A 115,000-nucleotide genomic window follows, 5' to 3' on the forward strand; every position below is an offset into this window, starting at 1 on the left:
GGCTGGGACAGGGGCTCCATGGAAGCAATGTCCTAGTGGCTTCATCGCCCAGTGACTTCCAGACCTAACCTTCACTCATGGACAGGGTTTGTAAACCCCAGAAGACACCCCAGGCACAGAACTCCAGGCAGAAGCAGGAAGGATGAGAACAAGAGGAGCCTGGAAGTCTGGCTGGGGTTAGAGATCTGGCAGATATCCACGCTCTGTGCTAACAGGGATGTCAGGGTCTTCCTTGAAAAGGAAGTGTGGGTATAAAAGTTCAAAAATTAAAGTCACATGTAAGTCCAGAAGCCGTCATGGACCAGGAGACAGTAGGCCAAGAGTTCCTCCCAGGCAGGAAGTCTTTCCTGCTCTGGTGTCCTTATGACTAAGCTCTGTGCTTGGCCAAGGGGAGACAGATAATCCTTGCTTTAGAATAAGTGAATGGCCTTGGGAATGCAGCTCAGGGGACAGAGTGCTGGCCTAACCTGTGTGGAGGCTGGGGTTTGATTACCAGCTTGGCATAAGCCAAGAACAACGGCACACACCTATAATCTCAGCCCTGGAGAAGTAGAGGCAGGAGGAGCAAAAGTTCAAGGTTATCCTCAGCTACATAATGAGTTTGAGGCCAGCCTAGATACATGAGATCTGGTTTGTGTGTTGTTTTTAAAAATAAAGAAAAATGAATATGGTTCCCCAAATATCAGGTTCAGTACCCTAAGGTCCCTGTAGTTGAGAGGAACCAACTGAGATGCCAGTGTCTGAGAAGACAGATGGCAAGAGACAGTAAAATGCAGCAGTTGGAGGTATATAAGTCAAGGATAACCCAGCTGAGATATGCGGTTGAGCCACAGGAAGCTGTCGCATTTTTTATAATTAGGCTCAATCCACAGACACCACAAATGTTTTTCATGATAAATTAACCAGTTTTCTGTCTGCAGAGACCCTTTGCCCAATCCCACACTTAGTAGCAGGAACAGAGTCAGAAGGCTGGCTTCTCCCTCTGCTGCCAACAAGGCGGGAAGAGAAGGGAAAGACGTGGACACACTCAGAGCCAGAGAGCAGCACACACGAATCATTCTTCAGCATCAGAAAAGCTGGGAAGAAGTCCGAGGCGGGAATCTTTCCAGACTGTGTGGAAAGGAAGCCAAGGCGCTCCTAATAAAAAAGGCTTAAACATAAAGGGTTGGCACATTCGTAAGACAAGGACAGTTGGGTTAGTGGTGGAGCTGTGCCCTGACTGCGTTCAACATCTGGAGCGTTGGAAGCTTCCAGCAAGATCTCCTGGACTGACAGAGTGGCCGTGGAAGACTCCTTGCTGGCTAGAAGTGCCGTGGCTGGGGGCGGGGTGGGGGTGAGGCAGGTGATTCAGAAGAGATGTATTTTTAAGTTGAGCAAAGTGCAGTGGTATTACCATCTCCGCATTTAGAGACGAATAAAAAAGGCACAAAGAAAGGAAGTGGGCTGTACTGGGCCTTGGGCTAACTACAGGCGGCTCTGCTTCCTTATATAGGTTTCAGGTCCTTAGGTTAGGCTTCTACAACCCATGCTTTTTTTAAATTTATTTATAGGTAAGTAAACCCCAATTTTTCTAAATTCTCCCTAAAGATGATGCTGGCCACACTATAATTTGTGTGATCACCAGGCCTGGTGCCTCTCCTTAGCCTTTTGACCTTCCCATCTGAGTCCCTGGGAGAAACTAGGTTACCTCTCCAGGCCAGTGACGTTCCCGTCCCCCTTCTCCTCCCTCCTTTCCTTCCCCCACCTCTCCCTTTCTCCTTCACTCCCTCTTTCTCTCTCCCCCAGGCTCTCTCCTCCTGGTCCTCTTCTCCCTCTGGGTCCCGCCCTCCCATCTTCAAGCCCTCCCAATCCCTGCTGGCTGCACAGGCTGGCCTCCAGTCTGTTCCTAGCCTGGCTGGATGACAGTGGGGAAGCATTCCACCGCTGCTAATGAATTGGCAGAGAGAACAAAACACCACAGCTCTCCTGGACGGATTTTGTCATCTACAGCTGAGTGCATGAGGCATCACCCTTAAGAACAGGACGCATGTCACAGCTTTAGGGTGTCAGGACCCCCGTTTTGCCCTGCCATGGATGTTTGTCCCATTACAGAACTAGTGCAAATGACAAAAAGCTAACGGGAAACTCCACCCTTGGAGCATTTCCTCACTCATTTCCCCCTTGCTCCAGGGCTGCCTGGCAGGACCAAGAAGGGAAAACTCTGGTATTTAGAGCCGAGTAGATGGTGGACCAGGCTTGGCAGTTGTAAAGAGCTGAGTAAATCTTGAAACACTGGGCCTGAAAGAGCCCTCAAGGAGCACTAAGGCCAGCTTTCTCTTCTAATGGGAAACCAAAGTCAGCCAGGTTGGCTGGTGATTAGATTAAATTGTGTCTCCCAGTGTTTACATATTGAGGTCCTAAAAGTCCTCAGAATAGATGTAATTTAGTAATAGGGTCTTCACAGCAATTAAGTTAAAAATAAGGTCATCAGGGTGGATAGCTGGGGTCCTGATAGGAAGGGTGTAAACTCAAGACATGTGCACAGGGAGAAACTGTAAGAACAGGAAGTCCAGCCATGTACAACCCTCAGAAATACCCAAGCCTACCTCCCAACTTCTAGCCACCAGAATCAGGAAACAGCAGTTTCCACTGTGGAAGCCGTTCAGTCTGTGATCCACAGTAACCCTAGTGGACAGATATCCATGCCATCTCTCTAAAGTGACAGAGTGAGCTGGGTCCCTCACTCCCACACGTCGCTCCTTCCAGGTGCCCTGGCCCTAGTCCAGCCATAAGTTATATGACTGCAAAAAACAAAGGTGACTTCAAGAGGGACACTTCTCTAAGACGTTCGAGCTCAGCACCTTCATCTCCCAGGCTGGGACCTGCACATGTAAGCAGAGGCAACACGATGCCCCCACCCCGAAGGCTACTTATTTATTTTTGATTTTTGAGACATAGCCTTGGCTGTCCTAGAGTTTGCTGTGTAGACCAGACTGGCCTCGAACTCACAGAGATCCACCTGCCTCTGCCTCCCCAGTTCTAGGCGTCTTCTCAGCTATTTTTTAAAGTTGTTCCCAATGGACTTGCTTTTATAGAGCCCAGGGGAGAAAGAGGCATTCTCTTTTTCTGTGAGTAGCATTAAAGTTTTAGGACTTGCATTAAAAATTTAAGCAACCGAGGCCTTTCATTCTTGTTCCTCTAGTTAGTTTGAAACAGGATTCCTTGTCCCAGGATGGCCTAGAACTTGCTATGTAGCTTAGTTTTTTTCCGCCCTGAGTTCTCAATCCTTCCTTCTGCCGCCACCTAGGTGCGGGTGTTACAGTTACGTGCAGTTACCCCTGCTTAGTAGCTCCTTTGGTGAGAGCTTTCTCAGCCACTTACATCTTTTGCTGTGTTCACAGGTGTGGTCCTTTATCATTGCTAATGGTGTCTCTGATTTTTATCAAGTTAAAATTATAAAAGGGCTTGAATTTCAGTTGTGTGCAAACAAATGTTCAGGTTAGTTTTGATTATCAACCTGACCCTGTAGGATCACCTGGGAAGAGAGTCTTAATTAAGAATCATCCGGATCAGATTTGCCGGTAGGGTATTATCTTGATTGTTAGCTGATGCAGGAAGACTTAGCCCACTCTAAGCAGCACCAATCCCTAGGCTGGGCCCTGAACTGTCTGAGAGTGAGGAAAGGCAGCCAGAAAGCCAGCTGGCAGCATGGGTGCGTTTGCTTTCTCCATCTTGACTGTGGGTGTGATGTGGCCCACTGTTTCCTGCCTGTGTGACTTCCTTGCAAGGATGAACTGTCACCTAGAATTGCTCAGGAGAGTTTTCCCTCCTCTAAGTTGCTTTTTTCTCAGTGTGTGAGGTGGGGGGTTGGGAGGTAGGGGTTAGGGGGTTAGGGGGTAGGAGCGGGTATTTTATCACAGCAACAGAATGAGACTAGAACAGAAGGCATGGCATGCTTGTTAAATTAGAGGAACATTTGTTTTGTCTTGTTAGATCAGGCTGGTGTTGTATTGTCTCTGCCTTCTGAGTGCTGGAATTACAGGTGTGTGTTACCACACCCTGCTGGAGGAGCATTTACAAGGGATGGAGTGACATCGATACTTGGGGACAACTCTTCCGAACCGGGTGAGATTCTGACTAGACAGGAGTTAAAACATTGCCAACAATGTTTTAGTGCCATCACCACTAAAGTTGCTTCAGCTGCAATGTGGGGTCTTTCTGAGGATCCTAGGAAAACCGAGGCATCAGGTAACTTGAGTGGGTTTTATTGTCCTTCAGGCCTCTCAAGGATAGGCATACCAGATTCTAGGTCTGGCATGAGCCTGACAATTTTCCAGAGATATCCTGGTGGACAGGTGAAGATCTGGAGACAGGCACTGGGCACCAGGGGACAGGGATTAGCCAGCTGGCCCTAGAAGAACATGCCATAAGAATCTATGTTTCTGTCATCACCTCCCAAAGCTTGAAGAAGCTAGTCACACTGGTGTACAAATGGCAGATGATAAGAGTGCCTGGGTCACAGAAAGGAATGTCCATGTGGGCTTGGGAGTAGTTCCCAGAGCTTAGGGTTTCATGACCTCAGTCACAAAAGGGTGGCCCTGAAAAGTGGTTGGCATCTTTTAGTTTTGCTAAACAACATTTGATTGAAAACTGGGCATAGTAGTACATGCCTTTAATCCCAGCACTCAGGATCCAGAGGCAGATTGTTTCTGAGTTTGAGGCCAGCCTGGTATACAGAGCCAGTTCCAGGACAACTTGGGCTGCACAGAGAAATCCTGTCCCGAAACAAACAAGCAACAGAAAAATGTTATTAAAGTGGAGTTAGGGAGATCACTCAGTTAGCAAAATGTCTTCTTGTAAGCACAAGGACCTGCGTTTGATTCCAGGAACCCACACTAAGGTGGAAGGAAAGAACTAACTCTACAAAGTTGACTTTTGGCCTCTACATGTTGTGTACACTGAGGACATGGCCACCTCAAGGTATGGTTGGGGGGAAGGTTTTTATTGTAGATATGAAGAGGGAACAGCCAGAGGCATTTGGAAGAGTCCAGAGAGGGAAAGAAAACAGTGGATTAATCATGGCCAGTAGACTGAACTGGGCCATGAGAGGAGGGGGGGGGTGAGCAGTGCTGGTGAAAGAGGAGGACTAAGAGAGAGGGGGTCAAGAAAGAGCCAAGAGAGAGCACATGGGCCAAGCGGCAGGGTTATATAGGAATGAGAAGGTGGGAGAAAGGAAGCTTAGGGTAGGGTTGGGTGAGAAGAGCTGAGAGGAGTCAGGATGCCAGCATGGACTCAGTAACAGGTGTTTGTGATGCTGAGAGAGTCTGGAGGCCAGCATGTGCTTTGGTGTGCTAATAGACACTACAGTTAGTCATTTGTCCAGGTTTCTTTTGGACCTGACACTTGTCTCAGCCTCTACCTTTGTAGCTTCCTCATTTATGTAAAAATAGACCCTCTCCCTTGTTCCAAGAAGAGTCTTGTTTCTCTTCAGAAAGACTATGCTTGTTAGCTAGTGTCAGTTCTCAAAAGGGCAGGAGTAATGTCCCTCCTTGTGTTGGCCCAGGTCTTCCAGAAATAGAGTGTGAGTCAAGGCCTGGGGTTCTAGTTGGTTCCGTGGAAGAGCTCCCAGACTGAGAGTCAGATGTAAGACTGTGAAGGGAAAGTGGAACAGCCCTTAGTGAGGATGCAGTAATGAACAGGTTGTCCCTGGGGCTGCTGGGACGCGGGTCCTGCTGGGCACCCTTGGGGTTGACATGCTGGAGTGCTGCTCTATGATTCCTCCATTTTTCAGTCAGGTTCTGTTCCTGAAGGCATCCATCATGCAACATCCTTCACCCACCGTGTACAAGCAATTGCAGAAGACCTTAGATAACAGTGAGAGCCTGGCAGACCTGGGTGGGGTGACCAGACATCTTCTCGGCCTCCTTCTGTAGCTCCCAACCTTTGATATGAAATTACTGCCCTGAGCTGCTCCTGTAAATATCTCTCTACCCATGCTCATGTAAGTAAACCTAACTAAACTCATATGGACACACACGGACACACACACCCCACAAAACCTGAAAATAGAGGGGAGACTAGTCAGAAAGAGGAAGGGGAGTCAGCAGGAGTAGGAGGAGGAATAAAATAATATAATGGGGGAAATGACCAACATACATCAGATAGATGAGGAAAACCACAATGTTATAGATAATTAACATGTGCTTATAAAAGTAAAGCAGGGTGTCATGAAGCTGAACTACCTTCAAATTCACACCTTCTTGCTTCAGTCTCCTGAATGCTAGGGCTTGGGGTCTGACCCACCATGCCTTCTATTTCTCCTTGGGTGGCCAGACCACTGCTAACAATCTTTGCTTCAAAATACATAGGTGAGGTCACTGACAGACAAGGTGACAATACATGTGCCCACCACTGTAAAACATTTACTCAGTGTCCTAGTCCAGCGATGGCAGCCTGCCCCCATCAGTATGCCTACGGTGAGAGATGGGCTGTGGCTGCCAGAGCAGTGTGCTGAGAATTCAGAGCTTGGGGGAAAGTCATTGTTTCTAGGTTTCAATCTGAAATGTTTCCCAGGTTCCCAGGTTGGAAGCTGTTTGGTGAGGTTTCATATCCTCTGAAGCAGGAAGACGGTCATTCGGGGTTGTCTCTGTGGGACAGAGCTCACCCTTGCCCCTCTCTGTCTCTGTTTCTGTCTACTGCGATGCAAGCAGCCTCTGCCATGTGCTCCCAACTGCTGTGTTCTTCCTGGACTGAGACTTAAGAAAACATGAACTAAAATAAATGCACGTTCCCTCAGGTTGTCTGGGTGTTTGCCTACAGTGATGAAAAGCTTAATTAACACGGCTGGCTAGGTACCAGTCCATACCGGGTTATGTCTTAGTCTGTTTCTGATGCTGTAACAGTACCTGGGACTGGGTAGTTTTTAAAGAACAGAGGTTCTGGCAGCTGAAAGGTCCACGATCAGGCAGCTGTGACAGGTGGGAGCCACATGGCAGGAAAATCAGAAAGGGAAGTGGAAGGCAGGAAAGAGGTGACGTGAGCGCAGGTGGTGACGACCTATATCTAAGTGGCAGTGACATGAAAGCATCTTATGGGGAAACTACCAAGCATCAAACTGTAAGCCCGGAAGGTGAGAAATCTGTGTGTTCAGATTGCTTCCAGGAGCATGCTTCACGTGTGGGGTGGTTAGAAAAACAATTACAAACTAACATTTTTATCATGCACACACATGTGCGCAGTCATGAGTGTCCCTTGTGAGAGCTAGGTCTTGCATTAGTCACAGGGATCCAGCTTAGATCGGCAGGCTTGGCAGAAGGCATCTTTGCCCACTGGGCCATCTCCCTGGCCCTGTAAAGACAGCTTTTATGAGCTTTTTAGAGGTTGTGGGAAAGGAACACAACAAAAGACACATGCCCAGTGTGCTCTGGTCACGTGTCACAGGGGATATTTTCTAGGATCTGTTGTCAATAAATAAATAAGACATACACACACAGAAATACATACTCACATAGATACACACTCACATAACACACATACACTCAGACACACAGGGCTTGGCTCCTATTCTTTATAACATATACAAATAAGGTTCAGATAGATTGATATAAAAGGTCTCCACTGCCACCCCACCCCAGTGCTGGGAAAGAAAGCAGAGTCTGTGCACTTGAGGGACATAGTCTCCCTCTGACCTAAACTCCAATCCCTGGTTTTCAGTGCCTAAAAGACTCAAGAAAAAGACTGGTAATATCCAGTGTTGGCATGAACACGGACCACAGGCGTCACTCAGGAGGAAGGACGGTCTTTACTGAGATGCTGATGTCATGCCTGATATCCATTCTGTAAATATACTCAGATATCTAACTACATACAAGATCAAGGGGTTTGCCATTTACAATTTACAATCGTATAAAAAACCTGTTAATAACCAAAGTATTCCCCAAACAAAAACAGCTACATGAACTAGGACCTGTCCATACAAATTGTTGGGCAGCTTTTTAAAGGAACAGGGCAGATTTGTATTGCAGTGACATGGAATAGCTCTGAGACGTGCCACAACTTATTTGAATTTAGTTTCTTTATCTAGCTAAGATTTAAAAAATGTCTAAGATTTTAGAAAGCTCTACAGTGGTTGGGGTGCAGCTAAGGGGTAGAATGTTTGCCTGGTGTGCAGGGCTCTGGATCTGACTCCCATTACTGAAAAAAAAACCGTCAAGAATCCTTTTAAAATATGTATTTATTTAGTGCTGTGTGTATATGTGGAGGTCAGAGGAGAACTTGTGAATCCATTTTCTCCTTCCATCATGTGGACTCCAGTGGTTCAGTTGAGGCCACCAGCCTTGGTGGCAAGCATTCTGATTGGTGAGCCATCTTCCCGGCCCCTAAGATTCTTTCTAACCTCAATTTTAGGAGAAGTGATTTATGTCATGGAATTTGTTGAAGGTGGTGACACATGCCTGAAATCCCAGCACCTTGGAAGTGGGGGCAGGAAGATGAGTTCAAAATCATCTTGGGCTATAAAATGAGTTTGAAACCATCCTGGGCTATTTGATGATCCGGTCTCAAAACCAAGCATCAGACTTTCCCAATTCAGATGATCAAAGTATCTTGAGACTCAAAACCCTGAAGATAAATACATTTCAACAGTTTACAGAGGGAAGCAATATCCAAACCTGAAAGTTTTAAAGACAGTATTCTCCAGGTTAAGGAACAAAGTGTCCACTCCCTAAACTTTCTCCATATACCACATCATTGAAATCTACCAGCAAGCATTCCCACTGCTACACAGGCTGAGCTCAATGCAGGTGAGGGGGCCTTCGGGGCTCACCCTAACTCAGCCACTGGAGTGTCCTGCTCCAATTAGAGGGGCTTACAAGTTTACATGAGTCAAAAGATTAAACAAACTAACAGCCCAGTTAGTCTCCTGAGAGCAGATGAAATAGAAAGGACTTGGTTTTTAAATAGAAAAGATAAGCAAAGAAGAGGAAGTTTCATTTTGCTTTGACTAACGTTCCATAGCATAACCACTTGAGAGCTCACAGTTCCCTGTTGTGGGAGTAGGGAGCTGGCTTTGGCTTTCTGGGTCCCCAGCTTCCCCATGTGGGAAGCAGGTAGGAATGTTTGACTCAGCGTTCGGGGTCACTTTGAAGTCAGGTGACTATCGGAAGAAACTTCTGATCACAGAAGGGAGCATGGACACAACCCGTTGCCACACCAAGACCTGGAACTGGTCTGCACACTCATTTGTCTTAGTTTGGAGCCTGAGAGGCCTCTGACACTCATTAAAGTCTGGAATTACTTCATTCACTGGCCTGGAAATTTCAAAGGAAAATCTCAGGAAATTTCAAAGGAAACTTCCAAATCTGCTAGCTCTCCATCAGATGATCACTTGGCTCATTTTAACTTCTTAAGTCCAGGCTGAATGCATATTGACTGAGCCAAATCCTTCCTCTACCTTTGGGCAGTTCTTGCTGATGTCAATGTGTGCACAGAAGAAAACGGCCCATTATCCCACCAGATGCAAATTATGATCCCCATTCAACAAAAACCATCTGTCTTTCACTCCGAGCAAGTAAGCAGAGACATGAAGCCAGGCGAATGTTTTATGATGTGGCACTGTTTGCTGAAGTTCACATTGTGGTTTGTGATTAGTAAGAAAAAAAAGTCACAGAGACCAAACCAAAGTTGTTTTGAAAGACTGAAAAGATTTGGAAGGCAATTATCTGTGTCACGTGTCTATACACACATTCAAAGCCTACCAAGCAGTATCAATGATACAGATTTTAATAATACAAATCACTTCCTCATCTGTGGCCACTGGAAATTTTTATATCAAAAGCACGGGTGACTGAATCTTAATGGACTACATGTAGTTGAGTAACCTTAGCTAATAATTTTTTTTTGGTTTTTCGAGACAGGGTCTCTCTGTGACTTTGGAGGCTATCCTGGAACTCACTCTGTAGACCAGGCTGGCCTTGAACTCACAGAGATCCACCTGCCTCTGCCTCCTGAGTTCTGGGATTAAAGGCGTGCACCACCACTGCCCTGCCTGCTAATAATTTTCTTTTGAGAGAGTCTTACTATGTAGCCCAAGTGGACCTCAAACTCACCATGTAGCCCAGGCTGGGTCAAGCATTTTCTAGGCTTCAGCATTTCCAGTGCTGGGATTACTGTTGGGAGTCACCACACCTGTCGTAAATTAGGTTTGTACTTCTTGTGCAGAATAACACCTTTCCTACTGTTTCAGTGGGATTAAGGGCTTTTGTCATATACTGTTCTAAGGGAGAATCTGAAACAGTTAATATGCAGAGAAGGAAACTAAGTTATATGCCTTGCTTTGAGTTTTATAACCTTGGCTTTGAAGGAAGGTCTAGAGCCAAATAAGGATCATGTACTGGGCTCACAGTGCCCAAGTCAGCAATGAGCACTGTAATTGTATTCTTTCTTAATAACAGTTGTTAGAAAATGAATTTTCTTTGTTATTGTATAGCAGTTAGTCATTTGTACTTGCTCATTTGTGAGTTGTCTGTTTTATAATCTTTTCTTATTTATGTACTAGAAAATCTTAGATTACTCCCTTCTCTTGTAATTAATTCGCTTCTGATTATGTGTGTGTGTAGTGTGTGTGTGTGTTGTATGTGGTATGTGTGTGTGTGGTATGTATGTGTGTATGCTATATGTGTATGTGTGGTGTATATGTTATGTATGTGTGATGTATATGTATATGTGGTGTATGTGTGGTGTGTATGTGTGTGTGATGTGTATGTGATGTGTGTGTGTTTGTGTGTGTAGCGTGTGTGTGTGGTATGTGTGTATGGTATATGTGTATGTGGTGTGTGTGTATGTATGTGTGATATGTGTGTGGTGTAAGTGTGCGTGGTGTATGTGTGTGTGGTGTGTGTATATGTGTGTGGTGCATGTGTGTGTGGTATGTATGTGGTGTATGTGTGTGTGGTATTGTGTGGTGTGTATGTGTGGTGTATATGTGTGTGGTGTGTGTGTGGGGTGTGTGTGTGTGTGTGTGTGTGTGTATGTGTGTATGTGTGCCTGTGCTCCATCTCTAAGCTACACCCCCAACTCTAGTTTCTTTTTTTTTCTTTTTTCTTTTTGTGTGTGGCGTCTGCACCACGAACAAGTCTAAGGTATCAGGAAATGAAAGACAAGGCATCTGACTGTTTGTGCTAAGAGAATGTGTCTCTTGCCTTTATTGCCAGGAGAATGCATGTGTGTCTCTGTCTCTGCGTGCGTGCATGTATGTGTGTCTGCTGTAAGGAGTGAGTAGCTTTACATACAGATTTACAGCACAATGAAGAAACCCCAGGTGTAAGAGCTCATGTTTTCCTCATGATAGATATTGATGTCAGGTGGGCAAGGCCGGGGCTGTAAGCCAGGAATGGATGCACCTGTGGTTATCTGCTAACAAGCAATGCACAGAAATCTGTGGGGGCTGAAGGATCTAATATTTTTTATGTAACCAAAACAATAGGGTTCCCCCTCTGGATTTCCTCTATGACTTTAAAAGCTAAGGCAGGTTCTATTCAGAGACAGAGAAATGTCTGTTCATAATTTCTTCTATTTTGTTTGCAATTTGATTTTTACAGCCACCGTTTTTTTATGTGTGTGTGTGGTAAATGTGTATATGATCATTTGTGTATGAAGGTGTGGAGGCACATCAACAGCCAGTATTCTATCAGTTTAAGCATCATTTTTTATTATTGTCATCATCATCATCATTATTATTATTATATAAGTTGGCTTACTGACCCTGAACTCACAGTTGGGCAGTAAGCCCTTGGGACCTGCCTGTCGCCACCGCTCAGTGCTGGGATTAGAGTGCTTACCACCACGCCTGGCTCCTTATGTTGGTACTGGGGATCCAAACTCAGTTCTTCATGTGTACGCAGCAAGCTCATCACAGAGGGAAACATCTCCCTGGCCCTTTCAACAATTTTTAAAATTCTAATCAGAAGTTTCATTCATTTGATCAGTAAATATTTTGTATGGGCCTTTATGCTTGACAGAATACAGATGGTAGGGATAAAATAACAACCAAACATATTTAGAGCAGGAGAATGAGTGACTAACAGGCAATGCCCGTGCAGTTGGGGGCTGTGCTAAAGGTGACCTAACTGCTCTGGGGGCAATGCTGAGCCAAGTCGGTCAGGGTTGAGAACCGCTGAAACCTCTCCAAACTTTAGCCTTGCTCTCAGAGCATTCCCTTGAGCTAACTTGATAAAAACAGTTTCTGCTACAGGCAAAATCTGATTAGCCATGGAGCATTATTCATGCTCTACTAATAGGCAAAAAGTCACCAGAAACACAGGAAGCAAGAGAATTATGCTTAAAATACTTAGGACAGCAACATAATACAACTTTCAGCAACATTTGGAATCATGATTTAGAGGAACAAGGCCATCTGAGATAATTTGGATTTGGCTTTTGTACAACAATTAAAGGAAACCTTAAAGATTAGTAAATGTGAAAAAATAAAAATAATCTCACTTATAATCAGTGTATAAATGGAAACAGGAAGATTACATTTTATTCAGTTCAACAAATGTTTTAAAATATATGATTCAGACAATCTAGTCAGGTGCTTCTATACTAATGTTATGAGTATAAATTAATAAATCAGTATTATTTTTCTCCCCTTGTTCTTTCTTCCTGAGACGAGGTCTTGTGCATTAGGCTGACCTTGAGAATTTGCCATGTAGTCAAGGATGACTTTGAATTTGTGGTTTTCTGCCTTTACCCGAGTGCTGGCATTATAGGGGTGTGCCACCATGTCTAGTTCATGCTGCAGAAAAAAGCTAGGACTTCATGTATGCTAGACAAGCTTGCTACCAACTGAATCAGTATGACTGTCATGAAGACTATTTGTGGACACTTATCAAAAGCCGTAACAAATATGTACAGTCTTTGACTCATCGATTTTTTTCTAGAATTTATTTAAGTGGAGGTATACATGCGATGTTTTCTGATAACAAAAATCTCATCAAAACAGCAAAGCTGGGGAAATGTCCAACAACAGGGGACAGATTAAATTACAAAGTGGCACATAATCAACCACTTCAAGTACCAAATACATGGGAGATAATAATTTAAAATTACAAAATAGGGCAGGAGAGATGGATGGCTCAGCGGTTACGAGCATTAGCTACTCTTCAGAAGACCACGGTTCAACTCCAAGCATCCACATGGCAGCTCATAACTGTCTGTAACTCCAGTCCTGGGCCCTCTTCTGGCCTCCACAGGCACTAGACACACACATGTAGCAAAACACCCATACACATAAAATAATGGTATATAAAAATAACGAAATAATTGTTCCGTTATTAACATGTCACAGGGACTTGTGTTTGAATGCAGGATCTTACTCTGATAGTGGAACTGGGATTTTCTTTATTCTAACTTCTCTACTGAATTTTCTAGTTTTTCTTTCTTTTTTAATGACATCTGCCCAGCTTCTTTGGGGGAATCTCAAAACATGCTCCTGGAGGAGAAAGGAAGGAGGAGAGGCTCAGAGCATTCTAAGAGAAACCCATTGTCACCTAAACCTGACCTGATGCTACCCTCCTGGGATGACTCCAAGGCCTGGAAGGTGGTTGGCCCAGTTGACAAATGCTTTGCAAGGGCGTTGTTTCCTGATGTGTCTGAGCCATGGCTGATTATCCAAACAAGTATCCCATTCTGGCCCCAGTGCTGGCTTCAAATGTGCTGTCACTGGCTCTGCCGTCACAGGGTATGCTGTGCCCATCAGCATTGGGCTTGGATAACCACATGCCTTAGGGGATTCCTAGATAACTAACAAGTGAAAGATTGTGTCCTGCTGGTATGGTTTGTTAAGTTTCGGGTGAACTGATTAAAATTTTCATCTGGGGATGCTATCCAGATACTCAGTCAAACACATTGGATGTTTTTTGGAAGCTTCCACATTGCTTTGATGTATGATCAGCACTTAAGTCAGTGATCAGACCTGGAACCCTGTGCATAGTAGGCGACTGCGCTTACCCCCAGCTCTATTCAGTAGACTTTAAGTAAAGCAGACTACCTTCCATTATTGGGTGAACCTCAGCCAATCAGTTGAGGAAGACCTGGTGCCCCCACAGAAAACTGTGCAAGTCACTCAGTCAGGGAGGCACTGTCAGTTTTTCTCCCAGAGAAACCTACTCTACATGCTTTGGTCTTGCTTAAGAACCATAAGCCAGTTCTTAAAAATAACACCCCTCAGCCCTACATCTATTACATAGCTCCATTTCTCTAGTTCATACATTCTGGCTACTGTTGTGAATCAATGCCTTGGTTCTTCTTTGGATTCAGACGGAGGCAGTATGATATTCCTATACTTTTTTTTTTTAATAAGAGCAATGCTTTTTCCAACAGAGTTAGGACTTCATAGTCCTGTTTGTGTGATGTAGTTAGTTATATCCGTGCTTTGTGTTCTCCTGACTTCCAGACGTCATACTGCCTACTCACTTGGAAGCCTACTGAACTGATAGTACAATGGCGACAGGGTTTCTTTCAACTCATTGTCATGTCTCTGAGTTGTAAAGCCCCTCAGGAGGAGTGGCCCCGACATTCCTATGACGTATTTCCAAAGATGTAATGATAGAATCAGTACTGAAACAGTATTGGTGCAGTGCATTGGTTTAAGACCCTTGCACATACAGTGTATTCTAGAACCTTCTAAGCCCTGGGTGCTAAGAGATGCATTGTTACAACCTCTTCCAGTTTGCAAATGAAACAACAGAATCAAGAAATCACGTGTCATATATTCAGCTAGCCTCTGAGAAAGCCAGGACCAGACACCAAGGCTTGTCTGGTGCTTTTTTTGTCAGTACCCAAACATGGACATGGCCAAGTGAGCCCACTTTCCCAGGAGATAAGAGTGCCAATTCAGCATCCAAATGAGGATGTTTTGTTTTTTTGGTTGATAAAAGACAGTGACAATTTGGCCATGGTCATTCATACCTATAATCCCACTATTTGCAAGACTGAGGCAGACTGACAATGAAAGGAAAGGAAAATTTGGGCAGGAAGGATAACTGGTGAGTTGGAGGTTTGGGTACAGTGAGAAGTCATCCCCATTTTTCTATACAAAGAACTCAGAGATTTTTCTCTCTTTCTTTCTCAGTTTTCCCAAACTCTAATTCAAATGGACCTTACTCTGGGACGCAGCTCCCAAGCAACCAGTCCAAAGTCATCCCTGTGTCCGCTGCACTAACTCACATCTTCTTATGGGACGGGTAAGCCAGGAACATGTGTCAAAGGTTTAGTATACATTCAAGGTGGCATAGAATTTGACCGTCATTCTCAGGGTCTCTTTCGATGGCCCAGGTTATCCTCCAACTCATAGCAATTCTCCTGCCTCAGTCTTCCAAATTGTGGGATTATCTTTTATCAATCAATAAACAGCATTTCACAGGCAACCTGCATATATAGAGACCCTTCCACGCTTCAAAACCCAAATCAAATCAACCCCCACCCCAAACAAAAAACCATTAAAAACTAAAAGCACAATTATGGAATTCTAATTTTTAAAAAAAATTCAGTATTTGTATGTGTGTAGAGCACACAGGTGACACAGTGTGCCAGTGGAGCTCAGAGGACAACTTTCAAGAGTCAGTTCTTTGTTCCCACCATGTGGGTCCCAGGAATTGAACTTAGGCCATCAGGGTTAGCAGCAAGCGCCTTTATGCACTGAGCCATTTCACTGGCCCGGAATTTGTTTTGGGGACAAGGTCTCACTATGTAGCTTTGGCTAGCCTGAAATTTGATATGGAGACCAGGCTGGCCTCAAACTCAGAGGTCCTAGGACCAAATGCATGCATTACTATGCCTGGCAGAAATTTTGCCATTAATATGAAAAAAGTATCTATGGTTTTAAGTAAAAAACAAAACAAGTCCATTTTTTAAAAAGAAAAGGCATTTATTAATTTTACCTCATACAACATAATGCACTTCACCATTTTAGACAATATGGGTAAACAAAAGACAATAAACAGGTACACCCAGTGGTAACCAGAGTTCATATTTGTTAAGTATCAAGCTCTTTCCCCATGCATATGTCCAAACAAAGGTTTTTAACTTCACACATTTAGTTTTGACTTTACAGATATCTTTTCTGGCATTCGTTACACACCTGTGAAGTTATTTTAAATAGCTACACAGTATTCCTGTTGGAAATTTAGGGTTCATTTTCCCCATTATAGTGTAAAGAGATGGGCTTGTGTGTCCACATCCCAGATGGATCATCAGGCTTTGGTTAAAAATATAGTGTGTAAGCAACACCACAGCCCACGTTGACAACATTCTTGTGTCTCTAGGAAGTCTCCCATGACTATTTACGGGTAAACATTGCCCCATGCCTGCTTTACATCGCATGATTTTATGACTTTGAGTTTCTAGACAGGTCATAGGAAGAGAAGAACAGGATGGTGTGTGTTTTGTACACCTGGCTGTGTTGAGCATGTTTCCGGGGTTTATCTGGGTCGTGGTGTGGCTACTTGTTTTTTCTTGAGCTGTCTTCTCTTCTGTTAATTTGTAGTTCTCTGTTTCAAAGCCCGTGCCCACTTTTCCACTGTGGTGGGAAGGATTTCATGGGGAGAGGCACAGTCATCCTCAGACTAAACAGGGTTCTAGAGGCACCGACAAGAACGACACTGTCTTAGTTTCCAAATCGAGGACCATCAGTACATGTGCCTTGTTCTGGCCTGGGCTTTGTGCATTTATGGCACTGGTGAATAATTAAGATTATTTATTTGAATCAAGTTTTAGTTTCCTCTCTTAAAAGAATGACATGAATTTCCAATTTGTTTTTTAAAACAGTTAATCCTCTAAAGCTGACCATAACCTTAATAGAAACATTATTTACTGAAGGAGACAGAATGTAAACAAATAAATGTTGCCTTACTTACATGCTACTTTGGAAGCTGGTTTCTTGCACCAAGAGCCCTGTAAAATCCTCATCCCTCAGATAAAGACGAATCACTGTTTGCAAATTAGTACTCTGTAAAGACTTTAAAAGAAGAAAAAGGCCGGGTGTGATGCCACACCTGGAGTCCTAGCACTTGACACAGGCTGGAACAGTGCCACAAACTTAATGCCAGACAGGGATACACAGTCAGACTGTCTCAAAACAATAAAACATTTTTTAAAAGTAATAGCTTGTAAAATTCATCTCCAGGCACAAACCCTCCAAACTGAAAAAGAAAAATGCCCTATTTGAATCCCAAATTAGCCATCACTAGATTGGCATCTAATCTGGTCCTTCTAGAAATAAAAGCTCAGGTTTGGTTAAAGTTCTTGGCTAGGTGGTGATGGTAGTAGCGGTGGTGCATGCCTTTAATCCCAGCACTCGGGAGGCAGAGGCAGAGGCAGAGGCAGGCTGATCTCTGGTCTCCAGAGCTAGTTTTAGGACAGCCAGGGCTACCAGAGAAGCCCTCTCTCAGAGAAAAAATACAGCTCTCCAGGTCACAGAGAAACTCAGATATGGTGCCCATTACTACTACTCGAGTCTCTTAAACTCCTTGGCTGTCCCAAATGGCCTGCATCTTCAAGATAACACAGCCGAATCAGGGTTCCTCGTTTGTGTGGGCACTTCCTGTCTGAGGCTCCACCTTCTATGTTGTTCCTTGAAGAGGCAACTCCGTGAGGTGTCAGCTGGACCTCTCCTTGTAACCAAAGGTCTTTCTCAGCTGGGCATGGTAAAGCCCTCCCTATGCCCCTGGCATTTGGGAGCTGGAGGGAGAGGATACAAAGTTCTAGGTCATCCTTGGCTACATAGTGATGTCAAAGCCAGGAGAACTTACAAGAATCTAAATAATAATAACGATAATAATATATTAAAAGACATCTATCTTATCTATACTAAAGATTCATAGTAGGCAGGCACCTTCTATGGTGGCAGTGTGTACACATAGTTCTACAAATCTTTGCCATGATTTATCTTAGACATTGCTTAAGGAAAAAATTAGTTATATAAATAATAAAGCAACAAAGGAAGTGATTCACCTAGAACTCAGTCTCCTCTATAGATCACTTAACAGATTGTGTGTTCTTCTATGGAACTTTCAGGCTTTGTGCAAATAATTTAAGTGTTATAATTAACCTGGGATGTGTAAGAGTTTTACTTGTAAAGACACAGAGCACTTCGGGAAGCCCCGCTTACCACACTGGGCTCTTACACTCAGCCCCACAGATCACGTGCCACAGGATTTGAGACAGGGCACCGAGAGGGCAGACGCCAGGCACTTCGGTGTCACCTAAGGAAGGTGACTCAGTTGCTGGTCAGAAGGGAGGACAAAGGCTGCTGCACTGCCAGGGGCACACCTTGCCTGCTCTCCCGGCATGCTCAGCGCTTAACAAAGGTCAGCTATTCCCTAAGTACTCAAGTATTGAATCATTAATCTGGAACCTTACTGACCCATTTTTTATTTTCTTTTTGTAGTGCTGGGATCTCATGCTTGCTAGACAAGTGTACCACTAAGCTGCACCTCTAGCCCCGCCACCCCAGTATTTAGGGGAGCTGTAAGAAAATCCTAGATAATAGCACCTAATGTTATTTTCCATTTAAGTGGAATCTTGACTAGTTAACTAAACAAGTGTATCCTGAAGCCTGCTGTGACTAAACATTACTGGACTGTTTGGGACTGAGAGTCAAAGGGGAGTGGAACCTCCTCGTTGCTACTCTGGGACTATGAGGCACAGTCTGAGGTAAACAGATTGGCTCTTTCAATTTTTAAAAACAGTCTTAGTTTGGGCCGGGCGGTGGTGGTGCATGCCTTTAATCCCAGCACTCAGGAGGCAGAGGCAGGCGGATCTCTGTGAGTTCAAGGCCGGGCTGGACCTACAGCCTCCGAAACAATGCAGAGAAACCCTGTCTCGTAAAAAAAAAACAGTCTTAGTTTAACTTTCCAGAAAAGTTGAGAAATCAAGAAACAAATGATATTTGGTGGGAAAAAGTAATTTTACTTAAAGAAGTCAGAAAATTAGGGTTCTTTATTGGCTTAAGAGGTTCTGGAAATTAAGACTTTTCCAGAGGTTTTGGCTAGAAGCTGGGTAACACTTGCCTGAAGAGCACGGTTTCTGGAGATGGTCACCTTAGGAAGGCTCCTCATAGTCTGACATGAGACACAGGACATTCACTTGAGAGATGTGGAACCTAGCAGTTTCTGCCTGTGGCCAGAGCTGGGAGGTGATAGTATTTCCTAACCAAATTCTACTAAACAAAGTCCCAGAGATACTTTTCTTCAAAATAATTCTGATTTATTTAACTCCTTTTTTCTATAAAAATAAATCACATATCGGAGAATACTGTTTGGATTCTGAGGTTCCCATCAGAGCTGTTTTATAATATGTGTTTATACAATCTTAAGTGAGGCTGGCGGCGGCGGACTGTGAAAGGGGGGCCAGCCGGGTCAGTGTGTGTGACATAGGGGATTCATTTCATTTTGGATCACAGACTGATGACACACTATTGTTAGACACCAACTTGACTTGGATTTGTTTTTGGACATTAAAATTAATATAAAGTCAAGTTAACACAAAACACAAATCACCATCAACTTCTAAAAAGCAAATGGGTAAGGAAAACAGCCAGCATGCCATTCTCTGCTATTATCGACTGCCAGGGTTTCCGCGAGAAAACTCCCCGTGGGCTTAAGGGTCTGAATGTTTGGTCGTCAACTGGTTTGGGGACCCATTGTTTGGGGAGCTTCTGAAACTTCTAGGGAATGAAACACTGCTGGAGGGGATGCATCACAAGGGGCACGCTGTGAGTTTATACTCAGTGCTTGCACTCTTGGTCTCCTATGTGCAGGGAAGATGGGATTGGCCAGCCTTGCTGTTACTGCTCCCTTGCCTCCTGGCTGTTTGGACTCCCTCTTTGGAACTGTAAGCCAAAACACATTCTTGTTTTTGTTCATAGTATTTTATCATGGTAACAGAAACAAAGCAAAATACTATTACATTAATGAATGTAAACATTTGACATTTTGAATATTCATATTTAAAAAAATTAAAAATTTGAAGTTTATAGAATCTGTTTATAGCACCCAGTGTACTACTAATTACATCCCATATTAACCAATTATGCTTTTTATCCAAGAGCCATAGGAATTAAATACTTTAGCGATAATAAAGAAGAGAAAATAATCATATAAAGAAGCAATTAAATGTCACAATTATTATTTAGAGGAAATCTGCCCAATAAAAGCGAATGCATGTAACATATCATTCTATTTGCTGGTGAGCGCAGTGGATGCAATTTTGGGAAGTAGGAAGAACCTGAAAGTGGGTCCTTTGCCTCTGGACAGTCCTTCTTCCTCTGCCATTCCTCCCCAGAATACCACGCTGCTCCAACAGTCCCAGCATGAACTGCCCCGTGTGCTGGTGAGCAAGCGCACTGTTTCTTCACTAGACTAACAGTCCCTTTAGGATGTACATGCTGCCTTACACGTCTTTAGCTCCTCAAAGTAATGAACATTGCTGACTATTCAAATATTTAAACAGAATAATTATGGGAATGATAATTAAAAACACACAAACATTTTCTTGGTAAGTTTCAAGTAGAAGCAGAAAACAAGCCCATGGCGGCAGGCAATCAGTAGCTGCATAGCATTTCTAAAACACATTTAATGTAAATGGAGTAGCTCCCTTAAGACAGTCTCTTCCAATGGGTACATTTATTCCTTATTCCAATCACATTTTTTTTTTGCAGTGTGCTGATGATAATGACTTTGCACGATCACCCGCAGGTATAAAACTTAGCTCCATTTTTTTCCCTTTCTGATTTACTGCTAGCAGAGCCCAAACACATTCACAGGATTTCTTTTTTTTTTTTTTTTTTTTTTTTTTTTTGGTTTTTACGAGACAGGGTTTCTCTGTATTGTTTTGGAGGCTGTCGGTCCAGCCCGGCCTCGAACTCACAGAGATCCACCTGCCTCTGCCTCCCGAGTGCTGGGATTAAAGGCATGCGCCACCACCACCTGGCTATCATCCGGCTCATCCACAGGATTTCTAAGGAGGACCTCTCTAAAAAAACTCCTTTTAAATTTTAGTGTCCTCAGTTGTGTGTTAAAGAAGCTAAATTCAAAGGCTAACCACATTGGAGCAAAAAGTGGAAGAAGTTTAGCTAGAAAGCTCAGAGATGAGAGTAAAGAAGGAATGTCAGATTCACTGAGTGTAAGTTCACATTGCATTATTCTCACCATGAGTCAGTCAGGACATGCACTCATGCAGTCTAAGCCAAGTGACAGGCCAAAGGAGCCTTGTGAAGAGACTAAGGGGCCGGAGCCATTTGGCTTGTCTAACAGTTAGGAGGTCTAGATGATCAACCTCTTTAAGAAAACAAAAGCGTAAATCCAGACCCTTTTTTGTTCAGAGTGGCATCCCCTGCCATATTCCTTTTATCTGTGAGAAGGACAAACACCAATCATCCTTGACTGTTGACGCATAACACACCGTTGATGTGCTAGAGCATTCAGGAATGCCTTTGAGAAAAAAGCCATGAAAATGGTTCCTAAAGTTCTCGAAGACAAAAGAAACTACCACGAATATACAGACGTTAAGTTGGGAGCATCTCCAAACGCCTCTCAGCAGAACTCGACTCTGGAGTTGCAAGTTCCAGAGTTTCTCAAGCATAAAGGTGCTTCCCCCTGCAACATGAGTTCTACAGCACTTTCTGCTGGCTAGAGCTTTTGAGACTCCATGATAAATTGACTAGGTGTAAAGCTTGGGCTATTAGCTGGATATTAAGGTTTGTAGAAATGAAATGACATAATGTCTGAGATTGGTTTTTAAATGTGTCAATAGGAAAGAAAAAAGCGGGAGGGAGCAGGTGAAGCAAATTCAGCCAAGTCAGTAATTGCTGCATCCAGGGATGGGTGCGTGTGGGTTTTCTATATCATTCTATTTGTGTGCGTGCTTGACAGTTCTCATGATGAGACAGCTTGTTATAAACATAGACCTGGAACTCCAACAGGATGCTAAGCTACATGGAAAGAAATTAAAGCTGCTCTGAAATCTGGAGCTCCTTCTAGGTTCATAAAACCCTTTCACCTGGAAGGACATGACACAAATCTGCACACTGTCCTCGGAAGTGGAATCATGATACATTTTACACAATTTAGCCCCAAGTCAGAGAGCTCTAAATGTTAGTAGTTGTGGTCGGAATGCAGGCTGTGTTACACGGAAGACAGACATCTGGATTCTGATTCTGCTTTAGTTAAGAAGGGAAATAGATGTTAACTCTAAGAACGTGGGTTTATCAATCTTCTTGTCAGACACAAGCTTTTTCTTGAGGAGGAAAATTCTTCCTCTCCCGTTATAGGAGCAGGTAGATGGTGTCCATTCCTGGAGCCTGAACCAGAATGACACAGGATACACTGGGCAGAGTCCCAACTTTCCTAGATATTCTATTTTTCTTCTGAAGAGCCTGATATGCTGCCGCTCTGGGATTGTGACAGTCCATGCAATTCTCCAGAACATGAGAAGTAAGAGTCTCCGGGTCTTTGAGGACAATTGCATTTGTTCATGTGTAAGATCCGGTTTGGGAACTATTACCTCAATCTAGGTCACTGGAACTGGATTAAATTAAGAGTCAGACAGCAACACACTCTGCACAAGTTTATCTACCACGCGTTTTCTTTTTGTTTTCCTGTCTTTTCTTCTGGGATCTTGAGACAAGGCTTTATGTAGTCAGGCTGGCTTCATGGTCATGCAACTGAGGATGACCTAAACTCTGGATCCTCTAACCCCCGACATCTAATGCTCACTGACTCATGCCAACTAGGCCATTGGCCTTAATTTACATGCATTTTCTGATGGATTGATACTATTTAAATTTCTTTTTTTTTGTTCTTCAGATTAAGTATTTGGTTAGGAATTCACTCATTAATGATGCCATGGAAAGTTCTCTTAAATGAGGTATTTGTTTCACTGTTTAAAACAGCAGAGGTTTGGGTAAGCTGTAGAAACGTTCTAGTAAGAAAGAAAGTGGACGAGAGCACACCGAAACGGAAACAGGGTCTGGCAACACACTGCCTGGACCCAAGACCCCTGAGGTTCCTTGCTGCAGGCAAAGCACACCCACCCATCTTATCAATAGAGGAATCAGTATGAATCCTCTGAAGTTTCTACTTGCTGCATGGGAATGGGAGGCACTGAGAAAGGCAAAGGGCTCAGACCATCTGCATCACTCCCTCCCTGCTCCAGTACAAAAATAGTAATCAGCAGACCATCATTCCCTTGCTTCAGTTATCTTAGAAAAACACTTAGAATTACAGCAGTGACAGCATTTTCAAGTTCTTTTATGCAAACCGTTGCCAAGGTTCAGAATACCATGAGAAATCTTGAGAACACAGTTTTCACATGAAAAACTGAGCAATCAGGTTTGCCAGGCCCAAAATGATGATGAAAATGTGAAAAACTAATTTAGCCCATGTCAGACGCTCTTCTTGGTGGAGGGAAATTATGTAGATGAGAGAAGGATATATGAACACAAAAGCCAGGCCGCATGCTGCTCCTGAGTACCTGCAAAATGAAAACATTCTGGCTTAATAATCTTGCTGCATTTTTGATGCCTTATAATTAAGGTCAATACAGTACAATTTAAATTGTATTCAGTCGCATTTTGCAACAAAATTTGTCATTTGTTACTGACATTTGAGTTTAAAACTTGTTATATTTCATCCAGATGGTGGTGTCACACATCTTTAATCCCAGCACTTAGGAGGCAAAGACAGGCTGTTTTTTTGAGTTCAAGGGCAGCCTGGTCTACAGAGCTAGTTCCAGAACAGCTAGGGCTGTTAAACGAGAAACGCTGTCTCAAAACAAACAAACAAAAAAAACTTGTTAGAGTTTAAAGTATTATTTCCTGCTTTCTTTATAATATCTGAATGACAAACAGTTTTTATTCGTTCCTTAAATCTCAGATACCTCTGGAGACAGGCTTTCATCTTTGATCTTTTTTAAATACAGGGTTTCATGTAGACCAAGATGGCTTGAATTTGTTAAACAGATCAGAATGACCTTGAACTTCTGATCCTCCTGCCTCTACTCCGTAAGTGTGAGGATTTCAAACCTGCAAAGCCACATTGCTATATAAGGTGCTGGGGATGAACCCAGGGCCTAGTGCATGCTGGGCAAATGAACTACATCCCTCATCTCCTTCACTTTTGACCTTTATAAAGTCATTCAGGATCTGTGAGGAATTCCTATCATCTGTGTACGAATGAGAAAAGATGAACTGGTCTGTGGCATTCAGTGTAATTATCAAGGATAAAAAAATTCTGTAATGAGTTTGTGACAGAGAAACAGGCAATCCTCCATTTTCTTGAGGATTAATTTAACAGGAACTTTTAAGTCCATTATATTCCGTAGGTACCACAGAACACTGATTCCCTGTACAGGCTCCACAGAACACTCTCTCTCACAGGCTCCACAAAACATTGTCTCCCACAGGTACCACACAACACTCTCTCCCACAGGCTCCACACAACACTCTCTCCCACAGGCTCCACACAACACTCTCTCTCATAGGCTCCACACAACACTCTCTCCCACAGGTACCACAGAACACTCTCTCCCACAGGCTCACCACAACACTCTCTCTCACAGGCTCCACACAACACTCTCTCCCACAGGCTCCACAGAACACTCTCTCCCACAGGCTCACCACAACACTCTCTCCCACAGGCTCCACACAACACTCTCTCTCACAGGCTCACCACAACACTCTCTCTCACAGGTACCACAGAACACTCTCTCCCACAGGCTCCACACAACACTCTCTCTCACAGGTACCACACAACACTCTCTCCCACAGGCTCCACAGAACACTCTCTCCCACAGGTACCACAGAACACTCTCTCCCACAGGCTCCACACAATACTCTCTCTCACAGGTACCACAGAACACTCTCTCTCACAGGTACCACAGAACACTCTCTCTCACAGGCTCCACAGAACACTCTCTCCCACAGGCTCCACAGAACACTCTCTCCCACAGGTACCACAGAACACTCTCTCTCACAGGCTCCACAGAACACTCTCTCCCACAGGTACCACAGAACACTCTCTCCCACAGGCTCCACACAACACTCTCTCTCACAGGTACCACAGAACACTCTCTCTCACAGGCTCCACAGAACACTCTCTCCCACAGGTACCACAGAACACTCTCTCCCACAGGCTCCACAGAACACTCTCTCCCACAGGCTCCACACAACACTCTCTCTCACAGGTACCACAGAACACTCTCTCCCACAGGCTCCACACAACACTCTCTCTCACAGGTATCACAGAACACTCTCTCCCACAGGCTCCACAGAACACTCTCTCCCACAGGTACCACAGAACACTCTCTCCCACAGGCTCCACACAACACTCTCTCCCACAGGTACCACAGAACACTCTCTCTCACAGGCTCCACACAACATTCTCTCTCACAGGCTCCACACAACACTCTCTCTCTCACAGGCTCCACACAACACTCTCTCACAGGCTCCACAGAACACTCTATTCCACAGACATTACATGGCACTCTCTTCCACCGACATTACATAACACACTCTCCCACACACACCACAGCACACTTTATCTTTTATTGCTTGCTGCTTTCTTAGGAAAGGTTCTCACAACAGTGACTCAATCTCATGTCTGTATGAAGATATTTTCAGACCATTTTGAAGACATGTCTCTCAAGTTTGCTGTTCATATGGAGGAAGGCCTCAGATTATTCTGAAAATATGTCTAGTGACAGTTTGCATCAATTTTTTTCGTACCATCTTCAACATGCCACAACTTTTTTAGGGAAAGGATATTAAGAAAGAGCCATCTTAGAACTAATTTCTTGCTTTTTTAACCCTCCCCCCTTTTTTGAGTAGAGATGTATTAAGAGTTAGATGGGCATGGTGTTGACATATAAAGGGCTTCCTGGGCACAACGAAGAAGTAATGTATTTTGAAGCTAACTTTTTATTTCAGATAAAATAAACACAATGGAAAATGAGAAATGTAAAAAGAAGAGAAAGATAGCTGAGGGACAGTGGGGCTCCTAGAGCTCTTTCTGTACCAGAGAACAGCAAAAATGGAATTTAAGAAGCACCCTAACAAACACCAGAAAGTATACTTGAACACTACCAGTATTAAACACTTACAGAAAGTACATTCAATTAAAGCATCAGCAGCAACAATGACAACAGAGTATGTGTGCATAGGTGTACCTTATGATCCCTCCTATGTTTGGGTAGAAACAGGCCATGGTCACTCCAGCTCCCACAATAAATAAATTAAGAATCAGCACATGGAAAATGCTAGAAGGTGGAAGAGGGTTTATATGAAAGAAAAGATATAAAACAGGTAAGTTATAACCGATTTTTAGGACAATTAAAATTCATTCTTAACACCTTTCAAATAATTGTCATTAATTTGCCAACAAAACGGAAATAAACTGCTCAATGTTGGTAATAAGACAGTGAAATTAGTCTTTTTATCCAGTTTTATAAAAAGGCAAATTTCATAGGAGCAAACTAGTAGTAGGCAACGGAGTGTACATTCCAGTTATAATTTATTTTGAATATCTTGAGAAAACAAAACCATAAAGAAACCTATTAAAGTACTTGTTAAAAAATTGTAGATCAAGGAAAGCAACAGCTTACCTAACAGAATATAGTAAAATTATTAAAAACAACATCATTATTTATGTAGATAACCAAGAATTATCTAAACAAATGGGAAAAACGCTAGTTGGATTCTCACTAGATAAGAAAATCTAAAGAGAAAAGTGGAGGATAGGAAGGTTTGGGGGAGAATATTGTCAGTGTATGAAAATGTATGGAAAATTATTTATGGTATGTAGTTATACATCTTGATAAGTTATAGATATTAGGCATCAAGATGTTATTATTTATAATTTCAACCTTCAACTTGCTGGACCTTTGTTGTTTTACTAGAAGAAAAACTTCTGTTTATTTTCCAAAGTAGAGGCTGGTTCTCCAAGTGTGGCCATGAATTCTGTTTCAGGAAGCCTTTGAGGTAAACACTATTCTGGTGACAGTACAATATATTGCACACTTTACAAAAGCAAGGGCAAGAGCACCTATCTGTATTCTATGATGGAGTTTTCACTGCCAACACTGCCAAGAAAAAAATAAAACAAGAAAAAGCGACTTATTAACTTTGTCCATGATCAGGCTGGTGATATGACTCAATGGGACATTAACCTAACATGCTCCCTGGTTTGATTTCCAGCACCCAACGGGTGAAAGGAGCAAAGCTTCATTTATCGGATCTCATCCTTAGAGTATATTATCTTTTTAATATTCTATGTGATCAAATGGGAAGCAATCAAGCACATTTGCACACTCAACTACATTGATGTCTTGAGGAAAAACAGCTGCCAGCAGAGCAGGACCAACATCTCTGGTAGTCTCAACAGATGCTACCACTCTTCAAAATAGCAGGCATTGCACTTGTTGATGAACTGACATTTCCTATAATGAATGTTGGTGAGTTTGTCCTTTAAGGAAAACAACAGGCAGTATTTGTTGCTGATAGGGACAAACAAGTTTTCAAATAAAAACTAGGATTTTAGAGAACTCATCATTTGTTACTGTGAGCTTGATGGTTTCCCAAAATGTAAAGACATTTTAGGATGAAGCAGGTAGTGATATTAATGTATGTGAGCTCTAGTGACATAAAAGTGTGTGAACATCTGAGGGACCTACAGAACTCTGCAGACCAATATAGACAAATATGGTGTTATACATCATTCTGGGACAGAGAAGCAAAGAGCTCAACTGGGTTTAAGACAACCAGCTTTCCAACTGTACAATGCAAACGAGGAGTTATGCTGTGCCAAGACTCTTCACAGCACCAAAGATGAACATTCACAATTATCTGACAAGGCTACAAAAAAGTACCTCTTCTTTTCCAACTATACATCTACATGAGGCTGAATTTTCTTCACATATTTAAATGAAATAATAGTATAACAGACAATGCAGAAACAGACTTCAACTGTCAACCAGAAAGCAGACATTAAAGGGGTTTTAACTGTAAAACAATTTGGGGGGGATCAGTTATTTTTTATAAAAATGTTATTCATGTTAACAAATAATAGTTTGACTTATAATTTTTGAAGGGGAAGCCAGGGTCTCAAGAATGCTGCACCTATTTTCCAAGTTGGCCTCACACTTGAGGCTCTCCTGCCTCTACTGCCTAACTGGATGGGAATACAGGTGTGAGTTGCTATGTTTGGACTTACTGACTTTTAAGGAATCAATAAAAACCTTAAAATTCTTAGTTTTAATTTTTTCCATTAAATATTGATAATGCGCCTTTGAAAATTAAAGCTCATGGTAATACTCAATAAAGTTGAAGAGTATGAAGAAGTCTTGAGTTTAAAAAACTCATGCACTGCCTGTGAAACATGCAACTGTAGGACAAATGACAGTGTGTTCTTATCACAGGGAAGACATCATGTGATCACAAAAGGTAGAGCTTAGACTTTTTCCCAAGAAGTAAAACCACTCTAATGGTCTTCATTAAAATAATGAAAATGAGCCGGGCATTGTTGGTGGCGCACACCTTTAATCCTAGCACTCGAGAGGCAGAGGCAGGCGGAGCTCTGTGAGCTCGAGGCCAGCCTGGTCTACAGAGCGAGTTCCAGGACAGCCTCCAAAGCAATACAGAGAAACCCTGTCTTGAAAAACCAAAAAAAAAAAAAAAGAGGAAAAGAAAGAAAAAAAGTTGGATGGTAGTCTTTAATCCCAGCACTTGGGATCCTGGGGCAGGTGATCTCTGAGTTTGAGGACAGCCTGGTCTACATGGCAAGTTCCAGGGCAACCAGAGTTACACAGAGAAACCCTGTCTCAAAAAAGCAGCAAAAAAACCCAAAAAAACAAAAAACAGCTGAAGAAAGGAGGGATGCATTAGTCAAGAAATATTTCATCTATGACTTCACTGGGTTTACTTTATTTATTTTTGTGAAACAAATACAGTAGAGCTAATGGAGTAACAAACAGAAACTTTGTTTTTTTTCTGAACTCCAGTGTTCTAGATTAGCAGTTAAAACTGTAGCTTGCTACTCATTAATGTACAAGAGGCCATCGTATCAATGTACCAAGAATACCTGATAGCTCTTGAATTATTTCATGAGGGGACAGACTACAAACAAGAACTATTTGTTTAATATTGTTTAAGAGTTAATTAAACTCTTGTTTAGTATGTTATTATAAATGTTTTCATGTATTGTATTTACAAGTTTTTGTCCTTTAAAATATTTATTCCACTCACACCTACAAGCCCACCATTTGGGAGGCTGAGGCTAGCTCTGGCCACACAGCAATACCTTGTCTCAAATATCTCCCCTCCCAAAGCTAATTTATTTCCAATAAAACAAGGCTAGATACTTTTTGCTTTTGTAACATTAACCAGGGGACTGTGAGAAATCTTCAGGAAAGCTGGGAGACACAATTATATTACATGGAAATTTCTGTTGGATAAGGGTAGCAACCTGAACAGATCTTTTTCAAAAGGATGTGCAATTCCTCTAGGCCATTAAAAGGCTAAACTTCCCATAGCAATTTAAACTCATTCTATAAATATAAATATAAATATAAATTTCATGTTATATATGAAATAAGAATTTAAACTCATTCTATGTTTCATCTTCAATTCTACACAACTGAGCATTTCTATAGAAATGTACAGCTATCAATAAGCATACGTGTATTAATATTAATAATGAAAGTATTGGCAAGGTGTACTTAATAGCAGTTAAATCCTCACATAGATAATAATAGACATCAGAGCTAAGTGACTCTCCTGGAAGGGATGGACACCAGATTGACCCGGTCAAGGGAGTGGCATCTCTATTTAAAGCTCTTCTGGGAAAAGGACCTTATGATCTATCCTTAGTAACCATTTTCATTAGGCAAAATTGTTTTTTATAGCAAAAGGATCAGTTAAACTTTAAACTGACCTGTTTGCACAGTCATTTGTTGCTTGGCACATCTTGCTGGTCAAGAGAAGAACCCTTACCTAGGATAAACGTCACCGAAGATATGGCCCAAGAGCTGAACACGAGCCAAGTAGCCTAGGAGTGGGTAGACAGTCATCATCTGGAACAGCAGGAATATCCTTGCAATGAAGGACAGGGTGTCACTGCTAGGGAAGTTGTCTAAGAAGTTCTAATCCAAGAAAGACAACGGAATCATGTCAACACTCAGTGCAGTACATTCAAATTCACAACACTTTCTGTTTAGCACGAACACAGGCAATACCCAAAGAGTGGTTTATATGCTGATGGCCATCTACAAATGGCTTGCTAACTATTTGTCAAGAGGTGAGTACAGAAACCAAAACTTATATAGAAATCGATTAAAAACACTGGCATATTCTGCTTTATGAATGTTCTGGTCTGAAAATGAGTCAACATTAAAACAATGAAAAAACCTTGTTCTTCACAACAGACAGACCAAGAAAACCAGCTCTAAAAAGTTCATTTACACTAAGTAAATTTGTCCCTGGTTTATTTAAATAGCAAACTAAATTCAATGCATCGCATCTTTACTATAGCTCTCTTGCTTTTCCTCCACAGACAGACACTGCAGCACTTCAAGGAGTGTGCATGGTGAGAGGACATCTGTCACCTGGTGTCATCAATGCTTAGTCTAGCACTAAGTAGAAAGGATTCACTTTTGTTTTCTTCATTTCAGTTTGGTATCTGAAAAAGTTAGTAACTCAGAATTACATTTTCCCTTCCAACTATGAATGCCACAAATATTCCCACTCCCAGGGAAGTCATCTTTATGTGGGATTATTCATATCAGGGAAGTTTTCAGCAAACACTTGGCTGCCAAAGAACGTGCACAAACCACACAATGAGGAGGAGAACATGTCCAGCCACCACACAGCAACAGCCCTGACTCCTTGCACAAACCACACAATGAGGAGGAGGACATGTCCAGCCACCACACAGCAACAGCCCTGACTCCTTGCACAAACCACACAATGAAGAGGAGGACATGTCCAGCCACCACACAGCAACAGCCCTGACTCCTTGCAGAGAACCTATCAACACTGCTGAAACACACCTTGCAACCGACTAGACACACGAGCACTAGACTCCTAGAAAATCACCTGTGAAATGTTGTTCTTCATGAGAAATTCTTTAATACCCCAAAGTTTCACTACAACTGTTTAGTGAAGGATTTCTCTCTTACTGTTTCTGACTCTCACGTTTTAATAGCTAAATGGTCTGCTTTATTTTGCTCTGTGTTACTCAGTCTCTAAAGAAGAGTCCTATCTGTCCTTAAAGACCAATGAGTTAAAGCCAGTTCATCCAGGACATTCCCACAAGCAAGCTTCTGAAAATCAGGGACTTGTGTGGATTCTCGGTGGAGGTTTTAGAAATCCATGTGAACACTGGTAACCATGGTCTGTACAAAGGGAAATGCATGTACATGAGGGTGCATTTGAGCATAACAAGCTGCAGAGTAGCTGCATTTGAGCATAACAAGCAGAACTCTATTCTAGAATCCATCAGATAGATGGAGCCTGCATGTATTATGTTACTTGATGCAAAAGAAAAATCGAAACCTGGAAGAGGACAGGGAAGGTGGAGGTGGCATTCAAGTCCAGGCCTGACTCCTCTGGTTCCTGTATTGTTCTCCCTGGTACACACGCAAAATCACACAAGTGTACACAGCACCTTACCTGTTCGATACAATCTTTGGATAATGGAGGTGAAGGAAATGAGGCAAAAACCAGGAAACCAATATAGAGATAAGTCAGTGTCACCAGCATATAAGCAATGCACAGGTCTCTCACCTGTATATAAACACAGGATAAAATGCTCACTCAATATGAAGACATTTACAGTAAGTCTACGTAAACACACTAAGGCGTCTGACAAATAAATCCACATGTATCTTTTTATTTCATATGGGTCTGTATACTTCCTACTTAAATTTCACAAAATGCAATTATACACACACAGACACACACACACACAGACACATTCATTTAATTACTCTGCTAGTTTTTCTTTTTAACTTGTGTGGAGTATGTAGACTAAACTACTTGTTAGAAGACTTTGAGAGCTAATATAAACTGTGGTTTAACACAACTGAAATTCTAATTTAATCTCAAAAGGTAACATTTGTCAAATTAAAAAATAATTATAATAAATAAAGACAACAAGGACATATAAGCCACTTTTGGTTTGACCTATGAAATTTTAAAATTCTTTTTTAGTAGATTAGCTTATATCATCAGAGTATGCGTAGGTCACAGGGGTAGAACACGTTAAACTATATTTACCAAAGGAGGAGCACCAGTTAAAGAGTAGACAAGTACGGATTAAGGGCAAGCTTTAAAAACCTACACAGTAAACAAAAGGACATTTAAAAAGCAGCTGCTCAAATAGCTGTCCAAAGCTATTACCCGAGTCAGCAAACAAACACAGAGTATTAAATAAAGTGGCCTGCTTTCTTCCACCGCTGTTCCCACCCTCCCAGTCCATGCAAAAGAAAAGCTCCAAGAAGAGACTGAAAGCAGCCAGCTGCTAGATCCAAACAGAGCAGATTCCACAGCTTGCAAATGGTCTCCATTACCACTTAAGTTACAGCCAAACAATTCAACACAACTAAATTGTAGCAACAGGCCTATTCATCTTGGATAGAAATTACGTGAAAGCTAGGAAAACAGATTAGAACAAATTATATGCAGTCTTGAAGTTTGATAACATAGTAAGAATGTTCAGACATTGGAATTAGGGAACATTTTGGATTTTTCTGGATGACTCCTAAAATGGGCTGAAGCAACAGCAGTGTTTTATAAACTTGAGATTCATAAATCTGGCTGAAAAGAAAACAAGAGCCCATGAAAAATCTTAAGGTCACGTCTAAACTGACATTCAGTTTGAAAACAAACCCAGGATTCAGTATCAGAAATGAGATAGTGGGTAGGCCTTTGGAGCTAGACGCTTATGCAAGTTGGACCCAGTCCTTTCAAATTTCTGAGAGCTTACTGTCTAGTGAGCTTTAGGGCTTCTAAATTTTTTCTCTTTAGTTCATGAAGCTCTAGGTCCCAGCTCAGGGTAGAATTTGGTTTTCCCTGGGGCTGTGTCACACTCTGAGCAAAAAGAAATCAAGAAATGCCTATTTTCGTATAAAAAGTAGTTGGCTTCAGTTACAACACTTTAAAGGCATTCCATTCTCCACCTACTAAAGCTGGCTCAAGAACTAAGATAGCCTCATTTAAAACATGATTTATTATGCTTATGCATGTGTGTGCTTGTGGGTGCACGTGAGTGTTGGTGCCCAAGGGTACTCTGGGAGCTGGAGTTACAGGTGGTTGTGGGTGACTGAATGTGGGTGCTGGGGATTGAACCCCAGTCCTCTGAGAAAGCAGTACGCTCTCTTAATTGCTGAATCATTTGTCCAACTCAATAAAGGCCCCTAAGAAAAGAAAACCTTGGGGGACCAGGGAGATGGCTCAGTGGTTAAAGTGCTTGTTACAAATTAGCACGAGGACTGGAGTTCAGCTCTCCATAAACCCACATCAGTGCCAAGTTGGCCTACAATTCCAGTCTTGGAAGGGAGAGATGGGATCCCAGAGCAATGTGATTGGCAAAACAAGTCAAATCTGTGAGCTCTGAGTTTGACTGAGAGACTCTGCTTCCACAAAGAGGTAAGAACAATTGAAGATAATTCCCAACACACACACACACACACACACACACACACACACACGGAAAATGGAAGAAAAAAAAGACAAAACCTGGAGAGGTGAAAACAACTGTGTCAGAGAGAGAAAGGGAGATGGGAAGGATTTCATGGATAGTCTTTAATTTATATACCATCTGACTATTATTTTAGTACAACTTCCTATAAAACCTTTACCTAAGTGAAATTTCAGGAGATGTGAATGATGATTCTAAGGTCAGTGCTTTCTAACAAAACAGTGTTCCCTCCCAACTTCCCAGTTCTCAGGACATTAGCCAAGAGCAGCAATGTTTATATTCTAACTGCCATTAACTTTTATTACAAAAACAATACAGTTAAAAAGGATTGATTACAAGTATTTATATTTTAAAGTGTGTGTGTGTGTGTGTGTGTGCATGTATGTACAGGAGCCCAGGTGTCCACAGAGGTAAGAAAAGGGTGTTGGATTCTTTGGAGCTAGAGTTCCAAGCAGTTTTGAGCTGTCCAATGTGGGTGTTGGGAACTGAACTTGGGTTCTCTGCAAGAATAGCTCACACACTTAAAGGCTGAGTCATTGCTTTAGTTCCCAAAATTATCAGTTTTTTGAAAAATGTTATTGAGTGGAAAGATGTCTGTTGACATAAAAAAAATGGCCAAGTTTAATAGTTGTTTTATCATAAAGTTTTCTTCTAAATAGATCCATACCATTGGACCACGAGATCCTGGAGACAAAGACTGTTTTTTTCATCTTATACTCCAATACTACCTAGTGCAATACTGGACACAGCAGGAACTTGTAGGATAAAATGCAGGCATGACCTGGCAGCCGGCCTACCTGGCACACTGTGTTTCTAAATAAGAAGCATGGCACACCCCGCCCCTGAAGTCGGAACACTGAATTCTGAAGTGGGCGTTAGTAACTGGTAGCTGGCCCGTGGACACGTCTGCACTCTCTATGTCTCTTTTTATGTGCTTCTTTCCCATAGAGACCCTTGTGTTATGAGCACTCACTATCCAATCTGAGGGAATGTGCTAAACAATCACAGTCCATAGACATCTACTGTGGAAGCGGTTGCTCACATGCATGATGCCATTTCCAGAATGGTTCTTCTTCATGCCCTTAACCCACCTGAAGGTATTGTGGTCTTGCCAGGGGACACCCTGGTAATGGTGGCAGTGACTCGATATAGATAAAACACACTACTTCTAGATGCCAGCATCTGTGCTAAGCACCGAGTGTCATTTCATCTGATCCACATAAAACCTTAATGTAGCTGCAGTCCTTTTCTTTATAGTTGAGTTTAAGTCACAAAACTTTTACACGGTGAGTAGTTTGTGAAGGCAATATTCCAACCTTCAAACAAAGTCTTTCTGGTGTCAAATTGTGTTTACTTAGCTACTATGGTGAAAAGTTTACTAGTCTCCAGGTTTTTAAACCAAATTTAATAATGAAAAAAAAAGAGAGGCAAAAAGGAGTATCAAAGAATAGAACATGAAAGCACAACCAGAGATCTGAGAAAACACACGCCTGTGAAGAGACTGTTACATGTACTCAGCACACACTAGGGACAGCTCAGACAGGAGCTGCGTGTCTGTTTTCATATGGGAATACTGATGAACAGAAAGGACATTTGTATTCGAAAGCAGTCGAGGTGCAGCATGATCTGGAAGACATACTGCCCACAAATATCATGCACATATTGGGGCTAGCTATTCTTTGAAGCTCATGTCATCTCGGTATCGGGAAAAGGCATCTTTTGGAAAATTATGGTGACTGAGTATGATGGTACCTGTTTGTGACCTCAGCGATTGGGAGATAGAGAAAGGAGAATTGGGGGTTCAAAGTCACCCTCAGCTCCATAGTGACTTTGAGGCCACCCTAGGCTACACTGAGACCCTGTCCTGATAGTGGTGGAGGAAGAGGCTCCAAGCAAAGAGTATGTTCGGAAAGAGATAAAAGCACAGTATGAGGAGGTAATAATCTGTGTCAAGAAGCCTGCAGCAGCCTCTGCTTCATAACTAAGCAATGGCTGGAACTGAGGACTAAAGACAGGTAGAATGTCAACTCCCAACAAGGACTAGATTTACAACAAAGTCAAAAGTAACCCTAGGAACACTTCTGCTTGGCAAACACAGTTTATTTGTTCCATGTACTGGTCATAGTGAAAATACCACCCTATAGAGCATTCGCTAAGAAAAATGACAGACAATAGCCACACAGATCTACCCCAAACTTTTACACAAAAACTTCTGATGTGTAGCCAAGTCTCTGCAGACTCAGACAAGAAGAAAAAGTCATAGCAAATGAGATGGAAGATATGCTGAATCACTTTAAAGACCAAAGCGGGGCAACGATGAGATCAAACAACAAAACCACACAGAAAGCTCTGCATGAGGTCTGTCAACAAAAACCATCAGGTATGTGGAACCCACATATCTACATAGACTGTATCTTGATGATAAGTTCATTTCCACCCCTCTAATATTTTTCTGGTCAAATATGCTTCAGGTTATTAAAATGATATACAGTTCAGATACACGCATACAAACTTACGTTTAGTGACAAAAGTTTGGAGAGGGAAAGTCAGACTTGGAAAGCTGGGCCATTATGCCAGTGCAGCTGTGCCTGGGAGGGAAGGGGTCAGGTCCAGCTTTGAGAACACTGGGGGGCAAGACTAGCTTTTTACTTTCAAATGTCTTCACAACTCTCAGATTTTTTTGACTTTAATTCCCCCCAAATTTTGTATCTTGCTATTAACTGAGCATTTTTCAGTCAATTATTTAGTGAAAGCTCTTAAAAGGTGTAACCATTAAATAACTCAAGTAATATAGTATTTGTTTAGCTTAATTTGTGCCAATATAAAAGCCAGTTTCAGTATAAATCAAGACACTATATATTTCCATACATTTAGAGTAGCTAGGATGCTGCTGGCACATAGTACTTCATAAATGTTCATTTTCTTTGTAGTGACTAACATTTTTAAAAAACGAAGTGTAACTGCTGTTTACAAAAAAGTTAGAACAGGGCCAGCAGGGAAAGGCACTTGTTGCTAAGCCTCACGGCCTGAGCTCAGTCCTCAGGACAGGCATGAAGGAAGTGCGAACTGACTCCTCAAATTTCTTTTCTGACCTCTCTGTGCACACTGGACATTTGTACACACACAAAATAGTTTTAGAAAACTAAAACCTGTGCTCTCTTCGGCAGCACATATACTAAAATTGGAATGATACAGAGAAGATTAGCATGGCCCCGGCGCAAGGATGACACGCAAGTTCGTGAAGCGTTCCATATTTTTATGTTCCATATTTTTATGTACAAACGTATTTTTATGTTTATAATAGCCAGAACTTGGAAGCAACCTAGATGCCCCTCAACCGAAGAGTGGATAGGGAAAATGTGGTACATTTACACAATGGAGTACTATTCAGAGGAAAAAACAATGGAATCCTGAGATTTGCAGGCAAATGGATGACACTAGAAGAAACCATCCTGAGTGAGGTAACACAGTCACAAAAAGAGAAACATGGCATGTACTCTCTCATATATGGAATTTAGACATAGATCTGGGGAATGCCAGCCTAGAATCCCATGGTCAGAGAGTCTGGGAAACAAACTTCATTCAGTGGCTGATGGAAGCAGAGGCAGACTCCCACGGCTAAACACTGAACTGAACTCAAGAAAGCCAGTAACAGAGAGGGAGGACTGATGACCAAAGGAGTTAAGACTGGGCTGGTTTAACCCCAGAAACAGCTGACCTGACAAGGGTTAACTCTTGAATCCCAGGCTGATGCCTGGGAATCCAGCATGGGACTGATCAAGACCCCCTGAATGTGCGTGCCAGTGAGGAGGCCTAGGTAATCTATTGAGCCTTGGGCAGTAGATCAGTACTCATCCCGAGTATACACATGGACTTTGGACTCCCATCCAACAATCTGAGATGAACTCTCACCCTGAACTCTTGGGGGGAGGGTCTAGGCCCTGCCCTGGATGAAATGACAGTCTATGGACACCCCCATGGAGGGCCTCACCCTCCCTGGGGAAATGAGGGGATAATGGGGGAGTTGGGGGAGGGTACGGGAGGAGGGGAGGGAAAGGGAGAGGGACCTGGAACTGACTTGTGAAGCAACCATGTTTCTAATCTAAATTTAAACTTAAAAAAAAAATTAATAATAAAAAAAGAAAACTAAAACCTAAAAAACCCAAAACTTTAAAAGTTAGACCATCACTTCATACTGTAGTTTTAGTTAAGACAATTAAAAGAAAAAAATCCATTTAAACACCAGCCTATAAGTATTTCTTTAAAAAATATCTCCCATAAGTGACAAAAGCTGAAGACAGATTTTAGTAGTGCACTTAATATTCACACTAGTTTTACCAAGCCCCCGCTGACCAACTCAGCAGAAGGAGAACTCATGGGGTCCAGCATTCTACTTTGTTCTGGGTGCACTGCTGGCTCTTAAACCCACGCCTCACAAGTGCTAAGCAGGCGCTGTACCACTGACCACATCTGAAGGGTCCTGACTGTTCTAATAAGACAGACAGAGACTGCCTCAGCCCTGGGGCAAGGAACGTAGGCGCCCATGTCCCTATCCAGTTCTCGGCTTCCCGTGAAGAGACATGCGCCCTTTCAAATGAAAATGAATTCTACTTGAGACTTTTGGGAGCAGAGGTTAAGCACTGACAGGCAGTCTCTTTATGCAGTGCAACACGGCACAGGTTACTGTGCAGCTGGAGGCTGGGGATATCAATCACAGAGAGAAATTATGATGGTTGGGTAAGCTTTGACAAATTCTGTCAAAACATTAAACTGTATTTGCTACACATGGAGAAGGGAATGAAAAAATATTAAAATCGGTGCTTATTTAGCATTGTAATTTTAAAAAGTCAGCAACAAAGGGCCTGGGAATGTAGCTTAGTTTTTTAGCACTTGCCCACGTGCACAGGGCCCTAGGTTCAATACCCAGGATTGCAATAAATGAACAAATAAAGAAATGAATGAATCGGAAGCAATGGACATTAGAATGCTTTGTTTTTTAAATTTAAGAGTAGCTTGAACTACACTTCCCCCTCCATGACCTGGTTTTTAAGTGTAAGGTCTCCTGTAGCCCAGGCTGGCCTGAAACTCACTATGGAGCTAAGGGCGACCCTGAATTTCCTGACCCTCCTGTCTCCACCTCCCTAGTGTTGGATTGCAGATGTAAGGTGCAAGGTTGGGCTAACATCTGCATCCTTTTGGAGAATATGTAGCAAGCATCTTTTCAATACCTTAGTGACATGTCATGCTCTAGCTTTCCATGGCTTCTAACTTTTCATCCTTGTGCTTTCAATAATGTGTGTTACCTCCAAGAACTCTTTTAATGTGAAGTTTCCTGACAGTGTCACTCCTGCTGTGACATCTTTCTTCTTGTCTTGAAAACCGGTTTCCAAATGTCCTTACCCTAAACTCTTCTGGCTGTGTATCTGAAGTCTCTCAAATGGAAGTGGTCTCAACATTTCCATAAGCGGCTATTTCTTTTATACTCTACTTATGTCTGAATGAAATTTCATTTTATCATTGCCATTTTTGATTATTGCATTTCACCCTTTTTGTTACTAATTTTATAAGCCTCCTTTCAGCTATCAACTTTATAAATTATCATGTTTATTGCTGAGGGAGCAACACAATTATCTCTTCTGTAGACTGTGAATGACGCACAAGTTGCCAAATGCTGGCTGACATTGAAAGAGAAGAAAGAAAAGAAAAAACAAAAAACAAAGAAAGAAATGACTTTGCTAGTAAACTACTTTTTGTGTTTTTTTTTTTTTAAACTTGGTCTTACATAGTTCAGACTGGCCTTAAATTCACTATGTAGTGGCAGATGACCTTCAACTCCTGATTTTCCTGTCTAGCACTTAGAAAATGGAGGAAGGTCGGGCTTTTGATTTCACATTTTTACTTTTAATGTAGACATTTATAGCTGTACATGTCCCTCTAAATATAGCTTTAGGGACAATTCCATAAGCTTTGGTATTCTGAATTTTTATTTTTCAGTAACCTTCATTTTTTTTTTTTTGGTGACTTCCTCCTTGATTCATTTGTTGTATAGGCAGATGCTGGTTAACTTTTATTTATTTGTAAATTCCCAAATGTGAGTTGTTAGTTTGTACTTTCACTCCTTTATGGCTACAGAACTTGGCATAATTTTCTTTTGCCTTTATTGACACTTGTTTTGTGACCTAGTGTGTGCCCTGTCTTGGAAGGCGTTCCTGAGTATTTGAAAGGAATATACATTTTGATACCAAGAGGACTTTTATAAACATCGATTAGATCAAGTAGGTTCATGGCATTTTTAATGCTTTTTACACTTGTTTTTTTTTTTTTTGTCTATCTGTTCTACCAGTTATTAAGGAGGAGGGAAGAACATTTCTAGTTATAACTGTGGATTTGTCTACTTTCCGTTTGTTGTTACTTCATTTATTTTAATTTTAATTACATTTTATTTAGCAGTGTGTGTGTGTGAACACACATGTGCCACAGTGTGTGAAGGTCAGAAGACAACTCTCCAAGGTCAGTGGATCCCAGGACTGAACTCAGGTTGTCAGACTTGGCAGCAAGCGCCTTTACCCACTGTGCTGTTCTGTAGGCCCACTTCATGACTTTTAAAGTTCTATCACTGGGGCAATATAGGCTCTGGATTATTATATTCTCTCTCTGTCTTCCTTCCTTCCTTCCTTCCTTCCTTCCTTCCTTCCTTCCTTCCTTCCTTCCTTCCTTCCTTCCTTTTCTTTCTTTCTCTTCCTTTCTTTCTCTCTTTCTCTTCCTTCCTTTCTTTCTTCAAGAGAGAACAATTGTATTTCAATGAATAATTTCTGTATAACTTGACATTAAAGCAAAGCAAACAGAGAACACAAGCACTTCCTTTGCAATGCATGATGACTTGCTTATAGACTCATTCACAAATAAGCTTATGAAAACTAACAGACGTAAGATGGAAAGTAAAAAAAAGAGCACAAATGAAGAACATTATGATCTCATAGTATCAACTAGACAGTACTTTATTTGTAATATTACATTATAAGTAACTAAGAATAACTACTGTTAACTAATATTTTTATAATTGTAGTAAATGGCCAAATCTAATTCAAACACAATATGCACTTATTCCTATTAGGTATTTACTCAAATGTAGATTTTATATATGTTGTCATGGCATTTCCAAGTGAGTCAGTCCATAAGGATCACAATATAATCACTCCTCTTTGGTTCTGACATTATCATTTGTGCTGCTAGTAACACAGGTGAGCTAATTTGTTATAGTATGCAAAGCTATAGCTTTATATTTAAAGTTTCTTAAGGATAACATATAATTCATTTTATTTATTTATTTATTTATTTTTGGTTTTATTAGACAGGGTTTCTCTGTATTGTTTCGGAGGCTGTCAGTCCAGCCGGGCCTCAAACTCACAGAGATCCGCCTGCCTCTGCCTCCCGAGTGCTGGGATTAATTTTATTTTATTTTAACAAATCTGACAGTTCTCCATTGTCATGCTTCGATCATTTATATTTAGTGTAATCATCAACGTAACTGGGTTTAAATCTCCCATCTTGCTACTTAGTTTCTTTTTCACATTTATTTTTTGTTCTTCTTTTCTTGTCTCCTTTAATATCTTCATTTTTATTATTATTGGAGTGTTATTAGCTATACCTCTTTACTTTTTAAGTAGATTCTTTATAGCAGTCTGGCAAACTCTGGTCTATGGATCAAATCTGACCCACTGTTTCTGTAAATGAAGCTTTATTGTTTATCTATTGTCTGTTGCTATTTTCATTCCACAACTGCTGGCAAAGCCTAAAATAGTTACCATCCAAAAGTTTCATATGTTTGACCACTGATCTATAATTTAAGCTTAAAAATTAAGATGAAGAAACAAATTGCATAATTTTACTCTAAATATAAAGTGTATCAAACATTGATTAAAGTTAATCCTTAGGAAATATCAAGGTCAGTTTCTCAGTGGACAACTCACATTATTTTCTTGGTTCTTGTTGTTTTTCAAGAGTGTGATAATACAATTGTGAATAAAGAAAGCAAGAGTAAGCACTCCAGTCAGCTGTGGAAACTCAAATCTTATCTCTAGGAGAAAAAGAGACAAAAACAAAAATGTTAAAATGACAAGTAGAAAATGAGTATCAAGCACCTATTAAAAACAATCCCCTTTTTATCATCATCATCATCATCATCATCATCATCATCATCATCATCATTTCTCCAGGGAATAAAAACATTCAAGTGTTTACAAAATCCCTCAAGGTGAACATTACACTTGGTCAAAGTACTTAAAAGAGAAAGAAGAAGAAATAGGGTGTATTCTGTGACTTTCTCAGTTATCCCTTGCTAAGATCCCACAATGGGATTTAAATTCAGGGTCTGTCTAGGACTAAAATCTTCTATTCCTCCAATACCTGAGTTTGTCTGGGAAGTTCCTCTAGAAAAGGAATCACAGATGGAGAAGTGGTTACTAAAGCTTCTTGGGTGACAAATCTAAAATGCATTGTGTAAAAATATTACCGGTTAGACTGAGATACAGTTCTCAGTGGGGTACAGTACTTAAAATTTATGCTGTTGAAATTTAATACCAGGACAAATGTTTGAGTCCAGCAGCATGCCAAGTGTGATTCGCTTTTGTTTTTTAAAATACACATAAGCAACTGTAGATTATGTACTCAAGAAAGAAAGATGTTGACAGAATCACAGTGGTTAGTTGACAGAATTTATTTTAAATTAACCACTTAATTTTCTATAATAAGAAATTATTTAAAAATCATATTCTATAACCACTGTAGGCAGGTGATAGGTGAAAAAATTAGCTAATGTGGAATCAGACTACACTTTACTTGGCAATATTGGTAGGTTCTAGGCAAAGCATGTGGTAAAGCAGAGAACAATGTCAGGGGCAGCTTGCTGTAAAGAGCAGGATTGCAGAAAATGTGTAGTCTATTGTTTCGTTTCTTTTCTTTTTGTTTGCTTTTTCTCACTGTCTCAGCCTCTTGAGTTCAACACTCAGGTTGCAGACATGAATCACCATGCCTGGCTTATTCTGTTTGCTATCCTATTTCCTGTCTGTCAGTTTTCATCTATATTTTTTATCTGTAAATGCAATTCACTGTATAGGCAAATTCTTCCTTTGTTAGTTTAAAAAATCTTTTTCTAATAATCTTTCTGAAACACCTCTTAATAAACTGAGATCACTTCTAGTTAGCAACAACATTACAAGTGCATGATGACAAAAGCACTATTTTTGAAAATGATGACAAAATCATGTGCAGATGAATTTACTTGCTGATATTTTTAACAGAGAAATAACTGACAGACTCTTTAGCTGGAATCCAAAGTAAGGCAGCTAAGCAGGAAAAAGAAAAGAAAAGAAGGAAAGGAAATCACCAATCATAGTGGTTCTTGTCTATAATCTTAGCACTTAGCAGGCTGAGTCTCTGGCCAGTCTGGGCTATTCAGTAAATTTCAGATTAGCCTGGGCTAAAGGTTATCCTGTCTCAAAAAGTGCCCTGCCACATAAATATATTTCTTATATAGTAAATGGCGAGAAGCTCTAAGAAAGCAAATCAGCAAAACAGACAATGTAGCCTATGAGTACTTTAATTTTTACATGCCATACATTAAAGCACTCTGATACATTACTGTGGAATTACAGCACTAGATCTCGTTTTAAGTGAGAACCTAAGCAAGGGGGTTGTTAGCTGATGGTTATGGGCTGCAGCCCTCTGGTGTCTGCTGCCCTGATCCTGCACTAGTCATTTTCCCACTGGACAGCTACTAGCCAATCCTGAGCTTGCAGGGTATCAGGGTTTGGGCACATTTGTGTAAATATAGACTATTCTAGAGGCATTGAGGGTCATAGTGGCTGGCCAGGACTTTCTGAGTTTACTTCTGTCCAATACATTTCCTTTTCTTCTCTTCCCTCCTACATATCTCAACTAGGCTTAGTCCTGCTCCTAATCCCTTTAATTTTGCAGAAGCGCTGCACTTACACATTTCTTGCTTTTCTAACCTGATTTTGGTACTTGCTTACTTAAACGGATCCAGTTGGTGTTGGAAGTGTCCGAGAAACTGAGATTTAAGGGGTTTGAGCCCTGGATCATTTACTATGAAGTTTTCAGTTATCATCTGTGCTGTGTTTATGCTAGATCCTAAGGCTCATTTTTGTTTTGAGATGGGATCTATGTAGCCCAGGCTGACCTCAAATCCACTAAGTGCTTGAGAATGACCTTGAACTTCAGGATATTCCTATATCTGCCTCTCTGGGATTAGAGGTGTGAGCCACCATATTCAGTTTTACACAGAGCTGAGGATCAAGTCCGAGGTCTCTTGCATACTAGGTAACCCAAAGATTTTGAGTGTTTCACTGTTGACTGAGAGTGCCTAATGGAGGGGAAGGCACCCCTGACCTTATCCTGTGCTGGGTAGCATTTCATCATGTCAGCTTCACTCCAAATTCTATTTTCAAGCACGGAACTATAGGACTATTCTTCCTTCTCTCTACTGGTCTTCTGAGGACAAAAGCCTATCTTTCAAGTGTGGGAGGGGGAGGAGAGAGTCATAACTGGCCTTTCGAGTTATATTTAGCTTAAAAGAGAAGGCTTTTTAGTCTCGTTCTTGCTGTTTAGTACTTCCTACCATTTTCTCAACAAGCATTCTTTCAATTGAGCCATTCAAATTCTCATAATTTCCTAAATGAGTCATGCTACTTCAGGCCTTAACTGTACATGGCATACCTCTCAGAATCCTCCAGTTTCTATTTAGTGATCTCCCTTTGGCCCTTAATAGGTTTCTCTGAGATCATTTCTCTGCCCCCTCTTGATTGCAGTCCTCTGTACTCCAGTGTCCCTGGTGTGCCTCTTCATTCTATGATTATTATTTACCAATTGTTTTACTGCTTAACTGGTATCTCTTGGAGGGCAGTGGGTACTGTTTTACAAAACGCTGTGTGGCATGTAGCAGGAACATTATTGTCAGAACTGACTCTCAGTCATGGATGTGAACAAAATTCTCCTTAAAATTGTTTCTGGAGTTGAGATTATTGATTTTCTCTTTGATTGATCTTTTCCATCTCAAAGCAATCAACTTTTCTATAACAGCTGATGAATTTGCCTTTTCAAATTAAGGCTTTTGAAATTGATTGACACAAATAATTTTTGAACAAAAATTTAAAAACCTGACATTTTTCAGGGTTGTTAATATCCCATTGTACTGATACATCATACTTTAGATACTCACCAGGGACAGACATTGTGTTGCTTCTACTTTTGGAAATTATGAATAATGACTTTATAAACACACACACACACACACACACACACGAAATATGCCTAATATGCCTTTTCAAAGGATATAACATCCAATCTCATGATTAGCATTATACTTCAAGAATATCCCTGGCCTTTGTGTGGCACACATACAAGTACATGCACACAGTAAACTAGTATCTAAAGTCTCTTTGATGTCAGTTTCAAAGAATTGTGAAGGCTTTTTTCTTTTTCTTTTTTTGAGATAGGTCTTTGTGGTGGTTTCAAAGAAAATGACCTCAAAGGGAGTGGCACTATTAGGACATGTGTCTTTGTTGGAGTCAGTATGGCCTTGTTAGAGGAAGTGTGTCACTGTGGGGGTAATCTTTGAGGTCTCCCATGCTCAAGCTATGACACCTGATATGATGCCATGGTCACAGTGTCTCTTCACAGCAAAAGAAACCCTAAGAAAGACAATCTCACTTTGTAGCACAGGCTGACCTCTAACTTGTGACAATGCCTCTGACTCAGCTTCCTGAGTGCTAGGATTAACAGGTGTGAGTGATTTTACCTAGCTCAGAAATGCCATCTTAATTGCAGTATTAAAGTTAATCTGGTAGGGGCTGGAGGTCAAAAGCACTGGCTGGTCTTCCAGAGGTCCTGAGTTCAATTCCCTCCCAGCAACCATCTATAATGAGATCTAGCCTGCAGGGATACAGGGAGGCAGAACACTATCTACATAAATAAATCTTTAAAAAAGACAAAACTTAGCCTGGCATGGTGACACATACCTGTATTCTTAGCACTGTGTAGGTAAATGCAGGAAAAGCAAGAATTGAAGACTATCTTTAGTTGCACAGTACATTAGGCCAGCCTAAGCTACATGAAACTTTGCCCCTTACCCACCGTCCCCTGGGGGGAACCCAAACAAACAAAAACTGTTAAAAGTTAAACAATACTGGGGATGTGCTCAGTCACTGAAGTGCATGGCAAGCATGGAGAGGGAACTGGATTTGGTTCTCAGCACTGCATAAACTAGCTGTGGTGGTTGGTGCCTGCTTATCGCCAACATGGGGATGGGAAGTGCTAAATAACCCTATTTTTAATTTGGATTTGAAAAATCAAGTTCTTATTTTTGTGATTATGACTGAATTCATAATAAGCCATGGAATGTATTATGATTAGTTTCCTTTTACATAAAAACTCTTTTCTTTGACCTACTTTTCTGAAGGGAATAAATAACACGTTCTTTTTTTAGTCCTTTAATTATCTAGTTCATGCTAATTCCTCCTCAAACTTTATTCAACAATTATAAACTCTCCCCTCTCAATCTTTACGACACACCAATCTTTGCACTTTTTCTTTGAAAAATGGCACCGAGGACATCTGTCTACCTCTGGCAATTTGCTCTGGCTTCCCACTTGGCCTGTCCCTACTGTTTTCTAGTTCACCTTCATCATGTCTCTCTTCACCCTTATTTTCATGGGATTTAGGAGGAAGTAAAATAAACACATTTACTTATTCAATAAATATGTCTTTACATCTTTATTATACTGTGTGTGTGGTGTGTGTGTGTGTGTGTGTGTGTGTGTGTGTGTGCGTGACAGTATGGCTGTGGTGGTCAGAAGACAATTTGAGGGAGCTAGTTCTCTCCTCGTACAGTGTAGGTGTGAGGGATCACACTCAGGTCCTCAGGCTTGGCAGCAGGTGCCTTTACCTGTTGAGCTATCTCATTGACCCTCAACACTTATTTCTTATTAGCATTCACTATGTGCCAACAAGTATCATAGGATCTGGGGATACAAAAGTAATACAGAAGTTTAAAGAATATAAATAATACTACTTTTCTTAGAGAGTAATGTTACAGTTAAACGAGATAGATACATAAATAGGAAATTAATTGTTGGTATCTGAATTCAAGAAACCAAAACATTTAGAAATATTTCTGGATAAATCTCCCTTTACTGTAACTTTTGCTATTTTGTGAAGCTTGGGAGCCAAATGGATTAGAATAATTTGGGGCCTCCAAGACTCCAACTCACTAGAATCAGGAATTAGTAACAGATATCACAGGTGCTTGCTATAAGGTTAGTACTGATAAGAGTTTTAAGGAAAAGTTCCAAGAAGCCTGGGCGAGGGTAGGTAGTTAGAGAAGACCTTGCATAACAACAAGGACCATCTGAGCATCTGAGAGAACAGGGAATCTCATATACAGGGAACAATGAATGACAACAGCAAGGAAGCCAGTGCGGTTGCAATCAGTGAGTAAGAGGGAAAGTGGTGGGGATTAAGTCAGAAAGAACAGAGTCAGGTCAGATCAGATCCAAGCACTACCTACTATTCTTTTATTTTTTCTAAGACCTGTCATTCTTAGTGAGATGGGAAATCATTAAAGAGTTCTGTGGGTTCTGGTTTGGTTTTTGTTGTTTTTCATTAAGACAGGTCTTACTAAGTAGTTCAGGCTGGCCTTAAACTACAGATTCTTTCAGGGCTGGCATCACAAATATGCACTACCATATTAGCTTGGGTTGTTTTGCAAATGTAACTCTAGCTGCTGGGTGTAGAATAGCATAGGGTGGAGGAGACAGACAAAATTAATTAGCACTACAATAATCCAGACAAAAGATTAATAGCTTGACATAGTTTTTTTTGGTGGAGATGGTAAGAAGTTATATTCTTAACTGTTTTAAAAGATAAAACAGACACACTCTGTGGATGGGTTGGGTGTGGATGGAAAATGGTCAGACTATACAGTGTTGATCAGAACAACTGGAAAACAGCTTCTGTTTTAAGGTGGGGGGAGGCCACAGAAGAGCAAGTCATGCATGTTGATGGATAGGGATGGACACTGAAACAAACAAACAAACAAACAAGCAAACATTTGGTCTTTGCCAATTTGAGCTTGATACATCCATAAACATCGAAGTAAAGAGAGAGAAGGTGTGAGTTGGACACATGAGAAAGAACTTCATAGGGGATCTGGGCTGGAAGTATAAAATTAGGACTGGTTACCATACAGACAATACATAAAGCCAGTTGGTTGCATGGCATTACTTAGTGGAGAAAGGTCTTTGAGTTAGTAGGAAAGTAGAGTAAATGCTTAAGTAGAGATTTAACCTTTTATCCCCAACTACTACCTGAGAGCAAAGTCGATGATAGACATACTAAAAGGTAAAAGTTTAGAAATAAGAATAATGATCAAGAGAGATGCTCATCAAGTAAAGACTCTTGTTGCTAAACCTGACAACCTAAGTTCCGTACCCAGCGTACCGGCTAGTTTTACATCAACTTGATGCAAGTTAGAGTCATCAGAGAGGAAGGAGCCTCAGTTGAGAAAATGTCTCCAAAAGATCCAGCTGTAAGACATTTTCTTAGTGATTGTTGATGGGGGAGGGCCCAGTCCGTGGTGGGTGCTGCCATCCCTGGGCTGACACCTAGGTTCTATAAGAAAGCAGGCTGAGCAAGCCAGGGGAAGCAAGCCAGTAAGCAGTGTTCCTCCATGGCCTCTGCACCTGCTCCTGCCTCCAGGTTCCTGCTCTGCTTGAGTTCCTGTCCTGACTCCCTTTGGTGATGGACAGCAATGTGGAAGTGTAAGCTAAATGAATCCTTTCCTTCCCAACTTGCTTTTTTGGTCATGGTGTTTCGTTGCAATAATAGCAACCCAATAAACAAAAAGCAATAGAAACCCAATAACCCACAGGTTGAAGGAGAGAACCCTTGACTTTCACAAGCTGTCCTGTGATATCCTCCACACACGGGCTATGGTATGTGCACAAATAAATAAATGTAATAAGTAATTGTAAAAGAAACATGAATACATAAATATCTTTAGAATTGTAAAATGATGGCACTTTTCATGAGGACGGTAAAGGTTTTTCCTCTCCACTGTTCTCTTGATTTTTAATTGGCCTCTCAGAAAACACTTAGGACACATCTCATTCTTCAGTCTTTAAGCATCCTAATGGAAACTACACCTTGTTTAATCTTCGTTATTTCCCCTTCATACCATATAATACTGGATAGTGGAAAATGAATGACTTACCATCTACTTAAGAACTTCTTTTCTGTTTCCCAGATAACTATTTATCCATCCTGGTTATGCACTTTAAAAAATATATTTATTTTATGCTTGATTATGTGTAATTGTGCCTGTGTGTGAGTATGTGCATTTGAGCACAGGTACCAGAGAATACTGATCCCTTGAAGCTGGAGTTACAGGTGGGGGTGTTGACTCCACGCAGGTGCTCAAAAACAAATCTTAGCCCCTTGCAAGGGCAACAAATATTTGTAATTGCTAGGCCATCTCTGTAGTCACACTGGGTATCTATTTTCAGTTTACTAACACAATAGATGTAACATTAAAAACAATATGCTGGACTATTTTAGACAATTAGTGGGAAAACTCAATACTGCCATACTGATGGAAACATCAGTGCTTTTTCTTTTTTTTCAATCTTTCTTTGAGACAGGGTCTCTCACATCTGGCTGTTCTGACATCCAGTTGCCTCAGCTTCCCTAGTGCTGGGATTAGAGGTGTGCACCACCATGCCCTTTCAAGGCTCAGTATTTTGGAAAATCAGTAAAGTCAAATGGTCTAAAACAAGTAGCCATGGTAACATAATCAACAATTTTCAGTGACTACCTACTCTATACAGCTTGAAAACCTAGGAAGGTTATAGCAAAGAAATAGGGAGATAAAGGCCTGATACTTGAACCGAGATTCTAGACTGCTTGATGACTGAAGACTGGAAAGAAAGAAGTCTTTCTAAACCAATAATAGAATTGAGTATTATTTTCTTATGATTAGTTTGTAACAGTCACTTTTTCCCTCCTGGGGGGAACTTTGTACTGTTAACTCTTTGGTATTTCGTGTTTTCTGTCGGCATTGCTCACACACTGGGGCATTTTCAGACTCTGTTCTTCCTTGGTGAAAAGGCTGAAACTCCCTCACAGACACTTTGCTTCCAGCAAATCCTTTCTTGGGGATGGGCAGAGACAGGTCACAAAAAAACCTCGAAGGTTGTGGAGCGATACCCACAGGCCTGGCACTGAAGGCAAATTTTCAATTGTTCCACAAATAAGCCCACACAATCTTGCTGTCTTCTCGCTCCAGGTACTGTTTCCACATTAAGTTGGCTCGGTCATCATCTTTTAATACCGGTTCTTCACACAGAGCCTCTCGCCAGAGAGGTGGCAGGGAACTGGAGCTTCAGATACTCTTGGGCATCCCGTTGGCTGTATGTATCTAGAGAAGGAGGCAACGTATTTGTGGAAGGCAGCCCGAATGGAGTAGGACTTACAGCTTCATATGAGTCAGGGTGCCAGAGGGCACCTACATCTGCAACGGCTTCTGTGAGCTCCTGGACTGGGCCTCTACCAGGCATTTATTGCTAGAAGTCACTTCGAAAGGGCCTTGTGCTGCTCAAACTTTGTAGCATGGAGTTCAGGAAACATGTATGTCCCAGATTTTGGAGGGCAATATGGTAATAGTCACTTTTTAATCTCTTTTTATTTAGTATAATTCATTCATTTCTTCATTGTTTTATTGGTGTTTTTAAAAAATGTCCTATATATTTTAAGCCTGGGTGAAACTAAATTGCCCCATTGTAATCAAGAGGAGAAATGAGACAGGTGCAAAAATCTATTTAAAAATCATAATCTTAACCTGAAAAACAATAAAATTCCAGAAAAATCCATAAGGGGAACCATGATTTTCCTTCCTTCCTTTCCTTCTTTTGTTTTGGAGACAGGGTCTGGCCTTGAACTCACAGCAATCCTACCTGCCTCTGCTTCCTAAATACTGGGTTGAAAGCATGAGCCACCATGCCCAGTCAGGAACAATCATTTTAATGAGCAGTTTTATCAACATGCATAACAATGTTCTAAGTTTCTGACATTCTAAGAACATTTTCCTTAGAAAGCCTAGAGAAGATTTTGATTTTTCAAGTGTACTATAAAATTAATGCCAATAATCAAGTGTCAAGCCGAAAATGATAGAGCCCTGGTTATTCTACTTGCCAGAAATACCGGCTATAGTCCTGTTTTGTTTTGTTTTAATTTTGTTTTTATGAGGCAGCATCTCACTCTATGGCCCAGGCTGGCTTAGAACTCACGGCAGTCCTCTGTTTCAGCCTCACAATTGCTGGGACTGGCAGGCGAGAGCTATCACATTAACCATGTATTACCTGTCTTAGATTAACATTTCACAGTAGTTAACTTAAAGATACGTTATTGCTAGTTAGTTATCTCTTATTTTGACAAACTCACCTGGTACAAAAAATTCTGTTGGCACAAACCAGTGAAATTCCAGATGGAATCCTAAGCGAATAGCTTTCAAGGTAACAATGAAAATCAAATAGAGGACCGACACTGTACCTGTAAGGGACAGACAACCCAGAAACCACTTATCATCTTTGCATATCTTATGGATTACTTTAAAAATCAGGACTGGAGAAATTATCTTCTTTAAAAAAGCTAGATTCTAAAGAATAAAAATTACACTTGTGAGTTATCAAAAAATGAAACAAAAAATGGGATAGTAAGCCTAAAGAGACTAAGATCAAGCAACCTCACTAGTGCTTACTGAATGGGAACTGTTTAATTAACTTAGGAATTCAGTGTAAGCAACAAGCAGACTCCATCACAAAATTATCAGTTATACAAGAGAAAAAGCAAACACACAAACCATGAAACCATGTTTTAAGTGCTGGGAGACACTCATCACACTGGAAAAGCCTGTAAGCTAATTTGAAATGACAAGAAAGTAAAGAGAGAAAAGTAGCTAACATTTGACAAAGGTGACCAAACAGCTATGCGAGCTCTGCCACACAGACTTTTTAGTAGTGTGGAAATTAGAGCAGTGTTATTTTTAATTAACAAATGTTTCCTGTAGCATTGGGAATCAAACTCAGAGCCTTGATATACAACTGTGCAGGTGCCCCCTCAGTGAGTCGTATCTCCAACTCCAGGTCATTCATTACAGAGGCCAATCAGACCTGATTCTGAATGCCCTTAGGTGCCACTGCTGTGAGGAAGTTATAGTTGGAATGTCTTGAAGTCTGGTTGGAAGCCTGAGGATCATGGTGTCTCCCTGAACAAACCCTCTGTAAATTCATATGCTTGTGAAAGACTTGTTCCACTGGCAAGTCAGCAGCGAGTTGGGAAACCACAAGGAGCTCTATAAGCTGGACTGTGGGTTTAGAGATTAGCTGATTCAGAAAGATGAAGACAGGAGGCCGAGATTATGGAACAGCTCATTTTCTCCCTGTGCTCATGCTGGCTTAAAGCATCCTGCACTGAGGGAGACAGTCAGAGAGACCATCTTTACCCCTTCCTTTCATCTCCTGGGAACCCGGGCTACATTTTGGTTTGTTCCTCCTATTTCCTTGCTATGGTGGAGAATCTGATTATAGTCCACCACAGCTGCCCACTGGGAAAGCTTTGGAAGGGAGGTAAAATCCTACGGACTGAGTCTAACAAGTCTTTGTAAGTGGTGCCTCCAGATTTCCTTTAGTTAACCAGATCTGAGCTTTCACAGAAGGTCTTTTTGTCAACTTAAATAGGGTCTATTTCCTCTAGCTGTACTCTGACAGGAAATGAATTGTTCAAGAAGGTTGGAATGGGAAACCTGGTGATTCATATCAAGAAAGCCAACTCCCAAAAGGCAAGAGGAACCTGAAATGGTTGTGTCCATTTTTCTGTGTCAAACTTTATAGGAAAACAAAAAGCAACAAAATTAATGTATTGTATGAATGAACAAATTAAGTAGACCTGAACAGCCAGGAAGGTAACTGTCTCCCCACTCAAACTTCTGAAGTCCCACAAAGCAGTACCTTACCTAGGATATTAAACTTGGAAAAAAACGAAGGAGATTTGAAGTTGAGCAGCGGCAAGAGGAGCCCTATAAGGTAGAAGGGCACTGTCTTGGACTTATTCCACCACTTTTCAAACTGCTGGACTTCTGTGTCATTGTAGAAAATCACAGAGCTGTTGTCAGGATGGCCACCACTGCCAGCGCTTGGACAAATCACTGCAAAAGTAAAGGACATGTCAGAGGTTAGACCAAACAAGCTGGGGAATCAGTGTGCCCAGGATTGGCGCCTGCTTAGGGTTAGCATGAACTTCTACAAAAGGGTTATAGAGGTGATTTAGGAATCTTTCATCTAAATACAATTAGTAAAAGGTAAGGGAATCTTTATAGTATGAGATGTAGCATGTAGAGTAATTGTTCGTATACAAGGGCTAAATAAGAGGCCCTTTTCTCTAAAAAAATTGACTAGATTTATTATTTATGTGTGTGCATGTTCATCACAGCACATGTGCAATGTGAGAGGACAACTTGGCACAGTCCATTCTCTCCTTCTACCGTGTAGGTGTTGGGACTGAACTCAGGTCATCGGCTTAGTGGAGAAATACCTTTACTTATTGAGCCATTTTACTGACTCCCTTTTTCTTTCTTTAATAACCATAAAATGTATGTGTTAGGGAATTAAAAGCAGAAATCCAGGTCACTAGTGAAAAACTGAAGAATTTGGAGTTTAACAATCCAAAATGACTCTGGAGTTTACCCCACTTACAGCAGCCTAAGAATCTAGATGACACCTTGAGAACTGGGAAGTCTGGAGAATGCATTTTTCTTCTCTTTCTCTTTGCTTCCTTTCTTCTCTCTCAGCATTTATTTATTTATAACTTTCTGTTGCGCATTTACATGTCACAGTGTGTGGAAGTCAGAGGGCAACTTGAAGGAGCAGTTCCTTCTTCAGCCCTGTGGGTCCGAAGGGTCAAGCTTAGGTCGTCAGCCTGTTACCCTCTGGGATATCTCATCAGGCTTATTTCCATGTTCTTTTTAATCTTTATTCTTTCATGATGCCAAGGCTCAGTCCCAGTTCTTCATGTGCCATGCAGGTGCACTACTACCAAATCACACTCAAACACCTATTTCTAATAAATAAATCTATTCTGAAACATACCGCCAATAATTGTACAGCAGCCCAGTAATAGAAGAACATTTTTCCCAACAATTTACCTAAATTGGGGTCATGCATTCCATTTTTAAACTGTTTTGGTAGCAGGATTGGTGACAAGGAAACCAACTGAATTCCAAACTACTTACCAGGGTTGCTATTATTGGTTCTCAGTACAGTGTCTGTGTCATTAATGTGATGAATAAAATCTATAAGTTAAAGACAATCATACAGTTAATCATGAATGAATCATGCCAAATCCCATCATCAGTTAAAGTCTTTTGTTTATAAACATGGTTATTCATTCCTGAGAAGAGGAAAAATACTTTCTTTTTAAAAACATAATGTACAGATAAATACACACTTTATAAAATATCTGATACTAAAATTTCATTGGAGGGACAATTAGAATAAGATGTCTAAAAAGTGTTCTCAAGGGGCAATATTTTTTTAAAAGTGAGGGAGTTAAAAAAAATCCCTACTGTAGACCATTCTAGAACAGACTAATGTTGACAAGTGTTTAGGCTAAGTGAGAGGAACGTGGATTCCTTTTCCTCAGTGGGTTTTTGTCTGTTGGTTTTTTTGAGACAGGGTTTCACTGTGTAGCCCTGGCTGACCTGGAACTCACTCTGTAGACCAGGTTGGTCTAAAACAGAGATCTGCCTACCTCTGCCCACCCCTCCCCCCAGTGCTGGGATTAAAGGTGTGCGCCACCATGGCCCAACATGTGGTTCCATATAATTTTCTGTTTAACGCTTGCTTTTTAATAACAAAAAGTAAGGTATCAATCAGAAAGTGTTTCTAAAGTATACAAGACTTTTACCAAGGAAAACATAAGAGACATTAAACAGGAACTTAAACTACGCTATGATCATGAATAGGAAAACTCAGTATTCTAGCACAACTTCTTTCCACATGAATAAATGTAATGCAATTCTCATTAACCCTAAATCAACAGCCTAATAATACTGATTATGGTATGTTGATTGAATATTCAATGCAACTTCAATCAAAACCTAATTATATTGTTCTAGAATTTGAAAGTTGGTTGATTCTAAAATGTATATAAAAGACTTATGGACCTTGATGCAAAACAAAAACAAAAAACTACAAATGACTAATTTAAAGGTTTAAAAAAATAAAGCAAAATCCTGAAAGAACCACCACATAAAAGTGAATACATTCTATTAAGATGTTTACAGCATGATGGAAGATACGTGGTTAGTATATAATCAGAATTTGATCCCCAAAACACAAGTGGTGGAAGGAGAGAACACACTCCTATAAGTTCTCTGATGCCACATGTGTGCCCTGGCATGTGTACATCCACCAACATACATACATGTACATACTCACACACAATACAAATAAATGTCCAAAAAAAACCCTTAAAATGAACATCCTCCATCCAAGTTAAAAGTATTATAAAAAGTGCTTGGATTGGGTTGATAATGCCCTCTTCAGAATTCTAGAGCTGAACTGAGCAGGTTCATTGATTGTTCAAATATCAGATTCTTCAGTAACAAATGCCAGTGAATTTCATAAACTTCTCTGTTTCAGTACTAAAATGTTATAGAAATACTTTATACTAATTAGAGATTCAGAAGGAATACTGCTTCTTAAAGTTAATGCAGTTGGGGAGGTCATACACCCTGGTGTGGGAGTTACTGCTGCTTTTTGCTAAGTGGACATGATGTGCCTGTGAAACTGCCTTCTGCATAACTCTGTTTATGCCCATAACATGGCACGGCTGTCAGCTTGGCCAGAGATGCTTCATTTTGCAGTGGTCAGTGGTAACTGCGGAGACTCAAAACTGGCCAAAGTCCTGAGAATAAATGACTGTTGAATGCCCAGTCATGAGTAGGACAACTATAACACCCTCTCCACGGCTCAGGGAACATTCTGGAAGAGGAACCAAAAAACCCCTCAGGAGCCAGAGGGGTTCAGGGGCTGATGGCACCCTGACTTCTGGGGGTGACATGTTTTTCCATTCTTGAACTCCCAGCAGTTGTGGTATCTTCGTAAGACTGGGCTTGTGGATACACTTTCACGGAAGGAGGAAGGGCTCTTGGAGCCCACCCCTTCAAGAGAATATATATGCAGGTAACCACCGATAGGGAGGGAGAGACATTTTATCAGTGGTGCAGACAATGCTAAAGTGTGTTTGCTTCAGTAAACAAACTTTCACCCACGTTCGTGTAAGCAGCCTTAATGAAACTCACTGGGTGACCAAAACAAAGACATGAAAGTAGAAGGGAGAAAGTTGGGAAGAGGAAGGGAGCTAAAGGGAGTGGAGGGAACAAGATAGCATAACAGGAAGTGAATATGATTGAAATACATTTTTAAAATGTCAGAATGACACAGTATTTATGTAAAAATAATGTTTACAATCATGATATTTGAGATACTAAGCATAGAAAAGCTGAATCAAGCATATTACCCAGGATTATATAATACTTTACATATAAAAATATAAGGTTAGAACTAGAATATTACAATGATATTTGGGGGTAACTTGGTTAAAGACTATATCAATACTTACTAAAAATAAACTTTCCAGTATTGAAAAGAAAATTAGACATAAGAACCCAATAAACTATCATTGCTCCAATAAGAGACACCAAGGAGAAAAGGAGACTCGACCACTGCCCAAAGGAGCCAAAATAATGTTTGCAGACATCTGGATATTCCCAGGTAGTTGTGTCTGAAGTACCTAGATAAAAATGAAAGAAAAATAATAAGACTAGATACTGGTCACATAGTCTACATTTATAATTTGTATTCCCCAATTAATTCAAAATATTTAGCAAAAGATTATGTCTACTTTACCAACAAATACAAGAATGCATTATGGAAAAACCAGCAATTAGGATGTAATAAAATAAAACAAATGTGATTAGCAAAATAGTATAATCTGAGAAACAGCATCATAACTTTTTATAGCTAAAAAGAGCACGTGATAACCAAGAGTAGGAAACCTAATTTGTAAAAAACAGAATACTTTCTTTTTTGAGATGGTGTCTTGCTGTACAGCCCAGGCTAACCCCAAACTTACAGCAATCCTTATGCCTCAGCTTCCCAGATTTCTGGGATTGTAGGCATAAATTACCATGCTAGCTCATTTAAAACATTACTTAACAGTTAAACACTATTTAACAACACGAAGGAGAGTTGTCTTGAGTCGCTTTATGCTACAAGCCAATTTAAATTTGAGATAACTAAGTTAAGAATTTAAAAAGTTGCCAAGTGGTGGTGGTGCACGCCTTTAATCCCAGCACTCGGGAGGCAGAGGCAGGCGGATCTCTGTGAGTTCGAGGCCAGCCTGGTCTACAGAGCAAGTTCCAGGACAGCCTCTAAAACAATACAGAGAAACCCTGTCTCAAAAAACCAAAACCAAAAAAAAAAAAAAAAAAAAAAAAAGAAAAGAAAAGAAAAGAAAAAAACTTAAATTTAGCAATTGTGTTTTCTTTTTTTCCTCTTGTTTTTTTTGAACCTGGATTGGACCCATGCAACTGTGCACATGCCAACCCTGTACCCTGCCACTGAGCTGTATCTCCAGCCTCTCCAGCCCACTTTTTTTTTCTTTAGGGGTCAAGATTTTAAGAAAATAATTTAAAAAGATCCATAAAATATGTATAAATTACTTTTAGAAGAGTATTACTTATAATAGTAGACAACAGAGCACATACATGTGTTACAATACACAATTATTAATCAAATACAATAGAGCCACAATGTAAAATGCACAGTTATTTAACCAAACACCAAACAAAGATAACAAAGGTGACTGCACCCACAAAATTCCCTTAAACAAACGTGATGGAGTGGGAGACAAGATTGTAATAAAGCATATTAAATGATAAGAATTTATATAAAAGGAACACAAAATATTTGCTCTTCTATGGTTGCGTTATTGTAAAAGTAATTTCTTTGCCTCAATATTTTGGTACAGAATAAGAATAGAGATATGTATAACATAAGATTACTTTAACTACCATCAAATTATAGTTACTTTCCATATGACTCTATGATTTGTACTGCTTTACGTTAATTGCTGTCTGATGACAAAGAAGGAGCAAGTTCTAGAAACATCACAAGTAAAATATAGCAGTCAGTACCTGGCAGAAAGCAGCAATGAACCCTGGTACTGAGCATGGTGGTTTGCATCTAGATAACCACTACTAGTTTGGACGAGTAAATGACTCAGCTAGTGAAGGTGTTGCTGCCGAGCTGATGACCCGAGTCAGTCCCTGGACCTGCATGATGGAAACCAAACCCAAAATGCTGTCCTCTGATCTCCACACAAACTCCACCCTGCCCCACTGTAACTGAAAGGAGAGTTTTAGAAACAATTACAGTTTCTTGAAAAATCAGTTCAGCTTGGTGTGGCAGTAGCGCTTATACCCCCTGCTACTATGGAGTCTGAGGTGGGAGGAAGGACCACTTGAACCTATGGGCTTGAAAACAGCCTGGGCAACACAGTGAGATCTCTCTTAAAAAACAAACAAAAAATAACAATTGTGCCAAATACTAATCTAGTTTTCAGGGTGGGGGTGGGTAGTCAGTGTGTGTGTCTGTGTGTGTGTGTGTCTGTCTGTCTGTCTGTCTGTCTGTCTCTCTATGTGTATTATATAGTAGTATATATGTAGGAATAATTAAGTGTGGCTTAGCCACCAAATCTTGTCCAATGTATCTCTTCTATTCTAATAGCATTCTTATAGACATCAGGGTGCTAGAATTGAAACAACCACAAAGTGAAAAACATTCTAATCTATAAATGTCCAATTAAGAATGGACTTTGAAGAATAGATAACAAGCTTACTTATAGACACAGCAAAGAAAAGTTCTTCATGATGGGTGACAATCACCTCCTTGATTAGCAATTATATCACTAATATTTGGATTTGTTTTCTCTATAGATTACTTTGGGTGTGGACTCTATCTTGCAGCATGTGACTCTTTCAAATGTCCCCTAGATTACCTGCCAGGATGTTTTCTGTTAACACTCTATAACTTTCTGATATATTCTTTTTAAAGCTTTTATATCTTCCATATTGGTCATGAAAATCTCAATCACTAGTTTATGTGCACAACCTTCTAAATTTTCTTCTAATATCTTTATATCTTTAACTTTTCACATTTTAGTGTGAATGCTATCTGCAATATATTTTTGTATGAGGTGTCATACAGGGTTTTTCCCCAGCTGGTACTTAATTTAACAGACACAGAATAGGACATATTAAACACATAAACCTGAAATTTACATCGCATAGAACATTTTAAACTCATAAACCTGAAATTTGCATTTCCTTTTCCAGTCTAGTTTATATAAAGATTAAATTTTTATTTCATGCGTATGGATGCTTTTCCTGTGTAACACATGCATGCCCTGGGCTCAAAGAGGACGTTTGAGCCTCAAGAACTAGAGGTGCAGACAGTTGTGAGATGCCATTAGGCACAGGGAAGCAAACCTGGTCCTGAAGGAGAGCAGCAAGTACTCTTAACCACTTAGTCATCTCTCTGGCCCTTCCACTCGACCTTCTTCCTGTTTCTAAGCTGGCAGCTTTCTGCCTTATTAGCATGACTACATAACGTGGTTTTATACCTGGTGAGTCTGATTCTTCCGTTCCACTTCTTTTTTTCCCCTAATTTTCTCGACTGTGTTTGAAATAGGACTGAATTTATACATTTGATTTTTTATGGTTTACAATAGTGAATCTTCCAAACGGCACAGCACGTTTTTCTTACTTGTGTAGATTTAGTTCTTGCACTTAGGTAGTTTGTATTTTTCTCCCATTAAATGTATACTCCTGATAAATTTTATCTAAACCCCTTAGGGTTTACTGCTGTGGTGAATGGAGCAATGTTCTCTGCACTGTAGTTCTAGCTGTTGATCCCTGACTTCATATGCAGTCAACTATCAGATTTTCATTAATTCTAATAGCACTAGTCAACATTCTAATAATTTTTTGCTATAATTACTAATCTTTTCTAGTTTTATATTAGTCCAAAATTCTTTTGCTGTATTTGATAATATCTCAAAAACCCCTATGAATAATTATGAGCAGCCTCAATGTTTTCTTGACTTAAATAAAAATCGCTTTAAGGATTTTATCACTGTAGAATACTGCTGATCTTGGTTTAGGGATGAACAGTCTTTAATTTGTTAAAACAGTATTTTCCTTAGAACTTTACTAAGAAAAGGATGCTGAACTCCATCAAATGCTTTTGGAAGTGTATCTTTTGATGTAATCATGGATTTTACCTTTATTTTGTTAATGTAGTGAATTACGTTGGGTTTCTTAATAGAGCATACTTCTCACATCATCGGAATAAACCCTATCTTAAACACAAGATAGTATTTTTGTATATCACTGATTCTATCAAATAATGTTTGTAACTGTTTTTCTTTCTTTTTATATCCTGTCAGGCTTTGCTTTGGGGTTCTGTTTGTAAAATGAACTGATGTAAGTTTACCCTTTTAAATGGGAACATTTAGGAAACACAGGTGTTACCTGTAACAGTCAGAAGTGAGTGTAGGGGAGGCCATGTTTCCACCACACAGACAACCTGATGTAAGTTCCACACTTTCTACATAAAGAGTTCTTCCCATTTCAGTCAGAACCAAAACCGCAGAAACCAAAGGCTAAACAAGCTCAACTGAGAACTTGAAGGATTTTTAAACAAGACTTCTCCCAAGATTTTAAACAATACTCCCCAAGTGACTAAGACTAGGTTTAATTAAAGAAAGAGGCTACAAATTAGAGGTTGGTTGGAACATGCTAATAAGACTGAATGAAAAATACATGTCTGTCAATCCCTAAAAGTGCTTATATATATGTTTTGCTTTTTTATTTTTATTTTTTGAGAGAGAGTCTCATGTAGTCTAGGCTGGCCTTGAACCCTTTATGTAGTTGAGGATAACCTTGGAATTCTGAGATGATAGGCATGCATCACCATACTCAGTTTAAAATATGTGAAAATGACTTAAAACGATGTTTCTGTGTAGTAGCACACACCAGTTCAGCTGCTCAGGAGAATAAAGCAGGCATGGGTTGGGTAACATCATTTCTACTCAAGACTGAAACTAGCCATAGCAATTCAACAAGACCCAATTTCAAGCTTACAAACAACAAGATTAACTTCCTGATTCCCTGATCCAGAAATTTATACAAATAAGTAGAGGAAATGTGTTTATACAACTTCAAGAACTGCTTACACTTGGATATTTTTCTGTTGATACTTTATGCTTTCAGGTCTGCTATGTAGAGTCAAAACAAGTAAGCAGTAATTGGTAAGAACCATAGAGTTCTTAATAATCTAACAAAGGCTTTGTTTTAAAAGTATACCATTTTTGGGCCAATGAGAGGGAGAGGCACTTGCCACCAAACTTGAGAACCTGAGTTTAATCTCCAGGACCCTGAGGGTGGAAGGAGAGCAAACTGTCTCCATCAAGTAGTCTTCTGAAGTCCATAAGCACTCATGCACACAATAATAAAATGTAATCATGTCTGTAAATGACACTTTTATTATTCCTATAAGGACATCAAGCATTAATATAAATGTATTCTCCAAAGAACTCCCGGTTCTGGATTTCAGAGGGAGCCAGAAACTCATCAGCAGACTGGTCAGCGGAAAGCTATGGATTAGAAGAGTAAAGATTTATGTAAAAGTTGTTGGCTGGAGCTGGCTCAGGAGGTTAGGGAGCCACCGACCCTGACAATCTGAGTTCAATCCCAGAGAATGCATGGTGGAAGAAGAAAACTGACACCTGCAAACTGTCCTTTAACCTCCGTGTGTGCACTGTGACACACACACTCATACACTGATAAAAAGTAAAAGGAGACGGCTCACACACACACACACAGAATATACACCGTAGGATCCGCTCAATAGCAAAGTTTGTTAATTCGTGCAACAATGTATTTTTACTTACATATCATACTCCGTGATTTCACCACTCTGTAGCAACAATACAGTGTCAAAAGGCCCATCAGCACGATGACACACATTCCAGTAGTGAATCCTGCCTTTTGAAAGATAAAAAATTGGGTTCCTTTCACTATGTAAGAATAACTTCATAAGAAATTACATTGTTACCCTAAACAATTATGATAAAAACATGACAACAGAAAAATGTAAAGACCATCTGCTTTTTAAAGAGAATTTTATGTAAACAATAAAACAAATATAGAAGTCATTTTTTTACAGTGCTAGTAATTGAACTCAGAACTTCATGTAAGCTAGGAAAGCATGCTACCGTTGAGCTTTATTCCGAGCCCCAAACTTAAAGTAAAAATTTCAAAGTTATTATTTAATTAAGTTATTTATCTATTTTGGAGACATATGGAATAAAAACACTCTGGCTTAAAGTTTACTATGCAGTCCAAACTAGTCTTGAACTCATGATCCTGTCATTTTAGCCTAAGTGCTGGGATTATAGATAAAAAAACAAATTCAGGGGTTGGAGAGATGCTCAGCAGTTAAGAACGAACACCAGCCTTTCAGAGTGCTGGGCCTGGTTCACAGCAGCCATGTTGGGTGGCTTACAACTGCCTGTAACTCAGCTGTAGGGGGAACCTAATCTCTGGCCTCCATGGACACAGGCACTTATATGCCCATACCCACACTTAGCCTCACACATTTACACAATTAAAAATAAAAATAATAAATTTTCAGATTAAAGTATACTCAAAACTTATCTTACCTGTTTTATGCCCCAAGGAATACTTAGTATAGATGTTCCCATCATGGTATTCCAAATCATAAAACTGAAAGAGTAAATAGCAATACAAATATGAAGTTGGGCTCCTCGAACATTTTAATTAAGACAGAACTAAACAACCAGTTATTTTCACTCATATACAGTTTAATTCACACTCCCAGAAGTACTTTTACTCACATAGTTACTAAGCTGGTGTTTTTACCATAGCCTTCAGTGTAACTCTGAAGTTTATAGGCAGAGCCCAGTGGACTGTACACATAGCATTCCTCTGGAGCTGGGACGACGTGGTCTGGAGCAATCTTGGGGAAAAGAAGAGAGAAACATCACAACCAGTGAATGAACAAAAAGAAATGGGTTAGACACACTTCTAAGACTGACATTGACCTGGGAGGCTCTGGTTGATGGGTCCCTTGTAGGCAGGTGCCAGGAAGATACATTTGGGCCTTTGCCGTCCATATCTTTTCTCCCCCCCCATCTCAAATGTGTGATCTTCCTGTCTTTGGTACATGAGTGTTGGGATTATAAAAACCCTCCAGCATGCATATCTTTAAGATATTTCTAGATATATTTTTAAGTATCATAAACAATATTATGCATCCCTGATTAAGGAATTAAAAGTTATTTTTTCAAGTATAGTGGTAGATATAAAGGAGCAATAATTTCTATCTAACCATCAAAGTACTTTTCACACTCATGAGAAAGAGGGAAGCAAAGAATAAAATGAAAACTCTCCACTGAGCAGGCCATTCTTACATGAGTTTTTCAAGAACTGAGTGGGGTTACTTAACTCTGAGGTGAAGGTGGTTTAGAAGAAACAGACTAAAGAATTGAGGGGCTAATGGATAGTATATAGACTAATTTTAGAATGCTTTGAGTAAAAGAAACAGCAACTTAATGAATGGTGAAACAAGGATTTTAGGAGCCAGGACACTCAAGTATATAAGCAAAAGGGAAGGAGGCAACAGAGAAGTATCCGATGTAGCAAAGAAGACTGAAGAGATGTATCGTATACACTTATTTCTCTTATTACCGCCTACATTTCTTCTAACTCTACCTTCCTATTTTGGAGGGGAAAACCCATCCTGTTTCCCTGATGAAACTGCTCAGCTCTTGAAGGCTGTTCTTGGAGAAGAGGAAGTCCTTAAAGGCATGGAATCTGATGAATATGAACTAGTGTGACTCTTTTAATACTTAACACCTGCATATAAAATTGCAACTTTGTGCTAAGTTTCTTATTTGAGTAAACTAACAGCCTCAAACTGTCTCAAATTCCAGTCAGACACGTGAAACAATCAGGCAAGACTAGAAGGTATGAGTTCAACTCTGCTGTTGTATCTCACTGGATAAAAAATGCGAACCAAACTAGCTAGAGGAAGACTTCAAGGAAAAGATGGAGTGAGTATCAGCCTTAATAGGAAGAAAGGACATAGATATTAGTACAACAATGTCACATCCTTCCCTTTTAATGCAGTGAGATTAATGCTATCTTTGTAGGAAAGAATATCCTGAGTGCCATGTGTGGTGTGTGGCTTCAGAAACAACTAGTTCCCAGAGATACAGATAAAAATACATAAGAAAATTGTCTTTTTCCTTCTCTTCACCCACACTCCTCTAAAATCTAGATTATCTTGTCTTCTGCCATGAGTAAAAAGAAGAAAAAGTATAAGAGTATGTATGCCACATCAAGAAGGAAAAATACTACAGCTGACAAAGCAAACTGGGGATAAAAACAAGTAAAATCAAAACTTATAAGGAGCATGGTTCAATACGAGGTAGAAAATTCTGGTTGTGTTCTCACACTGATGTACACAACAAGGAAGAATGAACCCACTCCACGTCCTCTTCACCTAAGCCAGTGCTCTGTGTTCAGTCTCTGGGGCTGGTGTATTCTCACACTGATGTACACAAAAAGGAAGAAAGAACCTACTCTATGTACACATCACCTGACTCTACGTCCTGTGCTCAGTCTCTGGGTCTGGATTATGCATGAGAAGGGGTGTTCTTAGGAGGCATGGAAAACTGGAGGGCTGGCTCTCACTGTGGCAGTGGTCTAGAGTGGCACTTTCATCCGAATGTTCCTATGACACACACAAGGATCTTGCTGACATGCGGACTATGCTTCACTGGTTCTGACTAAGTCCCACACAATGCCTTTTTACTAAGCTCTCAGTGATGCTGATGATGCTGATCTCTAGATATATGTGCTTATTAGCAAGGATCTAGGAGATGCTGTCAGACAACTTTCTCCCTTCTCCAGCTTCGAATAACAATAATGGGAATTTTTTCATAAATGAAAAGGTTTTACTCTATGAACATTTGGTAACAATAATTTATTATTCTTCTTCAAAACATACTTTTAGGGAAAATGACTTTAGGATTTTAGAAAATGAATGTGGATATTTATACAAATTCACTATAAACGGATCCATCACTTTGGTGACCATTTAGATGTACAAAGCCATCTCAGTGTCAGTTAACAAAGTGTTACAACTCAGTGCACAATGTGATATTCATTCAGCCCTAGATGATACTCTGCAGACTGTTTCTAAGAATATAGCATTTGGAGAGTCTGTCAGACAATAACCTCAAATCTCCAAAGATTAGATAATTAAATGGACTTTAAAATCAATACTACTGTAAAGTCCTGGATGAGAAGAGGGAATAAAAAATAAAAATTGTAAAAAATTATTCTGCACATAACATTTCAGAAGTCTTCTCTTGGGATTTTAGAGCCAGTTCATGCCTAGAAACCAAAGTGAGAAGGCAGGGAGCTCAGGAGTTCAAGGTTACTCTCAGACACATAGAGAGTTGGAGATTAGCCTGGACTTCATGAGACGCTATCCAAACAAAGACAAGATCTTAATGCTTACTTCACATGGCCATTATGGGGTTAAATCAGATGACCATGGTCAAGTGGTACCCACTCCTTGCCCTTGGTAGATATCTAGTGAAGGTTAAAGGCCACTTGCTTTTTTCGGTTTTGCTACTAAGATCGGCTTTAAGATGTACATTTACTGTATTTTTTAAAGCTTTCAAATTTCTGAGTATCTCACAGCTGATCACTATTATAAGCATACTTATACTTTTTTTTTTTTTGGTTTTTCGAGACAGGGTTTCTCTGTGGCTTTGGAGGCTGTCCTGGAACTAGCTCTTGTAGACCATGCTGGTCTCGAACTCACAGAGATCTGCCTGCCTCTGCCTCCTGAGTGCTGAGATTAAAGGCGTGTGCCACCACCACCTGGCTGGATACTTATACATTTTTACATTCTAAAATAATAAGACATACTTCAGAAAATCATGAATGCATAAGCTTTGACTCCTAATGCAAATTTGGCCTTTATTACATTTGCATCCCTTTCCTAAATTTTTATTAATATTTATAAGCCAAAACAATGAACTGTAATAGCATGTGGCTATTTTTATTTATAAAAGGAAATGCTAAACAGGAAACTATCAGGTATATGTATGAGCATATTTGTTTCTTATGCCTAAGGAAAATGTTATAGAAACTAAACAAACTAGCCAGAATCTTACACTGTTAGTCAATGATCTAAGTTGTTGTTTCAAAAGAAATTTGTCTTCATCAGAGCTCTTAGTATCTGAGATAAGCAAAAATTAAAAACAAAGAAGAGTGCTCCAAGTTATTGTGAACAGAGAGTTTCAACAATGTCTATGCCAGAGTAGATAAGAACGAACAAGACCGAAACACGTATTAACTACTACTTTTACTTTGCATGATGCTATCTTTGGACTACTACCATGGAGAAGTTCAACCCTTGGGAGTTGCCCTGGTTTTTGGTGTTTACTGTTCATTTCAACTCAACTTTAGACAAGCGGCAGAGCTTTGCCTCTTACCAGTGCCTTGTCTGCAGGAGTGGTGAGCCGGCTGTAGTACTGAATCCGCTTGTTCATAGCAGAGGCATGGTCACTAACCCTCTGAATGACATCATTCACATTGACGATGTTTGTAGGCTCTATATAGAAAGGCCTAAAGAAGGGAATATATACTTGACAAAAAACGTTCAGGCAAAAATTCTGGAAGTCAGCCATTGCAGAGAATAACTTCTTGTCCTCCATTTGAAATGGGATTCACAAAGGCAAGGCATTCACTTCTCACTTTTGGTGGGAAAAGAAAGTGTCATAAAAGAAGTATTATCCTACCCACAGAATACAGCTTTTGTCTCATAATGCTTTTTCTTTAAACACACTTGAATCTTAAGGGGTTTAGCAACAGAGTAGAGAGAGGGGAATAAGCTTAAGAAGTCATTAATGAAAAATATAGCAAAGAAAAACAAAATGTATCAGCTGTTGGTCTCCAACAGTGTGGCTTAGATAGAAACAGCTTTGATTAGTCTTTTAAAATACTTCTGGCACCATATCAGAGAAATTATAAACAAAAATGTCCTTTTACTGAAGAACCTCTACTCCTTCTTCAACTCCTTCTATAAGCCAAAGTTACTTCCTTTGACAAACAAAATTCCTGCTTCTTGGTTCATGTCCCAATCAGCCTCTTTCTTTGCCTGCCTACCCACAGCGGGTCAAATGGATTCCTGCTTCTTGGTTCATGTCCCAATCAGCCTCTTTCTTTGCCTGCCTACCCACAGCGGGTCAAATGGATTCCTGCTTCTGGGTTCATGTCCTAATCAGCCTCTTCCTTTGTGTGACTATCCACAGCGGGTCAAATGGCGCATCGCGGCGCTAGAGAGACTGTGCCTCACTTACTTTCCTTGGGCCTTGCTAACATACTCTGCTACCTATTATGTGTGTGTTTGTTTCCTCCCCAACTATGTCCTGATGAACTGCAGACTCTGGCTTTCAACCAGCATCTCCAGTCAGCCCCTTAGTGTCTTTCTGAAAGTCCCTCATGTGCCTTCTAAGTTTTCAGCAATAAACAGTCCAAATAGAATTGGACAAGGTAGAATTGCATGGAGCATTGCCTTCCTCTGCCAAGTCGCAGACCCTTTGCAGTGGGAAATAACACTGTGTCTCCAACTGTGGCTGTTACTCTTTCACCTTCTACACTGGGAAGAATAATGAAAACCAAACCCCAAGAGACAATCCTACTCTCACACGGCTCTTTTGCACTCCCAGTTCTGAGAGAAGCTTGTGACACACTGAAGTTGGTGACTGACTTGGGAGACTGTTGATCTAACCTTGTGGGTACAACTGAAAATCCAAGTGAAGGAAACTTTGATTTCTGCTATTTTTCTAACAAACTCTGTGATATGGTAGGTGTTGAGTTTAGTATTCTCTTTCTGACATACAGAACCTTTGAGTCATTTGCTATTTATTCTCCATGACAACATCCAAATAAAGGTATCAACTAGTCAATTTAATGAATAGTGGCTAGAGTGCTTATAAAAGCAAATGCATGGCAGAGAGATCAACATGACATATTATATATCAAATATACTGGCAAATGCATTAAGTGCTATCCATAAATTTTAAGGGGATACAGTGAAAATAAACGGGTAAGAAGCTAAACAATCACTACTTCTACATATGCCTAGTATAATTACCACTCTCTCTAAAGTGTTATGATGTGATATATTAATTCTATTTCCACCATGACACTTAAAGGCAGTGATACTTTAAAGGCAATGTAAAAATATTGATATCTGGGGATATGGCTATGTTCAGGGTGTAAAGTGCTTGCCACAGTTTGAGGAAATGAATTTCCATATCCAGCATACACAGACAAGCACAGAGGCCATGCATTTAGCCCAGTTCTGGGGAGGAGGCAGAAACAAGTGACTCACTGGAGCTCACTGGCTGGCCAATGAGGGCAAATGATGAGCTCCAGGTTCAATGAGTAACCCCGTCTGCAAAGAAAAGGAGGAGTGCAATGGAGGAAGATGTCCAGCATTGACTTCTGGCCTCCAATATACACACCACACACACACAGACACACACACAGACACAGACACACAGACACACAGACACACAGACACACAGACACACACACACACACACACACACACACACACACACACACACACACACACACACACGGGAGATGCTACATTGGGAAGCTCACACTCTGAAGGACATTCCTGCAGCATCAATGCTAATAAAATTCAAGAAGCTAACTTCAGGCAGATACTTATGCTACTAAAAAGGTCTAATATTGGCAGAAAGAGGTATAGATGATCTTGTAGCTTTTTACTCTGAAATCCAATGGTATTAATATCAACCTCTGGGTTGGTTTGAAGGTCTGCTGAAAAGCTGTCTGGGAAGTGCTAGATTTCTTGGCTCCTGCCTCTGACTGAAGCGTTAATTGTACCAGTTTAGTTGGCTTGGGTACTCTGAGAACAGAATGACTTTGAAAGTTTTTCTTTTCCAACCGTTTTCATCGAGATGTTGAGTGCCTGTTCAAACAAATATTTTGGAATTTTTTCAAAACAGATTCTCTTTAAAAATATACAATTCAGCATATTTCAATGAATTATTAGAAACACATGTCTAAAGCTTCATTTGAGAAAGTGAAAATAAATTTCTAAAGTGAGCTTTAGTTGGATCTTAAAACACTTTAAAAATGAAGAATACTACACAGAGGACAGTGCTCAGAATAAAAAGACTAGAGCTTTCTTCTATGAACACTTTCATTTGACTGTAACTATCAGTGTTACTTGACATTTGACATGTAGTTCATCTGTACCCACTGAAAACAAAGAGGGCATATTTGCTTCACCTTATAAATATTTATGGTTATGCCAAAGAAAAGTATTTTAATACTGAGGGAAATTTATAAAATCTTTAAAAATATGATTCAATTCTCATGTGTTCATTTAATATACTTATAAACATAAAACCTCACTCCTACTAACACCTTTTTTAGATTCTACTCCTTAAATTCCTTAAAATCTTTTGGCTTTTCAGTCTGTCTCCACCCTTCTACTGCCTAGCCATGCTTCTGTGAGGTTAAGTAACAACTCTATGATTCATGGGAAGACTAGTACCCAGTATGGAAATCTTGACTTGAAACTACCTATTTATTCACATCCCTATGAAGTTGAGGAATTCCAACACCTGACAGACAGGTTGGGGTAATTTGTTTAAAAAATGACAAAGTAATCAAATATTCCAGAAATGTTATACAAACAAATTTTCAAATAATGAACCCACTGTACTTGCTTCGATCTGCTTGGTAAAACACTTTACCAGACAGCTTTTTAATAAAAAGCACAGAAAGAAATTACTCAGGCCATTGAATCTAGGGAGTCCTTCCGCTCCTTGGGGATGATGGTGAGCACTGGCTCCCTGGAATGTTTCTCATTTCCTCTGAGGCACATATAACAACATCTCTCACAACAACCTGCTCTACAATCCAGCTTTAAACACAGTTGCAAAGGCTGGGCCTATGTAAGATTCTTCTCTACTTTGGATAGTTTATTGGTATTAGCTTTCAAATTTATTAAATAAATATTATTTAAGTTCCAACCAAGTATTAAACATTTGTGTGAGATATTAAACAATGAATAAAACATAGAACCCCAAGGACTGTACAGTAACTCTCTGCAGAAATATATAAATAAGCGATTTAGACCCAGAGGAAGAAACCAAGTTTTCACATGCAGCAACAGGAGCAAGGCAATGAGGAGGACTATGTGATGCTTGGTGATTAGTCTACGTGATGAATGGGGTAAAGGACACGGAAGAGGGAACTAAATCATCTGGTAGATCTTTGAGGAAGTTACAGGTGAGCTGAATCTTAAAGTTTGAAATAAAAGAGTAAGTCAGATATGGGCAATAGGAGAAAAGAGTGTTTCAAAGAATGGAGACTAGCATGCCCAGCATGTGTAAGACCTTGGGTTCATTCCCTGAACACACACACACACACACACACACACACACACACACACACACACACACACACACACACACACACACACACACACAGAGAGAGAGAGAGAGAGAGAGAGAGAGAGAGAGAGAGAGAGAGAGAGAGAGAGAGCCAGTATAAAAAAGGAAAAAGTATAAAGGTATATGTGGGTCAATATATGGAGAATTTCACATGCTAACACAAGACTTTAGTCCTAAAGGAAGCAAGCTTTCATTTCTGTTTCTCTGACTGATTAATTCTCAAATCTCTAAGGGTGCCATAGAGTTCATAGGCATTTCTCTATTCTCATTCCATTGATGGGTTCATCATGTAATTTGAATTCATGCATATGCTGTCCAGACTGAATGCCTGGCTTGCGTATCAAACTGTTCCCCACTGTGTCTCCCTAATCCCATCTGTTGGACTTGACCGCACACCTCATTAGCTTCCTCACCATCCCCGAAACACCATAGCCCACAGCCTCTTCAGGACTTTTGCTATTAATCTCAGGTAAAACAAAGTCTATGAAGGCCTTTTACCTAGATACCTGCATAGCTTATTCTTCATCTCTTTCACTCATTCCCAAGCTATCCCTTTCTCAAAAAGGCACTTGATTATTACACTCATCACACATAAAATGTCAATACCTCTTCTACACTCTTGCTACCCACCTCTGCTCTGCATTTTCTCCTTCACAGTTACGCTACCTAATATGACAGGCAAGTGAAATGCAAGCTCCATTGCACGGGAATTTTTGGCCAGTTTGGTCACTAACATATTCTTAGAGCCAATAGTTGTATTCGATGTGACATCGGAGCTCTACTAAGTTCAGTAAGTAGGGGTTGAGAATTTATCTCAGTGGTACGGTGCTTGCTAGGACTGGTCTCAGTCTTCAGTTCCGAAGGGGGGGAAAATGTGGTAAGGGAATACAGAATAAACCAGTATCTTAAGAAAAATGTGTGTGCATGTGTGCATATTGTGTGTGTAGATGTGTGCATGTGTGTGCATGCGTGGAGGCTAGAGGTTGACCCTGGTGGTCTTCCTCGGTCAGTATCCATGTTATTTATTGAGAGGATGAACCTGGAGCTTATCAGTTTGGCTAGGCTGACTGGCCAATGAGTTCCAGTGCTGGAACCCCAGCCGCCTACCACTACCCTAGCTTTTATGTGGTGCTTTGGATCCAAAGTCAGGGTCTTGTGCTTGTGTGCAAGCTCTTTTATGGCATGAACCACCTCCCCAGATCCAAGAGGAAAGTTATTTGGAAATAACTTTAGATTGATCTACAGAAATCGGGAAAACAGTACAGAGAGCTGGGTTTCCTTAAACCTAGGTTCCCCTACTGGTGGCATCTTCAATAATCAGAAGATCAGCTAATGAAAAATATGAGACAATTCTTTCAACTTTTCTATAGGCTTGTTTTCTTAAATAAAAACTTGGGAGGAAATGAAGAAGAAAACGCGATCAAATTATCAAAAGTTGAACAAATGAAGAAGCAACCTGTAAGAACACTACACAGTTATAAAGGCTCTTCCTGTCGTGTGCAGAGATCCTCCAGTGCGGCTTCCATACAGCTGAGCAGCTCTGCCGTTTGACTCTTCCTCTTCCTCCACAGAAAGATACACCATCTTTTGAGGGCTGTCTTCATTATCAGTGTGTGTGTGTGTGTGTGTGTGTGTGTGTGTGTGTGTGTGTGTGTGCGCGCGCGTGCGCGCGCGCGCGCGCGTGCACATGTGTCTGTGTTTGGAGCACAGATAGCTGCTTCAATTTAGAGATTAAAGTTGACAAAGAGAGTGTTAGGAATGAAGGGGATCACAAAATAGAACAAACGAAGAGGTTGGGGGACTGCAGACTGATTGAATCCAAAGTATTACACCAATATTACCAGTGTTTTCAGCCTTAACAATTGCATGGAATCCCAGGCATGGCAGCTCATGCCTGCAATCCTAGTACTCAGGAGGACATGGCAGGAAGATGGTTGTGAGTTTCAGGCTAGCCTGGGTTATATAATGAGTTCCAGCCAGCCTGTGCTACAGACAGAGACCTGTCTCAAAAAACTAAACAAGAACAAAAATTGTATGGAATACCATAATATACAAATAGTATATTACAAGTACTAAATGTAAAAAAAAATAATCAGCAAGTTTCAACATTACCACATAATTACAAGATGGCATTGAAATGAATTCGAAATCAGCCTAAATCATTGTTGTTGTGTTATTTTAAAAAAGCATATTAGAGGCTTGTTGCTTTTGGTTGAGGTTTGTTATTTTAAATTGAATTTTTACTGCTCTGTTAGTATACACAACTTAATTTTTATCCACATTGCTTATTTCTTAGAATTAAAAGTTTCTTAGCTGGTTGATGGTGGTGCATGCCTTTAATCCCAGCCCTCAGGAGGCAGAGGCAGGTAGATTTCTGTGAGTTCAAGGCCATCCTGTTCCTCAGAGTGAGTTCTATGTCAGCCAGAGCTGTTACAAAGAGAAACCCTGTCTCAAAAAAGCAAAAACAGCTGGGCATTGGTGGCGCAGACCTTTGATCCCAGCACTCGGGAGGCAGAGGCAGGTGAATCTCTGTTAGTTTGAAACCAGCCTGGTCTACAAGAGCTAGTTCCAGGACAGCCTCCAAAGTCACAGAGAAAACCTGTCTCAAAAAACCAAAACCAAAACCAAAAAACAACAAAAAACACCCCCCCCAAAAAAAACAAAAAAAATTTCTGTGGTGTATGTCAATTTATAGGATATATGAAATAAAATGCAATTAAGTAAACATAGTTTACAAATGAATGAATGTGTGCATACGTACATACATGTAGTCCAATTTTTAAATTGTTAATGTTATTTCCCCCATTATTTTTCTGAAATTATGTATTTATTTATTTTATGTGTATGAGTGGTTTCCCTGTACGTATGTCTATGTACTAAATGAGTGTCAGGTAGCCACAGAGACCAGAAAAGGGTGTTGGTTTCTCTGGGACTGGAATTTTGGACAGTTGTGGGAGGCTATGGGGGTGCTGGGAATTGAAACTGTCCTCTGGAAGAGCAGCCAATACTCTTAATTACCATGTTTTCTCCCCTTCTTATTAATTTTTAACTGATAAAAATGGTATGATGGAGCAGGATTAGAAAGTGTAAATGTTATAAACACTTGGTTGAAGGTTATAAAATCCCTATTTTAGACTCTAAACTGTTAACTTAGTTGTAAGTAAACATCTTCATCAAAAACATATGGCAAAGAACTTGAGGTGAAAATTAATTCTCAGACCCATATTATCCTAATTAAATACAGCTTCTGCTAAGAATGAATTTCAAAATTATTTCAATGCAATTCATGTTTCAAAGTTTGGCTCTCAAGAGTGCCATAGATTATTGTTTTAATTCTACTGTGCTAAAGACAGAAATACATATTTTCTCTAACACTACAAAATGATCCAAAATAGAAATTCAAGGATTCAGTTTTCATTTTCTTTTTCAGTATTCTCATGGATGAAGGGCAAGAGAGACACATAAACACTAGAAATGTCACAACCAAGTTCAGATGACAGGGCGTACCTGAAGGTAAACAACAACAAAATGTGTCTTCATTTTCATTTAGGTTGATGTCAACATTGATGCCACCACTCCACCTCAACTTCTATCTTGGGAAAGCAAATCCACATAGGACATAGTGAGTGACATTCCCCTAAAGGAGATGAGGAATGCGGGAAACTTCAAGTAGTTTCTCCTTCTCCAGTGAATGCCAAAGTAAATCAAAATAGTCTCAGTATAGTTAAGCGCAGTAATTACCAGGGGTATCAATGTTGAATTTTTATAAGAAAGCACTTGTTTCGATTATAAGTAAAGTAGGCTTCAGCTAGCAGAGCCATGCTAATTGTTATTCTCTCTTTTACACGAATCACCCATTCTCAAAATACAAAATTTCCAGTGTTGCAACCTAATTATTCCACAATGGGGGGAGGAGGAAGCGGGGAATAACAAACATGATAGGCTAGTGGCTACCATTTTAACCAAAATTTAACTAAATTTTAGCACTGACCTAAAAATGTCTTTCCTTAGAAACTTGGAAGATATTAAAACAAGGTAAAGATACTTATTTCATATAAATATCTGACTTTTAGTCTATATATAGTACTAAAACTGCCTTTAAAAAATGCTGCCCGGTGCGGTCTTGAACTCCTAGTTCAGATAATGCCACTGTACCTAGCTTGTTTTTGCCATTTTAGTATAATCATTCAGAAAATAAAAACCAAAACCCTGAACACTCTTTAAAAAGATCACTGAAGCCAGGCAGTGGTGGCGCATGCTTTCAATCCCAGCATTCAGGGGCAGAGGGAGGTGATATGTATGCATGTTTTGCTTGCATGTCTGCGTACCACATATGTGCCTGGTGCACTTGGAGGTCAGAAGAGGGCATCGGTGAGCTGCCAGTGGGTGTTGAAAATTGAACCTGGTTCTTCTATAAGAACAAGAGCTCTGAGCCACCTCTCCTGCTCCTGTCTCCCTTATTTTATCCTTCAGAATGCAGGTGTTGCCAGCAAAAATATTACAAGTGGATCCTGTAAGAAGAAATTAAACCATGGGTTCCTATCTCACCAATGGCCTCAAGGCCTTTAGTAACAGAGGCTCTGACCAGCATTTAGTTAACTTGCTCTTTAACTCTTCAGCCATGTGAAGACACAGCAAGAAGACCCTTACTAGACCTCAGGCTTAAGCCTTGGTCTTAGACTTTGCAGCCTCCAGAACTGTAAGAAGATAAATGTATTCATTACACCAATTCTGTAATGTGCTGGAAGCACAAAACAGGTTGAAAACTTAAAAGAATATTTCTTCTACACATTAAGCTTTAGAAACCATCATGATTCCCAGGACAGGGAAGATGGCTTAATGGGTAAAGTGCTTGCTGCCACAGCATGAGGACCCGAGTTTGGTTCCCAGTACCATGTAAAAAGTTGTGTGTGGTGGCATAACTCTGTAATTTCAGTGCTAAGAGCACAGGCAGATACTAGAAACTCACTGACAAGGCATTCAGACCTAACTGATGAGCTTTAGGTTCAGTGAGATACACTGCCTCAAAAAACTAAGGTAGAGAGAGACAGAGGGACACACTTCATCTAGACATCTGGTGTTGATTATGTGCACACATGCAAACACCTACACATGTATGTATACACACACACCACACCACACCACACCACCACCACCACCATCATTATTCTCAAGAAAAGGTAGATGGACTTAGACAGCCACTAGCAACACTCTTCACCAACTGGCCATTAGGTGCTGATGGTTGTATCTTCAACTCACATGTCAAATATTACTGCAGCTTGCTCAGAGATCACTGTGTGTGGACACTGTCCTGCATACCAGTTCCAGAATAACAGGAGACAGGCGAAAGCTAAAGTCCAGTCCAGGGTGAAACTCTTCTTGTCAACTGGCTACCAATGAACTTAATGTACAGCAAAGTTTTCTAAGCAAAATACAAGATATAGTTTAGGAAAAAGAAAACACTGATTTTTTTTAAAAAGGTATACTGAAATATGGAGTTTCATATGTCTCGTAGGAGGAGGATAAACTGGTATAATCTTTCAAGAAGGCAATTTTGCCTTGAGGTATTAAGAACCTACATTGTATGTAGGTGCCCTATTTTGATACCTGTACTCTGAGATTCTCTTAGGTCAAAATACGATATAGAAATTGTGTAGAAACCACTTATCACAGTGCTATTTGAGTTATTTAAAACTGTCAGCAAGTGAAATGGCTCAGTCAGGTAGAGGGCTTGCTATGCAAGCCTAATACCCAAGTTCAATGCTTTGGACCCACATAAAGGTGAAAAGAGACAACTGTCCCCACTAAACTGCCCTCTAACCTCCACGTGCACAGCATGGCATGTGCACTCATGCACACACATCACACACACAATACATGCCATTAAAATTGTGAATAATTAAATATCCAAGCATGTTAAATTATATTTTAAGATGATATTTAGAAGTAATTCCTCCTGTGACTTTGTGTGTGTGTGTGTGTGTGTGTGTGTGTGTGTGTGTGTGTGTGTGTGTGTAATTTCTAAGAATTTTTTTCCGTACTGGGGTAGAACTCAGCATCTCACACATGTTTGGCATGTGTTCTACCAGCCTTCAGAGTCTTAAGGACAATTTGTCTTGTAAATGCTTAGCTATTTTTTTTAACCAGGCACTTCACCTATCAATTTTTGCTTCAGTTTCTGTCCCTAGGGTTCTAAATATATTTAAATATTTTAAAGCAATTATTTGTTTTGCCTGCATGTATGCATGTGCATTACACTTGTACCTGGTAATTGTGGAGTTCAGAGGAGAGTGTTGGATCCCCTGGAACTGGAGTTATGGATGTTGTAATTTAAGAAAAGTGGTTCAAGAGAAAGACACCATGTGACAGGGTTCAAGCAGAGGTTGTTTTTGGGAAAGGGATCATAAAAAGGGTAAAGGAGAGCGGGGAGACCGGCCTCCAGAGACAGGAGCAGCAGGAGAGAGGAGAAAGAAGAAAGGGGGAGAGAGATGAAAGAGGGAGAAACAGACAGAGAGAGACAGACAGACAGACAGACAGACAGACAGAGATGGGAGGTAGGCAGGGCCCTTTTAAAAGGGAACATAGTGAATGTGCACAGGTGGTGTTCTTAGTGGCTGCAGCTGAGGGTATATCCTGTCAGAACCCCAAGAACAGGCCAGTACAGATGCCCGAATACTAACAATGGATGATTGTGAGCCACCATGTGGGTACTGGGAACTTGAGTCCTCTGCAGGAGCAATAAGTGGCCTTAACTGCTGAGCCACTGCTCCACACCAACAGTTTAAAACTTTAGATTACTGTGTTAAAAGAATCTAAGTTTGGGGCTGGAGAAGTGGCTTATCAGTTAAGAGCATTGGTTCTTCCATAGGACCTGGCTTCAATTCCTAGGAGCCACATAGCGGCTCACAACCATATGTAACTTTAATTCCAGAGGATCTGACAACTTCTTCTGGTTTCCATGGGCACCAGGCACAGATGTAGCTGCACAAACATACATACAGGCAGCCAAAAGACTCATAAAACAAAAATAAATCTCTTTTAAAAAGTCTAGATTTGCTTCCATGGTTTGAACTTTAGGGAGAAGCTAGAGATTGACAAAAGGAGCAATGTGAATTAGAATGGTGTGTGTGTGTGTGTGTGTGTGTGTGTGTGTGTGTGTGTGTATGTGTGTGTGTGGGGGGGTGTGGGTGTGGGTGTATTTGAGGAACTGTATCTCCAGTCCCAAAATGTTTTTACTAGAAACAGTTAAGGGTAAGGGATGAAATTAAGGTGAGTAGGCTTTTTATTTTGTTAAATCCAGAAACAAAGAAAGAGGTATTTCATGGGCTCCAGCAGTATGAAGTATAAGGGGCTGCTTATACCAGAGTCCCTAGAGCTCTTCCTGCTAGGTCAGGGACCAGTAGCCCCTATGTAGTTCAGGAGAAAAAAACTAGGTCCATTGCTTGTTTCCATAAATAAAACTGTATTTACACATGGCAAGGCTCATGCAATTAAGGAGTGTCTGTGTTACCTTCCACACTACAGAGGCAAAGGTGAGGCCCTAGGCTCACAGAGCCGGAAATATCTGCTGTCTGGGCCTTTGTAGAAAAAAAGTTACCTAGCCCTTGCCCTAAGCAGTATGATCCCCTTGGGAACAGAGTTAGAACAGACGCTTCCTCAAGCCAGTATCAGATTTATGTCAGGCAGCATGTTCATAGGTCTTTCCTTAGGGATGTTTATAATCACATGTCCTGGACTCATTCAGCTTGTGAATGTGGACTCAGAATGTACTTAATTAGTATTTTCCTAGTGAAACTACATACATATTTTTAAAAGTATTTTTAGCTATTGCATCTCATGTTCTCAAAGCTTTTGCTAGAGGGAAGCGCAAAGCATCCGGTACACAGTAGGACCTTAATGTTTGCTGGCAAAGGAAAGAATGGAGAAAGAAAGGGAAACAAGGAAGAAGAAAGTACAAAAGATGACAAGAGAGAGAGGGAGGAAAATAGAAAAAAGGAAGGCAGGGAAGAATACACGCACGCACGCACGCATGCACACACGCACACACACATGCACACACACACACACACAAACAACTAGGGACTAACTTATGGAAGCCATGCTACTGTGTGGTTTAAATGCCAATCAACAAGGATCACATGAACTTGTATATACTTGTGATTTCATCCAAAAGCATCACAGAAGAGGTGGCTCAGAGAACAGTTCTAATAATGGTTGCTTCTATGTGATGGGGTCATAGTTGCTTGTTTCCAGGGATTGTTCTAGAAGCCTTATGATCTTCCTCCCAAACCTTTCCTAATTAGGCAAAAGAATAAACAGGAGGAGAATGGAGAGCAAGATGGAAGGAAGACCATGTACACCATTCTATATAGAAGCACAGGTGATTTAGACAAAACATTTTTAAGAAAGCCCGCTTATCGTTTTTTTTGTTGTTGTTGTTGTTTTTCTTTTTGAGACAGGGTTTCTCTGTGTAGCCCTGGCTGGCCTGGAACTCACTCTGTAGGACAGGCTGGCCACCTGCTTCTGCCTCCCAAGGTCTGGGATCAAAGATGTGCGCTACCACTGCCTGGCTCAGCATATTGTTTTATATCTAGTTTGGACCTAAATTATAAGAATGCTGTACTTTTAATTTTGCTCTCATGGGAAAAGTATTATATTGACATAATGTAAGCATCACTGAAAAGATAATTGCTGCGGTACTGAGGATATTGCCCAGTAGTACAGCATTTGCCTAGCACCTACTAGGCTCTGGGGTTAATCCAAAAACCGTAAAACTAACTTTAGTTTTAGAAGAAAGGAAACAAGCTAAAATTTTGATACATGTCTGAGAAACATGCATGAACATCTGAATTTTGGTTTTACTTCCTTTTGTACTTTACAGAATAATTATCATACACAGTATAATTGCCTGTCTAGTGTTTTCTTTTCTTGACATCTTAGGACAGGATTTCCTGTAACCCAGGCTGGTCTGGAACTCACAGCCTTCTTGACTCTTAGCTCCCAAGAGATGGGATTGCAGGTTTGTACCACCATGCTGGGCATCTGTCTAGCTTCTTTTGGCAACATTATTTTTTTAATGTATGTGAAATTCATCCATATTCTTGTATGTGGCTAAATTTTGTTCACTTTGAGAGCTGTGTAATATTTTAACACAGGAAAGAGAAATAAAATGAAAGTATGTTACTATAAAATATACTCTTCATAGCTGGGCGGTGGTGGTGCACGCCTTTAATTCCAGCACTCAGGAGGCAGAGGCAGGCGGATCTCTGTGAGTTCGAGGCTGGGCTGGACTGACAGCCTCCAAAACAATACAGAGAAACCCTGTCTCGTAAAAACAACAACAACAACAATATATATATATATATTCTTCATATGTAGATGTCCCAGCACAGCTGCACTCAAAGATATATGGAGAAGATCAATGCCTTTTTCCATTTCTAATGAGAGAGTCAGGATTTAAGAGATTATAAATTGCTCTGCATGTGAACTGTAGGAAAACAAACAGCCACAAAGTACTGGTGGTCATAAATAGAAACTGGTATTAGGAAACAAAACCCCAGTGTTAAAGAATAAGAGGTCAGATCTGTAGTTAAAAAAAAAAAGAACCTTAATGGATGTACTGACATTGTGTCAAGATAAACAATGATAAAGTGAAAAACAAAACAAAAAAATAAGGATCTTGCAAATCTTGAGTGTGTGTGTGTGTGTGTGTGTGTGTGTGTGTGTGTGTGTAACTTGCAACAACTCTCAGTTCTCTCCTACCACATAGGTTCTGGGATGGGACTCATATCCATTGTCCAGTTTGGCAGTAAGCACCTTACATCTTGAGCCATGTTCTTTGAAACAGGGTTTCTAATGGGCTTAGGACTCATTACTGGCTGCTCAGCACACCCCAGAGATCTCCACCTCCCCAGTGGTAGGATTATAAGCATGTGTCACTATACCAATCATCCTATGTGGGGATCAAACTTGGGTTGTCATGTTTGTAAGGCAGGGACTTTACAAACTAAGTTAGCTTCAAAGTCCCCAGACCCATTTTATGTACACCATTAGTATTTGATTTTAAGTTTGTTAAAAGTAATCTCTTGCTATCACCACCGGCTTCATTGCTTTTGTGGTGCTATTGTACATTGCAGCAAATCCCTTCTGACTATACACTAGAGTTAATACTGAGCAGACGGACAAAGACTGTACCTCAGCTCTTCATACATTTTCTGCCCAACAAAACATCTTTGACTTGACCCTGCAGAGTATCAATCAAACCTCCAAAGTACAATAAGGTTCAACAGACTTTCCAGTAAGTGGAAAAAAAATAAACAAACCCAGAACTGATATATCTGAAGAGATACAATTCAGGCAAGCATATACTGAAGGGGATAATTTTAAAAGGCTGGTTCACAAACACATAGACGGGAAGATACTCTAAGAAGCAAGGTGCACAATGTACTTAACATGCTGTGTTTGAAACACCCACTTCTATCCTAGGGCCTTGGCAGAGCACTACTGATGTTACCAAGTAGCAACAGCTTGAACCCTTAGGTTAGGATTTGGTATTTTGAGAATTTTTGGTGTTCAGATTCACTGAAAACACCCATGTAAAGGTAAGAGATTACATCTCCAATAGAGCAGATTATTTTCCATTCTAGTATCAAGTGGACAACAGAGCCATACAAGAATATAACAGTTGAGTTCTGGTAAATAAGGTATAGGAGGAAAGTATGTGTACAAAGCATTCTTAGGGGTTAAAGCCTAAGTGAGCTCCTGCCTTTAGTTAACACTGGGTCTACAAAGAACGACATGAAAACCCTGAACTCTGGGAAAAGGAAGAAAGAGAAAACAAAGACTCACAGAGACGGGGACAGCTAAGAACCAAACCAAATCATAGCAAAGTGCTTGCTTAGCACATACAAAGTGCTTGCTTAGCACATGCAAAGTGCTTGCTTAGCACATACAAAGTGCTTGCTTAGCACATACAAAGTGCTTGCTTAGCACATGCAAAGTGCTTGCTTAGCACATGCAAGGCCTTGGGTTCCAATCCCAACATTGAAAAACATTTATATCAACCATTTCATAACCTTGTAGGCTGGCTGGAATGGTCAACTTCCTCAGCACACAGACAAAACAGTGGGAAAAATAGGAAGCAATCCTGAATACCAGCCACATGAGTAGTCTCTAAAGTCTGGGAAAAGCCTGTTGATCCCCAATAGAATCTATCACATAGAACACAGGAGACTTCTAGACCTTTCTGCCCTTTCATTTGCATTTGTGCTGTCCTGTCCATTCTACCGCAAAACAGACTAAAAACAAAAACAACCCCCCCAAAAAAACAAAAAAACAAAAAACAACCCCCCCACACACGGTATAGGAGTGAGGCAAATGCTTATGATATGCATCCTAAAATGTCAAAACCCTTCCTCTACCTGATTTAGGCTCTAGTTCACCAAGATGATAAGCATGCAATCCTTCACTTCAGTCTATAGCAGTTAAAATTCGTATATGTGAACTAATATTAGATTTGATTGCCACCTAGTGGAAGAGAGAAAAATAACACAAGCTAACTGTAGGATAACCTCTAATGTTTCTATCATCCTACAGCCACGCCTTTCCCAAATGTAAGATGATTCTTGGCACGACAATCATGAGTGCTAACTAGCTGGGATATGTGGCCATGTAAATTAGAAAAACATAAACACTTTAGTGTCCTCATTTTACAAACATGAGATGAGGCTAACTGAAGCCTGATTTGAGAAGGTGAACAGATTATTAAGAAGTATCAAATTATACTGTATACATGGTACACGGATAGTACCAAAGTAGGGTGACCCAAAGGACTGACGCTTGGCAATTGCTAAGTGGGTCTTCTATTGGGAGACACAGTGCGTCTGGATTTTATTTACGTGTAAGAGTGCACAAATCCATATCTTGGCAGACACTGTTTCATAGTACACATTTTTTCTCATTAGACAGTTTCTGCTTTCTCAAACAGGAATTACTCCACAAGCAAAAGCACTAAGGACTGCTAAGGTTTTACAAGTGGTTGCCTTCCTTCATACCTGCTTACCAGTTACGCCAGGATTGAAAATAGCGGATTCCTTCTTTTGACAAATTTCATTATAGAAAAGGTATTTCCATTTACTCTACCCTGTTAGATTAAATTGTCAAGGAAATGAACTCCTGCCAACTTATCGTAATGGAATGCACTTTAATGACCTATGTTCTATTGTCATAGTGGTCAATTATTTATCACAGAACTTAGAAGTTTCAAGAGAACTCTAAGCATCCAGTCAGCACTTATATTCACTAATATTGGATTATACAAGCGAGAATCAAATATCAATTTCTCTTATTTCTCCTAGTAGCCACTACTAATGGCAATGATAAATTTCTTGTGTGATAAACTTCACACTACCATGGTAACAATATCTTTACAATCAGCTCACAGCAATCTTTCTTATCTCCTAGGCTGGAAACAGCTGCAACACTTAACTACACTAGATTCTGCTGTTAGGGAATGACAGCGATAATGGAATAGGTGTTGGGTTTCTACCAACACTATTCACCAAGCTACCTTACCTCAGCTGTTCAGTTTCTTAGTCATCTATTTCTTCCCCCAGCCTTCATTTATACATACTGTCTTGTCTATAATGTAGTGATTTATTTTTACACAAATGGTGGCATACTATACATACTGTTCTGCATTTCTTTTTCTCTTTTAACAAAATAAGTTGAAGAGTGGTTCCATTTTGATATATCATAAAGCCACCTCCTTTGTATTAGATGAAAAGTATTCCATGTATGAATATGCCATAATTTAATTTTTCAGTCCTGTAAGAAAAGACATTTTTAGTTGCTTTCAGTCTTGGCAACTTACAGAAACCTGTACATACATCATATGACACTGGGAATCAGTGTGTGTAGTAGTTAAGGTTGCTGATACACAGCACCTTCAGAGTTGGTTGCTGCTACTTGGGAACAGGATCACACTAAATTTGTGGATTACAGTTTTTCTTGTAGGTGCACATTTGTATGTGTGTGAGTGTGTGCACATGTGAACACAAGTATGAAAAGCTAGAGGTCAACATCAAGTGTCTACTTCAACTGCTTCCACTTTTTTTTTTTGAGCTTATCTCTCACTGAACCTGGAGCTCATCAATTTGGCTAAGCTAGCTAGCCAGTGATCTCCAGATGTCAATCTGTCTCTGCCTCCCGGGGGTGTCATGATTACAGGTATGACCACAGCTCCTAAACTTTACATGGGTGCTGGGGGTCCAAATTCAGGTGCTTGTGTTTGTGTGACAAACATTTTGTCAACTGAGTCTCTCCCCTAGATTAAAATTTAAAAAGTATTACCTGGAGTAGAATATTACTTTATGTCATATTTTAATGCTGTGTATATATATATATATATGTATATATATGTAACATATACATTCAACATTTCTAAATGAGGATACCTCATGATCTTTAACATGTCTTAATCATGTTAAAGGTGGTAGTGTGGTAGTTATTTCTGGTGCCACCCCTGGCCATCTCAGTCAAACCACTGAAGGACCATTTGAGGAAGAAACAGGAATCACATGTGAGAAGACTGCCCATGATGCCTTCTGGGACAACCATGACTGTACAAGTGTGGAATCCTGCAAGTATCCTCCGTGCTTCCTAAGAAAATCAAAGAATGCTGCATCATCACGGTCTCCAACTCTACATGGCAAAAAGACAATTCTGCATGTGGGGGTGGGGTGAGATGCCATAGGGATGGGACCCACGACCTGTCTATGACTCTAAGTCAAAAAGTGATCCAGAAGAATCAGGTTTTGTAAGTGTGAGATTTCAATAATACAATAATATCATTTTTTCTTTTAAAAATTTATTTTTCATTTTACATACAAATACCAGTTCCCCCTCCCTCTCCTTCTCTTTCCTACTCCCTATAAACTCCTCAGAGGGGGTAAGGTCTTCCTTGGGGAGTCAACAAAATCTGGGATACCAAGTTGAGGTAGAACCAAGCCCCCGCCTCCATCAAGGCTGAGCAAGGTATCCCACTATAGGGAATGGGTTCCAAAATGCCAGTTCATGCACCTGGGATAGTTCCTGATGCCACTGCCAGGGTGACCACCCCCCACCACCTAGTTTGGACCCATGCAGGTTCCCCAGCTGTCGGTTCAAAGTCTGAGAGCTAACCAATGCACATTGTCTATATTATATTGAAAATAACAAATATGGCCAAGAGTTCTTTCAGTGAATACAAAGCAAAAATTCCAAGTTCAGCTTATACATGTATGTATGTATGTATGTATGTATGTATGTATATATATATAAACACGTATCTTACATAGACCCATTGTGTTTGTGTGTCTTAAGTTTTTTGAAATGATCTTTTTATGTGTATGGGTGCTTTGTCTACAAGAATGTCTGTGCGCACTATATTCATGCCTAGTACTGAAGGAGGCCAGAGAGGGTGTCAGATCTCCTGGGATTAGAATTACATATAGATGGGCTGGGCGTTGGTGGCGCACGCCTTTAATCCCAGCACTTGGGAGGCAGAGGCAGGCAGATCTCTGTGAGTTCGAGGCCGGGCTGGACCGATAGCCTCCGAAACAATACAGAGAAACCTTGTCTCGAAAAAACCAAAAAAAAAAAAAAAAAAAAAAAAAAAAAGAATTACATATAGATGGTTGTGAGTCACCATGTAAGTGCTGGGTATCAAATCGAAGTCCTCTAGAAGAACAACCACTGAGTTCTCTTTCCAGCCCTTTTGTATATTTCTTCCTTCCTTCCTTCCTTCCTTCCTTCCTTCCTTCCTTCCTTCCTTCCTCTATCTATCTATCTATCTATCTATCTATCTATCTATCTATCTATCTATCTATCCATCCATCCATCCATCCTATTCAAGACAGGGTCTCACTATGTAGTTCTGGCTGTCCTGGAATCCACTTTGTAGACCAGACTGGCTTTGAACTCAGGGAGATCTGCCTGCCTCTACCTCACAAGTGTCGGGATTAAAGGTGTGCACCACTATGCCCAGCTTTGTATAATTTATGCCCAGCTTTGTATAATTTAAATACAAAAATCAGTAGCATCTCAGATTTGATGAAATACTTCAAGTCCTACTTTACATCTTTCAGAAACATTTTAGTTTTTCACATAGATTTTGTACATTCCTGTTGAAACTACTTTAAGTATATGTTATATTTTTTTAGTTAATTTTCTAGAAGGCTATTTACTTTTACTTTAGAATTTCTTTTATGTTTATTTGTTTATTTAGTGTGTATGCACACTCAAGTGCTACTGGCATTTGGAGGTTAGAGGACAACTTACACTGTGTAAGTTTTCTTCCTCTATCATGTGAGTCCTGGGCATTTAAATCAAGTAGTCGGGCTTAGAGGCAAATGCCTTTTCCTGCTAACACATCTTGCTAGTTCCTTGGTTTTGTTGGTCTGTTTTTTAACAGACAAGATATTACTGGGTAGCCCACATTGGCCTTAATCTCACAATCCTCCTGCCTCTGCCTCTTGAGTGTTAGATGATAGGTGTGTCCCATCATTTTTTATCTTATTTTTGCCTATTTTGTAAGTAACCACTTTGGGCATGTGTGCCTACAACTATGCACATGCATTGAGGCTAGAGGGAGGCAATTGTCTCCTTATCAATCTGGAACTCATGTTTTTTGATTAGGCTGACAGCCATCAAGTCCTAGTGATTCTCCTGTCTCTACCTCCTACATCATTGCATTTAAAGCTGTTCATGGGCTCTCATCTAGCTTATGTGGTTGCTGAGATGCAATCTCAGGTCCTATGTTTGCAGAGCAAGCATCTTACTGCAGCATCTTTCCACCCAGTGACTACTGTACTAGACTCACTCACTGTTACAAGCTTTCAGTTATAAATTGAAAGATTATTTAATCTCAGATTATTTTAAATTATCTGTGAGTTTTAAAGTCAACGAAGATAAAAACAATCCCTTTTCTATCTCTAGCATCTGATTACTTTGCATGATCACTCTAGTAATCAACACATAGTTGAGCCAATTATGTAAATGCATCTTACTTGAATAAAACAGATCTGTTGAGTTTAGTCCAAAACACAAAACTTTGTAAATTAAGAAACAGTGTTTATATCATCATATACACATACATCTATAAGTTCTTAAGAAAATGGGTATTTCATTATCAATTCTGTTGATCTTTTTGGCTGTAACTTACTATATCTTAATCGTTAGAAGCTCTAACTATGAAATAAATGCACCAAAGTCTTACCTTTTAGATCTTAGATCTGATGAATCAAACTGGATATTCATGGGTCCAGGATTTACTTCAAGGTCTACTTCAGGGATAAGAGGCCTAGAATCACTATCCATACTTGCCATTTTTCTCAGATTCTAGGCACTGAGTCCTAAGAAGTCAGAAAAAGGTAATTCAGTTTAATCTTAAAAACATTTTGCTATTTTTAATACATTTTCATGTAAAAGCAACTGGAAAGTATGGGAATTTGCTGAAGGTATCATTTTTGAAGATGGCTTACTGTTACCCAGGTTGGTCTTTAACTCTTAAGCAAGCCTGGGATTATAGATATAAAGCCATCATGACTTAAATGAGGTCTATGATTTGATATATTTATCAGAAATACTACCAACTTGCAGATTCTTATTTTTCAGCTTACAATTCACTTCCAGGAATATGACAGATTTAGTTATTTGGACCCAACACTGGAAAAGAATATTTTAAAAATCATTTGAAAAGCTTAAAAAACAGGGAGTGAAGTTAGATAAGTTGACAGCAAAGAAAAGACATACTGGAACAGCTGCAGGAAATAGGTGCTTCATCAGAATTTGAGCTCATGTTTTCAAAGTCTTGAGACTTAGGGAAGTAGAGACTAAGACTAAAGACAAGACTATGAGAGTTTTCCATCAGAGTAGAGTACAAGCAGCAAATGGGCTTTACTCCCTTACAAGGAAGCTAAGATTTCTTAGTACCGTGGCTAGTGGCTATCACATTAGGTGGTATGAAGATAAAACACTTCAACTATACCAAATTCACAGATTAGAGCATATCAGTTTCTACAGTAATACTTGTAGCACCTCTCTTGAATTTATACTTGAACATTCAACTGGCTATTTGGTACCTTTAACTGGCTGGATATAACCACAACTCAGTTTTGGCAAGTTCCAAACTTGATTTTCTTCCTCAGAAAACCATAAGCATATTGCTTTTCTAACATTCAATCAGTGGAATCTTTACTCTTCTAATTGCTCCAGTCAAAATTCTTGGAATCATCCACAACCGTTTTTTCTCATTCTCAGCATCTAATCCATTAGGATATCTTATTGCTTTTCCTTCAAAGATATCCAGAATCAGACCATCATCATTCCTTACAAAGTTACAACTGTTTTCTTTTATTATTATTGGTATATATGAAATTTTACTTTAAAATGCTTAAAATGTATTATATTCTCATCTTTGGGTATTGTTGAAAACAGGACATTGGGGAGGTTTAGAGTAGAGTCTAATGCATCAGGGGAGTGTCAGCCTACAATCCCAGTGCCAGTGAGTCTGGGAAACAAGGAGGTTCCCAAGCGATATGCATGATACCCCAGAGAAGTGGAATGAGGCAAGCTCTCCTGAGCAGATTGGGAACATAGCAGAAGGGGAGAGGGAACCAGGAAAAAGAGAGGGGGATTAGAGGAGGGGAGAAGAAAACATGGGGGAGCAGGAAGGTTGAGTCGAGGCTAAGAATAGAGGAAAGCAGGATGAGAGATACCATAATAGATGGAGTCATTATAAGTTTGAGGAAAGAGCTGACACTAGTGAGATTTCCAGAGATCTACAAGGATAACACCAACTGGCAAACTAAGCAATAGCAGAGAGACTACATTAATAGTCCCTCCCTAATGATAAGGTTGATGACTACCTTATATGCCATCCTAGAACCTCCATCCAGTGACTGATGGAAGCAGAGACAGATACCCACAGCTAAACACTGAACTCCTGGAGCCCAGTGACAGAGATGGAGGAGTGATGAGCAAAGGCGTCAGGACCGTGCTGGTGAAACCTACAAAGGCAGCTGACTGGACAAGGGGGAGCTCTTGAACCCCAAGACTGATGGCTGAGAGGCCAACAGGGGACTGATCCAGACTTCATGAATGTAGTGTCAGTAAGGAGGCCTCAGAAATCTCTGGAGCCTTGGGTAGTAGATTAGTGTTCACCGTGGCGTACCAATGAACTTTGGGAGCCCATTCCACATAGAGTGATGCTCTCTCAGCCTGGACACATGGCGAAGGGCCTAGGTCCTGCCCTGGATGAAATGACAGACTCTGGAGATCCCCCCAAGGAGGACCTCACCCTCCCTAGGGAATGATGTAGGGATTGGGAAGGAGGCTGGGATGAGCTGGTAGAGGGATAAGGGAGGAGGGGTGGGAGAGGGAGCTGGGATTGACGTGAAGCATACATGTTTCTAATTTATAAAAACATATTGAGAAAAAAAAGAGTAGAGTCTATACCATCTTCCTCATGGAATTAGACCAGAATTTTTATTATATTAGATTCCAGGAATCTCTCACAGACATTATAACATCAACCAAAATGTTACTAGTCTGTTATACTCTAGAATAGCTTATTTGCTCAAATACATTTTGTTTTGCTTACTTTATTTTCATTGAAAAATCATGACCTGTACCATTAAAATTATCTAGAATCACAGTTTATATTTCAATAAGACTAGCATATGTAATCTACAACAACTTCCAGTTCAGAAAAAGATTGTAAAGAACTTCAGCTACATCTCTTTCTTCAATCAGATTCCCCAACAATATTTAATGAAAATAGATGAAGAACTACAACAGCTGAGTGGAGTTCCCTGCTACCACCCCTGTCCTACAGGCTATTTTACCATGAAGAGCATATAAAGAAACATAGAACAGAGCAATATAAAAAAGAATCTGACATTATCCAATTAATTGGTATGATTTGGGGGAGGATGTGCGTACTGACATAAAGGCGATACTGCTAAACATCTATCAATGCACAAAACCAGCTTCCTCCCAAGAAAGTTATCTAAGCAAAATAGCATCATTTCTGATGCTGAGAGAACAAACTAGAGGGTCAATAAGATGTTGTAACAGGAAAGACAGGAAATCTTATAATGGAAGCGTGTGTGTGTGTGTGTGTGTGTGTAATGCAGTTTCCTGTATGATTATTTCACTATAAAATGCAAAGAGCTACATAAAGTGAAATTGATTGTGAGATGTAAAAACAACTGTTATACTTTTTCTTTACCCTGTAAGTTCCTGTTAGGATTGCTATTCTATACAGAAAGACACAAAGCACAAGGAAGCAATCACGGAATGTCAGAGCTAAGGCAGTCCAAATCTGAGCTGCTACTCTTCCCCCATAGTGCTGGGCTGTCTTTCCTGCTCTTGTCACATCCCCCTGCTTTATCTTTCACCTTCTCCCATTTCATATTACTGTAGACACTAAGCAAATACGGTGTGTAGTTCCCAATTTGTTTAATGGACTCTTCCATCACTTTTCTCATTCATTCTTTTTCCGTTGTTTTGTTTTGTTTTTTGAGACAGGTTTTCTCTGTATTGTTTTGGAGGATGTCCTGGAACTCACTCTGTAGACCAGGCTGGCCTCGAACTCACAGAGATCCGCCTGCCTCTGCTGGGATTAAAGGTGTGCACCACCCATGCCCAGCTGATCATTCATTCTTTTCCTGCTCCCTCCTTCTCCTTTCTCCCCACCTCCGCCATTGCCTCTAGTGATGAGTTCAGGACATCACAAGTGCTAGGTGGCTTTAATGTGTTTCTATGTGACACAGATGCTAGCAACATGTTCTGTTCCCCAAATATGTGCATTTTTTACTGTTCTTTCTCCTTTCACTTCCCTCTTTGGTTCTGCTTTTCTGCCCAATATACAGGCCAGTCAAGTCCTCACTAGTACTACCAAAGGTGAACAAATGCTAAAGAAATTCATTCAACAGTATCTTGTAAGAGTAACATTTCAGAGACTGGAAGGGAAAGAAAAATGAGCTCAGTGGTAGAGTGTTTGCACAGTATATGAGAGACTCTGGGTTTGATCCCCAGCACCACAAAAAGGGAACAAAGATAGGAGCAAAAATAATACCACCCCCAAATAATATTTCACTTCCACACACTATAAGGATTAGAATGGCAGAAATCACTAAGATAGCCAAAATACTAAGTAATGGTAAGCCCTGAATATAGTCATTCAACAAGTGCTTACTGAGAACCTATAATGTAAGGAGGTTTTGAGAAAAACAGAAAATCAAGCCCCATTTCCTACCATCAATAAATTTAAAAATATAATTAATAAAGCTGAGAGAATAACCCCTAAGTCTCTTAAGAGCTAGCCCAGTAGCATGCAAACCCAATGCCAATTTTCAGTTTATTATTTTGGTTTTAGCTCAACTCTACACCAATCACTGGCCCTTGTTTCCAAATCAGCGTAGGAAGAGCTCAGTGAAAGATTTATTGAAGTTATAACCTGGCTATTGTGAACAGTGCTTCAATAACCATGAATGGGCAAAAATGAAACAAGCAAGATTTATCCCAGGTTAAAAAGTTTTTTCAATTGACTCTGAAACAGAGTCATACAGCACATTATACACTTTCAAATGCAAAGCAAAAAACACTCTTTTGCAGTGGTTCTGAACCTTCCTAATGCTACAGCCCTTTAATACAGTTCCTCATGTTGTGGTGACCCCAACCATAAATTATTTTGTTGCTACTTTTAGGGATTGTAATGTAAATCTCTGATAGGTGATCACTAAGGGGTCAAGAACCACAGGTTGAGAACTGCTTCTTTAATGTATAGTGTACATTGTTTGAAGGTAATTGCTACTAGAATCCCATCAATATGGGAGTGACTGTGTAAACATTAATTCGACTAAAATAGTTGAGATGAAAAAATAGAAGTTTGATCTTTTGATTTATTTCTTTATTTTGAGGCAAGTTTTCACTCTGTAGCCCTGTTGGTCTCAAATTTGCTAAGCTGCACCCAGCAAGATTAAACTAATTCCTTTACATAATAAAGCAAGCCGGTTCACTCATTTGTCTTACGTTTTAAACTAAACGCTTAGATTCTAAGGAAAGACAGACAAAAAGTTAAGGAGATGTGAGAAATAAAGGCGCCCCTGATCCCAGGGGCCAGTTAAACTCTCTCACCTGCTAAAAGTCAAATACTGCAGCAAAGTGAACAAAACTTACTGTAGGAATTGCCTACACAGAGATAATAGTATTTTTATACAGACATTTCCAATGAGAATAGCAATGAACTGTTCTTCAGGCCAAAGTGTGTTCTTGAATATGGTTTTACTCCTTTCCAGGCATAAACCTGCACCTTTCTGGGAATTTCACAGACAAGAATATAAACATCATTTACATAATGCCCTAATTTCCCTTGTACAATTCCTGTGACCTATGCTTTACCTTATCGGCCTGCAATTCCATCCAGTATACCTCATGGACCACTCTATGATCTCACGTACCAAAAGAGAAGGAGAGAGAGAAAAGCCTTCGAACAATGTAACTTCAGAAGCCAACACACACACACACACACACACACACACACACACGAGAGAGAGAGAGAGAGAGAGAGAGAGAGAGAGAGAGAGAGAGAGAGAGAGAGAGAGAGAGAGAGAGAGAGCGCTAAGAGGCTTAAGCTCTACCTTCCAGGGAAGTTCACACTTCACATGTACTGTCTTTTCCCTAAGCACATCTCCTATTAACACCCATGCATAAGTCTACGGTTAAAATCTCTTCCTGATAGATTTAAATCTTTGTCACACTTCCCTTCCTGAAATTCTTTTCTGCAGCAAGATCAAGACTCCCACTTCACCTCAGTGGTGGTCTCTCAGAGAATGCCTCAGGCTGCTTCTGGCTAGCGGGGGATCTCCAGCTCCCACTCGCTTAGTTTCTAAACTGAAGGCATACCTGAGTTCAGAGAAAATGAGCCTTTTTTAACTCTCAGAGATTGCTTTAACTAAGAATTGTACACTACTAAGAATGAGGAGAAATTCAGGGAGATTCTTGGATGTTAGTCAGCCTTACTAAAATGAGATTGAGATTATGGAAAGATGGAAGGAACAGAAAGAAGAAGCTGAAAATGGAAACAAAATTGTCTTCTATCATTTAGCAAAGCTACAAAGAATGAAACAGTACCCAATGCTATTCTCTTTATGTCACAACTGACACTAACCTACTCATACAGTGAGGCTCACATTCCATTGTTTCCCTAAATGTCAAAGTGCAAATTTGACTAATTTTAAAAATGGCTCCTTGAGGCAATGAGTAAAAACATTCCACATACAATACCCAGGAAAGGAACATTTGTAATTAATCGGGAAGTGCAATGGAATTAAAAGCTTATGAAAGCTGTAAACATATCGTAGCCAGTTACTTTTAGGATTCTGCTATACCCTACAAAATTTTAAAATTCTTCAACTGAAAAAAGTTTTTTAGAAATTGAAAAGATGCTGGGCATTGGTGGTGCACGCCTTTATTCCCAGCACTTTGGAGGCAGAGCCAAGCAGATCTCTGTGAGTTTGAGGCCAACCTGGTCTACAGAGTGAATTCCAGGATAACCTCCAAAAACAATACAGAGAAACCCTGTCTCAGAACCCCCCCCCAAAAAAGATGATTGAACAGAAAACAGTAGTCTCTTGTCAAAAAGAATGGCATACGGTGAAGGGGTGGGGAGAAAAAAAAAGAGTAACTTTGGGAAAATTAATTTGGAAAAATCTCAAACCCAGGAAAGTGTTTCTTTGAAATATGTGAATTCATATGTATAAGCATTTAGAACCACATCAACCACTATTACTCTGTGCAATGGAATTTGCTGTTATTTGGTATAAAGAGTGTAAATTCTGAAGTAGAAAAAGAAATAAAAAGGTTGATCTTTATAGAATTATTGAACAATCACAAGCAAAACAGTACTAAAGGGAAAGAATTTATTTCTAGAGAGGACAATTGCATGCCCTTTTGGAAGAACCTCAGAGAAAAGGCTGCCTCTGTCAGTAGAACTGGGATAGAAAGGGGTGGGAGGTGGGGTAGAAAGGGGTGGGAGGTGGGGTAGAACGGGGCGGGAGGTGGGGTAGAAAGGGGTGGGTGGTGGGGTAGAACGGGGCGGGAGGTGGGGTAGAAAGGGGTGGATGGTGGGGTAGAATGGGGCGGGAGGTGGGGTATAAAGGGGTGGGTGATGGGGTAGAAAGGGGCGGGAGGTGGGGTAGAAAGGGGTGGGTGGTGGGGTAGAAAGGGGCGGGAGGTGGGGTAGAAAGGGGTGGGTGGTGGGGTAGAACGGGGCGGGAGGTGGGGTAGAAAGGGGTGGGTGGTGGGGTAGAACGGGGCGGGAGGTGGGGTAGAAAGGGGTGGGTGGTGGGGTAGAATGGGGCGGGAGGTGGGGTAGAAAGGGGTGGATGGTGGGGTAGAATGGGGCGGGAGGTGGGGTATAAAGGGGTGGGTGATGGGGTAGAAAGGGGCGGGAGGTGGGGTAGAAAGGGGTGGGTGGTGGGGTAGAAAGGGGCGGGAGGTGGGGTAGAAAGGGGTGGATGGTGGGGTAGAATGGGGCGGGAGGTGGGGTATAAAGGAGTGGGTGATGGGGTAGAAAGGGGTGGGAGGTGGGGTAGAAAGGGGTGGGTGGTGGGGTAGAATGGGGCGGGAGGTGGGGTAGAAAGGGGTGGGTGGTGGGGTAGAACGGGGCGGGAGGTGGGGTAGAAAGGGGTGGATGGTGGGGTAGAATGGGGCGGGAGGTGGGGTATAAAGGAGTGGGTGATGGGGTAGAAAGGGGTGGGAGGTGGGGTAGAAAGGGGTGGGTGGTGGGGTAGAATGGGGCAGGAGGTGGGGTAGAAAGGGGTGGGTGGTGGGGTAGAATGGGGCGGGAGGTGGGGTATAAAGGGGTGGGTGATGGGGTAGAAAGGGGCGGGAGGTGGGGTAGAAAGGGGTGGGTGGTGGGGTAGAACGGGGCGGGAGGTGGGGTAGAAAGGGGTGGGTGGTGGGGTAGAACGGGGCGGGAGGTGGGGTAGAACGGGGCGGGAGGTGGGGTAGAAAGGGGTGGGAGGTGGGGTAGAACGGGGCGGGAGGTGGGGTAGAAAGGGGTGGGTGGTGGGGTAGAACGGGGCGGGAGGTGGGGTAGGATGGGGCGGGAGGTGGGGTAGGATGGGGCGGGAGGTGGGGTAGGATGGGGCGGGAGGTGGGGTAGGATGGGGCGGGAGGTGGGGTAGAAAGGGGCGGGAGGTGGGGTAGGATGGGGCGGGAGGTGGGGTAGGATGGGGCGGGAGGTGGGGTAGGATGGGGCGGGAGGTGGGGTAGGATGGGGCGGGAGGTGGGGTAGGATGGGGCGGGAGGTGGGGTAGGATGGGGCGGGAGGTGGGGTAGAAAGGGGTGGGAGGTGGGGTAGGATGGGGTGGGAGGTGGGGTAGAACGGGGCGGGAGGTGGGGTAGGACGGGGCGGGAGGTGGGGTAGGATGGGGCGGGAGGTGGGGTAGAACGGGGCGGGAGGTGGGGTAGAAAGGGGTGGGAGGTGGGGTAGAAAGCTTAAGCTCTCCACAGGACCCAAGGACCATTTGAAAAATCAGATCTTCATCATCTAGATTGTAAATAAGAGACCAACAGTAGCCAAAATAGCAAAACAGCCTTCCCCTCTAAACCACAGATGGGATTAAGATGACTGAATTTATGTCTATGCATTCATTATTAGAAATTAAACACAATGAACGTGTTCTTTAAGGTAAACTAGTTAAGACATATCTGTTTCCTTATTTTTTTATGTCTTTATTTTTTATTTTTTTGGTTTTTACGAGACAGGGTTTCTCTGTATTGTTTTCGAGGCTGTCGGTCCAGCCCAGCCTCGAACTCACAGAGATCCGCCTGCCTCTGCCTCCCGAGTGCTGGGATTAAAGGCGTGCGCCACCACTGCCCAACGACAAATCTGTTTCCTGATGCAAGCATTTTTGTTTTTGTCACAAGGATGTTTCCCTGGTCACCATCAGTCCTTCCAGGGACAATACCAACAGAGAAAGGTCGACAGCCAAATGAGAGTAACATCAAATCTGCTTAAAAGAGGAAAGGTAGGTGGCTATACTTCCCTATTTGTAAACCAACACCGTGGCATTGGCTCTTAAACAAAACTAAGAACGTGTTTGAGTTCAGAAAGAGTGTGTCTTTGTCATTCTTTTAACTAGGGATTGAATACTACTAAACTGGGAAGGAAGGAAACTTTAGGAAGAGTCTTTAATGGCAGTCAGCCTTACCAAGAAGTGACTGATAATAGGGAAGACATGATGGCCATTCAGGAACTTAGAAATTCTAGGTTAGCCATATATGAATATCTATTTTGAGCAATGTTTCGATGCTGTGGCATAGTAAAATTGGCAAATTAGTTTAAAGAAACCAAAAGTTGATTTAAATAAAGAAAAAACTAATAAGCAAGGAGTCCTCAGTTCTTATTGCTTCTTTTATCAAATATTTAATAATATTTAGGTAATTAAGTACAGAACTTGGTTCCCAGTTGCCTTAATCAATTAGCTCAAACTTCAAATTGCCCTGAAACACAAACAATTTAATGGTTTTGAGAAAACGAGCGAACCTATAAGATACTCTGCTATTTGATGAAGTAGGTCGAGAAGGGAATAAGAGTTCTGTAACTGGCAGTTAGAATGCAGAAGTCTATCAATGACAAAAATACTAAGCACTCACAGCATTTATTTGCTGCAATCTTAACAATGATATAATTGGTAGGTATTAAATGAGCAGGGTGACATAGATAGACATCTAGATCTAGTATCTTAATCTCAAGATGCCTTTTGGTGGGGGAGGGGTTGAGACAGGGATTTTCTGTGTAGCTCTAGTGGGCCTGGAACTTGCTCTGTAGACCAGGCTGGCCTCAAACTCAGAGATCCACCTGCCTCCCGAGTGCTGGGACTAAAGACATGTGCCAGCCACCACACCCGGCCAAATTCAAGACTCTTTTTTTTTTTTTTTTTTTTTTTTTTGGTTTTTCGAGACAGGGTTTCTCTGTATTGTTTTGGAGGCTGTCCTGGAACTAGCTCTGTAGACCAGGCTGGTCTCGAACTCACAGAGATCCACCTGCCTCTGCCTCCCGAGTGCTGGGATTAAAGGCGTGTGCCACCAATGCCCGGCTCAAATTCAAGACGCTTAACCTAAATCTAAGTCATTAAGAGTTCCCAGTTGTTTAAAACTAGTTTTAGTACGGGGTACTGCCATGTTTACCTCCAAGATTTATGTGTCGTAAGTAATTACCAAGGCTGGAGAGATTGAGGTTACAGTAGTAATTTCCAAGGCTGGGTTACAGTAGTAAGAGGCCTTTAGGAGATGATTAATCACCAACGCGATTAGTACCTTATAAAAGGGATGAAGGGGCTGAGCTGGAAGCCCCACTTTGCCTTCCTGTCTCTTTTACCACGTGAGAAGATAGCAAGAAGGAGCCATCCGGAAGCAGAAAATCAGGCCCTTATCAAACACCCAAACGAACTGCACCCTGACCTCAGACTCCCTAGTCTTCAGAACACAGAAGTAAATTTCCTCTTTATAAATTACTTCATCCCAGGTATTTTATGAGAATCACATGAAAAGACCAAAAGGAAATCGATAGCTTACCTTATTGATACTGAGGTAGAAACAATGCGAGTTAAAATGAATGTCAGGATTAAAATGGTGAGGCTGGGAACACTAGGGATAAGAAATGAAAGGGCTAGCAGCTGGGTATGAGATAACCAAGCTGACCGGATAAGATAGGAAGGACAGGGCTCTGGAAAAAACAAAGTTGGTCTTGGCAGGCTTGGTCTGGTTCCCACAAGGCCCCCCCACCACCCTGAGAATACCTGAGGCCCCTTTCATCTCTTCTTACGTCGAAATTGCAACAAACTAAATTGTAAGAATGGCTTTTAATAAAGCCCACCTACTAAACTCCTGCTCCTACAGGCTAAGGAGATGGGGCTTTAAGTTAATCTATGACCTGCATACGTGACTTGGTATGCTAAATGTCACAGAGGTACTAGAAAGGAGAGAATGGCTGACTCCAACCCAGGCAGCAGGAGCTGGGCTTGGGGTGGTTGGTGGTAGCATCATGGCCAGACACTGGGATCGCTTACCTTCAGTGTTCTCTGCCTATGATCTGAAGGGCCTAGATGATCTAGCATCCCCCTTACAACAGCAAAATCTGTAGTGTCTATGCTAAGACGCTAGCATCAACTTTCAGAATAGACTAGGCTGGGGTAAGATAAATATTACTTTGGACACAAACATCCAAGGAGTTTATGTTCTTTTACAGAGGCTGATATTAGTTACTATCTAACACATTTACATATAAAATTTCAGATACTCTGTATTCCATTTTCTAGGCCATAGAGTGACTTTTTTTCTGTAAAGGAGCAGAAAGAAATTATTTAAGCTTATCCAGCCATTGTGTGTCTACACTGCCTTTTAGTGTGATGGATAATATGGAAATGAATGTGCATGGCTGGACTCTAATAACATTTTATAAAAGGAGAATATAGTCATTAGCAGGTAAAATTTATTAAGAGTTCATCTACCTATGCAGTATAAAAGCAAAGGAATCCGGTCATTTAAAAAGGCAGCCTGGTAGAAGCTGTTCTTGTATGCATATCTCTTTTCTCTATAAATCTCCTATAGAGTCTACTAACACACTTACCTAGATTCCTTCCTTATGAATAATTTACCATTGTGTTAATAGCTGATAGCTATAAGTCTACAATTCTGGTGTCACTGGTAGAACATTTTTCTATTCTGTTAACTAATGCTTCAAAGGATGTTAAAATCTGGCAGTGCTGGACACAGTGGAGTTTATAAATCACCAAAGCAACGTTATGGCACCAAAGAACCTCTCTTCCCACACCAGCAATCCTAGCTTCTCTTAAGTTCTGGATAAAGAAAGACTACTAGCAAAGTACTGAAGTTTAAGTGTATTGTAAAAATTCAAGCCTGCTAGAGAATTTTAACCTCATGATTTTTTCCACTTTTATGCTAATATAGACCCTTTATAAAAACACTGTGCTGTTTTCATTCGTAATTCAGGTTAGCAGTACTGTCTTCCTGAGTCTACCCCTACTAACTACTTAGAGTCTTATAAAACTACAATAGGATATTTTTAAGTGTACAATAGGTACACACTACTTAGGATTTTGAGAGGAAATTTAAAGCTGGTTTTCCTCAAAGCTCTGGCTGGCAAGACTGGGAACGCAAGGTAAATTTATTTCCTTAGAGATATGTGGCATCTTTGTTAATGCCATGCATGTGGAGGCCATAAGCTGAAGGCGGTGTCTTCTCCCTACCTTACTTTTTGAGATAGGATCTCTCACTGGACTGGGAGCTCACCAATTCCACTGGACTAGTTGGCCAGCAAGCTCCCGGGATACCGCTGTTTACCTCTCCAGTGTTGGGGTCACTACATGCTACGGAGTGCCTGGTTTTGATTTTTACAAAGGTGCTGAGGAGAGAACACCTATGTTCATGTTTGCAAGGTCAGAACTGTAGGGACCTGTCACCTCTCCACCTCTGGTTTTCAGGTTTGAGAAAGCTATTTACATAACTGGAGACCATCCCTCCACCTGCCTCACCCTCCTGAGTCCTGGGATTACAGGCGTGCCCTATATCTAGCTGGCAGTAGTTGTTTACAAGGCATATAAATTTCTCTTAAGTTTACAAGTGTCATTTGAGCTACTGAAAATAAACAAACAAACAAAATAAATTAAGGAACAAACAAAATCCTTTTGCCTGTTACTCTGCATGCCAGTTCTCTGTCATATCTGAACATCAAGGAAAGGGCACTCAAATCTACTGATCTCAACGATGGATACGGCATTGCCAAAGGATCACAATTAGGTTTTGGACAAGCTGGCTAATAACTAATGAATGATAAGCGGTGTCTCCAACTCGGTAGGTCTTTTTCCTGATTCGCAAGGTAAGGAGAATGCATTTGGCTAGCTGCTTCCCGGGTCTAGTATTGCAAGACTGTCAACACACCATGCCATCCACTATCAGGGCACTCACTCACGGGCTGGAGGAGTGGCTTGGTGGAATAGTGACTTCATTCATCCACCGAGCCCTGGGTTGGATCTCCATACCCTTACCATCAGTGTGGTAGGAACACTAGTGGCCATAGTCCGAGACACCAGGAGGCTTCACTCTCAATTCCTCCCTCCAGCTCTTTCTCACAGGACACTCGGCTGCAATTATCCCAACAGTCCTCTCATCCCGGCTTTGGGCGCTGATCCTGCCTTTTTCCGGAGGCTCCAGGAGACCCAGACTTTCTCAGCCCCGGCTCCCCGCACTCGACCCACTCGAGGGACACGCGCCCCTCTGGAGCAGTCTCCCTGACCCAGTGCTTGGCTCTCCCCGCATCCCAAAGACCCCTAGGCAGTGACAGCCGGTAGACTGCAAGCTCAACCCTTCCCGCCACGCCTGCTCTCCCTCTCAGACTGTCCCAGGGTGTTTGCCAGGAGCGAGAACGTGCTGTACCTCAGCAGGCCAATCCCTCCACCAAGGAAAACCCGATCAGCAGGCGAAGACCCCTCCGCAGACTTCGAGGGTGGCGGCCGTCGGGCTACTCGTCCCCTAAACAGGAAGAGGCAACGGCTTACGCCGCGGGGGCTGGCGGGGGATGGAGTCCTAGGAGCGCTGAGCCCGCCGCTTCTGTCAAAGCTCCGCCATCCGGAACTACAACTCCCAGAGGGCTATGCAGCAGCCAGGGATCCGCCCCAGAACCCCGCCCTCTGGCTTCGGAGGCGGGGTCGCTGGGCAGGTGCATGACCCTCAGTTAGGCTGCGTACTCCTCCGCCCAGAGAACCTAGGAAGAGCTTACAGAAGCGATCTCCTGAGGAGTTTTACAGCATCACAGGCTACGTGAGAAAAAGATGATGTGGCTGAAGTCCCTGGTGACTTTCTTCTCAAGCTTTCCTGACTCATGTTATGTTCTGAGGTCACGCGCTTCGGTTCTGTGGATCCTGAAGGAAGCTGGGGTGGGGAGGGCGTTGTTAGCTTGCATTGATTTCTCCCTGTTGGGCTTTTGTTGTTGTTTTTCTTCTAATGCTTTGACTAATTAGACTCTAGACTAAAAGAAGCTTTCAGAGACTATGGGCTCCCTTCTTTCCAGCAGTTTTCCTCAAATCGACGCAAACACACAGTCTGCACAAAGTATTTTGGTAAGGTTTGGAGGGTTTTCAAGACAGGTTTTCTCTGTATAACAGCCCTGGATGCCCTGGAACTCTCTTTTTAGACCAGGCTGTCCTTGAACTCACAGAAATCCGCCTGCCTCTGCCTCCTGAGTTCTGGGATTAAAGGTGTTCTCACTACCTAGTGAGAACAAATTTTAAGACACACTGTCTTCGTTTGGATTTCTATTGCTGTGACAAAACACCGTAACCAAAAATCAAGTCGGGAAGGAAATGGTTTATTTGACTTTCACTTCTGTCTAACTGTTGTTCATCATGTAAAGAAGTCAGGACAGGAACTCAAATGGAGCAGGAGCCCAGAGGTAGGAGATGATGAAAGGGTCACGGAGCAGTGCTGTTTACTGGCTTGCTCCCTATGGTTTGCTCAGCCTGCTTTCTTATAGAACCCAGAACCACCAGCTCAGTGCTGACCCCACCCACAGTGGACTGGACCTATCCCTGTCAATCACTGATAAAGAAAAAGCCCTACACACCACACACACCAGCACATACACTAATATTTAATGGCTAGATAGAGAAACCTCTAAAGAAAAGTTTGAGAATGAATTGGTCATAGAGGCAAACAAGAATAATCAGCAAAAGTCAGGGAGGGGAGTACATTTTTGCACTATTTGGTTTTTATTTTTATGTCTTTCTCTTTTAGGTAAGGTCTGTAGAGAAAAAAACTGGAAGAGCCATTACACCTGACATTTTACTATGGAGTGATGGCCACTTAGGCCTTGAAGTAATCTCTGGTAAATAGGCAGTGATTGCTATCTGAGCTTTATGAAGTTTCTCTTTCTTGGGAATTTCAGAACTTTAGTGTGATCTCAGTCATAAGATATTCCTGGCAAACCTGGAATTCTTTTTTTTTTCTTAATTTTATTTATCATGTATAGTATTCTGCCTGCATGTATGCCTGCACCCAGAAGAGGGCATCAAATCTCATTACAGATGGTTGTGAGCAACCATGTGGTTGCTGGGAATTGAACTCAGGACCTCTAAAAGAACAGTCAGTGCTCTTAGCATCTGAGCCATCTTTCCAGCCCCCTAGAATTCTTATAATGACTGTGTTGGCTTAGGTAATGGTTCCTTCGGACAACCCCTAGATCAGAGAAGAGATTTGGGTATGCAGGAATAGCCTTGCTAAAAGGCCTTTTGTGTAGTAATCAACTAAAAGTGCTTCTGCAAAGTTGCTAGGCAGTCAGTCAGAGGCCGATTCACCCTGCTGCTTTTGCTAAACTTACTACATCCTTCAGTGTCTCCCTTCCCCCATTCACCCTTTATGATTTAGAACACTGACCCATAACTTGCTCTGTGACCCAGGATGGCGTGGTCCTTTTGCTTCTGCCTCCCAAATGCTAGTAGTACAGCATGAATCATCACACCTAGTTTTTTCATCTGTTTTAGCTACATGAAGAAGTAGGAAGTATGGTGAACCTCTATGTTTCTATTACTTATTAAAAAAAACCAATAAACACAGAAACAAGTCTTGTCTCATCTATAACCACATCTTTGCATTTCTAAAATAAAAAGACTGCTCTAAGTCATAACCTTCACATCATCAAATTTAAAGCACTAATATTTGCTTAATATAACTTAGTATCTAATCAGTTAATACATTTCTTGAAAATGTGGAGATAGCTCAGTTGGTAAAGTGCTTGCCACAAAATCACAGAGACTTGAACTTAATCCCCCAAAACCACATTTTTAAAAGTCCGGATTCTTAATAGCATGATTTTGTTATCCCAATACTGGATATATAGAGACAGGGGAATCCCTGGGCTCACTGGCTGGCTAAGCTAGCCAACTTGTCAATCTCCAGATCAATAAGAGACTCAGAAAACAAGGTGGGCAGCTCCCATGGAAAGACACATGAGGTTGTTCAAAGCTTCCATGCATATAACCATAGACACATGCTCCCACACATAAAAGTGTGCACATATGCATGTGCATGCACACACAAAACAAATGTTCTCACTATGTAGCCCTGACTGGCCTGGAACATGCTCTGTAGACCAGATTAGCCTCAAACTCATAGAGATATGCCTGCCTCTGTCTCCTGAATGCTAGATTAAAAACATGAGCTATCAGGCTTGGCCCAATTTCTTGAATTGTATTACAAGTTTTATAGTTGGATGGAGTATGGATCTACACATTATATTTGGTTTGTCTCTTACCTCCTGAGATATTTTTTCCCAGTTCACATTTCCTGCATTTTGTATTTTGTTGACTCTGCACCTGTGGTGAAACTTAATAACATCCTCTGTTTCTTTGATTTGCCATGCACTGGGAGTTAAATCTAAGAGTTTGATCATATTTAAAGTTGCATTTTGAGATCACACCTCTACATGTAGTGTTTTGTACTGTGATACATCAGGCAGCACATGGTGCCTGGAGGTGTTTGTTTTATGATATAAAGGCCGTCCAGTGGGTTTAAATGCTGTCCTCTTTCAGGAGGCAGAACAAGATGGCAGCTGGGTAAGATCATATACCATTTACCTCCTGTAACTACCTGCTGTGTTCAGCCTATGGCACTAGGGTACCGTGCATCCCAGCATAACTGTGGGTAAGGCCCAACACGTTTATAGATAACAACATCATGTCATAATGTCATGAGGGCGGGCACCTCTGCTGGAGTTTCATGTGCCACACTACCTTCGCAAGAGCTAACTAAAGAAGTAAGGTGAAAGACCTCCCGTAGTGTTCTGATGTTAGTATAAAAGGAAAAGACACATTGAAAAAAATGCTGAGGCCTGTTTTGCCCCCACCCCCAGCTTCATGGACAGTGATACCTCCACTTTGGGGATGGAGAAGGAATTAAGTCCTGGCCTCAGACTTGAAACAGTATGAACAGCCCAGTGATCTAAGTGCTGGTGCAACCCTGTGCATCTGTGGCTATGGCTTGTATCTGAAGATGCTGCTGCTGGACCTGTGATCTTCAGATGGCCAAGACTGTGGTTAGGACTCTTCCCCCACAACCTCAGCTAGTAGAACGGAAAGCAGGACTCCACCTACTGGGTAGCATGAAAGCAAGGACTCTGCCTTGGAGCTCAGGCCAGCCTTAATAGTCCTTAAGGCAGGGGTTCTCAATCTGTGGGTTTTGACCCCCTTGGAGGTCAATGACCCTTCCACAGGGGTCACCTAAGACCATTGGGAAACATGTTTACATTATAGTCCACAACAGTAGCAAATTTGCAGTTATGAAGTATCAATGAAAATAACTTCATGGTTGGGGGTTTGGGGGGTGGTGTCACCACAAAATGAAGAACTGTATTAAAGGGTCACAGCATTAGGAAGGATGAGAACCACTGCCCTAAGGGACAGCACAACTATCCTGGGTCGGTATTGCTGATGGAACTCAAGACCTTGACACCCGACAGTTTTATACTTATTATGATGGACTTAACTACTGTCAGTTCTGGCATGGACCTCTGTATACCCCTGAGTCTGTGTAGGTAAACTGTGCCCATGAAAGCCAGATATGACACGGGTTAGTGCCATCTTGGGTGGCCAAAGGGCTGATTCATCAGCCCTATTCAAACCTTAGGCAGCACACAAGGACTCAGCCTCTGCTTTTCAGGTGGGAGGGGGTAAAAGCACAGTTTTGCCTTGGGGCTTAGTGTTGGGACTCTGCAACTCCACACTGGGCAGACAGAATTTAACAGTCCCCATCTGAGTCCTGCCTGAAGACAGGGTTTCTGAAGAGTTCCAGTGCCGGGGGAAGAGTTGCTGCCCTAGTCTAGCAAACTTCTGCTCCAGTCAGGGCTGAGTTCCCAGCAATGGTTGGCAGCCACTGCAGTACAGGACATGGTCTCACCCCAGTGTTGTGTTCGTCCTGAGTAGTGGGCTCCGCACTGTGTCATTTATAGCTACAGTTCTGGAGTAGGAACCCAGGGCTGGTCCCTCTGTGATTCCCTTCACAGAATTCTACAGTTCATGACCACAGGCTGATGGCTTTGGAAAGCACATGTAGGCCTATGCAGGACCCAGGTAGAGGTTTGTGTGGGTGAGCTACCTTTTATAAGCGCTCCCTAATTGAGTCTGAAACAAACTCATCAGTTGAGTTTGGATAACCCCAAACTACTCTGATTGCCTTTAGGACTGCAAAGGCAATCTGAACTTTGGCGCCATCTAGTGTTAGAGCTGGCATTAATTTCTGAAAACAAAATCCAAACAAGCCAAATTATGAAGACTGGGATAAATACCTAACCTGTTTGTCCTCAGATGACACTGTACATCAGTCAGCATCAAGGATGTTCAAGGATGGCCTCGTCTAACAGTAAAAAAGTAAAATGCCGGAAACTGTCCCGATCGTAATCAGTACAGGAGCATGCTCATACAGGTAATGTGTTAGTTACTTCTCTGCTGCTGTGATACAACGCCATGGCTAAACACTGACTGACGGAGGGAGGAGTTTATTGTGACTTGGGGTTTCAGGGCGATAAGGGCAAGGAAGCATGGTGGCAAGCACAGGAGGTTTGGCTGGAGCAGGAAGTTGAGAGCTCACATCCTCAGTGGGAAGCATGAACCACAGGGTGTGAACAGGCCTTGGGGCGAGGCTGCGTATTCTCAAGGTCCACCACCACTAACACACCCCTCTCTAAGCAGCACGACCAGCTAGGCCCCAGGTGTTCAAATACCTGCGTCTTTGGGGAGCATTTCTCATTCAAATTGCCACAGATAATTAAAAATAAACAAACCAACAGACCCGGTTGAATGAAACTTACTGAGTTTCAATAGAAAACAGAGAAATAATTCAATTCTTCAATAGGTAAAAGTGAGAGAGGTGTGGAGGTAATTTTTAAAATGTTGAAACTCTGAGCATGAAGTTACACTAAACAAAATGAAAATGCATTAAGAAAACATTGATAACAGAGTAAATCAAACAGAAGGGAATGAATGAACTCCAAGGCAGGCTATCTGAAAATACACAGAAGAGGAAAAAAATGAAGAGGCTGAAATATACTTATGATGACTTTGGGACAACATTAAAAGGGCAAATAGGTTACTGGGGACCGGAAAGGGACTTGTGTGGGCCAAGGCAGCTAATCGAAGCAACTACACCACAGGTTCTTCAGTGGGATATATTTCCAGTTTTCCTGACATTATAGAAGCCCATCTCCATGAATCTGGACTGGCCTTGTGACTTTCTCATAGTAATCAATTGAATGTTGCAAACATGATTGTTTAACTTCCTATGCTGGATCTGAATAATCGATGCCCTGGCCTCTTGGAGTGATGTCCATGACGTGTGTGTCCACTTGAAATGTGGTATTGGAGGAGAGCAACAACCTTGTAGAGTCTGACTGAGATTGCTCAACAACCTTCAAAGCTTGTAGATAAATATGTTCTGGCCATGTCAGCCATCAGATGCTAGAGTAAAAAAAAAGTCACCTTGGATGATTAAACAAATTGATATTGGGGGCTGGGGATATAGCTCATTGGTAGAGACCTTGCCTGGCATGCTTAATTATCTAGGTTCAAATTCCGGTAATGCAAAAAAGAAAGAAGTTGATATTAAACTTTAAGATGATCCAAGTCCCAATCACCATTTGAACATAATCATATGATATGGTATGCTGAGTCCTCTCAATATACACAACCATGGTTAGGGTTAGGGTTTAAGGTTTAGGGTTAGTGGTAGAGTTAGGGTTAGGGTTAGGGTTAGGGTTAGGTGAGAATATCATTGTAAGCCAACACATTTCACAATTGTTTGTTAAATAGTAAAAGGTAGCAAGAAGAGTGCTGTGAACTCTGGTCATGTAGTTAAGATAGTGTTTGCCAGGGTTCCTCATTGCATAGCTCCTATTTTCTCCTTATATTTGGTTAAAAATGTGGTAAACACCTTAGGGACTTAATATTCTTCCCCCAGTTTTGCCCTAATGCTCAATTCTCAGCCAAATGATGGTGGTGTTCCCTCTGTTCAAAAGCGTCAATCTTTCAGTCTATCTTATGTTAAAAATTTTGTTATTACATTTATTCTGTGGGGCGTGTGTATGAGGACGGGGCTGATGTGTGTGTGCGTGTGCATGTGCGTGCGTGCATTCATGTGTGTGTGTGTGTATGTGTGTGTGTGTGTGTGTTCACACCATGGCGCATGTGTGGAGGTCAGAGGACAACTTGTGCAAGTCAGGTCTCTCCTTCCTGTGAGTGGGCCTCAGGGATCCACCATAAGTCTGCAGCCTGTCAGGTACATCTCACTTGCCTTTGCCTTATTGATCTTCAGTTTTGGCTCTTGAGGCTGGATTAGTTATGTTGCACAGGTGGGTCTTGAACTAGCCATGCAACTGTGCTCCTGATCCTCCCACCTGTACCTCTCAAGTAAGGGTTACAGGAACCTGCCACTGAATCTAGCAGTGACAATCCTTCAGTCTTAGAGGGCAGACAAAAAATTCATTTCTGATCCAGGCTCACAGACAGGATCATTTTGTTAACACATTACTGCTCTTAAGGTGAAATACTTAAACAAAACAAAACTCGGGATTACAGACACAGGTGATATTGACTAATCTTTCCTCTGTGTTTGGGGCACAGAGGAAGCTGCTTTCTTTGTTCTTTGAGGCAGGTAATATCCAGTGGGAATGGAAAGGCCAACACCCTGGTGTTCTGTGTTTCCTAGAACTTGTTCACCAGATTCCAGTTCAGTGACCTCCATTTTGTGGGAAAGGGCTAGAAAGGCTGTTGGTGTGAGGAAGGCTGTTCAAGAGGCCCTGACCCGGGCTTTGGGCTTTTCTCTCAGCTTTAACTCTCATTACACACTTGTAACAGCGCAAAGGTGACTAGCATCATGGAGAAGGGCCTGGGCCATTACAAATAGGACCCCTCAGAAACACTACTCAACCAAGACCCGCTTCGGAGCTAGAGTATCACTGTGTTAGTTCATTAGAGGGAACAGGTAGTGCTGGCAAGTCTCATCCTATCGAATACTTGGCGAGTTAAGCCATGATTCAGGAGTTTGCTAAGCAAGCCCAGGATGGGAACAGGTGTTGATGAAATGTCTTTACAGTGCAAACACCTGCTAGTGAGCAGCCCCCAGATCCAGAGACTTCATCCATACCAGTGTGTCCCACACTTTGACTACCTGAATGTCATCTTCGTGTTGTTTTACTGTTTCCCTATTATTATATATCTAAGTTTTTCCTCGGCTGGGTAAAATTAAAAATGATATACTAATTTAGCCTTATTCTAAGCATTTGCATCTCTAAAAACATGCTTGGTGTGATAGATATAGTCTTAAATACATAACAAATAATAAATTTAAGCACAAAAATGTCTACCAAAATGAATTGTCTAATGGTTGTTAGGTGTATACCACAGTCTGGTAAACATTGCCTTACAAAAAAATTTTCCCCCTCTCTCCTCCCACACCATCCTTTTTCAGACAAGGGTTACTCTGTAGCCCAGGATGGACCAGAATTTACTATGTAGCACAGATGACCCACAGGCCTGGAAGGGACTCTCTGTCTTACTCTCCAATGCGGTGGGGTTCTAACCGTGAACTAAATTTATCTTTGAAAGCCCTGCTTGTTGTATGGACAGCCTGTCCATTGGACTCTTTATCTGATGTTTTGCTCACAAGATGGTTTCTGGCAGATGCTGTACCTCTTACATGTCCATTTTGTGATCATACATAGTTCTAATATTTGATATTTAATGTCTATGTGGAGAGCTTGAAATTCTTAAATATTTATAGCACTTAAGGATGCATATCTCTTCTCTATCCGAGGTGGCCCACTTTGGCCTACTGGTGTATTAAAAGTTTTGCTAGGCTGCTAAGCCACACACAGTGCACATCAGCAACAAAAATCATTACTCAGATAACATGGAGATAATACCGAAAATGGGGGTTCTGTCATTCATACTAACTTGGAGAACTTAGTGCCTCTTTCTAAAGCATGGAGGTCTTACCTGAAAGCTTTGCTTTGAAATACTTACACTTCAAACTGAAAAAGAAAGTTAAATAAGAGTCAAGGAAGCCAGTCTTCTGCTTTGTCATATGAGAATTGGAGAACTTGGAGAAGGTATGTATGATCAACGGGCTTCCTCTACTTAGCTTTCTAATGAATCTTTTGAGGAAGGAGACTTGAAACTTTAAATTCTGCTCACTCTTTTCACTACCTTTCTTTCCACTAGGCTGTCCCTTGAAACAGGCTAGTTCGACATGCTCATAGTCCCTGGCATAAGTACATGCTAGTTTTAATCTTTAACAAGTGAACACTTGTCTTTCCCCTGCCTTGCGGTGTATCTTTACACCCTGTCAGAGGGAACCAGAAAATAGAATACACCGGCATCTCCCCTTGGTTCACAAAAGGGAGAGTGGAGTGGGGGATGGGCATACAAGGAGCAAATGTTTAGGGAGCAAATGCTCTATATCTGTTTATGCTCAATTATGAGTTATATTTTCATCTTTAACTCAAAACTACATTTCAGCTCTCATCAAAATCACTTTTTAAAAACTAGGTCTTCCATATTTTTTTCCACAAAAAGCTTTTTTTTTTTTTTTTTGGTTTCTCTGTGTAGCTTTGTAGATCAGGCTGGTGTTGAACTCACAGAGATCAGCCTGCCTCTGCCTCCCGAGTGCTGGGATTAAAGGTCTGTGCCACCAACGCCCAGCTAAAAAGCCATTTCTTTGCAGTACAAGAAAGCAACAAGAACCGGTTCACTCCAAAAGTGTCTAACAAAGAATACTTGTTTAAAAAAATATGTTCATTTTAGGAAGCTTGTTCACGTTTTAAATGACAGTTATATTAAAGTATATTGTGCTTTTGTCTTTTAAATGTGACTTTTAAAAACCAATTCACCTTAATAGTTCAGCAGGTTCTAGTGCCCACTAAATGAAACATGCTGACATGTTTTTGGTGCTGAAACAGATCCTACAAAAGTTTAAAGCAAACTTAAGCTGGAGTGCTATCATCTTTAAGCTCCTGACAGATATCTAGAAATTTCTTCAAAGATTCAGAGAAAGGAAAGTGATGGAAATAAATTTTTTTAAAAAATGAGAACTATGCTTTACATACATTTCTTTGTTATTTTGGGGGGGGACTGAGAAAAAATTTGAAGGATTTTCCTTGTAAATAGGAGAGGAGTGGACAGAATTAGAGAATGTAGTTAATGAGTGCTTTAAATACTGAATGGCCACTGGCCTCATGGATGTGAACAGGTGAACCACAAATCCAGACCTTGGCAAACAAGCCCTTTCTTCCTCTTTTCTGCTTGAGGGGCTGTTTTCTTCCCACAGACCCACTTTCCTGACATCTCCAAGATGAAATATCATCCTCACTTTTTTTGTTTGTTTATTTTAACTGGGGAGGAAAAAGAAAAACATCACTCCCACTGGGTTTTAGTAGAGGAGTGGAGGGAAGCATATTTGTCAGATTTTGATTGAGTCTTCAGACATTTAGACCCAGAAGGGCCAAGCCAGGCCCTGAGGGAGGTCAACAGAAGGCCTACACAGCAAGGAGAGAGGGCTCTCGCATGGCCCCCATACAACTTTTAAGTTTATTGTTGCTGACGAGCCACAGCGGACCCGAGAGGCTCCCACAGGCCTCCAGGGCTGGCCACCCCTGCCGGGGCCTCGTCAAGGGCAGAGAACGTTCAGGGCCCCGGCTTGGGCGGGAGGCCCCGCGCCGCGGGCGCTGATTGGCTGCTGGGCCCGTCGCCTGGTGCTATTTGTTGTCGCCTGCACGCACTTGACGCAGTCGGCGTCCGCACGTGCAGCCGTTTAAGCCGCGTTGGCGGCCGCGAGGAGCCCAGGAAGCCCGGAGCGGAGAGGTGAGTGGGCTGGTGGCCTGCCTTCCTCCTGCGTCGGCCTTCGGCCATGGACGCCCTGGGCGGCCGGGTGGCCTCCGGGGGCCCGGCCTGGAGCCAGAGGCCGGGCCCTCGGGCCCTCGTGGGGTGTGAGTCGGCCTCGAGGGCCTTCCCCTTCCGTGCGTCTTCATGCTGGGTGGAGCGGTGCGAAGGCGTGGGGCCTGCAGGGGAGGGAAGCCCAAGGGACCTCCTGCTCCGTGCCTAGGCGGCCATTTTCCAGAAGAAACGGTGCGTGGACGCTCCCGGGAAGCTCGACGTCCACGGGGAAGAGATTTGGGCCGCCACCTTCCGACGACGGTCTCCCCTTCGTCTCCAAGGCCTCAGCACCCCGTGTGTGTTTGAGGGAGTATCTCAGACTCTACCCATCCACCTCCTATGCAGCAAGCCATTTGGGAATCGTTGAGGGAGAAAAAAGAGATTTTGGGCAAACCTAGGCATTGCTGGGGACATGGGGGATTGCTTGAGTGATTCACCTAGCCATTAAGAGATAAACATGCTGGCTGTAAATATCACCTGTAGGCTTTTTGGGGGAAGGTGATCACATTAGTCTGGTAGTTGCAAATGGTATGGAAGGGACGAAATAAAAAAATAATTTGTATTTATTAGTTTGTGGTGGTCAACCCCAGTACCTTATGCTTCATTTACTATGTTTTTGACCAATACCACAGCCCCATAATTGAAAGATAACTATTCTGGTGTGACCATGACCAAAAGTGCATATTTTTTAAAGGACCCTGTAGCTACCATGGGAGATGAAGATTGGGAAGCAGAAATCCTCAAACCTCATGTGTCTTCCTATGTTCCTGTATTTGAGAAGGTAATACAACTGTAGAGTCCTCAAATGTGGATTTTTATCAGTTAAAAAACTGGCGAGGAAGCTCTAAATTATAGCTTGTTTAGTATTTCTCTGCATGTGATCTTTATTTACTATTTTGTGGAGCTTCCTCAAGGCAGGCTAAGCTTCAAATTGAATAACGCCTATACGGTAACTTGATAAAAACAAGCAAGAGCTGTAATACTACTAATGTAATTCAACTCTCATTGCTTTAGGATTTACAGGTGAACACAAGCTTGTACAAATGTGCTTGGAAGTCTTAACAGATAACCTGTATAGAAAAAAAGTAATGATTTGATTGAAAAGTAAGGAATCTCAAAGAGAATATATTAGACTATAAAATATTAGATTTTTTTTCTGAATGGCATTGGGGAGTTAAAATTGTAACTCAAAAGGAGCTTTGGGGTTTTAGTTTTATATATATATTCACATATATAACATCTTAATTGGAATGTACCTTATAAGATAACTGTTTTTGGCCAGGCTCTGGTGGTGTACACCTTAAATTTCAGCACTTTGGAAGCAGAGGCAGGCAAATCTGAGTTCAAGTTCAGCTGGTCTAGGGAGCGAGTTCTAGGATAGCCAGGGCAGAGAAACCTGTTTTGAAAAACCAAAACCCAAAACAAAATTAAAAGCCTTTTGCAGAAGTTCCCTCACATTCAGAAATTCCATTTTGTGTGTATGTAAGTTCTGATTTTAAGTGATGTTTTGTGGACATGCTTATTTTATACAAAATAAAATATTAGTATTTTGATTTAGTTGGTTGATTGATATGTGGGCTTCGAATTCAAATACCCCAAATAATAATCTGAATATGTAATATTTCTTTGCTTAAAGCTTGTTTTTAGCACTAGCACGTTTAGTGTTTTATATATATTTATATACATATGTATATATATATACACTATATATATGGTTTTTTTGAGACAAGGTTTCTCTGTGTAGCCTTGGCTATCCTAGAACTATCTCTGTATACTAGGCTAGCCTCAACTCAGAGATCTGCCTGCTTCTGCCTTCCAAAAGGTGTGCTGCCACTGACTGGCTTAGTGTTTTATATTTATTATTCGTTTATTTAAAATTTATTTTTATTTTATGTGCATTGGTGTTTTGTCTGCATGTATATCTGTGTGAGGGTGTTGGGTCCCCTAGAACTGAAGTTACAGATAGTTGTTAGCCGTCATGTGTGTGCTGGGAATTGGCTTATTGAGATGAGGGTATTAGATATTCAGTTTGATTACTGTACAGTGATGTTTTTGTTAACTGACTGGAGTAATTCTAAATAATGATCATTTCTGTATAAGGCCTGTTTGTCTTTTGGGTATATTTTAGGATGAAATAGCCTCCTGAAATTAAAGTAGAAATAAATTGAGTTACTCTCTCCATAATTGTAATGCTATTAAGTAGTAGTAGCAGTTTGTAATAGTTCATGAAATAAATATGAATAAAATAAATTTGTAGATGACATCTCAGAATTAACAGTAAGAATATAGGTAAACAGAAATGTATTTATCCAAAGTTATTTGTAGCTACACTGAGAGACTATTTATGGGTTAGCTATTTTGAAATTTCTATATTGGTGTGTTTGGGTGGTTTAAGAGACAACCAGTGTCTTTTAGCTAGGTGTTCCAAAAGCAAATGAATAACACTATCTGTGATTTATTCAACATAGTTTTACTTGATCCTGTGTGCTATAAATATTGTTGAACATGATAAAATACTTTCTGTCAAAGACATTGTATTTTAGGAGACAGAATAAGTACATTTGGGAAACACCTAACTACAAGGTAGGGAGAGCCTTAAAAGTAGAGAGGTGTGAGTCTGTTAGTTATGTTGGGGTGGGTTTAGATTAAGTGGAGAGGGATTAAGTCCTGGAGGCCCTGACTTGTGAACTGAAGATCTGAAGGAGTCTCAGCGGGACATCAGGTAAAAAGGTCCCAAAAGGGAATAAACAGCATATTTGGACATTAGTTTCAGATAGCTACTGTAACAAATCTCCATAAAATGGGTAATGTGAAACAACAGAAGTTTGTTCTGTCATTGTCCTTGAAGCCAGAGGTTAGAGATCAAAGTATGTACAGGTCTGCCCTCCCTTTGGGGGTTCTAAGTATTTACAGGTCTGCCCTCCCTTTGGGGTTCTAAGTATTTACAGGTCTGTCCTCCCTTTGGGGTTCTAAGTATGTACAGGTCTGTCGTCCCTTTGGGGTTCTAAGTATGTACAGGTCTGTCGTCCCTTTGGGGTTCTAAGTATGTACAGGTCTGCCCTCCCTTTGGGGTTCTAAGTATGTACAGGTCTGTCGTCCCTTTGGGTTCTAAGTATGTACAGGTCTGTCGTCCCTTTGGGTTCTAAGTATGTACAGGTCTGCCCTCCCTTTGGGGTTCTAAGTATGTACAGGTCTGTCGTCCCTTTGGGTTCTAAGTATGTACAGGTCTGTCGTCCCTTTGGGGTTCTAAGTATGTACAGGTCTGTCGTCCCTTTGGGGTTCTAAGTATGTACAGGTCTGCCCTCCCTTTGGGGTTCTAAGTATGTACAGGTCTGCCCTCCCTTTGGGGTTCTAAGTATGTACAGGTCTGTCGTCCCTGTGGGTTCTAAGTATGTACAGGTCTGTCGTCCCTTTGGGTTCTAAGTATGTACAGGTCTGTCGTCCCTTTGGGGTTCTAAGTATGTACAGGTCTGCCCTCCCTTTGGGGTTCTAAGTATGTACAGGTCTGTCGTCCCTTTGGGGTTCTAAGTATGTACAGGTCTGTCGTCCCTTTGGGTTCTAAGTATGTACAGGTCTGTCGTCCCTTTGGGGTTCTAAGTATGTACAGGTCTGCCCTCCCTTTGGGGTTCTAAGTATGTACAGGTCTGTCGTCCCTGTGGGTTCTAAGTATGTACAGGTCTGTCGTCCCTTTGGGGTTCTAAGTATGTACAGGTCTGCCCTCCCTTTGGGGTTCTAAGTATGTACAGGTCTGTCGTCCCTTTGGGTTCTAAGTATTTACAGGTCTGTCCTCCTTTTGGGGTTCTAAGTATGTACAGGTCTGTCGTCCCTTTGGGTTCTAAGTATGTACAGGTCTGTCGTCCCTTTGGGGTTCTAAGTATGTACAGGTCTGTCGTCCCTGTGGGTTCTAAGTATGTACAGGTCTGTCGTCCCTGTGGGTTCTAAGTATGTACAGGTCTGTCGTCCCTGTGGGTTCTAAGTATGTACAGGTCTGTCGTCCCTGTGGGTTCTAAGTATGTACAGGTCTGTCGTCCCTGTGGGTTCTGAGAGAATCTTTGTAGCTTCTAGCGTCTGTTGCGTGTAGACAATCCCTGGTTTGTGGTCTGTGTCACCCACCCAACTCCTGCCACCTCTGTGTGTGTGTTTTCCCATTACCTCTCAGTGACACTTGGGATGACAAATTAGGGCTCAGATGAGTATTCAATATCAAATCCTTAATTATATCTGTTATGACCTTCTTTCAAACAAAGGATTAATTCCAAGGCACACCCTAGCTGAGAAGCTGTTGGCAGTTTGTGGCTGCTGGGGGGGCGAGTCAGTTTTTTCAGAGGTGCAGCCCAGAGAGACTACTTGTGCCTATACTGGTGACACTGAGTAAGTGGACTTGGGCCTTTGTAAAAATTACATGAAGTCGAGAGGGAATAGTGGTGTGGTGAC

At 41.2% G+C, this 115,000-nt stretch overlaps 2 protein-coding genes, 2 long non-coding RNA genes and 1 other non-coding gene across 16 annotated transcripts in view; 4 read left to right on the forward strand and 1 right to left on the reverse strand.

Moving 5' to 3' along the window:
- The first annotated feature begins 3,972 nt into the window (after positions 1 to 3,972).
- On the forward strand, positions 3,973 to 6,774 carry LOC110339533. Its single transcript, XR_002381595.2, has 4 exons — positions 3,973 to 4,104; positions 4,866 to 4,959; positions 5,771 to 5,980; positions 6,553 to 6,774. It is a non-coding gene; the product is annotated as an uncharacterized LOC110339533 (long non-coding RNA).
- A 16,495-nt stretch (positions 6,775 to 23,269) lies between these two features.
- On the reverse strand, positions 23,270 to 100,157 carry Slc38a9 (solute carrier family 38 member 9). Of its 10 annotated transcripts, none has more exons than XM_040728968.1 (17): positions 86,776 to 86,895; positions 82,582 to 83,345; positions 75,780 to 75,942; positions 68,852 to 69,025; positions 66,513 to 66,773; positions 62,835 to 62,956; positions 62,640 to 62,703; positions 61,869 to 61,962; positions 56,475 to 56,645; positions 54,082 to 54,141; positions 52,807 to 52,998; positions 51,237 to 51,344; positions 41,696 to 41,802; positions 31,697 to 31,810; positions 30,020 to 30,168; positions 26,200 to 26,289; positions 23,270 to 23,508 (listed from the first exon to the last, which is right to left on the reverse strand). In XM_040728968.1, exons 5-17 carry the CDS (start codon positions 66,732 to 66,734, stop codon positions 23,343 to 23,345), a joined length of 1,659 nt encoding a protein of 552 aa, XP_040584902.1. In that variant the 5' UTR covers positions 66,735 to 66,773; positions 68,852 to 69,025; positions 75,780 to 75,942; positions 82,582 to 83,345; positions 86,776 to 86,895; the 3' UTR covers positions 23,270 to 23,342. The 10 variants fall into 10 exon arrangements, 9 of the variants coding, with proteins under 9 accessions (XP_040584902.1, XP_040584901.1, XP_040584900.1 ...); XM_040728967.1 differs by having other exon boundaries at positions 82,574 to 83,345; XM_040728966.1 differs by lacking the exon at positions 75,780 to 75,942.
- LOC121133219 lies at positions 36,877 to 36,983 on the forward strand. The gene has a single exon (XR_005870013.1). It is a non-coding gene; the product is annotated as a U6 spliceosomal RNA (small nuclear RNA).
- On the forward strand, positions 78,804 to 100,034 carry LOC121133120. The gene is made up of 5 exons (XR_005869856.1): positions 78,804 to 78,900; positions 82,507 to 82,642; positions 95,499 to 95,599; positions 99,304 to 99,446; positions 99,715 to 100,034. It is a non-coding gene; the product is annotated as an uncharacterized LOC121133120 (long non-coding RNA).
- Positions 100,158 to 110,404: 10,247 nt separating the features above from the next.
- Ddx4 (DEAD-box helicase 4) overlaps positions 110,405 to 115,000 on the forward strand; it is a 54,842-nt gene continuing 50,246 nt past the window's right edge. The window contains exons 1-2 of one of the 3 annotated variants that reach the window (XM_040729083.1): positions 110,405 to 110,494; positions 111,261 to 111,347. In XM_040729083.1, coding sequence (XP_040585017.1) covers positions 111,276 to 111,347 — 72 coding nt within the window. In that variant the 5' untranslated portion in view covers positions 110,405 to 110,494; positions 111,261 to 111,275. Of the gene's footprint in view, positions 110,495 to 110,741; positions 110,861 to 111,260; positions 111,348 to 115,000 lie in introns of those variants that run through there. The other 2 variants (XM_040729082.1, XM_040729081.1) reach the window with 2 other exon arrangements.

The sequence above is a fragment of the Mesocricetus auratus genome, unplaced genomic scaffold (genome assembly GCF_017639785.1).
Source record: "Mesocricetus auratus isolate SY011 unplaced genomic scaffold, BCM_Maur_2.0 Super-Scaffold_100020, whole genome shotgun sequence".
Classification (NCBI taxonomy): domain Eukaryota; kingdom Metazoa; phylum Chordata; class Mammalia; order Rodentia; family Cricetidae; genus Mesocricetus; species Mesocricetus auratus.

Excerpts from the sequence above, each read along its gene's own strand:
- Slc38a9 (XM_040728963.1), bottom strand. The coding sequence starts at position 86,885 with ATGGCAAGTATGGATAGTGATTCTAGGCCTCTTATCCCTGAAGTAGAC. Across the intron at positions 56,646-61,868 it reads GAAATCACGGAGTATGATAT|GTACTTCAGACACAACTACC; the intron begins GTAAGTAAAAAT and ends ATTTTTATCTAG. Across the intron at positions 30,169-31,696 it reads CCAAAGATTGTATCGAACAG|AACTTCTTAGACAACTTCCC; the intron begins GTAAGGTGCTGT and ends TTCTTGGATTAG.